The sequence below is a fragment of the Calidris pugnax genome, unplaced genomic scaffold (genome assembly GCF_001431845.1).
Source record: "Calidris pugnax isolate Ruff unplaced genomic scaffold, ASM143184v1 scaffold15, whole genome shotgun sequence".
Taxonomy (NCBI): Eukaryota; Metazoa; Chordata; class Aves; order Charadriiformes; family Scolopacidae; genus Calidris; species Calidris pugnax.
The window spans coordinates 7,623,538-7,767,716 of record NW_015090774.1 but is presented as its reverse complement, the minus strand read 5'-3'; the positions used below and the strand labels follow the sequence as shown (position 1 = coordinate 7,767,716).

Sequence of the window (144,179 nt, the reverse complement as noted above, 5' to 3'; positions counted from 1 at the left end):
TAAACATTTTGATAAAGTTAGATTTCCTTTTGATAATGGTTTGGATTCATTTGACATTATTGTAATATGACGCGATCTGATACAACTTCAAACATGGAGACTGTAACTGCATCAATTTAGGAAGAAAAAGTTAAGTATTCTTAATTATAAAAGGAAATTCAGTGATTGATGTTTTAAGTAGATATAAGTAATCAAAGGCAAAGTCAATACTCCCCTGCAACTTAAAAACGCCGCTGGAAACAGCTACAGTGCTGTTGCGGATATGGGAGGGAAGGGGGAAGGCAGCCTCTTCCATCACATCACACAGCAGATACAACGCATCAACTGTGCTGTAAGAAGAGGCTACAGTTCCCTCTGTTCTCCTAGCTAAAAAGCTACCCCACTGTACTGTAAAAATGTAACAAAAAAAAAAAAAAATCAGACTGTAAAAATCAAATGAAAAGGTCATGTCAGAAGGTTGGACACCAGGGGCATCCTTTGGCAAGGCTTTTCACAAAGGAGTGGGAGAGCCAGTGTTCGCTGGTCTGCTCTATCGCTTTACTTCATTAAAATCCCATTATCCACCACAGGATATGGAAGAGATCCTATTCCCAGGTGGAGAATTGAGAGGGAGAGTTTGGAAATAAGGCAAAAGAGAAAGAGATCTTTTAAAAACAAGACGGTAAGAACTACAGAATATTGAGAAGCTTAAGGGAAAATGTGGCCTTGCAAATCAGTATCTTAGGAAGTTCATGGCAATTGTTGATCAAAATTCTAAATAAACACAAAATTTGTGTGTGTGTGTTTTATTTAGTAATCATTCCTTTGCTTCTCCCAATTTTGAAACCTTAGGTATGATGGGACCAGAGTGAATGGAATAAATAATAACGTGTTGCTATTCTTGAGTGAACCAAGAATTATTTTCCCTGCTACAGAAGAAAACAGTCCAAAGAATACAGAAACAAGTGTCATGAGGGCTTCTTCTCTTAAATCACAGTCTTACCAAACAACCTGGTGTGTGATACATAAACAAGCCTTTCAGATTTTAAGTGCACACAGTTACAATGTAGTAAGCCCTCTTAATTCCTTGGAAAATTTTGCACATAAGGAATATGAAACAATTGTCTTTAACACAGACTTATTTTGGTATTTCATTACTGTTACCAAAACAGAGAAGTAGAAGAATGGCATTTTTATTTTTCTGGCTAATTTCCTAGTTCATCCCATAAAAGGAAAAAAATTAAAGAAAAAAAGGAAAAGAAGGGAAGAATAAATACAGAAATATGGTTCTTACCCTGAAGAGCGGCAGTCTGGTTTATTTCTTTCAGAGCGATCTGTGAGAAAGGAGGCATAGTATCAGCACAAAAGTTGGATGTTCTTTAGCAATACTAGTACAGAAGTCTTAAAAGAACTGTGACACCATATGACTAGCAAATCCAAAAGCTGATTCTGTTATAAAACTGTTTTTCTGCACTGGACTACTCTGCCTGAGACCAAGGAAAATTACTGGAAGTTTAACGTTTGTTAAAATTCTCCTACTCAAAACACAAGTGTATTTAATGTTTCGTATTATGCTTTGGAAGCTTCCCCTCCCTTTAGCTAAAATGAATAGGACTTTAGTTTAGGGTAAAAATAAGGGAGAGGGAAGAGGAAAAAAGAAAAACCACAGATTACTCAGCGCAAAAAAATCATTCCATGAATCATGGCTGGCAGAGTTCCCTGACAGGATGGGAGAAAAATCAGCAGTTGGTTGCAGCAACATCTGCAAATACACTGAATCCAGTGCAGCCCCATCATTAACTCTTCGACTTCTGGGTGTTCTAGGTACAGAATCTTTCTTTGTTTTCAGAAAGGGTTTTGTTTATCCAGTGAGTATTTCAAGTAGCTTATTTGCACTAATGAGATTCACTCACAAACAATAATCTCCATAGTACACTCATATCAACTCGCATAAACTTCTTTGCTGAACAATTTATTAGTTACTACAACCATCTCTAGATACATTTTTTTAAATCTTTGATTTTTGAAAGGTCCAGTATGCAAAGAAAGTAGAAAATACTTCTCCTAGGAGTTGAGATTATCACAGAAGCATTACAAAAACCCCACTGTGCTGTGTTATGAGAATTCACATATTATCAGTTCTATTCTAAGTTCAGAATATCCCTTACTGCATGACTTCTGAGCTACCTGAAAGAAGCAACTAAGGCTTATGTCCTTCTGAAAAAAACATACTAAAATTAGAGGGGGTTTTAATAATTTATTAAAGAAAGATCCACTATGCAATTAGAGGATATTCTTACAGCTATATATAATCTCCACTGACCACAGTAATTTGGCTTCTGACTCCATCTGTGTGTATTTTAAAAAGAAAAGCATTTTTCCTGTGTTAGTAAACAGTTGTCTATACAGAAGAATAGGAGTCTTGCTAAGAAAATATTTTCATACTCACAGACTGTATTTTTAACCTTAAAGCTCTGCATTTGAAATAAAATTTGTTCTCTTAATAGCACACGTTTGTTTGTGTGGTTTTATCTCATGTACAGATGAAATATTTTCTTCTCTAAGGTCTCTGTGCTCATTTGATTATGTTTTCATTAAAAAGGTAAAAAAATATTGCACGTCAACAGCACTCTATCTAATGCTTTTTCCATCCACAGGTGCTCCTATTGAGCTGTCATAGCCACACAGTGTATAATTTATTATGCTTCTGACTCACAGCAATCTCCATTTCATCACCCGGTGTGCTACTCTATTCGCTAGAAACAGCATGGTATAGCTCAAACCAGAGCTGTGGCAGCAGTTGTTCAAATACACCCAGAAAGGCTTCTTCCATCCTTATCATGCAACCTCCTTACCTGTGAGCACTGCAAAAAATAAGGCAGGACCTTCCTACTAAAATTTGCTTGCCATCTGTTGCTTTGGTACCAGCGTCCCCTGTTATGTAGGCAGCCATACTCTAACAGTATTTAGACAAAACCTTCCCACTTCTAAAAAGATTGTGCAAATAAACCAGTCAGGAGGACAAAAAGGATCCAGAGCATGTGTAAACACAGGGTCTGGGAGCTGTTCTCCCTCAAACCACGTCCAGTCGGCAGAGCCACCACAGCCCAGCCACCCCACTGCAACCTGCTCACTCAGGAAATCAGTGCAATTCCCTTCTGTTTCATTGAACTGTTGAAACAGGAAGCATTACCTTTGGTTTTACACATTTTGTTTACTGCTAATCTTAGTGAAAGCACATCATCCCCATGTACACTGGTCTTGCTAAAAAGAACAAAGGGAAATGAAAACCCAGAAGCACGCAGTTAGCATTTTAAAACAGACATAAAACCTGCACTTGTTTAAAGTTACTGTGAACTTAATCTTTTAAATTTGATTTAGTATCAAGTGTAACAAGAGACACAAAGAGCTGAATCTTTCAATTTAGTGTTTAAATTCTGCAATTCCAGATGCTGTTTTGGCATAATGTACAAGCACTAATTCAAGTGATGTCACACACCTCTAGAATAGGAAAGCTCAGAAGAAACAGGCAAATTTTTTTCCCCTTTAGTATATAGATACACACACACATATATATTTTACATTTAAACACACCCACTTGCAGATCCCATTCCTGCATTCTGCAGGCAAATTCTTGGCTTGCAAAAGTTGGGTCACAAAAGTGTATACCCACAGCTGACTCTCTTTTACTCTATACTTGTTACCCGAAGAATTGAGGGATATCTTTGTAATCTTTTCTAACAGAAAAAAGCAAGAAGACCGTATAGATGCAAAGATCTGAAAATCAAATCCTGCACTACAGATGTTGCTCTATTTCAAAGACATAAATTGCTATAAAACATTATGGGACATGCTGTCTTTCTAGCACAATACTATATATCCTTCAATTCCAACCTCTGGAAGCCAAAACTGTATGTGAGATTCGAGCAAACGTTGAATGTCTGCTGGACTACCACGCACAATAAACAAATAAGGCAATCCACGCTCCAGCACGGAAGATTTACAGAAAAAAATTCCACTCCCAGTGACAGATACTACCTTCCAGACACAAGCTTCCACAGTTGAGACACCAGTACTATTCTCCCTGTCTTTGCATTGCTAAAGTAATACCCTTCTGTGTATGTAGCTGTAGTCAAATAGGCTAGGAATTCCTAAGCAGCTAGTATTCACAAGCTAGAGAACCGGATTCTTTGATTCTAAGTTTATTTTGGTTAACAAATTGTTTTGGAAAATCAGCATCATCCCCTTCTCTTGATAGAGGAGAAGAGTGTGTAGTCGGGGCTTTGTGCTAGCCTGGCACATCTCTTCTTGATTTACTGACAACTACCCTAAAGGTGGTGCAGTGCTATCAACTCTTTAATTTTACCACTGCAGATTTTGCCAGCTAGTTCAGCTGGCACAGACACCACAGAGCTGGGTCTTCTGCAGACAGAACCTGTCCTCCAATCCACAATGCACACCGCCAGAGACTTGCAATCTCTCAATCCATACCAACTGACCCTCCTCCAACCTCCTATAGTGCAGACTTAAAGAGATTTTCTCCACTTCATATTAGTACCCACTCCTTACAAAACCTTTGCTGCCCTTACACAAATACAGCCAGTACGGGAGAAATATATGATCCTTGTTCAGCAGCAGGATAAAGTGCAAGAAGTCAAGGAGCTGGCAGGTGGAGCAGATGAGGTGGAAAAAGTCAAAGGCTCCTGGCTGAGGTTGGGAAGACTGGTGCCAAGATTTAAGCACTGTAGAAGAATGAAGGAAAACATCAGGACACAAAGATCTGCTATTCATACCACAACTATTTGGCAAATTTAGTGTTTATTTACAAAACTGTGCTGTGTATATTTAATCAATAGCATGGACATTACGCCTTTTTTCCGCATTCAAAGATTGAGCTGCAGAAGGAAATGTCTAAATTGCTTTTAGACAGGAACAGGTTTCTGTGACTGGTGACTCTCTTGCCCTTCAAGCATGGGAAAATTATCTTCTTTGTTTGTTTGCTTTTAATATGATAGAACCGCTTTTCTTCTCAAGGAAAATATAAACATAACCATCAGGAGAAAAATAACTGACTCAACGTTATTTCAGTTCCTCCACAAACTCAGAATAGCTTAAGATTTTGCCAAAAAGACCACCAAAGCAGAAAACAATAGCTTTTACAGCATTCACTCTTGTCTCTGGAAGACAAGCAAAGAAAAAGAAGAAGGCAACTCACACCAAACAGCGCCATTGTTTTTCTCTGTTTATTTTGCAAGCTTCTTCAAAGTATCTTGTTGCTAAGAGTGACTTCAACTGAAAAGCCTGCTCTCACTAGAAAAAAATTTCAGTATAAACATGAAATGCTGTTGAAAAATGAGTGGAAAGTTAACACACGTTCTGCCGCTTCGAACTTGCAAATCTACTGGGGAACTTCCAATGCAACTACCTCCCAACAGAGGTAACTTCCTACTCTTAACCCCATCCCACAGCTCCATCTCTTTTAAAAGCTGAATTGCCTGGAGAGAGCAAATGGGGGCACGCAACATTTCCATTTCTGGGAAATACTGTATTTTTCATCTTAATTATTGGTCTTGAGCAGCCACCAGAGGGGGCAGGACATTGAAACATTCTTCAGGAAGACGCGTAGTTAGAGCAACCAGCTGTCTCCATCTCTGTTGGTTTTAGCCCCCGATGGCACGGCAGTGGCTTCATAACGAATAGTAGCATGAGATGCTTATAACAATGCTTCTGTAACAGCCACAAACCTCTAGATAAGCCCAGAAATGGGAACAGTGGGCTGTTAAGCAATGCTGGCAACATCAAAATACATATATATCTTGACTACCCAGCTGATTGTAGCTGAATGGTGCAGCAGTGCCCGTTAGCCAATCGCTTGAGATCAAGAGTCCCAAACTTCCATTTCAAATGGCCAATGCAGATGGGGCCCTCACTCAAACTAATGTGCACATTTTCTGGGAAAAAATATCTGTATTTGTGCAGGATTTTTAATGCTAGTTGCTTTATTTGCACTGAGATAAGCAATAATTGTCATTGATACTGAAATCTTTTTGTCTTCCATTCTGTTAAGGCACACTGGGGCTTAGAGCAACTCTTCTTTTTAGCACTTCTCTCGGGTAGGGAGTCAGAACAACACAAATTAATTCCACTGCGAAGAATCTACTATAAATTACTCAATTTTATTAGGAACTGGTCTACAACAAAACCCATAAAACTGAACATTTATTTATGTGTTTCAGTATCATAACAGCAGAGTCCCTTATCAGTTGTTTAAAATGCAGGAGGTTCAGGGAGAGATTAACGAGAGGCTTGGAAGAAACTTTTTTCATTTAGTTTATGTACAGCTTTCCCTTTACTCCAAAAGGCCACAAAACCAGAACACACTCAGAGTTTATAACTGTAAAGGCAGACAGTTTTTATACTTGCTTTAAATTCTACAGTATGCTGCTGAATTCCAAAGTAGTACATTGGGGGGAATAATTACATTATAACCTCCTCAAATGAAATGACACCAGCTTGTCAGTTTTAATACTAAACAGTAACTGAGTCTTCTAAGCACAAAGCCTTCCAGAAGTTTTTTTATATTTGGAGTAATGCTTTTTTCCCCACTCTTAAGCATAACTGATACATAGCTGGGGGGGAGGGAGGGGTGTGTTAGGTCCCAACACATACCAAGAATGCATTGAGCTTCTGTGATTTAGTGTTTAACCTTGAAACCTACTAACCACCATAAGGTCTGTAATTATCCAAAGACCAGATTCTTTAACTTGCTAAAGAGATTAACAATAAACTATAGTCACCTTTAAAGCCTTTTGTGCAATTGTGCAATTTATAAGTGAAGAAATAAATTCCTGGACAACAAAAGCCACATTTGCCAGAGCTACATTTGCTGCTGATTTGTTTTTGTGACTCTGAATTTCTATCCCCTCCCTCTTACAGGAATAACATAGGAGCAAGAATGAGGGTGTAGAAATTTAAAGCCACAAAAACAAATCAGCAGCAAAGGTAGCACGAGTGTGTGTGCACCAGTGCGAACATATGTGCCGGCGTGAGCGGGGCAGATGCAGAAACAAGAAAGGAAACAGACTGTGTGAGCTCTCATGATTTCTCAAAAAGGTCCGTGTTATAAGAATCCAGACCAAATTCAGCACCGGGAACCAGACTTGTTCTCAGGCTGCGAATGATAAAGTATATAAAGCAATCAAATATACACAGCATAAGCACGTTACTACAGTTCTACCTTCTACCACAATACCTTCTTTAAGAAGGAAATTTAGGATACATTTCTAAAGTTCTTTTGTCAAGAAACGAGGAACTCCTGAAAGTACAAATCCCTACATCTTCATATGAGACACCCCAGCTGATCAGTGCATCATTATTCTTAGATTATGTACTTCAGGTGCAAGCAGACATAGGTATCTGCACACCACCAGAAATCATAGTAGCAGCTACTCAAGGTGAGCCCTACTACTTCTGTTTTTTATATAATTTCATGAGGAAAATACCAAGTGGCTCTACTTTTTGACAAAGATTTATAACCTTCCTTTCTAGGCATTTCAGAAATGTTAGCTCTACAATTTCTGACAAACATTTCTCTGATGTTGCTACCATTGCTTGTAAAAGGAAATTATCTTTCAAGAGCATCCTTTTATCTCTTTCTTTCCAAATCAGATTGAGCATGCCTGTAGAGGCTCTGCATATTCCTCAACTCGACAACAGAGCCCAGAGTCTTACAGTATGGTATGTCTCCCCGCCATAGGGCACTGAGACACAACATGCAATAGATGCAATGCAGTTAGACACGTAATAAACTCATGGTTCCTACACTGTATTAACAGCTGCTTGTGGACCAGCACATCCAGCACTAAAAGAGCCTCCAGCTTTGAACACCCGTGTGTAGGTTCACTTATCTGGCACAACATGCCCCTTACCACACTAATTTAGGGCACAGTCCATGCCTGGAGACCTAAAATATGCACAGACAAATTGTGCTTTAGAGCGACGTAGCCAAAAATGATAAAAGACTTTCTGAAAATAATATAAAAAGAACACTTTTCCTTAAGTCTTCTACAGGGGAAATTTAGCTTGTTTGGTTTGGATTTTTTTCTGTTAAATGAGTGTTTCCTAAACTTGTGCATTCCCAGCCACAAGCAGGATAATTTGAGGCTATGGCTGCAGGGGATACCACCTGTACCATTTATGCAATTTCCTTTTACCAATGTAGTACAAAACCATGTGTTGTAAAAACAGCCTTTATTATTTCAGACAATCATTTACAATTTTTAAGAAAGCACATGCTACCCTATTACTTTCGAAAGGTACTATGCTATATAGTAAGAATATTTATTCTTGGATGTAAAACACTTAGCAAATCTCCCCCTTCCCACAACCCTGTTCCATTGGGCAACTAAAAGTTTTCTGAATTCACTTATCCAAAACAATGTTTTGATTGTTGAGATGGCAAACCTTAACAACAAATATCTCCAGTGTAATCTTACACATTATGCACTTGGAAATTAAGTCTTATTTAATGTGTGAGAGACATGGATTCACAATAACATGCTGAATAGCAATATCAGCAGATGATATTCCCACTTCTGTATCACAGGAAACTAATTCAGCTTTAAAACAAACAAACAAGAAAAATCCTTTCTTGATTATTTCATCCTGTGAAGCCACTGACAGCAATACAAATAACACTGCTTCCGATTTGGGAATTGGACATTATAGTGAGTGCAACTAAGTCCATAGGTCTGCACTTTGGGAGGAATTTGGAAACCAGGGGGATGAAATGACACAGAGAGAAAGAAAATTACTTATTAAAACAAAAGATTGTAACACGCTGAACCACAAAAGAACAACCTCTATAAAAACAGAAATGTGCCAGGCAAATAACAGTATTTATTTCTCTTAAGATACCACTGAAATATCTCAAAAGCTTGTTCTTGGAATATTTTGTGGTCCCTCGTCACTATTTGTGAAGAAAGAAGCCCAAAACTGTTTACCCAGTCCACATAGACATGTAACAAGAGAACATTCTTAAACCTCAATGATTTTGTAGCAAGTACTGATTTTCTCTGGAAGTGCATTTGAAATTAGCCTATTAACAAAATATTTTCCTCCAGTGACACTTGTTATTCTGCCCAACAGCCACACAGAAACACAAAATTCTGGGAAAGAGAATGTAACAATTGCTTCTCACATGCATTGGATTTTTCTTAAGTACTACAAAATGGATTATTCCCAAAAAGGTCTCTTGCACTTTATCATAAAACAAAGATTACAAGCTCTAGAAGCATCGCAAAAAGGCTTAATTCAATGGTGTAAAAAAGGGGTTTGTTTAATAATGTTGGTATATACCAATAAATCGTTGCAACCTGATACAACCCTCACCCATTAGCAGTGAGCACATAATTTAAAGTTATGCAACTCTAAGCCCACATTCCACAGAACAGGAAGCCCAGCACTTGTCTGTTCTTGAAACGTGTCGTATTTTAATGCATATTATTTGATAACATAGACACCAGAAGTCAGTTTTTAAGATGTGAGTCATCTGGCTTTCTGAAGACGTTTTACTGAGGTGTGAGATGAGTTTATCCGCTTCCACTCCAAGGTAAGTATTAAACTTACATCAAATTCCCTTTAAGGTACCTTAGACTCCTTCGTTACTGGTGTAACATGTACATATAAATCTGCATTTGTGCCCTTTGGTCCTTGAGGACCATCCTGATGAGAAGTCACTGTGTACAGCTGGATTCTGTGCACTTTAATTTCATCGCATGCAGAAGGTGCATCTGTGCAGTTGTGCAAATCTGATCCCCCTGTAGCCACAACTTGTTCATCAGCCTGGTCTCCATGGGAAAATTAAGGTGACCAACGTTAAATTAGGGTTTTACGACAACGTGACACAGGAAGTTGAAAGGGGAGCCCAGTTCAAACAGTGGGAGAGCATCACAAGTGCTGGCTAATTGGAAAGAGTGCCAAAGAGCAGAGATTATTGAGGAAGCCAACACATCTTCAGTGACTGTGACAAGGAAAGAAAGATGCAGTCACTGGACACCAGGGCTATTACCTCTTAACACAGGTCCACTTCTCTAGCCAGCGGGGAACATATATATATTCTCCCAAGCTCCAAACGAGAAGCAATGTTTTATAAAGAGGGAAGACAGGAGGCAAAAAAGAGGGGGACAACAAGGAAACAGTAAGTTGCAAAACAGAAACACCACCTGCTGTGATGAAAAATACAAAGGCAACCCTTCCAGAGCACAGGGCTTTCATACCACTTCCTAACAACTGCAAGCACGCTCAGCAAAAATGAGTATGGTTCACATCACACAGCTCAGTGTGTGTTTTTTTTAATTAAAAATTGAAAACATGGTTGAATTCAACACAATTTACAAAACATATACCAGTGGTAATAAAAATACTGTATTTCTGTGTACAAAATGAAAGCTGTAAGTCACAATTCTAAGAAATGAATTATAAACTACCATTCACATTAGACGTATACACCTTTCATTCTTCATATGTCCCCCATACCTTAGGCAAGAGCTGACTGCACCTATCTCTGGGCTCCTGAGAAATTACAGTATTTCACAGAGCTTTCTCATCTGTTTTTCCAAATGCTTAGCAATTGTACTCCTCCTTACAGCCTCTCAAAAAATACACAATAGAAAAAGCAGCGATTATAGAAGTAATTTTTTTTGCTGTTTCCAGCCTTGACATCAGTTCAGTGCATCTTCTTGTCAGTTTTCTAAATGCAAATTCCACCCTTTCTGTTGCTACTCATGGTAACACGGAGCAGTTTTCCCTGCTGTCCAATGAGAAGCTTCAGGAACCATAGGGCAGCTTTAAATGAACAAGCAAAAGGATGGCAAAGCCATAAGCATACAGAAATCCTCAAAACAAAGGATCCTGTGTTTACTGCAGATAAACCCACGGCTCCTGGACACTCTGGTAATGCTGGCAGAGACTGTTCCAATTCTTCAATACCTTGGAGAAATATCTCTCCTCCCACACACTCCCAGACCTCTCCTCTTCCCACTCCTACGCACACACCAAAAAGACCTACAGATCCTGTCAGAGGCTTCCAGCTTCTGTAAATACACTAATAAGTACCTCTAAAGTGCTACGGTGCCAAGAGTGAAATACCATAACGACACACCTCAATTAAATTAAACCTCTTGATAATGGATCCACCAACACCAAGCTGATGGACTGCAATTAAGAGGAAAGAAGCGTGCCTAATGTCACAGCAGCAGCTACCATGCATTTTCCAGACATGATATTGGTGATCTATAGCAAGCTTTGCACACCAGCATGGAAAAATGGACTTTGTCATTATGGAGTTATACCCATAAGCGCTAGATACGTGAGGTCTGCAGCATTATCCCATGTCATCATTTAGTGATACCTGTCCACGTTGGTAGCGACACTCTTCCAAGCAATGTCCTGAACTGCTTAATAATGGATGTGGTAGACTACAGCAGGTGTCCCGCCCTTAGGAACTCCATTCTCAGGTGAACTTCATCATTCCAGTCTGGAGATCACTAGGTGTTTCATCAGACATGCTTGCAAAAGTTGACAAGCTTATGACAAATGACAAAGCTTACAGCACTTGCCATCAGATAAACCGTGACACTTCACAATGCCATTTGCAATGTACTAGGTAGAAGGAGACAGATTTTTTCCAAAACTTCTACTTTGGTCCCAAATCCCCCATTCCTATTAGTTTCTGCACCCTAGATTTACAGCACAGACAGTTACAAAATGAATGCAGCACACTGATGGAGCAATTTACTATGAGAAAGTTATCAAAATGCTGAGCTTGTTTCCAGGCATTTATGTCCCATTGCTCCAAGAGGGTGAGCCAACAGTATTTTAATAATGAATAACATCACAGCACACTGTTCACTCAAAAATTCTTGTAAATTATTTAGCACAGATATGCACAACCTGAATCAATTTTCATGTGCAAATCTGTGATATTGAGTGCTCAGGTTTTAATGCAAAACGGAGTCTATGATGAATACAAATTTATCACCTTAAGGAAACAATTTATATTAATTTGAGCTTATCTCTTATAAATAGAAGCAAAATGTTATACCTGAAGAAAAAAATCAAATGGCTTTTTTTGTGCATACAATATTCTGTCTAGGAGGAGAATGGATCAGAAACCCCTTTGCAGGAAATGCGGTGCTTGAAAATTTACCTAAGTGTGTAAATCACCACACTCCAAACCATATTAAAAAAGCAAAATATAGATAAGAAATTTATCATCACAATTCAAGAACTAGTGAATATCCAGTAAAAATACCAACCAGCATGTAAAAGTTAATAACTGACTTTATGTAATGAATAATCGTGTTCCTTACTACCATGTACGATTTGAAGATCAAAAGCGTAAGTGGATTCAAAAAAGGAACTGAATTCGTGGAAGACAAATCCATTGCCAACAATTTAGCAGGGCCTTTCATATGAAGCCTCAGAGAAGTTACTAGGACATTGACTGCAGAGGGGAAGGAATTTCTCTTGGAAGTGAAACTTGAATCCTAGGAGACTTGCGTACTTTCCTCATGATGTTTGTAGGCAATTGTAAGGAACGGGTTACCTGAGAAGATGAACCTTTTGCCTGACCCAGTATGATGTTCCTAAGGACATGAAAATTGAAAAATTATTGTTCTGTATTGTTTTCACTTTGCACACTGGGGCACATATGAGTTACTGTCACACCTCTGGAAGGCTAAAGCAGGTACAGGAGTGACAATGTCAATCATTTGAAATCTTCTGCATGTTCTGATCCAATCACATTTTCTCCAAAAGCCTGAACAAACTGATGTGGTGACCCACATACAAATAAATACAACCACCTCTTGGAAAGCAGAGGGGAAAAAAAGGCAGTAGGAAAGAAAATTAACAGTAAGATCTGTTGCATTTAGCTTCTACAACAGTGTGAACATTTTCAGTCTTGCTTTCATCCAGCCCTTCAAGCTACGTACAGCCATAGAAAGCAGGTATAGATTTGTTTTGTAACATGCAAGACTTCATAAACCAATTAAGTTCATCTTTGAAGTATCTTATTTCAAAATCCATTAAATCCTGTAAGAAGATTGTAAATTTTCAAGTCAGAATGTCAAATTGGTGTTTTCAGAATAACACATGCAATCTATACAAATCTCTGCTGATTACACCACCACCTGAAGCAGTTAGTGAAACACAGCACTACATCAGACGGTCAATTTAAAAATATCGATATCCATAAAATCCTGTGTCTTTTCAAAATTCATACAACATTGAGGAAAAAAAGAAAAAAAGGAAGTTTTCCTACTATGTGCCATCAACCACTAGATCTAAGTTTTCCTGCAAAACTTATTTTTGTCCTCCACTGAAGGGAAGGATGCTTGCCAAGCATAAACCACAGATAAATAGATGATACATTGTCTTCCCAAGTCGGTTGTTGGAATGCTCCAGTAACTTTGGTGCATGCTGTTTTCCAAGAGAAAAGTGAAAATTCTGGCCAGCAACGAAGCCAGTGCTTCCATTCCATTTTTGTACATTTTGAGAACCTGAATAAATGAGGCAGGACTGCACAATACAAAGGTTGAAGGGGCCAGACTTCTCTAGTCTGGCAAAGAAGAGGCAAAGGAGCGATGTAACAGCAGCTGCTACTTGAAGGGTAGCGACAAAGATCCCAAATGCAAACTCTCTCTGGTGTTAGTGGACAGTGTTACAAGGGGCAATTGTCACAACTGTGGCTTGGGAGGTTCACATTGAGAAGGAGGAAAAATTCTTTTACGAGGAGGTAGTGTAGCTCCGGAGCAGTTTACACACAGAGGCTGTAAATTCCTTTCTTTTGGGAGACTTTTCAAGACACAGGTAGACAAAGCCTTGGCTGGATGAATCTAGCCTTGGCAACAGTCCTGCTTCAAGCAGGAAGCTGGACTAGGTGACCCTTGAGCTCCCTTCCAGCCAACACCTCCATGGCCACAAACACAAAAATCATCAAAGCAAAGAAACTAAACCATGCTAAATGTAAAGCGCGGTATTTAACTATAGGTAATAGGCATCAATAGAAGAAGGTTATGCCAAATGGCTTTAAATGCTGTCAAAAGAAAGTTTCTTTTCATACTGCCCATATTGTATGAGATACTTAGTGAAACAACACATGCAGAAGTACATTAACTTTTAACAGAGAGTGTCAACACTACTTCTCTGTTGTTTCCAGATTTTAAATCAAGGCTCTATTTTCAAAAGTAAATATTCAGAGATTTATTTATAAATAATAAAGATTTTTCCACCTTGTAAACAACAACCACAATGGTAAAAGCTTCCTGCAATGAGATTATGACTCATTCTGCTCTTTGCTGTCTATCCCCATTCTTTATGCAACAACCCTGATTTATCATTTGTTACCTTGACAGGAAATGATTGCTTGCAACACAGTTAACAGCATGGTCTTTGGGCAACCATAACTCCATGGATTATTCTCTGGCTACAAACTCAACACTCCTAATGCACGATACAATTTTGTGCCTTGCTTTGACTACAGCCTAAGTGAAGAAGGTCCATTTCATCATGTAATAACAACAAAAATGCTACTTATTATTATTTTTCCTTCTACAGTTTCCTTGGTTAGGGAATCACCCTGTTGACTGTAAGAAGTTATTCAGTTGTCTTCCTTAGAGCAGCCTTTATTTTTAGAAAGGTTGTTTCTTCAAAAGACACAACATTCTGTGTTTGATTCCACACTCTTGGCCAAGTAACTGCAAGCAGTTTTTCTTCTTGCCACTGACAGTACACTTCAATTTCAAGATATGTTGGTGGATTTCCACATACAGGCTACATTATTTAACTTCCACAAAAGCTTTAGTTAGTATCTGATATTTACCTCAAGCGAGCTATATTCAAAGACTATGAAATTTAGCAGAAATGCCTGCAGTAACTTCAACGGGCTATGGAGAAGGCCTAATCAGCTAATCTTTTCAAGACGTACATGATACAACATATTAGCACCAGTCAGGGATTATTACAGAAGAATTACATTATTTGTGCTCTTTGAATTTTAAGTGTTTTACTGTGGTGGTGCCTCAAGCAATTAATAAAACTGAAGCCCTTGAGCCTGCACTGGGACTACAAAACCAGAACAGACTGAATCCCAGGAGAGGGAGGGAAGAGAGGCACAGCTGGCAAGCAACTCTACCATTCTCAAACTGCTCAGCCAACTGATAAAATAAATAAATAAAACAAGTACCTGCTCCCACCCACCCCAACTCTCCTCTCAGCCCTCTTTATCAGGGCTTCTTGTGTACATGTGGACAGAGTAGCAGACCTTAGGCAGACCTTAGGCATTTATTCAAGACAGGTAATCTGCTCTATTGGGATTATTTTTTTTTCTTTTCTGAATAAGAGATGATATTACTCCCACTATGGAGAAGCAGAAAAATTTCCAGATTAGCAGTAAAGGACACAGGCATGCAGACAAAGAAGTTTTCAGCTGAACCTTAAGATGCAGATCTTTCTGCTTCTTAAATGTAAGATTTAGTTAAGATTTTAAGAACACAGCAACTAATTCTTAGGGCCACCTTTTCCCTAATCATGCTTTCTCTCCGCCTCAGGGTCACTGGCATTCCCTTGGGAAGTACTAAGGTCAAGCTGTTCATGTTATGATCCAGTGAACCCTAAAGGACATCATCACTTTATCAGTCTCAGACTTGAGAACTTCATTAAGAGTTTCAGAACATCTTATTCTTTACTTCTTAAGACTGGCCACATATTTTGCATTAACCTAGGAACAACCACTGAGCATTCTTGTATGAAATTCTTCATTTATCTGTAAAAATTGCACAATGCCTGCAAATTAGTGTTCACTGAATCTCATCGGACCCACAACACAAATGTACCCCCATAACCTCTCAGCATGTTGAGCAGTGAAACATTCAAGCTTAATTTGTTATATTGGACACAGCTCATTGTTCTCAGCTTCCAAAACATGTCAGTGCCAGTTTGATGTGGGAGTTGTGGGAGTGTAAAGAATTGATCCAACTCTGAACTAGATCTTGTTTTGGCAAGAAAAATCCTAAAGTATTCAGCCAATCAACCAACCAAAAAGACATTATTTCACCCATAATCTAAAATAGCCCACTAGAGTTTAAAAAGATCCAGAAAACATCTGAAATGCTGCGAGAAACTGGTACGGGCCGGGGGGGGCTGGAAACAAATAAAAGACTTCAGAGATGTTTCAGTCAGCACAGCAAAACTCGTGTGCAAAATTTACAGCCACTGTGTGGGAACAAACCACAGACAAGTATTTGTGATAAGTAAAACAGAGCAATATTAAATTAAGTCAAAGCCTTTCCTTGTATTATTGACCATCTGCACTTTTAACCACACATTAAAGTGCAAATCACAATAGCTCTTCATTATGAACTCAAATAAATTTCATTATTGACTTCTATATTTGGTAATTCTATTTTATTTTTAAGTAAGGAAACATCTGCCACATCCATAATGGTTTATTATTTCTCAAGGAACACTGACCAGAATTCAAAGTGAAATAATATAGATATTGAATACGTTAAAAATTTCTCGTGTGCTTTGGATAACATCAGAATACTAAAATTAACCCTCAGCCCTAATGCAGTGGCAAGGACACATAATTAACCAATGCACCTCATAACTAAGATTTACTATATTCACAATAAACTTTCCTGCAAGTCCGCATATTTTAGTCAGTAGTCACAGAATAAAAAGCTAGTCAAAATAGGAAAGCAAACCAGATTAAGGTCCAAAGTTAGACTCGAGAGAACCTGTAAGTCTATGGGGAAATTGGATTTTAGTTTGGTTTTTTTGTTGTTGGTTGGTTGGGTTGGGTTTTTTTGCGCTTTATGACAAACTAAATAAAAATACTAACATTCTAAACCAAAACATCCAGTGAAATTCCAGCATTCTCTATTACTTCCCAGAGCAATAATGTACGTGACAGAAATATGCAACAAAGGGGGTGAAATCGATCATGTTATTTTACTTATTTATATTGCTGTAAAATAATCTAAAGGTTTCCAGCAGACTAGCTTCCTTTCCCACAGCAGGTGATCAGATGATTCAGTTTAATGAACCTACACAGCTCATTTTATTCTTCTCTATTTTTAAAGAATTTATCTTAGTTCTCCTCCATATCACTTAAAAAAACTATACATATAGGAAAAAAAATGAACAAACAATCAGCGTTCTCTCAAAGGGATGATCATTTCATTAGAAGAGTCTCAAATTGGTCTACTTAATATCTTTTTGTAGGTTTTCCAGAACACGCTAATTAAAAAGCTTTCTTGAATTCAGAGAAAACAATTCCGTTGCCATGACGTGCAGTGGGGTAAAAACAGGCAGTCAGACAAGTCTGCTGAGCTATCTATGACCACTCCATGGACAAGGATGGTTCTGCCCATGTCTCCAAGTTTTCATTCCCTGCTTTAACATCAGCTCTGACACTTGGCTAGAGCTTAAGCAAGCTTCTTCAGCTCGTTAACCAGCAAAAAAAGTCCCCCCCTAATCCAGCAAAACACCCCAATGAAACCAACAAGCCACAACCAACTAAATAAAAAACACCACCCGAGTAGATCTCTAACAGCTCTCAGGCTGCAGTTTCACAGCAACCTGAGCCAAACTAACTCCTGGCTGGCATAGCCTCTTACCTCCCTCCGGCTGCATGTTCCTACTCTTTCCCTTGCGCCAGCTTCAACACTCATCAGAACCTGTACAGAATGATTCCAGCAAGTTGAATCAGCAGGCTCTCCACTGAAGAGAACAAGAAAAATAGCTCTCTGCTTGGCCAAGGCACCCGAACAGGTCGGAGCAGGTTCTAGCGAGCAGAAGAGCTTCAAGAGAGGCCTCAGCAACCGCCTGGTGGATCAGCCCAGGCTGCCACCAAGCCACAGCTTCAGTGACTTCACTCACCAACAGGTGGGACAAGCAGCAGAGCTGACACAGGAGGGAGAGCAGAAGCGTGCATCCACAAAGGAGATCACACCTCCAGCAGCAGGAAGCTGTTAGGTATGTCTAGCTGGTTTCATCCTACAGTACCTGTGACTAGCTCCGAGGGAAAAATACTACTTCTTCCTTCCACGGTCTCCTGTGTTCTGATCCTCCAGTAAAAGAGTGCTAATTACACATCTGAGTGTTTAGCAAGTCAGAAGCCTTTCTGAACTTTCACCTTTCAACTGCCACTTTGCACAGACGCGTTACACGCGCAGGACAAAGGTGAGCAACTGCCTTTATGCAGAAGCTGAACATACCGGAAATTTAAGTCACTCACATTCACCATTAGTTTAACAGACTGAAATGCTTAAATTGACAGCCTGCTAAGATGCAACTACATTTCTTAAAACCTGCAAAAATATCCAACAGGCTTGTTTAACACCTTTTTTACATTACCATTTTGGCAGTGTAACTGCATATTACATGGAAAAAAACCCGCCCACTTATTTTCAATAGGTTTGTAAATAAAGGTATAGCAGAATTGTCAAGTAAGGGAAGAACAGCAAACTCATCCACCTGGGGTGATACTCTTCAGGGATGCCTTAAGAATGCTCCTGCTGATAGTCCTTGTGCTGTTTTCCACTGTGGAGTCTAGCACACAGATGGAAAGAAGGCGGGACAGCTAAAGCAGAATGCTATTCATTCACACCTACTTTGCAGTAGCAAGGTAAACAGTGCCGGGCCCATTTCAAAGGGGTGTTGTCAGGACAAAACAATAATAAAAACAAAAAAGGACGTAGGCTCTTTATGACTGATTGGTAGCATTGTGCCAAAGACAAACTCTGGGAACAAACTTTGTTCCATAAGAAGGCGGAAAAGATTATAGACATACATAAACTGTAGAACCAATTACATGTTTTCTGCTAACAAAAAAATCTCCAAAAGAAACACTTTTATAAAACCAGACATCACAACTAGCAGTGTGAACATTTCACTATTAAAGAAACCATTCAGGAACCAAGACCTTCATTTTTATTTTTTTTTTGCACCCTACCCTAGACAAGGTGAAACCCTGCACACATGCCAAGCCACAATGGTTTCAATAGGTTCCTGCTAATCCTGCACCTGCCCAGATATGCAGTGGCAAAACCAGGGTCACTGGAAGCCATAGGGCCTGCTTCTTGCACCTTCTCCTCTGCGGTCCCTCGAATTGCTGTAGTTTTGTCATCTATGAGGGGACACTCAATTTCTTGTTGCTCAAATGGATCCAAACCCACATGAACTGCAGAAATGACTATACTGTTAAGGTTGTATCGTAATTATTAAAAATCAGAATGTTTGGAATTCAATTTTAAGTATGCAGTGGGGCCGAGATTTTCCATGGAAACAGACCTTAGGAAAAGAATTAATTCTGGAAAGGATTTTACACTGACAAGAAAACGCTGCATTTACACCTCAGTAACTACAGGAAGGTGATTACACACATCGCCCCTCAGTTAACAATGAGGTTTGAATTAAATACTTTCAATTGCTGCCAGGATCCACTGGACTTCATCATTTCAAATAAAAGCCTGTTGTGACCTCCAAGCCTCTCTATAAAGACATACCAGTCCACATGCTCCCAAGATCCTCTCTCCATGCCTTCTCATATAGAATCATAGAATCGTCGAGGTTGGAAGAGACCCTTGGGATCATCGAGTCCAACCATCTACCCTGCTCTACAAGGTCATCCCCTACACCATGTCCCTTAGCACTGCATCTAAACGGCCCTTAAACACAGCCAGGGATGGTGACTCCACCACCTCCCTGGGCAGCCTGTTCCAATCCCCGACCACTCTTTCGGTGAAAAATTCTTTCCTAATGTTCAATCTAAACCTACCCTGCTGGAGCTTGAAGACATTCCCTCTCCTATACACCGATTCTTGCCTCCTGTTCGGCCAGGCCTGCTGCCCGTACCTCCATATAACAACCCTGGACAACCTTGATATCTAGATGTTCCTCCACCTCGGTACTTTCGAGAAAAATCGGTATTTTATTTCCTGATATGGCACCTTAAGCGACTGACAGTGTCTCTGGTGGACGGTGTGTGCCCAACGCTAGCCCAAGCTCGGAGAAGGAGTGGGGCTGAGCCCCGGGAAGGAGATCCCGGGGGGGATCCCGCTTGCCCGTGGCTCAGATGCTGCACCGGGGCTGACCTGCCCCGACCTCGGGCGAGGCCGGCCGGGGCGGCACCCACCGGGGCGGCACCACCGAGGCCGCCCAGCCCCTGACCAGGAATTCAGACCGGCGGACCGGGCCAGGGCTAACCCAAAGCAAGCGACGCCACGGCCCGCCGCCCCCCCGCCCCTCACCTGCCGCCGAGCTCAGGCCGACCCTCCGGTGCCTCCTCCCGAGCTCCCGCAGCTCCTCCTCGTCCTCCTCCAACCTCCAGGCTTCGGCCATCGGCGGCGGGGGGGCGGCCGAACGCATTCAAGAAGCGGGGGCTGCCATGTCCGCCCGCGGCCGCCCGGCCCCCGCAATCCCCGGGGCCTGGCCCGCCCCGCACCTGCGCCCTCTCCGCCCCGCGTCCCCCAGCGAGCTTTCAGCCCGGGCCGCTCCGCGCCGCGCTCCTACGGGCGGGGAGAGCGGGGGCGAGGCGGGAGCCGGCGGGCGGGAGGAGAGGCGGCGGCGGCGGCCTTTCCTGCCCATCCGCGGCTCTCCGGCGTCAGCAGGAAACCCGGCGGCCGCCTGGCACCGGCACAAAAGGGGGCGGAGGAGGCGGCGGCGGTGGGGGGAGGTACCTGGCGGCCGCCGCCGGGCAGCGCTCCGCCGCGGCGGGCACCTCGCCGTGCCCCGTGGTCACCGGCCGTACCGAGCGAGGGGCCTGCGAACCCCCCCCTCTCCGAGCTAAAGGGCTTGCGGCGAGGGGGGTGCGAGCTCTTCCTCCCCTCACGACGAGGGTGAGGAGGCGAAAGGGGCAGTTGCTGCGGGCGGGGAGGCAAGCCGGTAGCCCCCGGAGCACCGGGGAGGCCCACGGGTTTGGGGCTGAGGCGGGCAGGCAGGCGTTCAAAGGGCAGCCGGCTGGAATTAGCGGTCAGGAGGATGTGTTTCTTGGCGTGGGGTTGGTTTGGGTGGTTTAAAGCACTCCCGGGACGCACTTGAAGCTGGAGAGGTGCACCCTTCCAGCGCAGAAGTGATATGAAACACCTGGCCGTGTTTCAGGTTGGGTATGGGCAGCTGAGGCTCAGGGAAAAAAAAAAAAAAAAAAGAAAAAAATCAAGCTAAAACTACACCTGACTTGTAAGTGTCCAACCTGTTTCTTCACGTCATATGGTTACTGTAAAACCAAGCCATAAATGTTTTTACAGATTACCCTGTAGTAGGCATCCCTTTAAGAAAGCACATAAGGAAGTTAAATTCAGCTTCAGAGCAGGTGGATAAGGGACAGTAAATAAATAAAGTGTGTGACCACAAATTAGACCAGGAAGATACAACAAAACATTGAGTAATCCCAATGTTGAGCAATATCTGCGCTGACTCACTGAGCACCATCTACTCTCTACACTGAGTAAAGCAGATCATGCAGGTTGAAAAAAATGCATGCGATCACAAACCTGAAAAATATACCATAATGTGTGAATACAAATGATTGTTGATGCATTTTTTAGTGTTTCAGTGCTTGACTTTACAATCGTTGCTCCTTAACAAAAGGCTTTTTCACTGGAACGTTTAGTGTTCAAGGGGTGTAATAGTTACACTTCAGAAGAAGCCTTTATACTATAAGAGGATACGAGGCCAGACATAAAACTGGGTGTACATTAGGACTATACAGCAGAGAAATCAAACCTTGCACCACAGGTAGGTGTTCTCAACAGCCTCATGCTGCGGATGATCTCTGCGTGACTGGATTGCGTGGTCAGTCAAAGGATCTCACCTCACAGATTTCAATGCAAGACCAGTCTGCCTCGTATAGGATGACCAATTGGTTACAAGGTTCCTTAGTGGTGCACTGTCACACAGGTATGCCATAGGGATGTGCCACCGAGCCTCACCTGCAATGAAAAACACAAAATAAGAAGTTCCAATACAGAAAGTATGAGGAAGAACAGCAGAAGAGAGGGAAGTTGCTGGTATGTGCATGCATGAGAGACAAGACAATCTCCAATGTAAAAAGAAGAGTATGTGTTTTTTTGTATTCAAGTTCTTCGCTGTGGAGCCAAACTGCAGCACCTGTTTTCAGTTCCAAAACTCCACTAACCACAAAAAGTGACAAGGACCATCCGTTTTCCACTTCCAGAATATCTCCTCCTCCTGGGAGGGGAAGGAAAGGAAGCTTGCTATCATGTAAAATTGCCAAGGAAGATAAAAACAGATATGTACCATACAATATAACACAACTTCAAAGAGCCCAGAAAATTGAATCATAGAATCATAGAATCATTCAGGTTGGAAGAGACCCTTGGGATCATCAAGTCCAACCATCTACCCTACTCTACAAAGTCCTCCCCTACACCATGTCCCTTAGCACTGCATCTAAACGTCCCTTAAACACATCCAGGGACGGTGACTCAACCACCTCCCTGGGCAGCCTATTCCAATGTCCGACCACTCTTTCTGTGAAAAATTCCTTTCTAATGAAGGAATTCCAATTCCTAATTGAATTAAACCTTCTTTTGTTGCTGTTGCTGAACTTAACACAGAGGCTTCCATGCATGTAAAACTGAAAAATACATTTGGAGACATCTTAGGCCTAAGAAAAACACGCTGAAAAAGTAGTTCCAGCTATGACTAAGAAAACATTCCCCAAAATCTCAAATATAAAGTATGAAAAGATCATGTGTATTCAGTGTTGACGGTCACAAAGAGTTGCTTAGCGTTCAAAGGGGAAGTCCTACTTAAAAATGAAAGTGAAATACCTAAATTACATAAAGTGATGAAATCTCTGAAGCAACCGCTTGGCCATATACCAAGTTCTGCCAGTGGGAAACGCACTTGGGACATGAAGTGGGTTTTTGAGCTAGAGGAGCCGTTCAAGAAATGCCTGGAACTGACAGAGGACTGATTTCCCCCAGAAAGAAAGAAATCAAACTATTGCACAATTCGTATGTGGATACAAGAGTCAGGTAGCAATAACTAACACACTATTGGAAACAGTTTCCAATCAGTACTACTGGAAACAAGTAAAAATTCCCAGCATTTAAACAAAATAAATATGCAAGGCAGCATTGCATGAAATACCTGAATCATATTTTTAAAAACATTTATTGCAAAAAACATTCAATAATGCACATTGCCTCCAAAAGAAGGTTGCTTACCAGTGGCTAGAGTTCTTCAGGTGCACCCATACTGCCAGTTGTCTGTAGGTGTACCCATACTGCCAGTGTACAAATGCAACAAGCATTCAAGCTAGAGGTGTTTCTTAGGTTTTAAATGCCTGTAGAATAAGTGTATCCAGGGTAATATAAAGGAATGTGTAAGACAGTACCTTCAAATACTCTTCACTTCTCTCAGCTGCAACATCTGCCCATATGCATGGACTTTAAGGGAGTGGAGACAGAGGCTGGATGCCTAGAGCTCCATTTCTTACAAGTAATTCTTTTCTAGCGAGTGCTTGCCAGATGCACTCATTCATCCGCCCTGAGCTGTGCCTCACTTCTAGTTTACACTGGTATTTTCAAGTGATCAACACCTTTAGTTCTGTCAAACGCAGCATCACATCACCAGCTTGACACCTGATAAAGGCATGTAATCAATGGAGGTAACCTGGAAGGATGTAGGCTTTAACAAGTCTGCAGGAGATAGATGGGCTCTGACGAAGTGCTTCTGAGCAGCGATGTCAGATCCACATTAGCAGTCCCAGAACAGATCCTGACACAGCCCTTTATCTGGGTAAGCAGTTTCTAGGGGGAGGAGAGAGCTGTGATTTTGGGTCTTCAGACAAGCAACAAAGCCAGCTGTTGAAATAATCAAAAGAGCCACAGTTGCTGGCTGGTCTAATAATAGCCTAGGCCAGACAGAGTAATTTGCGATAATTTGGCTCAGATTGGAACACACACACACACAAAAAAAAAGACTTCTGCTGGGTTGCGGGCCCAGGGGAAGAAGGAAACAAAGAGGAGGAGGGGATGAATTGGACCCAACAGTCCAACAGTTTCAAGTGCAGCAGGAATTAAAGCCATGTGGGAAGTTCTCTCCCAAAAGTGAATGAACAAAGCTCTTCTTTTACTTTTCAGCAAATAAGCTGACAGAAATTACCAAAAAGAAACAAAGGGCGAAGAAAAAGTACATGTGTAGAAAAAAACTGCAAAAGTTTTATTTTAAAAAAAAAAAGAAGAACAAAAAAGAAGCATAGCACTTGCTGTATTCTCAGGTAGTTGAGGAGAACACATCCACGTGTGGCATATGCTGCTCTAAAGCCCTTCCTGAAGCATAATGTATTTGTGTCTTACAAGCAGGGTGAAGGAAAAATAATTGCATTCTTGTACTTCAGTGAGAATCTCTGCTGCATACATGTGCGTAGGAATAAAAAGACTTTTGTATATTTTCATAGCTACACTTCTGCAAGAAAACAAACCTTTATGGCTCAAAAAGTCTGCAATTTGGTGGTTAAAATCTGGAAATTTCTCGCTGAAATTCTACTTTATCATGTGCATCTTTGCTGTAAGGTACATGCTTGGGATTTCACAATGGCAGAGTAAAAGAAAAAAACAACTGGGTAAATGTGTCTTTGTAGTCTCTGCTGGATGCTTACAATTAGTTGCCTGGCAGTTATTATTTTTTAAGTATTTTGTTCTGATTTGCATCCCTGAAATTGCCACTTTGTTTGGCCCTGCAAAAAGACACTGTTTTTCAACAGAAAATATCAGCTCTATAGAGCTGCTTAATTGAAGTCGCCCGTGTAGCCTCAGTGTCTATTCAGGTTCTGCAAAGCAGCTGAAGCCTGCAATGAATGTATCAGTGTTTGGCTGAGATACAGGAGCCTCAGACCACAAAAGAATGCAGACAAAGGATTTTTTAAAAATGCAAAGGATGAAAAAGAGTGTTTTCAAAAGGGAAAATGTAGCCTTTGGACATGACAACAGTATTTTTGTTCTGAGTAAAAATAACAAGGGGCTTGTTCAATAGGTGAATGACGTTGGCAATATAGCCAGTATAGGAAGCTGACATTGCTGAGAGCCAAGATCTGATAATTTGATCTCCATTTGTGTCCAGCTGGTCCAATGGGTTTTAGTGTAGTTGGAGAATGACATATCAGGAGCCTGCAGGCTTCCTGAAATGTCTCCAGCTAAGCGTGGGTTCCCCTTGCATTGTTGCAAGGGCCTGTGGCTCCCAGCATATCGGCACGATGACAGTCTTACATCATGCTGTTGCTTTTATGATGGTTTTATGGTTGGTTTAGATGGCTTTATGATGTGTGAAGATGGATGATTCAAATGGGAGATTATTGATTTCCTCGAATAAGGACGTTTCTTATTGAAACACTGGGAAATTATCTTTACGCAAAATCAGGGATTTTGAGACTGCTCTCAAGAAAATGAGCAAGATCTCTGGATGAAAGCAGCACATCCGGTAATTTCAAAAGACCAAAAATTGGCAGTCAAGTGGGAAAAACCTATTCAGAGGGAGATTCTTACAGCTGGTAAATTAGTTTTACAAATAATTTTGTTACTTTTGCTGGACTAAAAGTACCCTTTTCTCTCCTGTCCTGTTAACAAACATCTCTTAAGTGTCTTTTTCTCCTTTAATAGTATTATCACTTGCAGGGTAATAAATATATCTGTTTCTACTGCCTTCATTATTAAAGAGAATAAGGAAAAGAAGTAGAAAAACTGTGAGGAAGCATGGAAGGGAAAAGAGAGGGTTCAGAGGTAACCGTTTCTTAGAGAGAGAGGCTGTGAAGGCCAAATTGATTTGTAGTTTGAGTCCCAAAGTATTAATGTTCAATCCATAACCACAGCGTTATCAGTGGATAGTGTTGATGTTGTGCTAAGAGAGCTGGCAAGAGAGCATGATGTAAGAAGTATTATCACATTGGACACACGTGAGCCTAACACATAAGAACATACAATGCTAGCCCCAGGATGAGCATCCAGCTGTTCTGCTGCAGTTTGCACTTCAGAGCAAAGAGCTGACAAGGGAAAGACTTATGGAAGACAGCAATGGGAGTCCTGAAGAATTTTCAAAAGGTGAAGCAGGTTCATAAATTTGTCATAAAATTGCAGTAAATTTAGAAATTTCTCACAGTACTGAAATTTGTTACAGATATGACTAGCTCTGATTTTGTTTTCTTCTGTTCTTCTGCCTTGAAATGCATGTAAACTGCCTTTCCCTGGAAATAAACATGACGTACAGGTGGATAATCTTCACAGTTCAATACAAAAATTTGCTGTCTCCTATTTTTTTTTTTTTTTTGGTGTTTGTTTTTTTTTCCCCCTGTGGTACCACCTGTGAGCAGTCAGGCATTCTGACATGTTTTTCTTGTGCTGTACATTGACACAGTTCACACTTACCGGAAGTGTTCACACAGGTATGTTAATATTCAGCAACAGGATAATCCTGCAATTAAATAATTGTATAATTACTAATTAGTGAGTGGTGAAAAGTTTAATATTAATGAGGTTGTAACAGTCTAGTTACATTGACGTATGTTTGCTAATGGAAAAACACTTTTCTAATGCAGAAGCTTTTAAAAAATTCAAAATAGACTATTACAAATAGAATGAGTTTCCAATTAAAAAAAATTATTTTGATCTGTTACAGACATTATCTTTCAGTCATACAGTCAACAGCACACAGCTTCTTAAAAGAATTTCTTTTTTATAAAAGCTGAAGAATGGAAAACTAGTTTAATAGCTTTGATTGAGTACTTGGCTAGGACCCTTGATAAATTTTGGATGACACCTGCTTATTTTAAGCCAGCCAGCCTAACGTGATGCAAGATATAGCAATGTTTCTCAGACATTTATTTTTCAATTTATCTGATAAGAAGGAGGACCTCAGTAGGAATTAGAGGAAAAATAAAAATAATCCTACATGATAGCATCAGTCCTGTCTTTTCAGTTTTATACCACAACCCTTACTCTAATCACCAAATGTCAATAGGGGAATAGATGATGACAAGCATCCTCATCATCAGGGCCTCCATACTGGCTTTAGGGAGGTTTGAGACTTGACATCAACCAGGGAGTTTATGTATTTCACACTCCTGCTTGCAAGAATCTATTTTGCTAGGCTTTTAGGGTCCTGCACTCCAGTTATACATACTTATTTAAACAACTGTAGTTTCTGAGCTGATAACTGAATAATCAAGGAGATACCTGTACTATTTAGATAGATGAAAAATTGACCTGCAAAACTATTCTTATTTCTGAGTCCCAGAAATAGTTTCATGTTATTCATACAATGCTACTACAAAGCAATCTGGTGGTTTTAGTGTCAATGACCTTTTGCTAAACTCTAGAATGTTGAGTTTTGGTAGCTATATAGTCGAACAACAGAGTCCTTATCCTATTTTTTCACCTCCTTATTACTTTGCATGTACATAAGCACATTCCCTGGGTACAGAACTTTTTTCCCTATTCACCAAGTATAATCATAGGATTGCATCATTCAAAAGAAAAAGATTGATGGGATTAACAAAATACAAAGCTGAAGTTTATAATGTGATGGCACAACAGTAACCAAATTTCCTCTGTTTTAGTTACATAAGTGAAAACCAAATGTCTGCCAAATGTCTGGATCTCCCAGTGAGGTCTGGGCTGGTGAAGGTTAGCAGCATTTTTGCAAGATATTGTTGGCAAAATCCTGAGCTGGATGGACAGTTTCTCACAGAAAACTCGCACCTTGCATCAGAGCCTTGCATTACCCTGTTTCTGAGTGAGATCTGTACAAAACAGCTCTCAGCCGAAAACTGAAGCAACTCTAATTTTCCCTAAGGCATGATTTTCAAACCTTTTTAGACTTCCCTCACATCTTTTTGTAGCATTTTATGTCTCAGTCGCTCCTACTCTTCCTCAATGCATATATATCGTAACTCCTCTTCTCTTCCCCAAACCTCTGCCTTCCTCAGACTGCAGCTACTCATACTATTTATTCTTCACAATGTTTATTCCTTTACCCAGAAAGAAATTGCACTCTTTCCGCACAGAGAAACAGCCCATTCAGTCCAAATCTTGCAGCTGCTTTTTGCAATTTCATTAGCAAAGGAAATGCCACATTCTTTAAGGGGCTGCTGAGCAGAAAGCTTTAGGAGTGTGGAAAGCATGAAAGGCAGAGAAAAGCCTGGGTAGAATTTCCTGGGGTTTTACACCATGGGAGGAGGTATGGGCTATTCCTCCTCTCCGGGAAAAGGGCCTTGCTCCAATTTACATGGGTTTTTGTTGTTTCCAAGGACAGGAAGTGGCATCCAAGAATTAGCAGGGCAGAAGAGATTCCAGACACGCTCACCTGTGCTTTTTACACTCTTTCTGGTTGTTCCCATTGACTAACTAAATTGTCTTTATGGACAAAACCATGACACTCCTAAATGCTTATCCCAGATTAACTTTATCAGCGGGGCATCGGCTTCATGGAAAGAAATCTTTTATATCTACTGTGAACTCCCCTCCTCCCGATGCTGTCTAAATGCCAGAAGTTGTTTAAAGGATCTCTATAGTGTTCAATTTCCGATCAGTAAGAGTTCAATGGTCTGGAAAATAAGGAAGAGAGTGTCAGAATCAGTTTCTGGGATGCTTTCACAAAAGCTGTGTGTACAGCGCTGTACTGGAGTCAAGAACAACCTATCAGTCCCGAAGCAGCTCTCTCAGAGACAACTTTATTCCACAAAACCTTTAGGGTTGTAACTCAGCCTTTGTATTTTCAAAATCTATGGATGTGGTCATTCCCTGAGTTTGTAGCTGGACAACAATTTCAGACTTCCTTTGAGTTGAGAGAAAACAAGTGAGATGTTCTGATTTAATTGAAAATATAATTAAAACACAGTTTTTGATCTAGAGTTCAGCTATGAAATCTGCCATATACCCCCCTTTTGCCCAGATTAGAGGGGTGCATATAAAGGAGGTAGGTTTGAGTTACTCTCTTCTCTGTGCTTCATCTGTGCAGCAATATACGGAATTTTCTACTGTTGATAGCTCTGGTGAACACAATTATTATTGGCAAAGCAATGATTTAAGTCTGAGAAAGGAATGCGAAAAAAATTGCAAGAGGAGAATGTAAAATATGCAGATAAAACCATGGTCCCATCTCACACAATTACAGGAAATACAGCCTTCCAAGGGGATTAATACGAGTTTATCATCCAGTCCCAGGGCAAGACATTGGAAACGTTTATAGCAAAAAGGAAACACATATTGAGAATTTCTGGAGTAAATTGTCTCTTGTTTTACTCTGGTGCTTACACTGGTGGAATGTTGATATACTGCTGCAGCATTAGGGCTCATCCTTCTTTGGATTAGCACTAAAGAAAATGCATTAGTTTGACAGTTGTAGTAAATGAGCCTTGAGCTTTTTCTCCTGTATTCATGGCTGGTTAGGTGTGCAGGTCACGTTCCAGCCTCATTAGTGAATGGTGGCAACTTAAGTCTGGTTATTAATTCTCCAGCTTGCAAGTTGTTAGCAACTGAAGCCCAATAATATTGACATAACATTGGCTGAACCAGAGATTTCTGAGTCTAGCAGGACTTTTATTTTTGTTTCTTGATGAAAAATGTCTTGTTGAAAAAAAAAGTAACTGCTTAGTGCTAGAGAGGTTCACATATGCTAACATTACACCTGGTGTGTTAACAACTGGAAAAGTTACATGCTTGAATGTTTCCATTCTGGTTCTGGTTTTGGTATTTGTTCAAGACTTCTGAGAACTTACAGGCCTGACTTTTCTCTGGAGACTTTAGAAACAGATTTAGTGAATGAAAATACTTAAATTACACTTCCGTTTTCCAAAGGAAGTGAATTTTTGCCCAAGTGCAATGGTTCTTGCTAACTTAAAATACCAAAATATCTTGTATTTGCAAGATGTAATCTCTATTTTATTTACTTAAACACTTTGACACTCTTAGTCTTCTACTAGCACAAGTATCATATTCATTCTGCATCATTACCACATCAAAACTTCCAGGAGAAAACTATAAATGTTCATGATTTCCTAATGTATGACAAAAATTATATTCAAAGGGGGCATGGGAGATGGAAAATCATGACTGTTGAGATGTTTCTAATGTGCTCATGATCACAGTACCCTGGCATGTTAATGAAATTAACTGAAGCCTAATTCAATTAATACACTTTTTTCATGCTTCTAATTACAACAGCACAACTTTTAGTTGTGTCACACATTTGCGTGTGTTTGTGTATACATTATCATTCCCGTTTCTGTCAGTAATGAAGACACAACTCATAGAAATAAGCTAAGATTGACTTTTGGCCCTAGTAATACAATTAAAGCCCAAAACTAGACAAAGTAAAACATTATGTTGCATGACAGGACAGCATCTGTTGTCTCCTGTAATTACTACTACAATGTAAAGGGAATTTTGTACGACATTTTCCAGTTTATGCATGCTATTATTACATCTTTCTTTTTTTTTTTTTTCTCATAATCCTAAAATTTGACCTCCCCTTTTCAAAACTCCTGTAAAATTAGCATTGTGGCTTACCTTTCAATGTAAAATTCAGTTCTTGGAAATCCAGTGAAATGATACTCAGGCTATTCATCGTTACACATGTTGCTTTTCTTGCTGTGACTGTACTTTGAACTGTTGAGCTGAAGGAATATTGAAATGTCAGCATGCTTCTTGCCTATAAATAAAGAGCAGGCATGTAGAGTGAGTGGTGTCAAGAGGGGAATAACAAATCATGTCCACATATAACCCTATATTGCTTTTGTATATCCCCCATACACCTCTATCCAATATTGACATGTAATTTCTGCAGCGTAATCCAAATTATGCTCAAAGTGTGGACCATTTTTATTACCATTCATCCTTGTCAGGATCACTTGAACAGCGTGTGTAACTGAACTTTCCAAGAGGCAATCTTTTTCTGTGTGAAGTGATATCAGAATACAGTGAGCCAAGAAATAGGAAAAACAGAAGTTCATGGCGCTCCTGAGAAAGAAAATATAACAGATTCTACTGAACCAAGTGAAAACATTTTACAAATATGCCCATTGCACTTAATTTTTTATTTGTCTAATGTCTTGTTTCCAGAGTCCTGTCACATGAATCTTTTTCTATTTAAAAAATTCACTAAAAGGCCTCCTAGTTCTCATACTAACTCTGTCCTCAGTCAGCATCCTACACCTTATTTCAAGCAGAAAATTCTGAGGCTACCATTAAAGGTTTAGTGAGGAATCAGGAGAAATGGTAGAATCAGAAACTGGGAATCAGGAAAAACTGTACAATCAGAAATTGTCTAGAGGGACTATCTTATAAGACTTTGAATTGGTGAAGGTTACATGATCATTAATGAAGACAAGCTGTTTTAAGGAACAGGGAGGTGGAAGAAAGGCAGCCAGGAAGCAAGGGGTAACAGTAGAAAAGAGAGGATCAGGATAAACTTGCTAGTTTACTTCTGGCTTCTAAATGCCCCAAACACCCTGCAAACTTTAATACCTTAATCCAGAAAATAAAAAGAATGAAAAAGCACACTGAGATGTTTGTTATTTCATAGAAATTCTAGCCTTACTTTTGATATCACAGTTCTTATGTTTGTGCCATTAACTACACATTTGATTTATTCCTCATTTTCCTCCCAGTTACATTACTCTTTTGCTGGCTACAATAAAAAGTCGTATTTATGTTTTTATTCTTTGTATAATAAATATTCTAGCACATTTATGATGAGACCATATGGTCCACACTGTTCCAGACTCTCATCACAAGGAAGTTTTGCGTAGGTTTCACCACAGCCTCCAGTATTGTGTCTTCTGCATTTCTCCTGTTATTTTTGGGACAAAGTTCAGTGATGAACTGGAACAGTGACGACAGAGCTGTATCAGAACAGCACCTCCTGACAAGGGAACCTCACAGAAATTACTTAGGACATCTCAATAAAAGTGAAGTAGTTCTTGTGCACTTTAAATGTCTTCAAATGTGCTCTACCCACTTCATGCCAGCTAAGATAGTTGGAGTGTTCTGCAATTAGTGAAGTCATTGCTGGTGGCACTACAAAGGTATAACAAGTATAAAGGTTGTTTATTCAAAGGCCTCTTGAAAAACATGGCAAATGGGAGCTGTCAGACCCAGAACTTCAGCACCAGTCAGAAGCCAGACCAGACCACCACGCAACCCACAATCAGAAGGGTACAGAGACAGATTAAAGCTAGTCTTGCTTATCCTCTCCTAGGGCTGTGAATTCAGTCCTCCTGCTTCTAGATATGCAGTGTGAAAATTTCTGTGTAGTCCTGCTGTGTTGTTTACTTAATTTGGCAGGCTCCCTTCTACATCAGAATTGGGTTTCCTCATTAAAAAACCAGCAGAAATATGAGTATGTTCCCCATTTTGTAAGCAGGTGCAGGCACAGGAGCTTGGCAGAGGTATTTCTGTATGCCTATTTTACTCTGTGTCAGTAGATGAGGACACATACTCCAAAGAATTGCAATCAAAACAATGGAGTCATTCTGCCAGCTTCAGATGGTTTTGGATCAGACATATAAGTTCTCACACTATCCACAAAACACATATGGTGCTGAAGCAATCTAATGAAGAACTATGAATTTTCCAGACCCACCGATTGATTTGATGAGATCACATTTATGGGGCAATAATGCCATTCCATTGCTGTCCTTTGCCTCTCTTCTAATAAACAACAGCACTGCCAATTTCTGCCAGCTGTGCGAAATTCCGAGATGTGAATATTTATCCATTAGGATGTGAAGCAAAAATATTAAATAATGAAGTTTTAAAGCTGTATTTTGAAGAGAAACAAAAGAACATCCACAAAATTTCATGGCAATTTGTTAAATATAAGACCAAAGGGAAATCAAGCCAGTTTCCTGGAGCTGGTACTATGAAAGTGGCTAGCTTTTTGAGCCTTAGATTTAATATACTGCTCACAGAATATATCACATTCAATTCTTTTATGACAGACAATATAACTTCATGTTTGTGTGTGATTGAGAGCTATACCAAAATGTGTTCCTGAAGTGTTGCACTGTATTGAGCAATTTTTCTCTTTACACTTCGATAAATTTACTACTGTGTGTATAGTGTCAACAAAAACATATTTTAGAAATAATAGTATTGGAGATTCACCACTGCCTGAAGGTTGTACGATTCTATGCATATTCAGGATAAGACTTTTGCAGCCAAGCCAACAGGAAAAGAAATGGTAGCCTAATAGACATAACATGACAAGAAATAGTACAAACAGTATGGATAATTAAACCAAGCAGGAAAATCAAGACAGGAGATTATTTCAATGCAAAACTTGACCTGAGGTGAGAGAGGGCAGAGCACTGGGTAACTGAAGGGGATGCTACCGTCAGTACCTCTTAAGGTCTTGTTCTTAATTAGATCTGACCGTGACCTCCACCCTTTTGCAAGGGTGGTAGTGGGTGTCCTGCTCCTTCTAATCTGCTCATCCCTACTAAAAGAGAATATTAGTGAGGAAGAAGTGCTGTGAGGATCTATGTTCAGTGAAATAAAGAGACAAAGTGAGCTAAAGTACCTAGGTTAAAGAATTTATTAGCATGATTATACCGACACAAAGAGCTTCCAACTTAGATTGGGCCATTTTGTGTTGGGTACTGTATAGATGCATGGTTCCTATGCTGAAGAGCTTACTGTCAAAACCCACAGGGAAAAATACCAACACAAAACAAAGTAATGTCACCCCCCCCCAAAAAAAAAAAAAAAGGCAAGAGGAAGGAAATATAATGCTTCTAGAAACTGAAATACCGTCCCAGGCCACCAGGCAGAGCGAGCAGGAGGGACCCTCAGGGCAGATACTTCTTCAAGGAACATACAAAAAAAAAAAGAAAGCCCCCCCCCCCCAAAAAAAAAAAAAAAAGGCAAGAGGAAGGAAATATAATGCTTCTAGAAACTGAAATACAGAAAAGTGAAAAGGCATTTCACCAGGGACGGCAGAAAAAGGTAATTAACTCTGCTTCTCTAGGGCTCAAACCTTGCTAGTTCAATGATGCTACCCAAGGTCTTTACTGTCAAGGGACAGGAAAACTGGAAAAACTACATTTGGGTCCTCCAGGCACTTTCAGTTTTGGCACAGCAAGACTTGGATATAACTAAATCACCTGAGCACTATGATAAAATAAATACAATTAATCTGTTTGACTAATTTCTAGTAAACAGAACAGGAGGAAAGGAAGATATGGTACAACAGTTATTTACATTTCCATGTCTTGACACTAAGGTTAATTTGGTTTTATAGGCCTTTTGCCCTCGTGAATAATTTAGATGCACAAGGAAGGCAAGGTCCCTTTCTCAGGATTGGGATCACTCAGTAGTATTAAGATGTTTTTACATTTCTAAAACATTGAGAGCATGTTCTTTTGTTTTAAAAAAAACATACCAGTTTTGGATACCTACTGTCTCAGAATCAGAGCCAGACCAGACAGGTGAAAAGTATACAGGCCTGTTACATGATGCCATTGTAAAAACAAAGAAACAGTGGCATTTTGAGAAGAGACATGGATCATATTTGAAATTCAGGAGCATAAATAGTCTTCTATACAGCCCTGTTGCAGCCATATCTAGAATACAGTGCCCTGGCATTTCCATCCATTTAGGAAGAATGCAGGAGAAAAATAATGGTAAATGGCAATGAAGTTATACAAAAGTTTCAGGGGGGGAAAATACAACACTTTGTAAAAGATGGACATTTTTAGTATCTCCATGTGAAGGAAATCATTCAGTTTATTACAGCAGCTTGAAAACTGTATTGGCTGCTACAGGATCTGGTTTGGTTTGCAGTTCAATTCACCCTCTCAACAGTTAAATTAATTCCTGCAAACTACAGCTAACCTAGCTTTTAGCAACTAGTTAGCAACTAGTATGCCTCTGCACACACAGTTTGCTTGTGTGTACACCTGACACAGTGCCAGCCAACAGAAAATTTGTCGATGTTTTCTCACTGTCTGCTGCTCTAAATCTTACCTTTCAGCCTTGCCGGTAGATGTGAGTGTTTGAGCTGCATGTGTTAGGTGTCAGAGACTGCTGCACTGCAGCACTTGCTGTTTGTACACGGCACTGATCGGTGCTCTAGGGACATTGGTGCCTCTGCTACAACAAATAAGACTCAGATGAGGATCTTGCTCTGCCTGCATCATGCTTCAGGCAGCCTTGCTTTCTTTTGCCTTCCAGCCTCTAGCTATTTGGTCAGCATCCCTGTTCTCTAAAAATACTTTTATTATATTTCAATATTGTCACTTGCAACTTCAGCATATGGTTTTAAGCCTTATCTCTTATGTTGCTCTTGCTTGCACTGCCTGCTGTAGAAATACTTTAGAAGGAAGTAATTTTTTATCTCCTTTTTAACTGGTTTAGTTCCCATAACCAAGAAACTTTCTTGCCCAACTTCTTTCTGAGCTCCCGCTTTATACTGTTCTATGATCTCCCCTTCTTTCTCCATCTCCTGTTCATAGTAAATTTTACTTGTAATATTCTTAAATTGCAGGGGGGAGAGGAGGGGGGTGTAACTGCAGCATTTTGAGCCTTCTAATACATATTACAGTTTGGTTTATTAGGGCATAGGCACTGTTACCTTCCTGGCAGAATTAATTAGCACTTTTATCAGCAGGTTCTATTTAGATGCAAAAGCTGCCTTATGGATGAACATCCTAAGAAGTTTTGTCCCTTGTTATAATACTAATCTGCATTAACACAAAATATTAAAATGCTGGAGAGATTCTCTGGAACAATGTTATTAACATGGCCAAAGGTCAGCACCTCTTTCAGTTTAAATCAATGATGACTGTGAAATGGATTTTTTATTTTAGTAAGAGCAAGCTGTTTAATTTTTAACAATCCTCCTTACCCTCTGCCCTCCAGCAAACCCGGGAGTGCATACAGGAGAATATTCAAAGGAAAACACATATTAAAATTTTTTAGCTTGTTTTCAAGCTACTGGGCTTCTCTGGCCAATAAGACCTCTTTTATTCACCTGAATAAATGAATTTGCTCTGCTTTGGACTTTAATTTTTTAGATTGCTTTCAAAAGGTTAGTATTGCTTATACACAAAATACTACCCTTTTGAAGCCCTTACAATATTTTATGTAGCAACTGATGGTCACTGACAGGACATCAACCAAGGATCATGTTCTTTAGAAGTTAACATCTACTAGAAATTACATCTCCATCACCCTTGAAGTTTTCCTCTTAGCTTAGATGTGCTAAAAATGAAGGCAGGAATGGATCTCAAGCTTGTTCTGATTCCATTTTGTGAATGGAAACATGCAAAATTGCCCAAGGATGAGGAATAATATTATATATATACACAGTGCCACTCCCACCCTATTCAGCATGAGTCTTGGTTGCGAAAGGTCTTGCCACTGTACAACTTGAGCACAGGCAGGCTTACAGGCAGACACATCTACAGCTTGTTCTCAGTACTCCAGAAAGCAGATTTGCTGCATTTCAGTCCTCTCCATTTTCAGAAGCAGATATGAAAATAGCAACTTATATAACAACTTACTAGGCAGTGTATTCTAACCTAGCATAGGTGAAAAAATTCTTAATAAAAGTTTAGATGCCCCTTTAACCCATTTGTAAACCACTGCGTATGGGTGCATATAAGCCTCTACGTTAGAACACACCTGGATTCCCTTCCATGACTTCCTCACTGCACAGATTCAAAAGCATCAAAACTTCATATTTATGAAGGACACCAAGCATGTATCAGTCTAAGCATCTACTTGATTTCCTAGCCAGGGCGTTTTGAAAGCACATCCTTTTGCTGCATATTTTCTCATTTGAAAATCCAGTCCAAAATACCAATATTTTAGACAGCCAGGGCAAGCATATTGATAAATTACATGTTGGGTACTACAGTATGCAGAGTGTTACTGATCAAAAAGATAGTCTGTAATGTATTTAAGATATCGGGCTGGTAGCTGCCTACAGGCAGCAGAACATGAAGCCCAGATGTTCTATCACACATTCCCAGAAACTCCTCCAATACAGTTTACTTCAGTGGAACTAAACCTGCAGTTTATGTATACGGCCATAGAGCGGCAGCCTAGTAACAAAAAAAAAAAAAGGATGCACTTGATGTTCCAAAATGTGGGTATTTCCTAAGGATTTATCATTGCAACAGGGTTTCTAAACACTAGAGAAAAAATGAATGAGGCATGACTAATCCCTGGAGGAAAAAAATAAAAAAAATCTGGCCTTGATAAAAGCTGAATACTAAGGGGAGGGAGAGGAAAGAGGTTAAAAATTAGATGCCAAAGGGGGTCAGATTACGTGCCCGCATAAGCAAAGCTGATCAAAGAGTAAGAAACGAAGGAGTTGATTTATGTCTTAAAAATCAAATGATTTTTCTTCCCTTTGATACAGGCAGTTAGTACTTCCATCATCTATGGAAGCTAGTGGACAGGTTTACATTAATAAAAGCTAATTTTTAGTTAAGCGGTTTCACAGACTTATAAAAATACAGCTCAAAAAGCGTCTGAATTTTCAACCAGTATTGCAAATCTAAAATGTCAAAGAATAGTATGTCTTTGTTCTGTTGTTTGACACAGAGGTTTATCCATAAAATAAGAACAATTAGATCTCTCTGCAGAGCTTTATTTTAATGTGGAATTAAGTGGGTTTAGCAGTTTCAGGCACACTTGCAATGGTATATAAGGTATCACTAAGGCTGAGCTTTCTTTGCATTTCTTTGCATTTATGTAAATGAAAATCAGGATTAACTCCATTAACGCTGGTGGAGTTTTAACAGCATGAAATTAGTATGAAAAAAGCATTAGCCACAGCAACTTTTAAAGTTAGTTCCCAGTGCTACTAAATTATATAGCTCATTATCCTTAAAACCAGAATTATTTTATATGAACCATTTATAGTTTTACTTCAAATAGCTGCAATTATCCAATTTAGTTATTACACAATAAATATCTTCAGGCCGCAATTCTGTGTCTGTGATGTCCACATATTACTGATGTTCTTTGCAGACCAAACGTAATACAAAATTGAGAAAAGTGGAGAGATAAATGCCAACCAATTAGTAATCAAATATAGGCTGCACTGTACTTTCATGTGAACAACTTTCACTGCAGCAAACCTGAAAATTACCTCTCAGACTGAGATATAATTTGAAAACTGAAAAGTACCCTCATACAAAGTTGAAGAAGCCTTTGCTGGCATACTTGTTTTCCTTCAAATTACCACATACCCCTTTGACCCACACATATCCATCTGACTTACTTGGCTGGCATTCAGTGCTTACACCAGAGAGAACTGGTAAATATAATTCTTCCCAGAGAAGAATTACTGTGACAATTACTCTAAATAGTCCATATTCTGCTCCTTTCTCTTTCATATCTGCTGCTTGCCATAAATGGAGGTTTTTAAAGGATAAAAAGGAAATTGGGAACCTCCAACCTACTCAGCTTCCTCCTAGATATCAAAACAAAGTCGGTATCGTTTTTCCTTCAACTTCTACCTCACTACCACTTAGCCTGTTAATACTTTCTTGTTTTTAATGTGAAAAGAGATTGAAGTCAAGTACTCTCTAATGAATCACACTGATGGGTCTGTCCAGCTTCATATCCCATCTTCTGCAACAGCTAATAGTACATACTTACAGGAAGAGGATGAAAATAGCTTAATTAACCTCTCTCTCCAGCAATACGCAGTTCAGAAACTTTCTGAGCCAAAGAAAGTCCCATGAGTATTTTTTTCCGATATGAATTATAATCAACAGGACTTGTCCTCCACTTTATTTACTCCCCTTTGAACCCATTTTAACTGTTGCCTTACAACCACTGTGTTGCAACCATCAGTGGTTTAGCAAGGCATTCTGACACCTCTTCCTAGGCTTCAGTTGCTGTCCCTCACACTTACTGCAACCTCAGGCTTACCTTGCTGCTTTAAACCTCCAACTTCACTTCATTGACAGGCCTCTAGTGCTTATGAGAACAATGATGCCATGGACTCTACTGGCTAAAATTAAGGAATAAGCATTATGTTCACCGACAGCTGCATTTCCAAGGAAGCCAAGCATTGCAAGTGGCTGTGTTGGGCTCCGAAAGCTATCTAGGATCAGTGGTTCCAAATCCAACGAGCTGTCACTTACTAGCAGTGCCTTCAGGCCCGGGTGGATACTAGGGCCAATACTGTTTAACACTTTTAATAAAGAGCTGGATGATGGGATGGATTGCATGCACAGCAGGTTTGTGAGTGATACCAAACGGGGAGGGGAGAGGGAGGGAGCACGGCTGTTACACTGGAGGGCAGGCTGTTATTCAGAAGGACCTCTGCATCCTGGATAAATGGGCTGATGGGAACCTCATAAAGTTTAACATGGGCAAATGCAAAGTCCTGTGTCATGGATGGAATAACTTCACGCAACAGGGCAGGCTGGAAGCCAGCTCAGCAGCTCTGCAGAAAAGGACCCAGATGTCCTGTTGGACAACAAGTTGAATAAGAGCCAGCATTGCGCCCTTGTATTTTATTGAAGGGCAGAGCGATAGGGCAAGAGGCAATGGGAGCAAGTTAGAACACAAAAAATTCCCACTGGATATCAGGAACAACTTTGTTACCATAAGGGCAGTCAAATATTGGAGGAATGGCCCAGAGAGGTTGTGGAATCTCCATCCTTGAAAATATTTGAAGTGTGACTGGAAAAGGCCCTGAACAAACTGATTTATTTGGCCCTGCTCTGAGCAGGGGCTTGCCCTAGGCGGCCTCCAGAGATGCCTTCCAACTGGAATGATTCTGTGTTTCTGTGGGTCTTACTGCGATTAGATCCAAAGAGGTGTCTGCACAAGAACCAGAAGGCGGCAGCAAACTAGTTACCTTCCCAGAAGCAAACAATTTCTGTCCAAGGAAGCCCTCTTTTGAGTTTTAGCCTTCAACTAGGACCAGATTAACTATCATAAATTAAGTGCTTATGACTCAGTACAGAAATAGTTTCACAGAAATCTGTTTTTGCCAATTGAAATAACCATACATCACACAACTCTAGAACTTCATCTGCACAATCATCTTCAGAAGAACTTTATAAACTTCAATTTTGTTTTCCTTCCAATTTTAATATTTATTTATTAGCATCTATTTCTGGCTATGGTTGCAACCCTGATATGCAACTTCCATTTGAGTTTCTGGGTTCCAGTACAGGAAGTGAAACACTCTGGTTCATTCTGACACTTTTCCCCTACAGCTGTATACTACTTTCCCAAATTATTTTCACTGAATTGGCAAGTAACATGTGTCTGGCTGATTAAGAATTTATTTTGCACCTTTTAAAAAATTTTAACAGAGCTTTCATTAACCAATCAAGTAGGAATACCAGCACAGGAATACCTACTTTGTGACTGCTCTCTCAGGTGTACGGAGAGATTCACGGAGTTTAAATCCTGAGGCATTATTAGATCACCTTGTCTTACCTTCTGTGCATCACAGCTATCCAATATGTTTATTGCTTAGTTTATTAAGACAAGACAGGGAGGTGTCTTGACTACAGGATGTAAGGTCATATACGTATGATCCAGTCCCACTTGCTACACATGCACACAAAGAATTATGTGTATAGTCATAAATATATAGACATACACATTTAAACTATTCATATAGATACATAGAGTAAGGTATCCTGGAGTCAAGAATAATGAACTGAAAGAAAAAGCCTACAGGCTTAGGTTCTCAACTACACCACAGATTTTCTTTTTAATAAGATACAGACTGATACCATATTAGCTCTTTGAATATAATGGGATTCCTACTCATATGAATAATGCAGAATAGATGCTAGAGAACTTCAGACTTTAATGCTAGTTAGCGTCATCATTTGGCAGGTGAGATATTTCCCACAGGTCACACAAGTCTACATATTTATTCCTAGTGATTCCACTAATCTCTGCTCTGGAAAGCTGAGCTCCTCTACGAGAGCTTCTCCTCCCATCCGATGCAGAAAACTCCAGCAATAAGCCCCTAGTGACTGGAACAGATGTTGCTGTTTATTTAATTTATTTATTTTACTAATGCACAGCTGCCAGGGCCAAGAAATGAAAAACACTGAATTCCATCAGGATTGCAATTTCCAGTGACTACATGTTAAAGGACAAAGTCCCTAAAAATAGTATTTTTTTAAACAAGGGTTTAAAGCTTGAACTTGAACAAATAATTTCTTATGATAAAGAATTCAAGACACTAGTATATGGAAGCTTACATTCTGTAAATATACAAGTTCTTGGGTGTGCAGTCTATAAATGATTTCTCAGAGAAAAGTGTGCACAACTCACAGGCTGTACAGTTAGGACATATTTCTTGCACTGTTACAGTCCGAGCTCAAAATTAATAACATTTCATTATAGAATCCAATCTATTTAGAATACTAGCTATGTATTGGTTTAGATCATAGAAAGATCATAGAATGGTTAGAGTTGGAAGGGACCTTTTATCATCTAGTTCCAATGTCCCTGCCATGGGCAGAGACACCTCCAGCTAGACCAGGTTGCTTGTTTTATTTTCCTTTGTATAGGTAGATAGCAATCATACGCAAGTTTCCCTTACTGCAAGTGAAATACTGCAGAATCTCATTTTGGCGAAAGAAAGATTAAGAAAAATAGGAAAAGAAAACAACTCATAAGAAAACCCTAAAAAAGGCAGCTGAAAGACAAACTCCCTTGAATTATAATTCTGACTAATTCTGGTTCTCTATTTTGCCTTCAGCAAGACAGCTGATGGCCAGATTTCCAACAGTGGTGGCACTGCCTAACTTTCAGATGCTAGAGTGAAGTTCATACCTGTGTTATGGGTTCTTCATGGAGTGTGTGGGGAGAACTACGCCCCTTCCAAAGGCCATCCACTGAGAGGGAAGTCCCCACTGAGAGGGAGCTTAGAGCGAAGTAAAGGGCTATGCAATACAGAAAAGCGTAACTGCAACCCTGTCCTCTCTAGAGATTCAGTGTATGAATTAGGGCTACAAATGAAGAGTTTTATTTAGTTAGCACCAAGAGCCTAGAAACTGCTATTAGAAAGAACTGAAGGGAGCTTTCTTCACAGTGCATCTGCTGAGGAGCTGCTGTTGGCCCTAGAAATAGCACATTAATAGATCATTTGCCTACAAAATAAAAGAGCGGGGCTTCATTTTAACTCAGCCAAAGAAATTCAAACTTCCCTTTCCTTCCTTGCATCAATGTTTCTTACCCATCAATTTACACAAAGTGGGAAACTAGGGAGTCTTTTGAAGCTGAAGTACCATGCTGCAAAGAGCACAAGCCTGGGAAGAGCAAGCAAGAGGAGCATGATTGTACCAGCTGGCAGCTAGGAACTAGCTCTCAAAGGGAGAGAAAGAGACTTAGAGCCCAGTCTTTGATCCTAATGCTGTCTGTGCCTTTTATCCAATGATTTTTAAATGCAAAGGGTTATGAGCAGTTCTCACCTGCCACATGCTTTTGAAAAAATCCCAACAGGATTTTATTTCAAAGAATTTAGGCACCTACTAATGCTGATATCTGACCCCAAACAAGCTGTCTCCAACAGCCACTGACCTCTCAATTCTCAGCAAACTGCTGAGGATTTCAGTAAAACTTCCTATTGAATATCTTGCAGAACAAGGAGGGACCTTAAAATATGGGGCTTCATGTCTGTGATTTTGCTGGAAGTCATACTGGAAGCTTTGTCTTGACTGTTCTCAGTCTCTTTCTGAGAGCCTCTTTCCAACTGCCCACTCTTACGAGTTTGCTGCAATTCGTCTCACACAAAAATAGGTGCCCAACTTTTCTGAGTATTTATTTGGCATGAATAAAATCATTATTGGCAAACAATGGAAACCAATTTTTCAAAATATTAAGTAAAAACTTCTCTCAACTACTTTATACTTACACCTCTTAACAGCCATATACTCTGAAGAGAAGTTAAGCTACGATGTAAACCATTAAAACCAACTGAGTTTCCAGGAAATAATCCTCTTTTTCTGTATATTGTGTGCAAGAAATACAAAGCAAAGCTCTCCTCCTTTGCAAGTCTTATTTCTGTCTCTTATTTTCTCTGTAGAAAGTAACACCTACTACATAGTATCTGACAATGGTGAAGAATCACTTTATTCCAGACCTAAGCAAGGAACACAAAAGCGCATGCAGAGGAACAAAACACTACTAAGAATTACTCTCTGATTTGCTATAGATTTTTTTGCCTAGCAGCTGAATGGTTCATCTCCTGTCTAGTATTGGACCATTTATAGAGGAAGTCAGCATTCATATACTCACACAAGAATACTACTTAATAATATTTCATTGTATTTTAAGCGGTATAAGAGAGACATGAAGACTTATATGATCTCTCGTTGCCCTTTTTGCCTCTGCATCTTCCCAAGCATGCAGCTGGACAGCAGTACTATTCAGAGACCAGTGGTCTTATAAAGTACAACATTTTCTTTTTCCCTCCCTCAGTAACAATTTCCAGCAGGTGCAAATTCATATTAGTTCAGGGAAAAAAAAAATAAAATTCCAGTACATCTAATTTCACATCTGGAAGATAGGCTTCGTGTAACACAGGCTGCAGGATTTCCCCATTCTGCAAGTAACCTATTTCCCATTGTCAGTAGCTCAGTGATTAGAGTCTATGAAAAAGGTGTGTGTCAGGAGGACAAAGTAGGTTTTATGAAAGCAGACAGAAGTGTGACTCGTAACTGCAACCCTGTCCTCTCTAGAGATTCAGTGTATGAATTAGGGCTACAAATGAAGAGTTTTATTTAGTTAGCACCAAGAGCCTAGAAACTGCTATTAGAAAGAACTGAAGGGAGCTTTCTTCACAGTGCATCTGCTGAGGAGCTGCTGTTGGCCCTAGAAATAGCACATTAATAGATCATTTGCCTACAAAATAAAAGAGCGGGGCTTCATTTTAACTCAGCCAAAGAAATTCAAACTTCCCTTTCCTTCCTTGCATCAATGTTTCTTACCCATCAATTTACACAAAGTGGGAAACTAGGGAGTCTTTTGAAGCTGAAGTACCATGCTGCAAAGAGCACAAGCCTGGGAAGAGCAAGCAAGAGGAGCATGATTGTACCAGCTGGCAGCTAGGAACTAGCTCTCAAAGGGAGAGAAAGAGACTTAGAGCCCAGTCTTTGATCCTAATGCTGTCTGTGCCTTTTATCCAATGATTTTTAAATGCAAAGGGTTATGAGCAGTTCTCACCTGCCACATGCTTTTGAAAAAATCCCAACAGGATTTTATTTCAAAGAATTTAGGCACCTACTAATGCTGATATCTGACCCCAAACAAGCTGTCTCCAACAGCCACTGACCTCTCAATTCTCAGCAAACTGCTGAGGATTTCAGTAAAACTTCCTATTGAATATCTTGCAGAACAAGGAGGGACCTTAAAATATGGGGCTTCATGTCTGTGATTTTGCTGGAAGTCATACTGGAAGCTTTGTCTTGACTGTTCTCAGTCTCTTTCTGAGAGCCTCTTTCCAACTGCCCACTCTTACGAGTTTGCTGCAATTCGTCTCACACAAAAATAGGTGCCCAACTTTTCTGAGTATTTATTTGGCATGAATAAAATCATTATTGGCAAACAATGGAAACCAATTTTTCAAAATATTAAGTAAAAACTTCTCTCAACTACTTTATACTTACACCTCTTAACAGCCATATACTCTGAAGAGAAGTTAAGCTACGATGTAAACCATTAAAACCAACTGAGTTTCCAGGAAATAATCCTCTTTTTCTGTATATTGTGTGCAAGAAATACAAAGCAAAGCTCTCCTCCTTTGCAAGTCTTATTTCTGTCTCTTATTTTCTCTGTAGAAAGTAACACCTACTACATAGTATCTGACAATGGTGAAGAATCACTTTATTCCAGACCTAAGCAAGGAACACAAAAGCGCATGCAGAGGAACAAAACACTACTAAGAATTACTCTCTGATTTGCTATAGATTTTTTTGCCTAGCAGCTGAATGGTTCATCTCCTGTCTAGTATTGGACCATTTATAGAGGAAGTCAGCATTCATATACTCACACAAGAATACTACTTAATAATATTTCATTGTATTTTAAGCGGTATAAGAGAGACATGAAGACTTATATGATCTCTCGTTGCCCTTTTTGCCTCTGCATCTTCCCAAGCATGCAGCTGGACAGCAGTACTATTCAGAGACCAGTGGTCTTATAAAGTACAACATTTTCTTTTTCCCTCCCTCAGTAACAATTTCCAGCAGGTGCAAATTCATATTAGTTCAGGGAAAAAAAAATAAAATTCCAGTACATCTAATTTCACATCTGGAAGATAGGCTTCGTGTAACACAGGCTGCAGGATTTCCCCATTCTGCAAGTAACCTATTTCCCATTGTCAGTAGCTCAGTGATTAGAGTCTATGAAAAAGGTGTGTGTCAGGAGGACAAAGTAGGTTTTATGAAAGCAGACAGAAGTGTGACTTTAGGAGGGAAACTTAATGGTGAAAACCAAGGGAGATGTTATGAAAACAGGAAGAATACCGTATTGGTATTAATAAGCAAGTGCTTCTCTAAGGAATTTACATAGATTGCACTATAATTAGCTGGGAGGAGGCCTTGTATTCAAGCCAGTGTTCAACAGTGCTATCGTGGTCTACTAAAATTTTCCCTAGTGATGAACTGGCAACATTCTGTTTGTGTTTTCTTTTTTTAAATGAAATAATTAAATGATTCAATCCAGATTGTTAGAGGTGACTTTTGAGGGGGTAGGGATAGAAAACATGGATGTTTTCCCACTATTGACTATGATGTGACATGCGTGCATGTTACAGGTTATAGAAGAGTAGCTTTGGCTCTGTTTGCTTAAATACCATATTCACTATAATCACAGTCTATATAACCTTTAGTCTAATAATGCTGATAAGCTAATTTTCATTAAGAAGTGTGTTACGTAGTTCTTGGCCAAAGCTCCCACTGGACTTCAGAGTATAACTTGTAATTAGAAAAGGAGGATGAGCCTTTAAAGAGTCTACTGCTACTCGCTCTCTAGGGATTTATTTTTGTTAAATATCCTTCAGCTATATTCTTAGGGTAAGCAATTTGCTAGGGTCCAGACATAAACCTTTGCTGGCAGGGATGGTTTAGCAAATCCAAGAGAAATCTATGAGAGACTAAAAATTTTCTATCCTGCAACTATCCTGCAACAGTAGAAATCGCTGGCAGGGATGGTTTAGCAAATCCAAGAGAAATCTATGAGAGACTAAAAATTTTCTATCCTGCAACAGTAGAAGCCTACAGAGAAGGAAGGAGATTTTGTACTGTTTCTGTGAGAAGGGAGGCTTTTTAAAAAAAAGTTATCAGTTCCCCTCCTCCTTCCCAAGCTCACTGCTTGAAGGATTTACAGCACAAGTCCAGGGTTCAGCTCTGTGTTTTCAAAGCATAAAGAGAAAAAGAGAGTATCTGAAGAGGACAAAGGCAAGTTCTCAGAAAATGCAGAGGATATATTATAGCATGTACTTTAGACACATACTCTCAAGGAAAAAACCTCGCAAACAATAGGACAGAGCACAATTGTTTCTAGATGCCTATCTGTTAAAAGACATTTTTGGAATCATACTTTCAGCTTCACATATTCTTTATGCTAATTTATGGTGCCTCAGCTCATTCCTGCCCTCATGCTGCTCCCTCTCTTGTGCCAGGGTAAGGATTTATGTGGTGGCAGGTGAACCAGATCAAAGAACTGATCTACATTAAAGTTAACCATAAAAAAAGGGGAGTAATTTTAATCTGGATCAGGGAACTGAGCTTGTTTATCAAACAGCTGCATAGATTTTCTTTGACTACATCAGGGAAGATAGAAGTGTAGGGAGGGACAGAACGGGCAGAGGAAGGCAAGATTACTTTTTTTCATAGCAGTGCTGACCTGTGCCATTTTACAGCATATGAGAAATTACAGAGCATGAGTAGACTGACCTTTTGGAGCAGGGTGAGTTAACTTATTCTCAAACTTAGCGTCAGGCTCTTACAATGTATGATAGACAACCAAATCTGGTTTTAAATAGGAAAAATAATTTTGTTATAGGAACAGTGAACTTAGTTTGGTTTGTCTCACAAATGACTAATTCATAATAGTCAAAGGTGAGGCTTTTTAAATAAGTCCTGTTATATAACTTCTTTAACAAACTTTCTTTTGTTTAAAGAGTTGTCTTAAAACAAGTAAATCAACAAATACCAATTAAGATTGATTATGAAATCCTTTAAGTTGTTTCTGTTCATCAAAATACAGTAATTTCAGAATTCATTTTCTCTTTTTTTAGCAATCTTTGGTTCTTTGTTTTCTTGTATTCATTGTATTTTTTAAGCACTTAAAGGTAACACATTAATTTCCAATCTGTATAAATATTTTTATTAGTTACCAGTCTAGCCAAGTGTCTGGTTTCTATCCATGTAAATATAATATTTATCTTTCCCATACTACTGATTTTAGAATAGTACTACATTGTAAATTGTGTGTTGAAGCAAAATATCTGCAAAACGCTATCTCAAAAAAGCTTGGGGACATCTTTGAACATTAAGGGGATAAATGTGATTTATACCATTCAGATGAAATATGATTTAGGTAGAAGTAACCAATGATTTTTCAAAAGAAAGAACAGTGCTTTTCTTTCTTAGTATGAAGGTATTCAGGTATGTACAGAGAAAATTCTAAAAGGACCTTTCTGAAGATTTAAAGCAAATTTTCTTTTTTCTGATCACTCACAGAAGGTGCGGAAAAAAAGGCTGTGAGGCAGCCCGTAACAAGACTTGGAACATTCCTGTATTCCTCTCCATTCTTAAACAGGACATGTTTATCCTCTAGCACCTTTCCTGAAAAAACAGATCTCTTGCTAAGAAGTAAATGTATTATGTATTTTACTGGGATGATATCTACATCATGTCTATGAAAAATCTGTCCTAAATGGGGCAGCTCAGGGGGTCTCTTAATTTATAGTGAGCATTCAGGTTTGTTAACCCTGGCTTGGGTTTTGTTTTTTTTTTTTTAAATGAAACTGTATCTATCTTACGGATTTTCTACTCATAGTACACCTGTAATTGGAGAGTGTAGTTAAATATTTTGCATAAAGCACACTACTTAAGGGACAAAAGTTTATACACCTTTAAATATGTAACTTGATAAAAATGGTATAGAAATTTACAGTAAGAGAGTTCTTCTAAAAGCTGTCTCGTTTACATACGTAGATACACTTGGTCATTTTTATCTGCAACAGTAAGCTTTTTTCTAGCACTGCAGGCATGCCCCGGGGTCACAGAAAGCAGAAATTTTCTGGAATTTCTTTAGAAAACATGAGCTTTCTGTGGAGTAAAACTGGTGACCAAAAGTATGTTGTTATATTCTCTAACTACTATAAATACAAACTAACTTGTAATTACTGCTTGAACTTCACTTCAGGCACTGCACACTTATACTGATGACACAACATTCCAGACTGGCAAACACTGTTAAATCTCATGCTACCCTTACTATGTTTAACTATCCTGTCAATTGCATTTGGGTTCAAGTGCTATGCCTCTTGCTCTTACACCTGGGTGAAGTATTTCTTAGTAGCTAAGAATGTCTTCAGAACAAAGAGGGCCAGTAGGAGGATTAGTAGGAGCTTGTGATAAGCCATCTTTACACTTCCATCTCTTCTAACTGTGTGATAGAACAGCTTATCTAATCATTAAGAGATAGGGATGTAAAGGGACAGCTATCTTGGATTCAACCTAATTATCACAGGAAAAATAATTATAGAGTGTTTTTAAAATGCTTAGAGCAGCAACAGAAAGAAGTGAAACAAATTAGATCAGTATCCATAACAGACACTGCTTCAGAGACTCACTCATTAATGATCTGCTTATGAGGAGATGTTTCACACAAAGGGCATCTTTCATCTGTGTGCTGGCTGACGGTTCTCACGCTTCTGAGACCAAATCATTTAAACAGAGGTATCCTCTCAGTTTCTGCTGAAGTCCTCTAGCCATTTCCACTAAATTTTCAAGCTAGCTTCTGCTCTGCCATCCTAGGCAGCCACCAAACACTACCCGTGTACACAGGCTCTATAGCAGCACACAGAAGCTGCTTCCTGAACAACTGGTAAGAAATTATCAGATCTAATATAGGTAATCCACCTCTCCAACAGAAACATACATGCCCAGACATCTAGGCAACAGTTTCTGGATTCAGACTATGAAGGGAATGACGTTAGAGGCTCTGCTGAGCACTTCTACCATAGCATTTGCAATGAAGAATTATGTTGAACTAGTATTTCATCTTGCAGTTCTGAAAACAATAAACGGTGTAAAAGGGAGGAATTATAGTCTCTGGAAATGGCTGCTCCTCCCTCCTTAAAGCTTAGATTTAGCTTCAGCATATGTCAAGATATTTTACAAGACCCAATGATTCTTCCAGTCTAAGTGGAGGAGCCTGACTCAAGCTTGATCAGTTCTGACTAGATTTTTGGATGATAGTTTTGTCCTGTGTTAGAAAATCTTAACTTTGGCATACTTAGGTGTGAGTTAGTTTGTGAGGATCTAGATAGTTAGTAGTCCTAGTAAATTATTCTTTAATTACGTACAGCATTTGGAGAGGAAGCTTCCTGAGCTCATAGAGAGCACCATTAGACTTGGTAAATTATAATATACATTTATTTAAATGAGCTGTTACCCTAATTGGCCAGCATCTATTCCTATTTTGAGTCATTAGCGAAATCACAATCAGTACCCTGACAGTCTAATTAATTTATTTGAAGCCATTTAAAAAAAAAAAAAGCGACAAATTGCATAGCGAACCACACTTAACTGTTCGCCATGGCAGCCTATCACACATGTGTGTGAGGTATGTAAAAATAGGAACTATATATTTTTGCATCGTTAGGGAATTAGCTCTTGTTCTAATTCGCAACTAACGGGCTGGATTTAAGACAGCACTTGTGGATTGCAGGAGAAAGGGGTGGCGGGGATCTCTCTTAGTTATTCACAGGGTTTTGGCACCAAACCCTCCAGGAGGGCCCAGGCAAATGGCGGGCAGGTGATTCCCTGGCCCCTCACTGAATTTCACTAGTTGGAAGGGACCATAGAGATCATCTAGTCCAACTCCTCTGCCAAAGCAGGACCACCCAGAGCTTGTCAGAGCATGTTACTCAGGACTGCATCCAGGCGGGTCTTGAAAATCTCCAGAGAAGGGGACTCCACAACCTCCCTGGGCAGCCTGTTCCAGGGCTCCGTCACCCTCACCATGAAAAAGTTCTTCCTAATATTCAAGTGGAACTCTTTATGTTCCAACTTGTGCCCATTGCCCCTTGTCCTCTCACTGGCAACTACTGAAAAGAGTCTGGTTCCCTCCTCCCTCAGCCCGCCCTTGAGATACTTGTAAACATTAATAAGGTCTCCCCTCAGCCTTCTCTTTTCCAGACTAAAGAGTCCCAGCTCTTTCAGCCTCTCCTCATAAGGGAGATGCTCCAGTCCTTGAATCATCTTTGTAGCCCAACGCTGGACTCTTTCCAGTAGTTCCCTGTCCCTCTTGAACTGGGGAGCCCAGAACTGGACACAGTATTCCAGTTGTGGCCTCACCAGTGCAGAGTAGAGGGACAGAATGACCTCCCTTGACCTGCTGGCCACACTCTTCCCTATGCAGCCCAGGATTCCATTGGCCTTCCTGGCTACAAGAGCACACTGTTTGCTCATTGTCATTTTGTTGTCCACCAGGACCCCCAGATCCTTTTCTTCATGAGCTTGTCTCCAGCAGGTCCACCCCTAACCTGTATTGGTGCCTGACATTCTTCTTCCCCAGGTGCAGGACCCTGCACTTTTCCTTGTTGCACCTCATGAGGTTCTTCCTTGCCCAGTTCTCCTGCCTGTCCAGATCTCACCCTCCACCACAGGCCCCGTAAGGCCAGCTCACCCGGGAAAGAGCTTGTCACTTGCACCCCGAGGAGCGCCGGCATCTTCTGCCGAGAGGGGACAACGCTCACAGGCCGCTGTATCACCTAAATAAAATAAAATAAAATTAGTAATAATAACCATTAAAAAGGGGTGGAGGGGGGGCGTAACAGTGCCGATCGACGCCGTCCTCTGGCGGGCGGCCGCGCTTGCCTCGGCGGGTGGGGAGGGCGAGCGCGGCCACCGCCGCGCTCGCCCTCCCCGCCCGCCGAGGCAAGCGCGGCCGCCCGCCAGAGGACAGCCGCGGGCCGGGTCTCACCCCCGCCAGGTCGCGGCTCCTCCCCGCCTCCCTGACTCAGCGGGCCGGTGGCGAGTTGAGGCCGCCCGCCGTGAGGGGAGGAGTGGGGAAGGCGGGAGTGGGGGGGAAGATGCCCGCCCTGAGGGGACGGAGCCTGCGGGGCGCTCGGTGAGGGAGGGCGGGCTTTGAGGGGGGGGGATCTCTCCCTCCCTCTCACCCTCCTCTGAGGGATTAACGCTGGCCCCGGCTGTCCCGTCGCTTGACGGTGACTTACCTGGGCGGCCGCCTCCCTCATTTCCCTCCCTCCCTCCCAGAGCTAGTCGGTTCGGCAGAGAGGGAGCGGAGCGGGCCTCGCCCCTCCCGGGGGAAACTTTCCGCCACCGCCCGCGCCAGGTAGGGGTTGGGTTGGGCCCTCCCTCCTTCCCTCCCCGGGGCTGGAGCCGTGAGGGGGTGGTGGCGGTTGGGGCCGGGCCTCTGACCTGGCGGTGGGGCCTCCGTGGCGGGCGTAGTCGCTCCCGCCCGGGCGCCGAGCTGAGGAGGCGACTTGGCCGCCGTTTCGCTTCGTCGGCGGGTGCGGGGCGGTGAGGCCGGTGTCCGTCCCGTCTCTCCCCCCCACTTCGCCCCCCGCGGCCGGGCAGCTGCTGCCTCGCCTCAGGGCCGCCGAGGGGAGTATATAGGTCACTGGAAGTAATGCCCGCCTAATCCCCTTTTATCTTTTCGGCTGGGCTTTTCCGCTGCTGGTTTGTAGGGCGAGCTGGGCAGCCTTGGCCGCAAACTTCTGGGAGAGGAACCCGGGCTTCACGCAGGGGGAGTCAAGGTGAGAGTGTGGGGATGCGCGCTTTTATTTTAAAGAAAGCTTTCTTTTTTTTTTTTCTTTTTCTTTTCTTTTTTTTTTTTCTTTCTCCCTCACAGGTGTGACGCTTTACTGTAGTGCCAGGTCTTTCTCCTTGCATCGTCACCCTCTACGTGGGCTGTCAAGTTTGGGGTCAGGCTTCTGTTTAACAGAGCAGCAAGGCAGGACTTCTCTTCAGGGCGCTCGCTGCATCGCCCGCCAAATCACTGACAGCTGTTTTGATATTTTTCTTGGGATGCCAAAGGAAAGTAGAGGTCTCTGCGACTTCAGGGCGCTGGTAACTAGAGAAGGCAGTGTGTCCTGATAAAGTGGTTGCTGCACTGGCTGTGATCTTTGAGGCAATCAGGAACTGTCAGCAAGGTCGTGTGAATGTGTTCTGAAGGCACCCAAGGTTGTCGTTAGTTTCATGCCAGTGTGATTTTGAGTTACTCTGGGTGGACAAATCTGTAGGTGCGGGCAAATGCACACACACTCTGTTAGGAGGTTGTGCACAGGGTCATCCTGCTGGTATAGAACAGTTTGACAGGCTGGGGTCTATGGTTATAACAGAAATGCTAAGGCACCCTTGGTAGTAGTTGGAGTTTTTTATCTCAGTCTGATTTCCTCCTCCTCCCTGGGGTGTGAGATTGGTTTTCTGATGAGCATTAACACGTCATACAATGATAAGAAGAAGAAAAATGCCTAAAAAGTGAGTGTGTTACTTGATATGGTGCCATACTTCTGGTTGAACTGAAAAAAACCCTTCAGGATCTGCCAGTGCCCTCTCTCTCTGCCTACATGTTCTCTGTTGATCAATGTGAAACTCTGATGCTGTGCAAGAATTTATAGTCACATTTTTCATCTGTGCAACAGTGGTTTTGTTCCCCCTCATAGCTGTAAGAAGGATTCAGGGCCTCATCTTGTTAGTGATGAAGCATGATGTTTTGTCTTGTTTTCATTTTCAGAGAGATGAGGGAGTGATAATAAGCTGTTCATTCAAAGAGATCTCTCACATACCAATATGATAGTCCTGTTAGGTCATACAGTACAGACCTATGTTTCTGGCCTATGCTGGCTTTTTATCATGATTTCTAGAAGTAAAACTTTTAGAAAAAATGGCAATTTTTGGCATTGGCAATGGCTTATAGTACCTGAAATAGTAGTAGTCAAATTAGAGTTTTCACATTATCTGTGTTGCCATACTTCTGCTGGGCTGTGTACGAAGAGTCCACCTGATCTGAAACTAATCTAAGAATTAGGACCTAATACTGTAATTTGTTTCTTCCTCTCTGGCTCTGCTTTAATGAACCTGGAATCTTAAAGGGAGAAGGAAAAGACAGAAAAACTTACAACCTACTTTGTAAAGTATAAATAATTGCAAAGGGCAAGATTGCACCAGTGAGATATTGGTATGAGGATGGTAGTTGTGAAGCTGATGGAACATCCAGATGCCTTTCTCCGTTATCCATCTCAATCAAAACAAACGTTTTCAATTGACTTCTGCTAATAGCTATTTTAATCTGTTTATTGAGCCATGATGATTGATGATATGTGCTTTGAAAAATAAGTGAATTCTATTGAAATGATGAAAAATGTGTTGCCAAAGCCCACAGAAGAAACATAACTTCATTTGTATCCTTTTTTCCCTTTTTTTTTTTTTTAAACTTTACTGTATCTATGTTGTGTCTAAATTATATGGTAGTGGTGGTAAAAATGGGATTATCCTCTCTGGGGGTTGTTTAGAGTTTGAGTGTTTGAGTGTTTGAGTGTTTGTTCTGTTTTTTTTTCCCTAAATGGGATGCAAAACTTCATAGAATCTGAGACTAAGAGAACCAAAATCAGAGAAACTGTTGGTAGCATGGTTTTATTAGATCCTGGCATGAAACTGAGTTTTAGAAATCTGTATGTGTATTTTCTTTTCAAAAGATTATACTAATGCATTGATGCCTGCTAAGCTTAAGTCTATAGATTTACAGACTCTCAGTATCATCTGAAGCACTAGTTTCTCTGTTAAACAGTTCATTGAAGGGTTATCAAGATTACCTTGATATGCATCAAGTTTTAGGGCTTTTAAAAAAAGAACTTATTCACAAATGCTGCTGTTCCACCCTTGCATATCTTTATTTATTAGTATACAAATGCTGCTTTTTGATGCTCACAGAAGGTTTCATTGCAAGGGCTTTTCAAATTTTAATTAGACATGAAAATCTTGCTTAGTTCTTTAATCTTTGAGTTGCATACTTGAGTTTTAAAAAATGCAGGTAGGTCTCCATATCCTGGTATAATCTTATTGTGACTAGTAGTTTCTTTCAGGCATTTGAGAAAGATGTTCTCTCTCTCTCTCTTTGTGCTCTATGGCATGTCTAGAGGAGTTGGTATGTTTGTGGTGATTGTTACGTGCTGCTGAGAACAGGGCTTTTGTGACCTCTTGTTCCAGTCATCCTTTTTTTGTAACAGTTTTATAACTATATTTTGGTTTATAGGCACTTAAACTCTAGGACTCTCCTACTCAAACATGCTGACTTGGCATTGTTAGCATTGTGCTCTCGTCTCAGCCTCATTAGGTAGTTATTTAGCGCAAGATTGACCTACAACCCAGAAAAAAAAAATCATATCTTCTATCCTCGTCGGAGGAAGCCTCCAGGAAGGAGGGCATCAAGGAAGGTTGTTGGCAGAATGGTGCTTTTTATGTTGCTTTGGTGTGTTGCAGGTAATGTGTTACTCAACAGTGGATGCCTATACGTTAGGTGTGTTGTGGATGCACTTTTAATGCTCTGATACTGTTGAGTCAAGACAAGCAACCTCAGGGTGCTTCCAGAAGAGGCTACAAAGGCCTACACTGGTCAAAACCTGGGGTGCTAGCAATCTGGAGATTCTAAATTTCTTTCAGTCCTTTTTGCAGTGCATCATAGTGGCCAAATAAAGGCTTGTAAGTAGCTGCTGGTATGGCTGTTCTGTAAGAATTGCTGTACCTTTAAAAACTCATGTGACCCGCCTCCAAGAAACAGTGGTTTTTTTCTGATTGGATTTATCGATTTGGAAAGTAGAGGTAGGACTTCACTGTGTCACAGGGAGTGGGTCAGTTAGACCTGGATCAAGCCTGAAGACTGGGTTGAATTGGAAAAATGGTTTTGAATGCACTTGTTAATGCATACAGCAAAAAGTGGTTCTGGAATAATTACTCCTGTGTAATATATATACACCCACCCCAATACATTTTCAAGTGTCAAGTTTGGAGGTGCTGTGATGGTAGCAAAGCATTCACAGCTAAAGTTAGTGCTATGAAGACTGCGAAGCTTTTTGGAATGCATCTCTCCTTACTTTCTGTCTCAGGCATTGATCATAAAGTTTTCTACTAATATATGTAGGTATCTTTTAGTAAATGACTCATTGATGGTGTGATATGAATGTTTTCCGCTTTAACCCGTGTGGCCAAAAAATGCTTGTCAAAGGTGATCCTGAAGGGCATGTTCAGGTGGGACAGTTAATTCCATGTGGAATCAAAGCAGAGCAGGTAAAGTAACATCTGGTGACAATGGTGGTAGATGCTCAAGACTCACAAAGACAAGGGCGAAGAATGTGTTACCTCTGATATGTAGTGGGACTACCTTAATTAACAGAGGAAAGTTTGGAAACATGGCACAAATCTAACTGTCTGCATGCAGGAGGTGCAAAATCTTAGTTGCATTTATATGTGTACCAGTATTTTTCCTCCTAAATCAACACTCACCTGAAAAGGAGGGATCTTGAGTTCGTTTGTGTAAGATGTACTTGGGCTTTTGACTTGTGTTATTTCTGAAGTGAATGCATAGCAGTTGCAGAGTTTGTCCTGAAATTTATTCTGTTTCAGCTGTGGTGGCTCCCCAAGGGTTATTAGGAAATTAATGACTTCTTTTGCTTTTTTTTTTTTTTCCCTTTAAAAAAAAAAGAGAAATGTCAAATTGTGAGGTAATACTGGATTGCCTGCCTGCACAGTAACGATAGACCATGAGACCATGACAGTCAATTCTGGTCTAATCATAATTAGGATCGTAGAGGACATGTTATCTGCTTCTGTGGGGGGAAATACATAGCTCGATTACTGCTAAAAGTATTAGGCAAATTCTTATTATGTAATTTTTGCCGTTTAACTGAAGCATAGTCAAATGTCATCTTCTCCCCTTGTACCTCTACTGTAGTCTCCAAACAGTATGACAGACAGAGTTTTGTTTAAATAAACAGTTGTATGCCTTAGAAGAACTTGTCAGGTTTGGTTTTTTTACAAAAAAAAAAAAGGTGAAAAGGCTACATGATTATAAAAACATGCTAGGTTCTTTGCGTAACTAGCTTGCTGAACAACACTTATGCCCTTTATCCTTCTAATTCTAGATATATTTTTACAAGTTGCCTGTATTGTGTATTGGTGAAGGGTGGGATTTATTTCTGGGAAATTTTTTACGTAAGTAGACCTAAGGTAGTGACTATTCTACTAGTAGTTTAGTTTGCCTGGGGAATTCGTAAGTGATGACAGAAAGAGCCCACAGCTAGAAGGATTTCCTAATGTATGTAAGAAAAATAAAACCTTTAAGCTGTTGACAAGACCTATATGCCAGTAAACTTTTGCACTGTAATTTAAATGTAACTGCTGGCTGTTGTATTGCACTGTGCCCATGGTTTAAGGGTTGAACTGCTGAAGAATCAATCCCAATTGTGTTCACAACATCTTCTGTAAAACACCAGGTGCCTCTAAGCAGAAGGGAAGAGAATTTTGTATTTTTGAGTTGGTTTTATTACCAATTAACAGTTACTATATTTGTATAGTATATTTGTCCAAAAAACTAGTGTGGGTTTTTACTAAATTGTATTTACTCATCTTGATGTGGCAGGCTCCTGCCTTAACACAACAAGCCTGCAAGGGAGAGAGCTAATTTGGCTTGCTGCTTCCCCAGGATACTGGCATTATGTTAAGAGCAATGTTTCTGTAAGCATACATACGTATCTTGAACATATAAGGGAAGACGGGAGCCAGAGTAGGGAGGTGCTGCTTTTATAATTACAAGTTTAAGCTGAAACGTCCGTGGCTTGTTACCTTGTTTTACTGGACCCATGTGCTTTATTAAACCTTGCTGTGCTGTTTCCTCCTTGCACATTTGTGACACTTTTATGCTTTGCTGGTGCCATAAATATGTTTTAGTACCCGGTCATAAATTCAGTATTCCTGTAAGAAAAATCTACGGAGGACAAAATCTTACCTCCCCTTGTGAGGAACTCCCTTTATTTTCAGTGCTGGACCTCTCAGGAAGTGCATGCTCCCAACCACAGACAGATGTGGATTCGTTTTGGAGATGAGGGCTCTGTTCCTCTCTGCGTGTACCTTAGCATTATGGTGGATTCTCTCTCCTGTGTGCCTCACCGAGGTACAGCTGTGACAGGTGCTAAGCAGTCAAAAGATTTTTCTGTGAACCGTTAATGCCTTCAAAAAAGGTGCATTGCTCCTGGTTTTGCTCTGATGTTGTTATCAGACCACCCAAATGTCTTTGCAGTGTCTGTGGCGTGGATTGGGACAGTCAGTCGTATTGAAACTCATGATTCTGAGTTTCAAGGAATTAGTGGATTCAGCTAGTCTGTTACTTTGAGGTGATCTTGCCTTTTTATTATGGTTTTTCTTTCTTTCTTTCTTTTATTTTTTTATTAATTGACCATTTTGCCATTTAGTACAGGAAAGCACAGAACACAGTCAGCAATAGGCGTAATAGGATCATTTCCTTCTTGAATTGCTGACTTGTGTTAAGATTAATTATGCTTGCCTGCTTGGAGTGCTTTCAGGTAAACAATTGGAAAGTTCTTTATCAGCTCCTTGAAACGTTTTCATAGGATGAGGAGTGTGTGAAGTGGAAGTATGTTAAAAGTCCTGGTGGGCGTGTAGAAAAAAAAAAAAAGAGGAAAATAAACATGGAGGGCAGAAACTGATTTGGCCTCACAGTGATTTCTGTTCTTAGTATTTTGGTCCCAGCAGTGTGAACAAAACTGTGAGATGTTAGCGTGAGCTGGCCGCCAGATACCAGAGAAGTTTTATGGATGTCAGTGGTTACCTCTGCCTTCAGCCGTATTTCACTGGCATGATTTTTATAGTGGTGATATTTGCCAACAACAGCCCGCTGCTTAGGGGTTCCTGGCTTGTTAGTGTTGGTACAGCAAAACAGACCATAGTATTGAGATAGTTTTGCAGATTTTTTTTAGGCTAGATGGAGCTGGGTTTGTTTTGCTTGAATGCCAGTGGAGTCCTTGGAAAACTTTTTTTCTTTTCACAAGAACCTTTAATGTTGGGGGAAAAAAAATTTAAACATTCAGAGAAAAACTCCATGCTCGTGAGACCCCACCTGGGTTATTGCGTGCAGCTCTGGGGCTCCCCACCTAAGAAAGACGTGGACCTGTTGGAATGAGTCCAGAGGAGGGCCACGAAGGTGGTCAGAGGGCTGAAGCACTTCTCCTATGAGGACAGGCTGAGAGAGTTGTGGTTGTAAGAAGAGGAGGCTCCAGGGAGACCTTATTGTGGCCTTCCAGTACCTAAAGGTGACTTACAGGAAAGATGGGGAGGAAGTCTTTATCAGGGAGTGTAGCAAAAGGACAAGGGTAGATTTAGAGTAGATATTAGGAAGAAATTCTTTATTGTGAGGGTGGTAAGTTGCTGGAACAGGTTTCCCAGAGAAGCTGTGGATGCCCCATCCCTGGAAGTGTGCAAGGCCAGGTTGGATGGGGTTTTGAGCAACCTGGTCTAGTGGGAGGTGTCCCTGCCCATGGCAGGGGGGTTGGAACTAGATGATCTTTAAGGTGTCCCCCAAATCAAACCATTCTATGAAACTATGGTTCTCTGAAACAACTAAGGCAGTTCAGCAAGCACTGCATGTATGATGCATACTACATGCAAGGTTTTTTTTTTGTTAGTGGTGGTTTTTTTAGCAACTTAGTTGTTGGTAAAACAGGTTAATCAAAAATGGTAAATTGCATCCGCCACCTAACATTAAGGACGTAAGGACAAAGGTCGAAGGAAGTTATAATGCTCTTCATTAGAACCATTTTTGTAGCTGAGGGAGTAGACAAAGTTCTGGGCACACAGAACTTGGTTCTGCTGACATTCAAGTCAGCTCAGTTAAAATTACTGAATTATTTGACTTCTGGTGTATATAGAAGCTATCTGGTATTAATGTTTCTTTTCCAGGTATTACTGTTTCTTTTAGTCCTTGCCTATAAAGAGAAAAATTGTTAGCAGAATTTGTGGCTTGTATTTGCATGAACTTTTCCCATTAGCCTTCACTGAAATTCACCAGCATTTGAATTACTTTGTGTGCAGATACATTTTAAAAAGTTAAATGAATTAAAGATGAATGAAATGTTATCTGATTCTTCCTCTTGATAATTTAGAATTTTAAAGTGATTGTAATGCCTCCAATTTCATGGATGTTGTATTAGTTTAGGAAGTGATAAACTATGCATAGCTTAAAATCACTATTTGCTGTGCGTTATATCGTAAACATAGCAGGTACATGTACAAGGATTCAACAGGTGGAAAGTTACTGTTTGATTCTAAAGTAGCAGCAAGTGTATGGGATAAAATTTTATTGTATTGGCAGCAAGGCATATTGCATTACTAGTGGTAACATTCCTACAGAGTTTTGACAAACATTTAAAGAACAACAGTTTGGGTTTAAAAGAGACATCAGCTCAACAGCAACATTTCAGGAGCACTTGACATTAAGTTCAGTGACAGGAGATAATGTGATCTAAGCAGTTACCATTCTAAAGTACACTCAAATATTCTGAAATAAAAATATCGTCTATTAAAGTACAGGAATATTGGTGTCTATGGCATAAGGGAGTTGAAAAAACAGTTGATGGCAGAATAGAGAAACTTTTCCATTCTAAAAAATTCTTCTAAAAGTCTGTGTGAATAACAAGGAAAAGAATATTGATGCTGTCTTGGGAGAGATGACTGAAGGCTGGCAAATCGGGGAGATTTTCTGGATGAGGATGTTTGCAGACACCCAGCAGAAATCATTCAGATCACAAGATTTTAATTACCTAGGAGTGTTGATTAGGGAGTATGGCAGGATGTAGGTTCCTAGTAAATTCTTGGAGGACCTTCATAAAGGTTTCCTGGTACTAAATATGAAGAAAGCAACCAGAAGATGGGCTCTTCCAAGCTTTGTTATAACCAGAAGATAAGTAACTTGTGTGAGAGTGAGGAAATGAGCGTCTGGGAAGGAGGATTTGTACTACTTTGTTATAACCAGAAGATAAGTAACTTGTGTGAGAGTGAGGAAATGAGAGTCTGGGAAGGAGGATTTGTACTAAAATAAAGCACTGGATTTTTAGAAAGGCAAATTTCAGCAAAGTCTGGTTAACGTGAATCTTATCCGCCAGCTCTGTGTGTTAAGAGCGGAAAAAAAATAAATTAGGAGAGACCATTGTTACTTCAGGGAACTTTGTTAATGGTAGAAATTGAAACTATTCTTCTGCAGAGGAAATTATGAAATGTGGTGAGGGGCTTGTTTGGCTACTAGTGAGCTCTTTAACATCAAACACAATAAGGAGGGAAAGGGAATCTAGGCTGGAATCTAGGCAAGTGTAAAAATATAGCAGAAGCACGTATAATTAAAATGCAACATTCAGAATGGCCAACTCAGAGTTAAAAGAAATCATTATAGAAATATAATGTTAGTAAAAAGGAAGACAGGGAAGGTTTGCTGCTCTTTGAGGGCTGGAGCTGTGGATGGGATAATGCAAAGCAGACTAAGGTCGGTTTGGGGTTTGTTTTTAGTTTTTTTCCCTTGTGTTTAAGAAGAGAGGCTGGGACTAGGAACTGAACATGGTGTTCAAGGCAAGTGTTAAAACCCTAAGTTGATGTGCGGAAGGAACAAGTTATAAAGCATTTAAAAAAGTTTAAGTTTGAAGTGTTTAAAAAACGCTTTTGAAAGGGTAAGAGCTGGCTGATGTAATCCCTGAGCTGCTGCAGGTACTCATGGAGGATGTGTGTAATACTGGGACACCCATTATGGTGCCTGTCTTTACTGGTGTCGGGGGGTGGTGGTGGGCAAGTGGAAATTTGTAGACCCAGTTGTTTAGATTTGATTATATGTTCCGGTACTTTTTATGGGAATTAAACCCTCCTAAAGCAGTAGAAGATGACAAAGAAAGAGCAGTAGCCCATATGATTTTATTTTTAAGACTAAACCATGTTAGACTAATGCAGTTTCTTTCTCTGAAATGCTAACAGGCTCTGCAATCGGAAGAGGAGCAGTTGATCTCTGATACCTTCGCTTTTTATGATAGCAAATGTTGAAACTTCACTCTTGTTAAAGAATGTCTGGAGGAATTGACTGTGGGTAAGTGCTAAACTGCTTGAAAAACTTTGTTTTCTCTAGAAATGGACTCATGAGATTGGTTAGCAGAATTTGTGGCTTGTATTTGCATGAACTTTTCCCATTAGCCTTCACTGAAATTCACCAGCATTTGAATTACTTTGTGTGCAGATACATTTTAAAAAGTTAAATGAATTAAAGATGAATGAAATGTTATCTGATTCTTCCTCTTGATAATTTAGAATTTTAAAGTGATTGTAATGCCTCCAATTTCATGGATGTTGTATTAGTTTAGGAAGTGATAAACTATGCATAGCTTAAAATCACTATTTGCTGTGCGTTATATCGTAAACATAGCAGGTACATGTACAAGGATTCAACAGGTGGAAAGTTACTGTTTGATTCTAAAGTAGCAGCAAGTGTATGGGATAAAATTTTATTGTATTGGCAGCAAGGCATATTGCATTACTAGTGGTAACATTCCTACAGAGTTTTGACAAACATTTAAAGAACAACAGTTTGGGTTTAAAAGAGACATCAGCTCAACAGCAACATTTCAGGAGCACTTGACATTAAGTTCAGTGACAGGAGATAATGTGATCTAAGCAGTTACCATTCTAAAGTACACTCAAATATTCTGAAATAAAAATATCGTCTATTAAAGTACAGGAATATTGGTGTCTATGGCATAAGGGAGTTGAAAAAACAGTTGATGGCAGAATAGAGAAACTTTTCCATTCTAAAAAATTCTTCTAAAAGTCTGTGTGAATAAAAAGGAAAAGAATATTGATACTGTGTTGGGAGAGATGACTGAAGGCTGGCAAATCGGGGAGATTTTCTGGATGAGGATGTTTGCAGACACCCAGCAGAAATCATTCAGATCACAAGATTTTAATTACCTAGGAGTGTTGATTAGGGAGTATGGCAGGATGTAGGTTCCTAGTAAATTCTTGGAGGACCTTCATAAAGGTTTCCTGGTACTAAATATGAAGAAAGCAACCAGAAGATGGGCTCTTCCAAGCTTTGTTATAACCAGAAGATAAGTAACTTGTGTGAGAGTGAGGAAATGAGAGTCTGGGAAGGAGGATTTGTACTAAAATAAAGCACTGGATTTTTAGAAAGGCAAATTTCAGCAAAGTCTGGTTAACGTGAATCTTATCCGCCAGCTCTGTGTGTTAAGAGCGGAAAAAAAATAAATTAGGAGAGACCATTGTTACTTCAGGGAACTTTGTTAATGGTAGAAATTGAAACTATTCTTCTGCAGAGGAAATTATGAAATGTGGTGAGGGGCTTGTTTGGCTACTAGTGAGCTCTTTAACATCAAACACAATAAGGAGGGAAAGGGAATCTAGGCTGGAATCTAGGCAAGTGTAAAAATATAGCAGAAGCACGTATAATTAAAATGCAACATTCAGAATGGCCAACTCAGAGTTAAAAGAAATCATTATAGAAATATAATGTTAGTAAAAAGAAAGACAGGGAAGGTTTGCTGCTCTTTGAGGGCTGGAGCTGTGGATGGGATAATGCAAAGCAGACTAAGGTCGGTTTGGGGTTTGTTTTTAGTTTTTTTCCCTTGTGTTTAAGAGGAGAGGCTGGGACTAGGAACTGAACATGGTGTTCAAGGCAAGTGTTAAAACCCTAAGTTGATGTGCGGAAGGAACAAGTTATAAAGCATTTAAAAAAGTTTAAGTTTGAAGTGTTTAAAAAACGCTTTTGAAAGGGTAAGAGCTGGCTGATGTAATCCCTGAGCTGCTGCAGGTACTCATGGAGGATGTGTGTAATACTGGGACACCCATTATGGTGCCTGTCTTTACTGGTGTCGGGGGGTGGTGGTGGGCAAGTGGAAATTTGTAGACCCAGTTGTTTAGCTTTGATTATATGTTCTGGTACTTTTCCTGGGAATTAAACCCTCCTAAAGCAGTAGAAGATGACAAAGAAAGAGCAGTAGCCCATATGATTTTATTTTTAAGACTAAACCATGTTAGACTAATGCAGTTTCTTTCTCTGAAATGCTAACAGGCTCTGCAATCGGAAGAGGAGCAGTTGATCTCTGATACCTTCGCTTTTTATGATAGCAAATGTTGAAACTTCACTCTTGTTAAAGAATGTCTGGAGGAATTGACTGTGGGTAAGTGCTAAACTGCTTGAAAAACTTTGTTTTCTCTAGAAATGGACTCATGAGATTGTGTTTTTGTTTGGGTTTTTTTGTTGTTTTTTTATATAGATGAAGGATTTAGGTATTATAGTGCATGACAAGAATAACAAGAGTCAACATTGTTACGTAATTGTAAAATTAGAGAATATCATACAAAAATATTGTCATGGCAGGATTGAATTCTGCCCTCAGAAGAGGTTTTTTTTTAATAGGGCTGGTTCTTAGGTTGGGGCTGAGGTTTACATAGCAAAAGCATGACCGCACAGCCCAGTTCCTTCCTTCAAACACAGTGAGCTTTCTTTAAAGTAATTGCTGCCTCCTGGTTGATGGGAGCAATCGGAGAAGGCCAGAAGGACCAAGTGCTTCCCCCTGAGGCTTGCTTCCCTAAACTTTTAAGACTTTTCTAGTTCATACGGTTGGGGTCCTGTGACTGCATCACAGTGTGAGAACAAAGGATATTCTGCAAGTTAAATGAAGTAATCTTTTTAGCCAGTGTTGAGGTAGTTTCCAGTTTTGAAAATGGAATTAGTTGTTTTTTTTTTTTAAAAAAAAGAGTTCATATGAAGGCATTGGAGGGAGTCTAGAGAGCAGTAAGGATACCTGGGTATCTAGAGGAATGACTCAATGAACAAGGAGCTGTTATTTTAGCTTCAAAGAAGAGAAAGAGGCAGTGGAGAAATGAGAGTGAGGGTTAGTCTGTGAAATATACATGTTTCTCACAAAGATCTGTTTTCTTTCCGCGGTTGGCAAGACACTGTTGCATTGGAATATATTATTAGGATAAGCTATGAATAATTTTAAGAACAGATAATGCAAGCATCTGTGAGTTGTGACAGAAACATGACATGGGTATTACCAGGGCACAGAGGGAAGGACTAGATGACTTTGAGGTATTTTTTGATCCTTTGATTGGTAAACAGGAGGTGATTACGGTGGTGCAGCATGATCTGTAAAATCCAGGGAGAGTGCAGTACTGAGAATTCCTTTTCTCCCTACCTCTCTACTCTCGTGTGTCATTTGATAAGGAGGATCCAGAATATATTAAAACATTATGCCTGGTTTTTTTCTTTTTTTTTTTTTCTTCCCTTTTTTCTTTTTGCCTGCATGGAGTAGATGAGCAAGATGTAGAACTTCACATAGCTGTGGCTGTCACAAAGTAGCTAGAACTCCTTGTTGTAAGACAACAACATGATATAAGGTCTGTGGGCATGCCTATACCCATGCTGGCTCTGCGGGAGCAAATCCTACAACAGGGAGTGCTGGGAAGTGTGGTGGGAAGATGCCTAGGTTAGCTTCAAAAGCAGTTTAGTCATTCATATTTGTGTGGCATTGCATCTATGCCGCTGTGGTTTTACTGCTTCAAGACCTGTGCTAATGTCTGCTGTCTGCCACGCAGACTTAATCAGCTTGTGCTAGTGACAATTTGGCAAACTCTTTCATGTAATCCACTGTATGTTGTAAACAACCCTCTGTTGTGCTGCCCTTGTAGCCTGTGTTTATTTGGGTGCAGTAACTCTTTTGCTTTAATTGATTGTCCAGTAACAGCACAAAACAGAGAGGGCTGTTCTCTGTGTGAGATTTCTTGTCTGAATGCTATGCTAGGGATAACAACAGTGACATTAAAGAAAGGTTTTAATTTCAGTTGGATGCTATTGGGTAAAGCTGTGAATAGCAGAAGAGAAATAAAGATATGAGGAAGTCCTGCAGTGTCAACTGATCTTTAAATCAAAAGCAAATTGGCACAATTTTATGTAAAATTAACAGTTTAGGAGAGGTTTTTTTTTTACCCACAGAGGGAAGTTTCTCAGGATGTATCACTTCTAGGATATATTCTTTCTCTTAATTACCATTATGAATGTATTAAACAGAGCTAATTTTTAACATGCTTTCCTTTTAATATTTTAAAGTCCATCTGCTGTTTTTGTGGGATTTTGAATGGCATGTATTTCTACTGGGAGTGTTTGTACTGATTCATAAATCTGTGGACTGTGGTTTCTGGGGTTATTTTCTAGGGCTTTCACATGAAGGGGAAAGATAAGGAAAGCAATTTAAATTTCCCAAACCACAAGACTATGCATCTTTCATAATATCTAGCTGGGGTAGTGGTGTAGGTTATGATACATGGGATGCAATACAGTCTCTAAGGACAACTTTCATCTCAAATAAAATGCAGTGTAATCCTGAGCTCTAAATTAATTGTGTGAAAGAGGATGGCTAGATCTTGGCTATTCACTTACAAATCCTTGAAAAGGCTTTTGTCATTCTGTGGATGTACTGTAACCTGCCTATTAAAAGAAATTTGACAGACTGCCCTGCTGTGGGTTGAAGAAACATCGAAAACTGCCTTCTGTCATGATGTTGATGATATCAAGATATAAAATAGAGCATCTTAATTCATGACGGTTACTACTATGAATTGACTATTTTTATGTTCTAAAACTGTTTAATATCCTTATCACACTGATGTTAGGACAGAATTTCAAGCTATCGAAGCAATGTAAGCTTATATATATATATAAAAAAATATTATTTTTTCTGATATTTATATGATTTAATTTTTTTTTTTAGTCTGGTTCCAGGTTTTTTTTAGCAGTTCCTCTACCATTTCATGTTTTCCTCATTTGCCTCATTTTTCAGAAATGAGAAGGCAGAAACTTCTTGTGTTCTCTCTCTCCCTTGGCCCTCCTCCCCCTGCTTTCTTAGGATACAGAATGCAGTTGTGTGTTATTTTTTACCTGTGGTGTGGTGTTGCTTGCTCGCTTTTAGAAAGCTGTGTCTTTGATGCAAAAGCAAAATACTTGTTCTTTCCTAAATACATTACATAAGGCAAGATTGTGCTTGGCAGTAATGGTTTATCAGTGCCTAGAAAGAGTGTCAGTGCTCTCTGGAGATAAAGATGTATTATTTTCTACCTGGCAGTACTGAATTTTGTCTGGAGGTGAATGAGAGCTGGTAACAAGTACACACTGGCAATACTGTATGATTAATATGACTCTCCTGGGCCACAAGTAGAGGAAGCTCTTGGTTTAATTGTAACTGTGCTTCTTTAATTTAATTACAGCTTTTTTTTAACAAAAAAAAAGCGCGGATTAGAAATTGAAATTTCTTTAGATTACTCAATTTCATGTGATTTTGTGTACTAGACTGAGTTGTCTTTTGCCTTCTAACCTAAGGTGTGTGTTTGTGGTTTTTTGGTTTTGTTTGTTTGTTTGTTCTTAGATGATTTGGGAAGCTGAAGGCACTTAGGTTCTGAAAAGTTACCATAGCTTGATGTCATGGTTTCAGATTCAGATTTTTTTAATTATCTGTGATCTGAGAATCTTTTCATGTTCTGAATGCCTTCTCTCTAAAACCTGCACATTAACTGCATATCATAGAGAAATCATGCTTTTATAAACCAGCCAAAAGAACACACCTTTGTGTTTTTCTTTACTGCCTCAGTGGCAGTAACAAAGATTCATTGATTCAGTCTTGCAGTACTTTGAAGCTGAAACACTGAATATGCTAGGATAATACGGCACCACTCTTAAGTATGTGTAGTATTTTATTAAGCATATAATGGAAAGCATTCTTTAGCCAGATCAGAAATGGGATTGTTCCTCGTATGATTCTGTTCTTCATTCACTATGGTTTCAGTCTCTTGTACCAATTTTCAGCTTCAGGCTTGTGATTGTAGATAAGAAAGGTTTTTCAGGGTGAATCATGCTGGAATCTTTAAAACAAATGTGCTGAGAGGCTCATTCTCCCCCTTAATTCTGATCCACTTGGAGGGGGCACAAGTACCCTCCATGGGTGGTGCTTGCATACTCCTTTCACACATCTGCTGGAAACAATGATTTTTAGCGAGGCTTGGGGTCACCTTCTGTGCTAAATTTGGTTCTGACTATGGGTAGGAGCTATTTCTCTTACTTTTTTTTTCTTCTCTGTTCCCTGTGATGGACTGTTTCATATGTAACTAAAAGGAAAGAAAAATGCCAGGTTGATCAACTTGTAAACCTCGATCATGAGGACTTCATTTAGACTATACCTTTTTTATTATGTGTATGACAGTAGTCTTTAAGCTATGCTACAAATCAAAGAAGATAAATCCAAGGGAGAAAATAATTACTTAAGCTAAAGGACAGCTTGGTCAAGAGCACAATTATAGGCTTCACTTATAAATTTACACAGATAAGTGATACAGCAAAACAAAAATAGAAAGACTATATTTAACAATGAAACTTACAATCTTACTTTGATGACCAAACATAATGGATGTATGAAGCAGACAGGAGAGGAGTTAGTGTTAATTACAAATTATGGAAAAATCTCCTTCATTTACAGCACCCACTCCGAATTGAGTAATAAGAAATATATTTTAAAATATCATGGTTTAGTGAACTAACGTTATGTGAAAAGTGTTTTACTATTTCAGCGATGCTGTACACATCCTCACATTGTGGAAGCCAGCGAGCAGTAACAAAGGCCATACAGAATGTCGGCAGATAAAAGCATGCGGAGTTGTTGTTGTGAGTCTCTTAGGAATTTTTATCTCTAGTGAGCTATGCAGAGTAGTACCTTTCTGAACTGGGGTCAAAGAAAAAAAACAAACAAACGATTTTCCTCATGTAGAATTAAAACAAACACCTCCACATACTATTTTAAAGGGTACTTTAAGCATTGGATGCTTTTCTTTTTTAGGTCATAACATTTTCTGGATTAATCTGATTCCATGTTGGTGTTAGGTATATATTTTATTTTCTGTTATTTAGAGGCACAAGTTGGAGTAAGATTGCATTAAAGGCAATGGAAGGAAATGTTTTGGAGATGATCTGGAGGATAGAGAGATCCACTCTGGTATCATTTCACTTGAGGAAATTGGCTAGTTTTTAGGACTACCCCTTTGTTTAAATAGTGGGGGGAAATGATGCTAAAAGACTGTTATGAGATTTCTAGTTACCTCTGTGGAGGAACCTGGTATAATCATCCCTAAAATTCAGGAGCATAAAATGGCAAGGGATCTCTTGGATCTTCTAGTGTAGCCTGTACTGAAACCTTGTTATATTTGTGGTCTATAAACTGTGTCTTCCCATAAGCTCTTAATTTTGTGCTCTTTTTGTTCATGCTAATTTGATGGGAAAGCCGTTTAAGAATGTGGTTTAAATGATGAGGTTTTGGCCAAAAATCATATTTATGCAAAATAATTATTTTCTCCCTTGATGTAAGTAACTTTTTAACTTCTGCACAATTCCTTTCAGCATGCTGGAAACTGTTTCGGAATTTTACCTCCTTGCTTATAAGACAGAAAAACTGACAGCCTCCCTATTTTGAATTAATTTATGTAGTCTGGAGGAATTTCTGCCAGACAGGTTAGCAGGATGTCTGTAAAATCAATTTTGAATGCTAAGCACTGTGTAAATGAATAGACACCCTTTTCATACTTGCATTTTTTTTGTATGTGTGCGGCCTTGTTACATGTCAAATATAAATTTAATATAAATGACTCTAGTGTTGACAGAAAGGTGTGGATTTTTCCTTCTCCTTTGCATGAGTTCAGCTTGTTTAACAAGATGTTGTTATGAGGCAATTCCTGTCTGAAAACTGGGTTTTGTAATCAGGTTTTTGGCAGCATAGCCAGCTTCAGCATTTAGTGTCACACCACTTTTTTATGCTTTTGGACTGGGCTTTTTTTCCCCCCCCTCTCATGGTTACCTTTTAGCCAGAACAGTTTCTTAATTGCCCCAAACATATTCAGTGTGTGATGCATAAATACTTTTGAGGTGCAGGGTGGATGCAAATGTTTTTGGGTTGCAGCAGTGAACAGAAGGCAGCAAGGAAGGGAAACGTGGATTGCTTCTTTGGTGGTGTGGGCTCGTGGCTGATCACGGGATCACGGAATTGTCAGGGTTGGAAGGGACCTCTAGAGATCATCTAGTCCAGCTCCCCTGCCAAAGCAGGATTGCCCAGAGCACATCACTCAGGATGGCATCCAGGCGGGTCTTGAAGATCTCCAGAGAAGGGGACTCCACACCCTCCCTGGGCAGCCTGTTCCAGGGCTCCGTCACCCTCACCATAAAGAAGTTTTTTCTCATATTTGAATGGAACTTCCTGTGTTCCGGCTTGTGCCTGTTGCCCCTTGTCCTATTGCTGGGAACCACTGAAAAGAGTCCGGCTCCAACATCCTTCAAACAGCCCTTTAGATACTTGTAAATATAAATAAGTCTCCTGTCAGCCTTTGCTTGTCCAGGCTAAAGAGCCCCAGCTCCTTGAGCCTTTCCTCATGAGGGAGACGCTCTAATCCCTTAATCATCATAGTTGCCCTACGTTGGACTCTCTCCAGTAGTTCCCTGTCCCTCTTGAACTGGGGAGCCCAGAAATGGACACAGTATTCCAGTTGTGGCCTCACCAGTGCAGAGTAGAGGGGAAGAATGACCTCCCTCGACCTACTGGCCACACTCTTCCCTCTGCAGCCCAGGATTCCATTGGCCCTCTTGGCAACAAGGGCACATTGCTGGCGCATGGAAAGTGTGCTATCTACCAGGACTTCCAGATCCTTTTCCTCAGTAGTGCTTCTCAGAAGATCCATCCCTAACCTATATTGGTGCCTGGGGTTCTTCCTCCCCAGGTGCAAGACCTTACATTTGTCCTTGTTGAACCTCATTAGGTTCTTCTCTGCCCAGCTCTCCAGCCTGTTCAGGTTGTGCTGGATGGCGGCACAGCCCTCTGGAGCGTCAGCCAGCCCCCTCCTAATTTGGTATCATCAGCAAACTTGCTGAGGATACACTCTGCCCCCTCGTCCAGGTCATTTATGAATATGTTGAACAGGACTGGGCTGAGTATTGACCCCTGGGGTACACCACTGGTCACAGACCTCCAACTTGACCCCGCTCCATTAATTAGAACCCTCTGAGTTCTGTCACACAACCAGGCCAGGACTCAAAAAAGTGGGCTTGAGACTTCAGTCTTATGTAAAGTGTCAACTAGAGACTCAAGTAGCACTGAGCTGCATTTAGATAATGTGGGCTCTATGGCCTCCTGTCAATGTGCGGTGTTTCAGTTCTCTTCTTGTTCACACCTGTACAATATACTCCACAGAGGATGACAGTTGCATAATATTCCTGTGGGAACCACAGTAATTGCTTACACGCGAAATGAGTATATAGCAATTACCAAATGCACTTTAGCTTTCTCTTGGTGCCCGGTAACTTCTGGAGAACAACTGTATGTGACCTATGTACCCTATAAGTTGGTGGTGGATTCCCAGTGCCACGCTGATGAGAACCCAGAAGACTGTACACCAGGATTTTCTTGAGTTGGCAAGACTCCTCTTTCTTTTTCTTTCGGTTTCAGAATATCTCCATGTCATTTGGACTATAGGATATGAGAGAGTTGAAAAGCTTGCCGTGTGAAGAATGTACATTTTTTCCTCTGACTCTTAACAGGCACACTGTAGCATGTAGAAAAAGTTAAAGGAGGAAAGACTCATCTTCTCTATCTGTGCTTAAAAACTGAGCACAGAAACTTTAGAAATCCTTTTACAACAAAAACTAATAAGTAGAGGCTCCTAGACTTTGGTTTGTCATTGAATCATCTTACTTCATCTTACTTTGCAGTAAAACTAGTCAGCTGACACATGGAAATTCAGATAAATCTCTTCCCTGACCTGATCTACAAGCATGAGTATCGTTTGGTTCTTGATGCAACATCATACGTGTGCCTTTTTTTATTAGATAAGCTGTTCTACAGGGTGAAAAGTGCTGAACAGTTGAGTTGCCTTCCCAAAAGAACCTTATTCTCAGGTTGCGAAAGGGGCTGATGAAAGAGCATGAAGAGGGGTGTGGTATTCATAGCTTGAATGTTTCATGGAAGACTTGGCATCATTTGGGGAGGAGATGTGGATGTTAGTTGCAAGATTGACATAAGGAAGTTGTGTGCATAAAAGAAGCCCAAGGTAGCTAGTAGGAGGGAGCCTGATGTGTGGGTGTGAAATGAGACTAGGTTTATTACAGAAAAGCTTGAAATCTGTCCGTATGTTTGGTTTCCAGAGTTGTGTTGGTTATATCAGGCCATTCACACCAGTCACATAGCATTAGAAAGGGGAACAAATATGAAATGCTACTTTACAATAATCACTAGTTCTGGTTTTTTTATATACTTAGGTTTTCTTTGAAACTGATTAGGAAAAAATAGGAATAGCGGGTAGATATTGACTAAACAGTAGTGATCTGGTAAACTCTTATGCCTTGTTTGTTATTTTTAAAATTCCAAACACTTGTTTTGTGAAAATGAACATCAGCTTTTACCAGCCTTTTCATGTAGCATGTGGCTGGTCTTATCCTCCCCTGTAATGCTGTATGTTCATTTTTCCACCTCTTTCTTGATACAGTTTGTTGCAGTTCTTGATGCTGACCTGTGAATGGGAAGCTTCTGGTTTGTCAAATTGGAAGCGAGGATATTCTTCTTCTCATATTAATCTGTGCTGCTCTGTGATGGTTAGAGAGACAATATATTGTGCAAGTTCCCAAAATATATCAATGTATCTTTAGGAAGTTGGGGGGCTGTAGTTCCACTGATGCTTGACAAGTTAAGTATTTAATATGTTGTTGTTTTCACTCTCTGAAGGAATTAATTGGCAGCTCTGACAGTGTTGTAAACCTGTTTTATTAAATGCAAATCATTAAAATGTTTGAGTGTCGAGCCTTGTCTAGAAGCTCAGCTAGCAGGGTGTTTGTCCAGCAGAAGTACATGTTCCCAAGACAGGTGGCACTGTATCCAAAATTCAATATCAGCTTTTACATGTACTGAGCTCCAGCTTATCCATGGTTCTGTGGCTGTATGAAAGCAGCTTTGATTGCCAAACTCGCTATTTCTCAATCAGTTGCTGTAGGTAAGTGCTGTTCTTCAGATGGTTTGTAGCATTAGAATTTAATTACATTAATATCTTACGCAATAAAGGCAAATCTATTTCTTTCTCCTGATACAAAACAAAAGAACAACAACTGTTAGTTTAAACTATAGTCCAGTCTTATTCTGTAACTTTGCCCATAGCAGTGTACGGCCTTCAGTTAGTTGTTTCTTCTGTCCCTGACTTAAAATCTCGTTAGGCTAACAGAAAGGCAATGCAGCCACTGATGGTGGAAAGTGACATGAACTAACACAGTGATGTGAAGCCTTTCTCTAGTTCCCACTAGTTCCTAGTACATGTTAGTTCAAGTCATCAATTATACTGGTACATTTGAGTTCCCCTTGCTTTAGCTAACAATAGTATTGAAAAAAGATATTCTAGTTTCATAACATAAGAGCTTGAGTATCTAGTTCAAGTTTATTAGGTTTATCTGTGATTAAGACTTTGATACCAGCTGGGACTAGAGATGATAATGTTTTTTTATCAGAAAACACTAATGCATTTGAAATAAGTATGTTCCCATATAGTTTGTTTTCAATTAAACTCTTCTAAGGAAAACTTTCCTAGATTCAGGTTGGAACTTCAGAATGAATAAAGACACAAAATGGATAAAAGCTCTTTTTTAGAGTTACTTAGTTTGCATGCAGAATTGTAGTATCATACTTCCTTTCAGCTCTATTCTTCCTGTGTGTATTTTGGGATTTTTTTACTTGTTTGTTTGGTTGGTTGGTTTTTGGTTTGGTGGTGCTTGGTTTTTTCCTGGTGAAAGGTTTTTAGGGTTTTCAGAAGCAGAAAAACTGTGAAGACTCAGGCTTGTGGGGAGGCAACTGTCCTTTTCATTCAGTGGTGAGTTTGATCTCAGAAGCAATCCAATAAAAACTGAGTTACTATCAGTTTTCTGAAATGAATATGATAGGGGAAGATCCTGTTATACTGATGTAGGTAATTTTTAAACTGCCTTGAGCTTCACAAAAATGTTAATATTAATAGAAAAGAGCTATTACGTGATTTGGATCTTACTCTTTTGTAGGATTCCTTGGGTTGGTTGCAGGCTACTTGGCCTTCTTTAGGAGCTAATGATACTAATGCTACACATAATTTAACTAGTTCTTATATAGAGCTTATAGAGCTCTTATAGAGCTATAAATAATTTAACTAGTTCTTATTTCTAATCTTTCATCACTATATATTAACGTATGAATTTGCTCTCACTATAGTGCTGAGGGATAGGTCCATAAAGGGTGAAATCTGCCTGGTAGTTTGGAGACGTATAAAGGTCCATACATTGGTTTTGTAACACATAAGACACTTGTTCTTTCTCTGCTGAAGACAAACAAGGAAAAAACTTGTGTATATATCACATAATGTGGCCTATTCATTGCAAAGTTTCAGGGTGTGTCATGAAGAATGTTTTGTCCCACCATCTTATTTGTCATTGCTTGTGTCTTGAGTCTAATTAGATAAGTGCATATTTTGCCCTGAAGAATTTAGCACAGTGCAGGGAAGTTTGTAGTGTGTAAAGGTAGACAGGAGAGGCCACTGGCATGATGAAATAGAAAAAAAAGTTTTCTGCTAAGTGACAACTGTTTTTCTCAGCTTTGGTCCTATAAAAATAGTAAATAGGTATCTTTCCAGAATTGGCTTCACCTTAATACTGAATTAGTGTAAACCATAGTGGTTTTTTCTAAAGATCAAATTCTCAGTTGACAGGATGCTTTCTCGTGTATCATTGTTCTTTGCCTCCCAGCATTTTCTAAAACCAAGAGGGTTTTCAGATAAAGCTGACTTCGTTTTTCCAAGTGTGGATTAATTAAATTGTTTAAAAGTGTGCATTATTATTTCAAAATATAATCTTGGAATAAATGAGAGAGAGAAGTTAAGATATACTGTGAATATATGGGCCTGCAAGGATTGATTGAATTGGAATGCCAAATGTAAACTCATTCATTAGATTTTGATTTTGTTTCTGCAGTCCTAGAATCTGTTGGGCTGAACAGAAAATCACCAGAGAAACCTTCCTTTCTGCAGCTGTTGTCAGACAAGCTTCTCATTAATCAGGCAAGCAATGGAGATAACCAAGTTTGATGCATTTGTTTTATATGGAGCAGTGGGGATTGGAGGGGTTTTTTTGAGTTGAACTGTCCTTAGAGCAGTTCAACTGTAAGGAGAGTTGATGGGTTTATGGCCCTTGAGAGAAGGTGGCAGGAGCCTGGTGGAAGTTGTCCTGCCCAAGCACAGAAGTTGAGGTTCCTGGCGTCCATGTCTCAGAAACACTGTTTTGATTTAAAACCATCGAGGGCCTCACACGTGACCCAGCACACTCTCCTGTTGGGCCGGTTTGGGTCCCATCCTACCGGCTGCGGTGACACCTGTGACTGAAATGAGAATTTAGGAGCATCTGTAGTGGCCTGGGTCAAAGATTGAACTCAGCACAGCGATATTTTCCAGTGGCTACTCCTCAGGGTGGAATGTGTGCACCAACTGTTTGGCAGTATCTCTGGCCACGTGCTGTCCATGGGCTTATTTAATCAAAAGCAATAGTCTTCCTGTTCTGTAAGTTCAGCTTTTTTTTTTTTTTAATTTAATGAATCTGACTAATTGCTTTTAAAAACTGGGTATACTTTTGGTACATGCTGTGGCCTGTAACAATGAATTCCATAACTTGTCACAAATTACCACTTGTGCAGGAACAGAGACGGGAAAAGGAGATATCCAGAGGCAGGAGAATGCAGGATCGAAATTTTAGATGTTTAAGTCATGTATCATATACTCTTTTTAATTTTTTTAAAGGACTCTGCGTCTCTGCTTTAGTGTATGTTTCAGGGCTATGATGTACATACTCATTTATCTCTCTGGATTCTGGAGAAATTTTTTTAAACTCTGGTTTGCTAGAAATAGAATTGGATTAATGCAAAAGTAATGTCACCTACTTCAAGTGTACTTTGGCATTTAAAAGCTGTGTTTGTGGCCTTAGTTTCATATTAAGTTGAATGTTGTAAAAATTTACATTGAATATTATTTTTGTTGTAAGTCTTTTAAAACAAAGATTTGATCACTGTAAATACAACATTATTGAGAAGGAGTTTTGGAGAAACCTTTTTACTACCCAGATTAGATTAGTAAAATTTGCTGGCAGTGCTTGAGGTTCGAAGTGAAGAAATTGACTGGGTAGTAAATTAATTGATTCCATTGCTACATGCCTGCTCAAGTTTACAAAATGCGAGCTAAGCAGAATACTCGTTTCATCCTACTTTGGTGTCTCTATTAACTAAAATGAACTGTGGCTTATCTTAACCAAGAGGAGATCGAAATGATTACGTAAATACGATGCATTCCTGAAGGGCACCGGTTGCTGAAACTAGCATATAGTTTGCAAAATGATTTACTGCAATATTCTTTTTATGTCCATTCAATTCAAAAGCTGCTTCTTCCTACCAGTGAAGTGCAACAGTATATCTTATACACAGGCTGGTTTATTGTAGGCCATTTCTGTTTATTAGGAGGGCGTGCAGCTGACTACTCCAGTCCCAGGTTTTGAAGCTTTTTTTTTTGAAGTTTGCAAGGAAACTATTTTATGAAACACATGGGGGTTTTTGCCTCTCTTCTAGTAGGAATGTTATATTCAAGAGGAAGGAAAGTCTTTCACAGCATTCTAGCTGTGGCACAAAAGCAATGCGTGACAATATGTGAATGTCTTTTTTTGGTTGAGTCTTTTGCTAATGGGGAAGTCTTTGATAACTACACAATCAGAAGGAGGTTAACCCAAAACAATACTGAAACTTTGACCCAAAGTCTGTGCTCTCATAGGTAAAATTACTGTAGCTCATTGACTTGATTGGTACTACTCTGGGATTTACTTTACCAACGTTTGAACTTAAAAGTGCAAGAAACATATAAATGTTTTGCTTCAGTGCAGAACAGTGCAGTGTTTGTCATTTTAATCACTGTACAATTATAATCTGATTGCTTTCTGAAGTTGTTTGGGATCCTTCAGATACAAAAAGGGTTACTACAAAATAACTTGCTAAGTACCACTTAATATCGATTTTCTTCAATAGCATTTCTCTCACTTCATAGCTGTTCTTCACAGTTAATGGCTACTCAGTTATACTGAGAAGATGTATAACAACATTATTAAAAAAAAAACCAACAAAAAAACCCTCTGCAACCCTGTCTCAGGATGTTGCTAATCATTCCTATTTTTGCTGGTTGTTTTTAAATCCTAATGAGCTTTCCTTGAATTGAGATTTTTTTCTCCCTGTGTGCTGAAATTACATTGCTGATCTGTAAAATGTAGATTCTCAAGTCGCCTACGCAGAATACACTTTCTATACACCAGCAGCAGAGTATTTTGTTGGAGGATGTGCTGGAGAGGAGCTTTTGTTTTAGCCTCATGAAATAATTGTGTACGTATACCCTTGAGCAACCAGCTGCAATTGAAAAAATGAATATTTTGAAGACGCTGTGGTAATGAAGCTTTTGCACGTGAATTCAGTAACTTTAAAATTTATCTTACAGTACAGTCTTTAAAGATCTAATTCTTTATCTTCTCATTTAGAAAACAGACTCATAAAACACTCTGACAGTTACCTCATTCTGTGGGTGATTCTAGAGAGTAAATAGGAGACAGCATGATACTGGGAGAAAAAGAACGGGTGCACTGATATTTCACTGTTTTGGAAATGTCATAGTATCTTCAGTGAATGTAAGAGAACATTAAAAACCTGGAGCTTGATCAGTTTCTGAAGGATTATAAATTATGAGAGCAGATGAGGGGGGACTTGAGAACCAAGGAAATCTTGCAGTTCTGAGCCCCATGAAGGTCATGACACAAGGGGGAAAAGCTTTCAAAAGCCTAAGTAATTGAAATACTTCTCTTCTGAAAACAGCTTAGAAACTTCAGCATAACTTTTTGCTATTAGTGAATGTCAAGACAGAGACTAGTTTGCTGTGATTAAGGAAGCAATGGTAGGTGTCATCCCAGGAGCAGTTCAAAAAAAGTGTTATGCCCAAGAGGAACAATCTGCTTTCCTGCTTCTGCCCTTATTTTAAGGCTGTAACATTCAGTCTGTTTTCCCTTTCAAAACTGTGTTAGCTGCACAGAACAGTGCGTTTTAAGGTTGGAACTAAAGCCTTTTAACTAGAGTCATGATAGATGAATTCTGGAATCGGTTCCCTCCATAAAAAGGATCTTTGAGGCGGGACAGAATAGATGAGGAAGTTGCTGTATCCTCTGTTACTTTTCCTTGTGTCCAGGTAGGGAGAGGCAAAGCTGCTGGGGTGGGTGACATGCGAAAGAATCTGCTGGCCTTCAACGGTCATCTTCAGCTTGGAATGGCCATCAGCCAAATGTGAAGTTGGAGGGTTAGTCTTGGAAAAATAAAATAGGAGAGCAGTCTTTGAGAAAACAGAATTCTTCCAGTTCCAGAGCAGGAAAGGATGTGAAAAGTTTATTTTAAGAAAATAAGGATTTTTTATTAATATATTTACAAAAAGATATTAATTTCTGGGAGTGTTTTGACTAGTGATCATGTTCAGTATGTCTGATGAGTTTTTTTCCACTTTTGCTAGCATTTTATGTTCTGTTTCCATACATTTCCTTTATCAGTTTGCATCCCTTACCAGGGGCACAGTAGCTATCAGGCAGGGGAATATTTCTCTTGCAGTTGGTGAGTTTGGAATAAAGTGAGACTGGGAATCCAGTATGTCCTGACATTTTAAACATTTTGAAACATTTCCTGCTAGTAAGGTTGAGTTCTTGTAACATTATTTCAGAAGAACTAACATATCATTAATTTCTAGCTCAGTAACAGGGGATTGGCTGTAAATCTTCAGAATTTGACTTGCTGGCTCTAAATATACAGCTATGGTAATAAAAATTGGGGAATAATTCCGAGAGCAGTACAGCTGATACAGTCTGTCCAAGGTGGGAGCTGGACAGCCCACCAGCCTCTCTTGCAGAGATGCACTCAAGCAGTGATGTGGGCTTAACTCCCTTCTGTTTTGCCTCTTGTTAGAGCTGCTGTTAAACTGACTTGCTTTGTGAGCTGAACAGGAAGTGCAGAATAAATGGGCAAGTGATAGGACCTCATCCTCTTGGGAACTATGAACTGTTATACTGGCTCACCCCATCTTTTGGAGCTATGCTTTTGTTAAAAACCCTATCAGGAACTCTCTAAATAACTGTTTTGTCCTAGAAGGATAGAACTGAGATAAAGATGAATTGCTAATCTTTGAGTATTAAAATTCATAGCCTGGAAAGCTTTGTTGTCTCTTAAATCTTAAGACTGTGTGACTGGATTCTGTTTTCCTTTCATTGGTGTAAATCTACCTTAATTTCACTGAAAGTCAACCTAGCATGCAGCTGGAAAGAAAAATTCAGACTGTTTAATGAGACATAGTTGAAGAAATTCAGTGAGACAAACTAAGATGAATGAACGTGTGGGAAGCAACTACAGTTGAAGAGAATAATATAATACATTTTGAGAAATATAAACAAGTAGGAGGGTAGTAATAAAGTGCTTGCACAGAGTAAGCCAATTTCCTAGAGCTGGGTACCCAACAATAGTTAATTTGGGAGATGAAGTTATTGTCCCATTGCATTGCTTTCTTAAAAGAAACGAGAAAAACTGGTCTGGCATTTTTGAAAGGCAAGGCAGCAGCTTAATCATTATCATGAATGATCCTGTTCAGAACTTCTCACTTTTCCTGAAACTGGCAGGGGGAAAAAAAACTAATGAAGAAAACAGACAAAAAAATAACCTGACCAGAATTACTGATGCTCTTTTATGAATGCTTTGGGTTTTTTGGCCAGGTGCCCACCAAAGCTTCTTAATCACTCCCTCCCCTCAACTGGACAGGGGAGAGAAAATATAGTGAAAGACTTGAGGATTTGAGATAAGGGTAGGGAGAGATCATTCACCAATTACCATCTTGGGGAAAGCAGACTTGACTCGAGGAAATTAATTATTTTATTGCCAATTAGAAGCCAGAGTAGGGTATTGAGAAATAAAATCCAAATCTTAAAACAGCTTCCTCCCATACCTCCCTGCTTCCCAGGCTCAACCTCATTCCCAATTTCTCTACCACTTCCTCCCATGCATCATATGCGGATGGGGAATGGGGGTTGCAGTCAGTTCATCACACGTTTCTGCCACTCGTTCCTCCTCAGGAGCAGGACTCCTCACACTCTTCCCCTGCTCCAGTGTGGGGTCCCTCCCATGGGAGGTGGTCCTCCACAAACTTCTCCAGCATGAGTCCTTTCCACAGGCTGCAGTTCTTCACAAGCTGCTTCAGCGTGGAACCTTTCCATGGGGTGTAGCCTTTCAAGAACAGACTGCTCCAGTGTGGGTCCCCTGCGGGGTGACAAGTCCTGCCAGCAAATCTGCTCCAGCATGGGCTCCTCTCTTGATGGGTACACAGGTCCTACCAGGAGCTTGCTCCCATGTGGGCTTCCCATGGGGTCACAGCTTCTTTCGGACATCCACCTGCTCCAGCATGGGGTCCTCCATGGGCTGCAGGTAGATATCTGCTCCACTGTTAACCTCCACAGGCTGCAGGGGAGTATCTGCTCCAGCACCTTGAGCACCTCTTCCCCTTCTTCACTGACCTTGGTGTCTGCAGAGTTGTTTCTCTCACTTCTCTCTCCTGGTTGGTCTCCTGCTGTTTGGTGTCTGTCTCCCCCACCCCACCTTTAGTGTGTTATCCCCGAGGTGGTACCATCTTGGCCTTGGCCAGTGGTGGGCCTGTCTTGGAGCCAGCTGGCATTGGCTCTGCCGGACACGGGGGAAGCTTCTAGCAGCTTCTCACAGAACCCACACCCTGCTACCAAAACCTTGCCACACAAACCCAGTGCATTCAAAATGGAATATTTTTTATTGTTTGCATGATTATCTTACAAACATGTACACCAGAAAATCACCTGAACTGGTATAGGCCAGTGTATCTTATATCTCCATCTTCTAAAATGCAGACTGGGGAGATCATGTAAGTGCAACTGTTATATTTTTTTAAAAATATGTGATCATCTTTTTTCAGAATGTATTGACTAGCATGTTACTAATAATAAGACAACTGAGCTTGCAAGTTTTATTTACCATGTCACTATTAGCTTCCAAAAGAGTTGTTAAATGTTCTGAAACAATTGGGCATTTAATCTAATTGGGACAAGCCCTGTGCTGGATATTTCTGGAGGAGGACATAGCCCTCCAAACCCCTTCTCCTATCAAACTGCAGAATTTATGTATTGTGTGATATGTCTTTTACATCTTTATTTATTTTATTTTTTTTTAACCTGTATGGTATATCCTCTTTCTTGAGCCTCTTGAGTGCAGTAGTAGCACACAGAAGCAGTAAGCATCTCCTTATGCAGAATAATTGTCTTAAAGTTATCTGTGGGGAAGTAGGTGGAACAACTGTTCCCTGCAAGTGGGATTCCCACTTATCGATGTCAGGAGTGAGACGATGCCACAATCTTCCCTCCTGTCAGGATGCTCACAGCCTGAAGAGAGAGTGCAAAGATAGGATGTTATTTGTACAAGTCACCAGGTGACAACACCTGTGCCTCCAAATTGCTGCCCAGGTGAATATGTAGCATTTTATACAAAGAGTAGCCCAATCTGTGATCTTCCAATCACACCCTTTTTGAAGGAAAGCAGTATGCACATTTCCCATCTCCTGGACTGTTTAAGCAGGCATCAACAACAGGCCTACATATTAAGAAGTTTCGAAAGACCTCTCTGTGAGTCATGAGAACGGTGGTTAGGTAAACAAGCATCTGTTGTGGTTAAATTTTTTATTTACCACAAGTTTGACTCAGCAGCCTTCCCTCACCCTGACTCCTGCATAGTTAATAGCAGGAGGGTGTTCACAGAAAAAGAATCTGTCCCTGGGGATGTGCTGTGTTTGGCTCTTGGCATATAGACAATTATTTCTTGCTTGTGCACTTATGTTTATAATCAATGCACTCTTTAAAGCTTCTTGTACTCCTGAGTGTCTCTATTTTTAATCTATCACCATTCTATTGCCATTCATCTGTCACCATCTATCTTTATGATGCATTGCATGGTGACACGAAAAAAAGATTGAAGATGTATCTTGGGCTTACAGAAAGAAGAAATTTTGTTTCCAGTACAATAAAAATAACCTCTGACTTAGTATGCTTATACTAATATCTCTGTATGTTTTGATTTTTATTTTGGTTTTTTTGCTTATTTGTCAGTTACGGTAAGAAAAATCACTTACAGCACACCCCATCTGTACCTGGGATTCAAGGACTTGTGCACTTTACTTTTCATTAAACTGCACATACGATTCTGACTTGTGGATGATAGATAACGAAAGGTGAAATGAAATGGCTACAGAGTTTTTAGAACTGAATAATTCCCCTACCAAGTTATGCAGTTACTTCAAGTGAAAAATTAACAACCTACTGTGCTTGGCATTTTAATAATGCATAGGAAGGTGGCCCCATGTCTGTTTGGCTTTTTCATTCTGGATTTTTTTCATGTTTTGGCACATAAAGACTCAAGGAAATAAATGGCATAAAATTTTTTTTTTTTTTTTGCATATGTAATTGTTCAGATTTTTTTTTAATAGCAAGATATCTGTATCTGAAACTCATTTTTATGTTCAAGGTCTGGATATTGAGGGCTTCATATGCTTTAGGTATGGCACCTGTGGGGTTGAACATGAATTTAGAAATACCTGTTCAGTAAATCTGCATCTCTATTGAGTACGCAACAGCTCAACTCCTAATAGCAATGTATATTGGTTTATATATATATTGGTATGTATGTGGATGGGTGGTGATGGTGGTAGTACAGTGCAAAAGAGGCTGATTAGTGTTTTAATTAATGCAAATCATATAAATCTATCTTTTGTTTTTCATTTCTGTTTTTCATTATTTCTTCCCATCCCTTTCTGTCCAGAAAAAAAACAGCTTGGTTTTGTTTCCTTCAATTCTGCTATTTCCACCTCCCTCCATTTACTCTGTTCTGACAAACCAAGTGCTTTTCTGCAGAAATGCTACTGGAACTGGAGGGAGAGGTGGCAGCCTCCAGTCTGTTAAGTGGCCCTTGCTTATCTACATCTATCCTTTTTACTTGCACTTCACTCTAATTTTTCTTTCCTCTTGCTTTATTGTCTCATTTATTTCTGTAGCTCTTGTTCCTCTGTCAGCCGTGGATGATCATGCCTTGTACTTCTAATTCTTTTGAATTGGGCAGTGACAACAACTAAAAGCAGAAGTATGGTAGCAATTACTTCACTATCTTAATTCTACACTGCCTGGAGCATCTGTGGGAAAAGTGTCAATGAGAGCACAGCAGGCATCCAAACAGAGTAGCTTGATGCAAAACAATAATTTCAATTTTTGCCTTTCTGATGTTGGGAGGGAGAGAGAAATTGAAACTCTAAGCGTGATCAGAAAATGGGAGGCTGAAAGCTTAAAACTTTTTTTAATAATTGGAAGTGGTGAAGTCAGCTTTACTTTGAACTATGAAATGGCAGCAAAAAGCTAGTCCTGTTTCAAACCTGTCCTGGATCACACATCTTTTCTGGATATTTAAGCTCATTAGAAAACTACTTTACTAGAACAAAGAAAGCTTTAAGGACTAGAGTTAGCAAAGAGGAAAGCTGATAGGAGTTTTGCACTGTACAGGTACTTTCTATGAGAAAATGGCGTGGTAAACTTGATAAAACTGGGTTTAAAATAGTCTTCTTAATAATCTGATTTTGGACTGAAGAGGAGCCTTGTGTGTGTCTGCCTCCCTGCTTGGAATGCTTGTTCTTCTCTTACCTGGGGTTAAGTAGAGGAGGTGGAAGGGAATTTGGGATGAACGGCACAGAATTTTGGTTTTGTTTTGGTTTTTTTTTTACAAGCAGGATTAGGAGGTAGGGTCTAGTGAAGGTTATGTTAGTTAGGCATAGTTAATTGTTCTAATTGAAAAATCTTATATAGCTGCTGCCCCTTACTTTACTGAGCTCTCTGCTATTGTCCCATCCCAGTGCCACTGGTGCCAACTGTGGCTTTAGTCATGGAACTTCAAGTATTTGTGGGGTTTTTGTGTGGGGGAAGGTGGAGGGAGTGTGTGCGGGGAGGAGGGTATGAAAAAAACCTTTGATTATTTCTGCCTGCTCTGTTCCTTTATACACCTCTTTGGATTTTTACCCATTTTATTTTTATCGCTCACACAATTCCTGCAGCAATATGGTGGTTGTCTGTGGGAGATCAGCTGACAATGGAACAATTGAAGACATTATTCTATATATACAGGAATTACTATATGAAAATTGCCCTGATCATTGTTATAGGCAGTTTTGAAAGAGTGGGAGAAATGGATAGATACGAGTAAATTACAACTAAAAAGAGAGGCTCTCAGCAGTGTGCAGAGTGTATCTGTGTTAATCCTGTTTGGTGAGTCCGGAGTGGAAGTTTCTGACAGCTAGAAAACATGGCAAAGATACTTTTTCATTGTGGCAGGAGGATGGAAGGGAAAAAGGGCATTGTTCATTGTGCCAGGGAGTTGTTTGAGGGGTTGTGGTGTGCGGAGAGGGTAAAGACTTTATTCCTTTTAAAGTCCTGGGCCTGAGCCAATAATGCTATGTTTTGCTCAAGCTGTTCAGCCTCTCTGCCGTGTATAAAAGCGGCTGGGAGCATGAGAGAGGCTGCTGGCTACCCTAACCCTGACAGAGGGCTCTGTTCCCATCCTGGCTGAGAAGGAGAGCAGAACGTGGAAGGAGTTTTTCTGGGTTTGTAAAAATAAAAGCAGGTCCCACTCCCCAGCTATAGCTCCACATTCCTTCCTCTGGTTGTTTCCTGTGGATTTTGATGAGTCATTTGAACACTTTGTGTGTTCTTGCAAGTTGCATTTAGCCAGGTATTGCAACACCTCAAAAACAAACAAAAACCTCTGTACCGGCTCTTAACTATGTTTTGTCTGAAATTTAGTTCTTTGGCAAGATGCTCTGCAGAATGAGCATTTTGGTACTTTCATTAAATTAAGTGGTTGGAGGACTAAGATGTGGAAATGAGGATGAGAGATACTTGAGTTTTGGGGTCTTCTCTACCCTCTGACTCCACCTTTTGGATTCTAAACCACTAAGCAAAAAATCACTGGAGCTCTTCATGTTCAAGGACCTTTTTGAGCCTGCTTTGGCTTGGCAACGCATCAGTAGATAAAACAAAACAAATTACCCTTGACCAAATATAGGCCAACCCTGTGTCAGTTAATGCTCTTTTATACCATATGGAAGGCCTGGATTTGATGCTTCTTTCCAGACGTCTTGCTCTTTTAGGGCTTAGTCCTGCAGAGTGGCGAGTTGGCCTTGGTCCAGCAAGGCATTTAAATGTGTTCACTTCTGCAAGTACGGAGGTCCTACATCAGTTTGATGACTGTGTTAAGCATGTAGTTGCCTTGCCTTTGTTGGCTTGTCAGGCTGCAGGGCTTTGAAGCAGTTAGTGATAGAGCGTGTCCCTTCAAAAACTGGCTTTGAAGGGGGAGCCTGGAAGGAAGGGCAATAGTAACAAACAATAATACCAATGAATCCGTTATATTTTTTCTCTTCTGCTTTAAGAAAGGGGAATCAAATTGCCATTAAACTGAACAGGATACATTGCACTGGCTGAGACCAAGGCTCGTATGGCAATAATGCATGAGAAAGTAACAAAACACACCACAGGATTCTGGAATATGTTAAAAGTAAAAACATTGATGTAAGATATTCTATTTGTACAGCCATTGATACTTCAGTGTTTACAAAACACTCTTGAGATAGTGACTAGCACTGGAAATTAGATGTGCTGCTGTTGCCTTTAATGCCAATTATGTCCTTGTCAGCAAGCCTGCTTGCTGCTTGTTAACCTTAATATGTGAAACTGAAGTAGGGCTGCCATTCAGTTGCTAGACCTGCTTGATTCTGACTTTTAAATTTGGCTGAGCCAGAGAAATGGTGTATTTTGACTTTTTTATTCTTACTGTCAGGATACTTTCTCAGCTGTCCAAATATACTACAGTTAGCACATGTGTGCAAGAGCAGGCATATACAGCTGTAGTAGAGGAGTACCAGGGATGCTCTGCAGGGTTAAACTTGCCTTGCTGACACAACACAGGTTTGGCCATCCAGAAATTAAAATGGGTACACACAGGAGTTTTTAGCTATATGGATAGCTTAATTTTCCGTGGATGTGCATGATAGGTCTATTTACAGTCTGGATGCACAACCCCTTATAGCGGGTCATGTTTTATTGTCTATACGCAGTAAAAAAAGATTCTGATTTGAGTCACCTTTTATACAGTAAAAGCATTTTGCTGTTAAATGGTCATTTAAAGGTAAGCAGTACTGAAATTTTATACTTTGCTTCTCTTCTGAACCTGCTACTCTGTGTGCTGGTTAAGGGAATTCAAGCAGCAGCTGTATTGGATCACTGGGAAAACTTAAAAGAAATCTTGCTTATTGTGCAGTATGCTTTATGTCTGGTTATACCATTTCCTAATTTATACTGTGCAAAATTTTTGTAATTCATATTCACCATGCATGCGTGATGTCAATTCATGATTAGAAGTTGCCAAATTATCTGGACTGGAGACTAACCGTGCCGTAGGTCCAAAAATAGTTTAGGTGTGTTGGAGTTGGCGTGGCATAGCACAGCACTACAGAAAATCTGGCTGTAATGTTTCCAAAGTCCGTTTGGCTCTGGTAATGGTGCAACCAGTTTTTCCTGACACGGAACCAAAATTAATAAATGGTTGCTGTACACAACCACCCTGGACACATGTTCCTGGAATGGGAAGCACTGGGTGGCTCAGCACAGAGGCTTCTGTTCTTCCTGAAGTCAGCTCAGCTTCATCTGCAGTCACTGCTAGTTCACGTTCTGCTGTATGTAAGCAGATAGTAAAGCTTGCTTAATATTAGGTTTTGAGAAGATGTGTTATAGCATTATATAGCACCATGCAAAAACGTGGACTTAGTTTGGGAAAGATCCCACATCTGATACATAAAGCACTCCTGTTGGAGCAAAGTGGTTTGCATTGCTGTCACTTGAGTTGTTCTGCAGGAGACAGTTTGGATCCAGTAGTAGTGGAGCTGAGCCAAATCTAATAAAATTAAGCCAGTATTCCTGTGGGTTGTTGTTACTATTTGGGTTCATCTACTCACTCTTGGCTTGAACACAAAATGCAGGTTTTGTGTTTAGAATTAATTGTGATTTATGTAGCAGTACTGACTTTTCTAGTGCTTTCAGTTATAAGCTTGAAAGATGGAAGTTGCAGGAGAAAATTCAACCTAAATGGAATTTAAGGTTGGTGTTTGGATATCTCTCTTAATTGTTTAGTGTTTCTTATCTAGAATTGTCAAAGGCTTATCTCAGCTACTTTAGCTGGGTGCTCAATTGTCATAGAAACATTTCAAGTATTACTGCACATTTTAAATTACTCCAATGAACCGAGCAGATATCCCCACTGGCTCCATTGCAAATGCTTTAACATGCTGAATACTTGAAGGTGACTTCCTATTTCCAGCTTGCACTTTATCAGCAAGGTGATTTATAACGTGTAAATGTAATTGATACCTCTGCCTGGAGTTTGGAGGCTTTGCATAACTCTATTCCTTGCTGCTAAACAGTCCACTACTCGGTTGCTTCTCATCTGATCCATTTGTATTTCGTCGAATCAGTAGCATTCATCTTTCACAGACTAAGATACTTCTCTAAAGCCAGCAGACATTCTGCTTAAGCTCCTAATCTCAAGTGGGATGCTAAGTGGAGACTCTGTGTAAGAGGTTCACTGCCTAAATACTTAGGGAAGATGAAGTGACTCCTGTAAGCAGTCAGCTTCTGGCGTTCTTCACGCCTGTGCTCCCTAATACCATTATTTGAGGCACCTCTCTCCAGTCTGAATATTGTAAAGCTGTCTGTATAGTCATGGCTAAGTGGATGCTTTTGTCTTTCTGTAGTTGCACATAGCTTGTGTATAGCTTTCAAGGTGCTATTTTGATCTTGCATTATATTTCTATAGTCCTGCTTCAGAGGAATGGCCAGAACATCGAGGTAAAGTTACCCAATTCCTGCATTATTTCCATAGTCATCATTCATTGTTTGAATGAGTTAAAACCAATCAGTTACGCATGTTACATCATCTTACAGTATGGAATATATTCCAAGGATTGAAAATACTTAGTGGAAAGTAGTCTGGATTTCATTGATATGTCCCATGAGGCTGCTTCCTAAAACTGCTTTCAGACTATGGTGCTGTTCTCCATACTTTCCTGACGTCCTCCTGTGGAGGATCAAGTTGGTTCTTAAATAATTCTTAATTAAAATAACTTGTTTAAGAAAAGCAGACTCTTGTTATTTAAGTAGTAGTCTCTCTGGAGAACAGCATGGTTCAAACACTTCAATATTTCAAAAAGCTGGTCTCTCAAGATCAAATTCCACATGATTCTCTTATGGTAATCTAGTGTTTTAAGGATGGATTTGATTATTACTAGTACTACAAAAATGTTTTTTAGTAAGACTTCATGGCCTTTCTATGCAAGTGAATAATAATACAAGCATGAGGGTGTGGAAGGGTGTATGCCAGATTTACTTACCATAAAAATTTAGTAGAAGAAATGATTTAAAGCTTTCTCTTGCATTGAAATTCTGTAAATTGAGCCTATGAAGAATTAAAAAGATCAGAGAACAGGAGCTAGTTAGAGCTGGGCTGGGTTAGTTTTGTGTCTGGATCTTTGTGCTATGAGTCTTATGTTCTCTCTCGGGTTTTTTGAGTTCAAAGAGAGATGTGAAAAATCATGATTTGTGTTCAAGAAAATAAGAGTCTACAGCTGCCAAAAATTTAGGAAGAAATCCTGCTGGTCCTAATAGCTGACAAGCTGTCCGTTCGTTGTCTTGACCTGTCATTGATTCTGCCATTGCACCTGATGAGGGGAAAATATCCATAGTGCAGGAAATGCTGGAGGCTTCCAAATTGCTTCAACTCAGGTTGAGGATTCCGACTTAACACAAGCCACTCAGCTCCCTGCCGTCATCCACCACTTGGGGACATGGCAGACCATCACCCTCTCCTAACTGTAAATGTGCCAACCGTTGAAGAACTACAGATTTCTGAAAGTATGTCATAGTCACTTCTGAATATTTCATATTGAAAAGAAGAAGCTCTTAGAATCCCACAATTTAGAATACTGTTTTGGGAACACAAGATGCATATTAAAGAAATTTAATGATTATCCCAAAAATATAATGGGGGAAGCAACTAATATCTCAGTTTGTTCTGGCCACAGCGGGTCAGCCTTATGTCCCATATGTGGGATTATATTTTGCACTGCTTTGCCCAGGGATGGGGATGTGCTTTTTAAATGAAAACTTTCAAGGTGCGTTGTTCTGCCAGGCTGTAGCTTTTCTGGTTTTGTTTTTGGTTTTTTTTCCTCAATACTGGTGCTATTGTTTTTGGTTTTTTTCATGGCAATAAATATAGCTGTCTAACATTCAGTTTTTCAGCACATACTCTGCTCTTAATGAATGTGATCATTTACACAGTGTCACTGTAGTATTGGCATGCTAAATAATTTAGTGAGCTGTGGCAGGTAGATAGCTCTGTGGTGTCTGTGTTACTATGGCAATACATTTGCTTAATGTAAATATTAGTCATTCTGACCATATGAATCTCAGGACTTCTGACATTATTAGCTGTGTTTGGGAGGTGGGAATCTGTGTATCTGAAAGAAAAGTTGTTCTGGAAATATTAATAGCTTAAAGATTACTTTCTTTTTTCATAATTCCTTCTGCTTTCTGACTGAGCTACATAATCTATTGATCGTAATGAACAGAGCAGAACATTTCTCCCATTTCTTTATCAGGGTTGTAATGCAGCTCTATTATAAAGAAATACATGACTGTATTCCGATCCTCTAAAAATTCAGCAGACTGAAATGAAAGGAAATAGGATCTTGAGGTCCATCAACTCTGCTCACGGTCACAGAGTCCAAGGCAGTTCTAGAAGCGCAAGAAATAAAATCAGACCTGGAAGAAAAATTTTTGGGGTATTACATCTAGTTCAGGGCTTTGAAAATGAAGCTAAGCGTGAAGTGCTCTTCCATCCCCTTTATGAGTATTAAAGGTATAGAATTACTTAAGGCATAGAATTACTTAAGAAACCTCTCATTTGTCAGAAAACGAATGTGTAAGCAATAATATATTAATGAAGTTAGTTTCTTAGATGTTTATGTAGATGGTTTTCTAGTCCATTTTTGTGGACCATTTCCTGGAAAAGGAAAAAAACCACAAATATTGCATGAACACTATTAATAACATTTTATGTGCTGCTTTAAACCTTTACTTGTTAAACTGCGTAAATTAAGATCAATTCTGTAAATAAGATTTGGCTGGAATGTGCTAGTTCCCTGTGTCCACCCTCTCCCCAAGTTTAGAATTGTCCCCAACCTTCCTGCCAAACATCTGTAATGCGGGAGAACAAAAGCGTGGTAAGCAGGGAACGATGTCTTTAATTATTTGTAGGGCAGATGATACTGGAGAGTTCTGCGAGCTGCAGTCTGACATCAGTGCTCAGCACCCATCTGTGTTTGGCCCATTAACTGTCAAAAAATGAAATAATAAAAAATACAGTAGTACCCAAGTACAGACTTCTTTGTATTTCACAGAAAGAGTCTTTGCTGGACTTGCATAAGTGTTCTTTATTTTTCCTCTCTCTGAAATGATAAAACTTTTGCTGTCAGTGCTTGCATGTGAGTAAAGCTCCTTACTGGACAGGAATACAAACTAGAGTTATTAGTTACCTTTCCGTGGCACTGTTGCTTACAAATGCTAGTCTGGAATTCAAGTTAACCTAGGAAAATTAATTATTTACCACTTATATCTTTTCCTGACAAGGCTGCCTGTGGGAATACCGTGCTGCTGGCTGTCTCCCTTTTAAAAATATAATATGCTTTAGATGGATCTGTTGTTTATAGATGCAGAGTAGTATTGAAGCATTTATATTCAGAATACCTACCGAGTATTAACATAGTTGAAAGAGTAATTGGAGCAGCTTCTCTGATTATTCTTTTAGCAAACAAACCATACTCATGAAACGGCCTGGGAAAAGTCACATCTACTGCAGTTTATTGAAGGAAAAAGACTGCAGGGCTGTTTTCTCCTCTGTGGGAAGAATCTGCGTAGAGAGAGGAGCTCCTGTGGGATCAGGCTGGCAGGGATTTCCCTTAGGGAAAGAGGCTTGATGGTTCTGCTTTTCCAAAGTAACAAGTATCCATTTTCAAGACAGATTGTCGGTAGGGATCCTCTGAGCGCTCAACAAACTCTCCTTTCCAGGTTTGGTTTCAGGACCTGATGGATGGCATAGGAACCATGTGAAGAGTAAGGGCGGTTCTTTTAACACAACTCATGCTACCAATAGCTGAAAGGATCTGGTGGAGCTTATCTGGCGTGGTGATTCTGTGACATTAGAACCTGACACTGAAGTAGACTGCTGTTGGTTTTTTTTGTGCCTGGCTACCTTGTGGATGCTGTGGTATACCTATGGATTCCTATAGCCAGAGGTGCAGTGGAATGCTTCACACCGAGCCATATGCCTTACCTTCTGTTTGTGAGCTCCACTGCATTTCTTTGCTTGTACTGCTGAAATATGGCACGCCCGTATTTAAAAGCTGGGCTGAAGGAAGTAGAATGGATTGTATTACAAGCTGAATGTTTAAATCGGGTGATAAATCGAGAGGAACAAAAGCGCATTCCAAAAAGCAGTTGCATTTAATGCTTCACACGTGATTTGCTCAGCTAGTTTCTTTTATTGTCATGCTTTAAGTGCCTTTTCACTTTTCCCCACAGAAGAAAAAAATCTGGTAGTTCTGCAATGCCTTTTTTATGTGCATAATGAATATTTGCTTTTGAGTATTACAAGTAAGAAGTGGAGTTGTTTTATCTATAGTGGTTTTATGCTTTTTGTCGTTATTCTTTTTGTGTGTTTTACTTTGAAAAGGTAATGATGGCTGCTGAGCAGTCCTGTACCTTCCATGGCTCTCCTCATGGAAGAAGAGCTGGTGCCACTGTTGTGTTGGGATGGGGAGCTCCCAGAGGAACTGTGGAGCTTAAACTTATACTTATACTTACTAGAAATTCTTTTTGGACTGTCCCATGTGAGTCCTGACATGTTACTGTTGGTCCATGGATAGTTGGCACTTAATTATCCCCTGCCTTGCTTTCTTCCCATTGCTGTCGCAGTGGAGATACATTGCAGAGATTAAAATGGAAAGAATGTTATGGCACTTGTCCTCTTATGTTATCCTTAAAAATGATCATTGTCCATTTAAGTGCTCATATTAGATAGATGTGGCATAGAAATATGTAGGGCCTATATAAAAATACATAAGGCCTAAATTGTATTTTCAGCATCCTTTTCAGTAAATGGTGGACATTTTGTAGTAATATGTGTAGTTTTGACAGAAGATGGTGAAAAAGGCAAGTAAAACCAAGCAATTATGGTCTCCAGGCATTTGTTGTTAAATTTGTCAGTACCTCAGTGTTTTTTCTGTTAGGGATTAGAGAGTATATGCCAAGTGTAATGTAATATGTTGTAGATACAAAAATACTTGTTATTTAATCCTTACTGGTACTGCAATAAGACAGACAGACACTGTTGAAATCTTAGTAATGAGCAGTGTTTACCTGTCTGGTGCATTGTTAGATCAAGGCTTTGGGATTTCAGAAGGGTCAGGAAAAAGACCCAGAAGAATAGTGCTTTCTCACAGCCTGAACTTGACAGGTGTTTATTTGCAGAAGGAGAACACTTAACTTTAGAGCTACAGCAATACTAAAGGATGTGATTCTAACATGCTGCTTGGTTATTATACTTTAATGCCACTCAGCATTACAATTAGCTTTACTAGACATTAATAAGTGGGTTTAATATTCAAACCATGGTATTGGAGATAAGTGTGCCAATGAACCTTATCAGTAGAGCAAAATGTAAATTTTAACTCGTTTATCTCATTAGTCTTTAATAAGGCTGTGCCTCGTAAATCATGACTGCATCATCTGCTGATTATATCCTCTGATCTGCTAAGCAAAATAGCACTCTAATAATAGCCATATGTTGCATGAAGTCCTCCCACTGGTGTTCTGAAACACTTAATGTATTTTTTTCTTCATTTAGAGGGCCTTGATTGTGTCTTATCTTTTCCACTCAATGCCAAAATATAGAAATGAAGGTAAGATGAGAATTCATTACTTGTAGGCTGTGGGCTTAGAAGCATTTTCCCAAGGAGGAATTCCTGATGGGGGCCATAAGTCTAAGTGTGCTGTCGGAGTGTGGTGTGTAGGGACTCAGAGTTTTCTGGGCAGTTAAAACAGTCAGACTGTTAACCGAATAATGATGAGTTGCTGCTTTAATAATAATAATAATCAGGGCTCTCCAAAAGTCTATTGCTCTCATCTTATGGGAGAAACTGAGCTGAGTGATTCGCCTCAGGCTCACATATCAGGGAAGAGAAATGGAGGAGAACATTAAGTCTCCTGGCTTGAACTCTTGCATGCAGGTCGTTGCCGCAGTGGCTCATGATGATGATTGTGTCCCCAGCATGCTATTCAGAGCAAGTAAGAGGGAATTTAACACTTTTGAGAGAATCCTTCTGGCAAGTCCAGTTAATACTTTTTTCCACTAAATTGCTCGTGTAGTCTTGTCTAAGTCCAAAGAAACTTGTTCTATCCATCTAGAAACTTTAAAGCTTTGAAGGTTTCCCTGTTTGTAAGATTCAATGATTATGAGTGAAGATGGTTGGTTCTGGTGTTTGAGGCTCAATCACTCCACTCGTAAGCGGACCAATCCACCTGATTTGGTTCAGGTTTGCTTCCATGTGGTCTTTATTTTGAAAAGCTTGCATCTCTTTCTAGAGCAACATTAAAATAATGCTTCACAGCTCTCTGAAACAGTCTATCACGAGAGAATCTGTTGTTTAAATGATTGATAGAGGTGCAAGGTGAATCTCTTTTCTTACTTACCATCCTGTGTTAGATTGATACTTAAAGCCCTTTGTAGTACTCTGAGGGACGTGAGATGGGACAGCTGCTGTAGCACTGTATTTTAATAGCTGTAGCTACAGCCCTCGAGGGTCCATAGAGCCCATTGACTGCTTCTGGTGGTAGGTTTACTATGTTAGTAGTCATCAATCACAGTGCTGTGCTTTATTTTTTGCATTGATCTTATTGATGCTTGAGTTGGTAGATAGATACACTGTCACAAGGAAAACTCAGTTTTTCCCTTGTCGGAGAAAACAGCAGATCTTGGCTCCCAGTCCTGCTGAATTAGAGGATGAGGAGGCATTGCCACAACCCCATCTGTGTTGGCAACTTCGGGGACTCGTTCTTTCCAATTAGGTTGATTGTTGTGGTACGCATAATTGCAGGTGGATGTGCTTTTGGTACCGACGCTCCTGAAGAGAGGATTTCTACCATCCGTCATTAATTTGTCATTAGTCATATACCTTTGGTTTAGTGGTGACTTACTAATAACACCATTTATTTGCAGTTAGTTTTTCAGTGCAGACGCTTGATTGTATGCAAATTCTCCCATAAAGTCAATGAAGGGCTTCCTGGGACACTCTGTGACTCTCAGCACTGGAGGTTAATGTCCTCAGGAGAACATACTTGAGAACAGCAGGGGTATCTCAATATTGGCAAGTGAAGAGATGGCATATTCTGAAACAGTGTTGAAGTGCTTTATTATTAGAGTGCCAGAATTACGATGCAAGTAAAATGGTGTCTGTGGGGAGAGATGGACTTGAAGATAAAACAGAGTAAAATGTGGAGAAACATAAAACAGAGATGACAATATGTGTGGTGACAGTACAAATACTGCAAGTTTTGTTTCCCCAGAGGGATAACTGGTAAATTATGTAACAAAAAGAATTTATTTGATGCATACTTTCTAATTCTCATAGCCTATATCCCCTTCTAAATGAGGGGTTGGAAAAAAAAATAATAAATTTGTAATTCAGTGTCAAGAACCATGTCCTATGAATAATAGTCCTATAAATACAAAGTGGAAGGTATCACTTCCAAACATGCTGTGGTAACAACCAACTGACATACAAGGCCTGCACGTACAGACTTTCTCATGCCTCTTCAAACTGTTCCTGCCTTCACCTTGTGCTTCTCCTTTGGAGCTCTGTGAGGATGGGATGTGACTTTGCATAAGGCTCAGACTGCAATTTTGGATAGCACATCTATTGCCAATTTTCAAGAAGATCGTAAAGGTGAATTGAAAAATTTGGGGATGGGAGAGGAGAGGTGCTGGATTTCAGACATGGGAGATAAGAGTACACCCCAATTACTTTAAATAAAATAAAAGAGGTGTACTGTAGCTTCTGTGGCTCTGACAGAAGGACGGTAGTAGAGGTGAGAAGCTGCAGGGTTCCCGGAGACATACACAGACACTCCCTGCTTGTGGAGGTGTTCAGGCAGGAATAACAACAACCTGTTGGTGGGTGGAACCTGTGCTTTCCCACGTCTGTAGAAGTCTCCTTAAGTGTTACAAAATTAGATGGGAGAGGCTGTGGTTTGACTTTCGATTATCTGTACCGAGAAGCATTTCTGCTAGGGCTGACATCCAACCGTCTTCTTTCCTAGGCTTTCAGTTTTGATAATCCCAAGTGTTAAAAAGTTTAAATAGGAATTACATTTTATTTTTACTAGCTTCTGATATTTACCGCACCTTTTAGTAGAAATTGTTCTCCTGCAAAATTTGTGAGCTTCCGTGTTTTCCAGAGCACTCCCTGTAAAAGATGTATAATCTGCATTTGCAATTCAGAAAGGTCTATTATTTACCTTCTTTTACCTTCCAGGGTGTGAAAGTTGCTAGTTTATCTTCATTCCTCCCTGCACTAGAAAGACACCTGTATTCCTATTCATGTTTTCCCAAAGGTTCAAAGGCAAGACTGAAAAAAAATTAGACAGAATTGTTACAAAAGTGTCAATTACCTGGATTTTTTTTTTTTTTTAAATTGTTCCCGATATTATTTAGCAGTTTCTTTTTGTGTGCTGGTAACATGTCTAAGACAAGTGTTGTATAGACTATATGTTTCTTTTCTGCTGGTGCTGGTTTCTTTTCATATGCCTTGTTATCCAGGCAAAGGCAGTCACAAGAATGGAAGATGCTGTAATGTCATTCTGTTCCCAGGTGCAGAAGAGCAGGCGGTGTAAGAGCGTAGCATATTTTCATAGCAGAGTAGACTTGGGTTATGAGATCAGAGACGAAGAATTAATTTCTACTCTGCATAATGGACAACTTAACACTGTTTACATGACACAAATAATTTTATTCCTAGGAAGGCTGGAGAAGCTTAGAGGGAAAAGCACCTACCGCCTGTATAAAATGCAATGAAACTTAATAGAAATGGAACTATAAATGCAGTAATATGGGGATTTTTCTTTGATTTGGTTTCTTATGCACTAAACGTAATAAAAATGCCAACAATGCACTTTGGATTTTGCTGTTTACTACCATGTGTCTTAAAAGCAAATAATTCAACATACATATATATAGTCATAATCTGTCAATGTCCACTCAAGTTGCAAATCTGTACTAATATTTTTAAATAAGAGTGTCGCTGCGGGAGGATAGGTTGGGTTTTCCCAGATCTGTGCTCACAGATGTGTTATTTTATCAAGGTTCTTGACTTTGCAATTGAAATTAATAGGAAATAAATCTTCGACTTCTGCTTGTCTGCTCTGAGGTGGAATAGAAAGAGAGAGGAAGAGCAGTGTTTCTCTGTGGTTTCCTGTTGTACCAAATGTGTGTGGGTTTGTGGGGACCTTGAAGGACAGGATTGGATTTTGTAAGGACTGCTTGTTTTGCTTTTTTTTCCTTTTCTTTTCTTCTTCTTCTGTGTCCTTGTTCTTCAGTGACCAGTGTGCTGTAGTGGTTTGTGGGTCTCATCTTAAACAGTAACGTTTATTCAGTGGTTTTCTCCAAATTTGGCAATTGATAGTCATAAAATGGAAATGAAAAAGGATTTTGCAAGTCTTTTTCTCTTTGCCAAGCCTGCAACATAATTTTAGGACAAAGGGAGTTCACTAGCTTCTGGAGCTTTCTCCAAGCTAAATTGCAAATATCTGATGCAAGCATTGCTGGTTCACAGAGCGTTCTGTTCTTTCTGTTCTTCTTCTTATTTTTTAAAAGAAGGAAAAAAGACCACAAAAGTACACTTACATTCAGAAGTGTCAATCCACTAAATACACCATTTTATCACAACCCCCTACCTAATGGCATAGTACATAGGGTGAGATGTGAAAACAACCTTTCAGGTTTTAGTAGCCCATTAAGTTTACTAGGTTTGAGAAGTAATTTGTGATGGGCTTCTGCCATTCTACCCTGCAATGAAAGAGTTGTCCTGAAGCTGTGTAACAATACTCTTTCTCATTCCCTTTGTTCAGTGGTTCATCATGTCACTAACAGGTTATTGCTTCAGAGCATAGCAAATAATCTTGACTTGGTGGGTAAGTATCTTGGGGTGGTAATTCTCTGTAAAATGAGTAGTTTCAGTTAATCGTGTACAGAAAGAGAAATGACAGATTCAAGTCATCTAGTCAATTATTACAGTCCATGTACTATAATGAACATATTGAGAAGTATGAGAGGGATTTATTGTGTAATAGCTAGCTACCAACATTTGTATACGGTTATAAGCTCATTGTTTTTCCAGGTAAAACAAACAAACAAACCACCACCTTTGTATTATGAATGAAGCCCTAGAAGGAAAAATAAATATGCATCTAGAGTAAGTATTATGTTAACAACTACGCGATATCCATTCTATACATAACAGGTTTGATTTCTATGTCATATGCTATCCTTTCCTGGAGCTTTTAATTTGAAGGAGACAGATATAAAGAAGTAACATGTGCGTGTGGGCAAGGGAGAGGAATTCCATCTGCAAAGTGGAAGTTCTTCTCTGAGTGAAAGCTTTGTGACAATCCTCTGGGGAAGCTCGTTGGTTCGTTTGTTGCTTTGTTGATCAAGTAATCGGGATAAATTCATGGTGTTTTACTACTGATTCTTGTGCTTGAACTATATTTGGAACTTGCAGAATCATCTGAGAGTTTGGAAATAAAAAAAATGCTTATGGCTTCTTTATCATGAAACGTGGAATGTTTAGAATATATGCGTATTTGCATTTTATAGTGGATTAGTGCTGAAAGCATGCACATCTGTAATGTCACTTTGTAGACTTGAGAACATTATTCATGGGCTTCTTACGCTTATTATAATGAGTAGTTTGACATGTTATACAAATCACTTGAAAAATTATCTTACATATTATTGCTGTAGCCATAAAATATATAGCTTAATTTAGTTTTCTGTAATCTACATGCAATAATTACAGGTATATTGATAACTTTTTTCTAGACCATGGTTCTCTTGGGAAAGTAGTATTTCCTATTCTGTATGCTGGTGTTCTGAAAACAGTTTTAAATATTCAGAGTATAGAGTCTTCTACTGCTTTACTGGTCTCATTCATCTTCCTGTCAGGAAGGTTTTCTAGATAGGCAACTTAATCATTTCCTATGAATTTATTTTATACTTCTAGCCATAGATACTGTTTTACCTTTCTCAAAAAAAAACTTTGAAAAAAAGAAAAGTTCCATTCACCTCAGCATCACAACTTCAAGAAGCATGTGGTTTTCCTAAATTATGAGCATGTTGGGGCCAAATTTGTATGTTACACAGCTGTCACAATTATGTTGGAAAGCAAAATCGATGTTGCAGATTGCATGGCTCATTTTGATTTCTTTCTTCCACTAGCATAGCCAGAACATAAAGTAGGTTTTGTTAAATGTCTGCTTTATGATGTGTTGCTCCCTCCCACTCCCGAATAGTGATAAATTTTGAAACAAACCCTGTGCAAATTCTCAGTAGGGATCAGGAGGTTGGTAACAACTATTTTTTTCCCAATAATTCTCTTCAATTATGACAAAACAAAATTACTAGTGTAGACACAGCAGCTGGTATCTGCAATTTCTCTATAAATCAAGCTATGCGAGGTAGCTTTCATTCAGTGGCGTGTGCTATGCCCTTTGGGGTTGTTCTCTTTCTCTTTGAAACCTGGTATGAAAGCATATTCACAGTACAAAGTTTTAAACTGAGTTTTGTTTTACTTGTTTTGCTTGCAATGCTTGTTTCACACAGTACACCACCAAACACTTTGGTCTGTGGGCCTCACAATATGTAATGACCTGGTTTTCTATGGAAATATACTTTTCTTGGGTCAGCAATTTTGATGGTGATTTGGGAATGTTAAAGTTTTTTTTTCAGTTCAGTTTAAGGTTTTAATATCCCTTTTGTAGCAGTTGTCTGCTAGTAGCAGACAAGATAACCTCAGTCATACTGAGTAGCCTGAGTGCTACTAAGTATAGAGATATATATCTTGGATTTTAAGAACCCTAGCTGCTATTTTATTCTTAAATTCTTAACCAACATAATTTGTGTTTTGAACCACTAATTGTTAATGAGTTGTTGCCTTTCTGTAGTAGGCCAAACGTGAGGAGATCAAATACAGCAGAGAAGCAGATTTGTTATATTCCTTATTTCTTTCTAAAAGGAACAAGTCGTACCACTAGAATTGCAACCTTATTTTTTCCCTCCCTAGCTTCAGATTTCTGGCCTAGGGATATGAACGTGTAGTTCATTCCTCCTGGGACTTTATAAGAGTAGCTTCAGTGATTGTACGCCCTTGAGTTCCAGCAAAATTGCCTATGTGCAAACGCATGTGGTAGATGAACACACCCTGCGGCGTATCAGGTAAATAGAGCCCTCCTTGAGGAGGTCAAGATCTCTGTCAAGTATTCTGCTTTGTTTAATTACTGTTTTCTTGAGCAGTCATTGCCACTTCTCTTGCTTTGGTAATATAACCTTTGATGAATTGTCTTTGCTGGTTGACATACACCTTTCTAGACCCACTGTGTTGGTGTAACCCATCAATGCGCTTTGGACCATAGTGCCTAACCAGCCTCTCTGCTGTTTCTTTTTGGCTGACCCACGCAGCAGAAGTCTTTGAAGGCTTGGGATCTGGCTTAGCCTGTGCATAGCCCAGTGCATGGGCTGCCAGGGCGAGCTGATCCCATCGCTTGCCCTTGAAGCCTGCGCGTTGATGCCATTGCAGCACCGCTAAACTGGGGCTGTCAGGTGGGGCTTTTGCCTGCCACTGTTGCTGTACTTAACCCATTCATGTGTCTGGAGAGCCAGGTATTTATTACTTTATTAATATAGTGCCGTGTATTTATTGCTTTGTTAATTATATTATTTGTATGTCTGTAACCTGAATCCCCTAATGTATAATACCAGGATTATGTAGATCACATGAAGAGGTTAGTGATATCCTAATTAGTTGTCTGAGCTACTGTAAATCTACAGTAAACATGTGAGTAGTGTAGCTCCCTGGAGATTTAAGAAAAGATGAATTGTGTTTTTTAACTGCTCACTGTAGATAGGACAGTAAGATTCTTTTTGTCTTGTTATAAAACATATTGCATGTAGTCTGTCTCTTGAGATAGATCTTGTTAGGCAGTCTCTGTGGGGACAAGTCACAAGACATTCTTACTTTCATGTTAGCAGGTTGGATTAAATTGTGCTTGATGAGAACAGATTGATACTTTGATTAACTACATTGCTGTACAATTTGTGGTGACTTGTTCTCTGTTAGGCTTTTAAGCAGATAACTTCATCAGTGTAAAACATATCTTCTCCTACCTGCACGTGGAAGGCATAGTGTCTTTGCAGGTACTGGGTAGAAAAGATAGGTTGAAGAAAGGTATGAAGAAACATAAATGTGAAACATTTGCTTGAGGTAGACAAAGGACAGGACAACTGGTGAACTGCAACATTGAAAGATGAAAGAACAAATGAAGGAGGAGGATAATTGTTCATGTTGTTTAAACTGTTCCTCTAGTAATCTGCTGTGGTTTTCTTGCTAGTAGAGCTTCTGAAGGTGAATAGTACTTAATCAAAAAGAGGATCCTCTGATGCAGTGGCTTTTAACCACTGACATTTTCTCTGTGCCTGCTACAGAGTTTCCTGCTTTCCAGTGAGCAAGCTGTAATCCTTCTGCATTCTGGTGGTGAATGTATAGGATCATTAAGGGTGGGGATGTGACTGTTCTTCATAGGCTTTGCTTTTGTAGCAAAAATTACCACAAGCAGGATGAAACCTTTCCTTTGAAAGGACTGATGTCTTCCTTTGAAACACTCTTGTTAATAAAATTTAAACCCTCTCCCTGATCATAGTCCCTAAAGAAAAGCTGATAAATTTATGCAGAAGGCTTTCTTTTAAATCCAAAATAAACAAACCATGAACAAGGTCCCTTTTAAGCTGGAACTAAGTTGAGGCATGCTAAAATTTGCCACTCATTTTTTTCCTACCCTCCCTCATCCACTTATCAGAGACTACGGAGGCGTGATTGCATAGCTATGTATAAGACCATATAATTTCCCTCTGCTTCTTTGAAGTTGTCTAATTTCAAGCCCCTTTATGCCACACTGATCCATGAAAATGTTTTGATATATGCTGTTTCTTTCACTGCCATCGAGGCTCCTTATCCATCTCTCCGTTGTCTCTCTTGTACCTGGACTGACAGAGTGGAAAGCTTTGGCTGGTAAAGCAAAAGTATCTGATAACAGAGGTACCCTGGTGTTTGAGAACCCTTGGAGAACACAGAATCTTCCCGTTTCAACAGAAGACAACCTTGATAATTAAATTGCAGCCTCGCAGCATATTTTGCATCTACCTTACTGTATTAGGCAGTGCATCTTTTGTCCATATGTTGTGCATTGCTTGGGAAGCTCCCATCCTGCAAACTTCTGTGCTACTTTTTTTTAAATTCAAAAGTGAAACTTTTGAAGAGAGACGCTCCAGTGGGAGCAGACTTCACAAGGGATTCTCTGCTAGGCTGTTCTTCCAGTGTACTTTGCAGTAAAATAAGTACTTCTGTTGACTGGGGAGTTCAGCCCTGTAATCAGCTGTGGAAAAAGGGTTGATGATTTACAGACTTCTGAAGGAAAACTGAAAGCAGATATCCTCCGTGAGTCCAATGACTAGGTCTCGATCTCATCATTAATCTAAAACTACTCAGTGCAGTTGTGGACTGCTGCTTTTTTTTTAAACTGGAAATAGGTAGAATTGTGCTAAAGCTTTCTGCTGTCTTCCGCCCTCATACACTTACCAAAGACTACACAGACACGGTTATGAACTTATGTAGGTGACCGTGTAACCTTCTCTGCTGCTGCTTTGGGAGAGACTTGTTTGTTACCATGCTTGTATATGCAATATTTGACCAGATTTGCAGGAAAAAAATTCCCAAGCAACTAACCAAGCCTACACTGAAAGGTATTTAATATGAAACCATCAAAGTTTATGTAGGTGCAAATTAGTTGCCTGATTTCAAAAGCTGTTGTCCAGTTACACAGAGAATATAGGAAGATCTTAGGGGACATAGTGACTTGTCTCTTTGAATCTCAGTTTCTCACATGTGATGTGTAACCTGGTGCTTCTTGTTCCACATGGAATTTTTAAATGTATAAACCCATAGTGGTAGGGCCAGGTACCTTGTGTAGGAGAGGAGGGATTAGAGACAAAAATGTTATCAGTATAGGCAAGTGCAATAGCTCTAGAAGGCCTAGGTAAGTGCACTTGGCCTTGTGATAGGGTTAAATGACTGACAGATAAGATATGGTTCAATTGCGGAAAGATTTACCTCCTAAGAAGCTTTTGTTCTGGAGTGGCAGAGCCAAAGTATTAAACTGAGCAGTGGATTTTGGAAGTAGAATTTTGAAAGGCCTGCAGGAGAGGTGTATTTGTCCTTGTCAGGGCTATCAAATAATGGAGTAATACCTTGATCGGGATTTAGTAGAGCAGAAAGGCTAAATTATTGTAAAATTTTACCATGAACTGATTAAAATAAACAATTACTTTTGTTTTTAGTAGCCTCCAAGTTCACTTCTACCCCTTCCTCCATGAAACAATGTTCTGTAAATCAATTTATTTTCTCACCTTTGGACTCCATATGGTCAGACTATTTGTCCTGTTCGATTGGAGTTAGTTTTACTTCACAGGGAATAATGTGACGTTGCAGTTACTGTGGTGCACTTGGTCTTGCAAAATAATCAAGAAAATTTACTAATTTACTAGTATAGTAACACAATCTGCTTACCACAAGTATAATGAATATATTCTTTCTTCTACTGCTATAACCAGAGCATGCTAACTTTAGATTGATATGTATCTTAAAAGATAGTATCTCTTCCAATTAAATTACTTTCCTTTTTTAAATAGGCACACTGTTTTTAGGATCTACTCTGTGACCACTTAAGTTGTCAAAAGCTTTGTATTCTTTTTGAAACATTATTACAGAGTTTGAAGTCTTTGAAGCCTACACAATCTATTAGTGTTTTGCATTATTAAGGAAATCCCAGTATCCCAAGATGCTTTCCGAACTGGAAATATTTGCTTCCTTAAGGGAATTGGTTCGATCTTAGAAATCAATCTGCACATTGCAGTCTGCTTGTTGCTGTCTTGTTACTTTTAAATTAGAGATGATTAAAAAGCCGTAGTATTTGCCACTGTGAAGATAATGTCAGTGTTCTCCCACTACTCTTAAGCTTCTGATCCGATAGCTGGGCGAGATGCAAGTGAACTTAGCCCTCATCAACTTGATGTTTGCTGCAGGCAAGTTGTTTTCAGCTAATGATTTAAATTTGGTGTTTTTGTTCTTCACTTGATGCTTTGTATAGTGTGTTTATGATGACTTTGTGCAGCAGAAGTGAACATTCAGAATGAACTGTTAGACTGAATTTTACTGAGATGTTATTGTTTGTCACCAAGGGATGAATGATTTTTTTTTTTTTTTAGTGGTCGTTATTAAAGATGTAAGTGGCATTAATCTTGTAGTTAGAGAACACAAATGCTGGAGATAAATTTGCTGTTTAAAAGACCTTTATCAAGCAGTGGGGTAGTGTTTGTGCCTGTAATGACAAGTCTAGTAAATGGACCAGGCAGGACACATGCAACATCAGCTCAAGGGAACCCTCCTCAAAGTTTTCTGTGGTTGGTAGCATAGACGTTTCTAGAATTACCAACACTGAAAGCCCTTGATGTTCTATTCTAGTGCTGTCTAACTCTGAAAAAGATCCAATTTGAATCAAAATGCTGGCAGCTGTTAATGACCTGTGTATCTGAGAAGTCCCAGTGTTGTAATTTGAATGTGCCCAAATTGGGACTTGGAAATAGTAAGAAGCTGTTAAATACTAAGGTCCCTTCCAACTCTAACCGTTCTATGATTCAATGAAATAGGACCTTAGGGGACTTTGTGCAGCAGTTGAGGGGACACACCTGCTTGTCTTCAAGACTTCTTTTACATGGGCTATATCTGTTCTTTATGTACAGTGGCTAGACTTAGGATATCGATGTGTAGGAAAAAATGTCTATACTACAGTTGCAGACTGAAGCAGTCATCTGCTTAGGCATCTGCTGTTAACAGAGGCAGGAGCTGAGGGTTCAATAACATAGCAGTGGTTATACATTCTTACAAAAACGTCAATAATGAAGTAGCACTTTTGTGGAAAGAGCTTTCGTACTGGACACACAAAGGTAACAGTGGCTCTGTCACTGGATGTCTTGGCATCTTGCTGTATTTTGAATGTGTGCTGAGAGATGTACCATTTCTGTTTGCTTTAGGCGTTCTTACAGCTGCAGAGAAGTAGGGCAATATTTCAGGAGTCTGTAACAACTGAAGCACCAGTATGGAACCTCTACCCCAAAAAAACATGTTTGGAGAGCTACAAGACAGAAGTTATTTAAAGGAGGGCCTCATGGGGAGGGAATGAGTACTGCTTTGAAGTTTGTGGAATAGGGTCTGAGGCTGGGATAGGAAAGATGCATGAGGAAAAAAGAAAACTGTGAAGGCTAGAGGAGTAAGAGAAGATAACGGGTTAAACATGTGGTACATCCTAGAGCTCTACATGCATCTGAAGAGTCTTACATGGCTGATTTTTGATTTTTATCATCATTCTTGAAGAAAGCCATAATCTCCCTTCTTGTTGTTTGCTAGCTTAAATAGTGGAGACTGATCTGAAGTTTCCAGTTCTACCCTTCGTATCATACCGGTGACAGAATTTGTCATGTGATATCTAGATGTGTAGCATCAGTTTCTTTTATTGAAATTCGTAAATAACATGCAAAGTCTACACTGAAACAACCTCTAACTTGTAAAGTCAAGCAACTTGTAAATTCCAGAATTGAACTTGCCTCTGCTTTGTTAATTAAGTTCTCTTGCTGCACCTTATGATACCATCTTTAATTACACAATCACATTAGTTTTTCCAAAGCTGCTTGCTTCACTTCATGCGCAGGACAGATCTGCTCAGAGGGTGAATCAGGGCTGTGCAGTGAAGGACACTTTTGCCTGGAGGAGGCGGCTGAACTTTTCCAGCAATGGGAAGATTTCTGTTTGAAGGAGAGTGCTGACAAAGAGGAAGTGGGAAGATTTCTGTTGGAAGGAGAGTGCTGACAAAGAGGAAGTGGGCAGATTTGGATTATTAGATGTGGTATTAGGCAAACTACTTAGAGCAGGCTTTTTTCTAAATTGTCTCTAAGCATACATCTTGGTTTTGGAGTGTTTTTTGGTAGAAATGTTGAGCTCTCAGAGCTGCAAGCAAAAGTCACCAGAAGTGGTGTATTGAACATATAATGGTACCTACTTAATTCAGTAATAATTAAAAAAAACTCAACAGATCCTAGGCCTCTGGAATTGGCTTCTCAGATCTACTTGCTACTTGGATGGATGTCTGTTTTTTTTTTTTTTTCTTCCCTGTGGAGGTACATCAGTGATGTAAAAATAGTACTGTTCGTTTTTCCAGGAGTGTTTATGAAGTAGCAGTGTACTGGTGGGTGCCTTCAAGTAAATGAGTGTATGAAACGAACTGTTGGGAAGGAGAGCGCTTGAAAGCGTAACACCAGTGTGAGCATGGAAGGGGCAGGCAGGAGAGAAGAGGGAGTGCACTCAGGGGACAAGGAGTAGAGAGACATTGATAATATTTTATAAGGGATTACTTCTGTTCCCAGTGTTGGCAGGCTCTCGTGAGCTAATTCTCCCTGGTTTTGCACAATACTCTCTAGTGTATCAGGTTCCAGGTGGTTTATTATCTGGAAAGTAGCTTGTATGGAGCACCAACTTCGTTTTGGAAGTAGTGTTGGCCAAACATCCAGGATTTATGCTGGCTTCTCCACACATGGACTGTTTTATCTGCAAAAAGGATGAACTATATCCTGTTAATTGTATTGTGTAAGAGTTTAGAAAACCCCATAGGAAATGCATCTTGTGTGCTGTAAGATGCAAGGGTTGCGATGGAAGGGGGGGACTCAGGTCGTGCAGTTGAATCTTGAACAGATGAATTATACATACTTAGATACAGGGAAATGCAGAACCATCTTTTGCTTTCTGCTTGCTTCAGAAATCTTAGAGTTGTGCCCTGTATATTTTTGGACATTTTGAAAATGGCAAAAATTGCTGCTACTTCTGAGCCAGGCTGTATGCTTTGCTGAGCTAACAGTTTCAAGAATATAAGCAGAGCACCCATGCAGGGAGCAGGGGTGTCCACTATAGAGAAAAGATTTTTAAGATATATGCAGAGAAATACCTACTGTGCTGGCAAAGGATTGCTATATGGGCTGTGGCAACTTATGGTACAGAAATTTCCTCATTATTTCACTAAGCTAGTGAATGTCCAGGTGCCCTGGGATCCTAATGAAGACTGGAGAAAAGGACAGCACTTCAAAATGCAGTCTCTAGTGAAAATTAAAATCGACTGTGATTTACATGAGTTGTTGGAACTTGTAGTGCATTTCTGGTCTTCCTAAATTCTTCATATGTTGGTGTTATGGAGAATTGGGTGGGGGTTTGGGGTTTGTTGGTTTTTTTTTTTTTGGTGGTGTTTTTTGTTGTCTTTTTTGTTTGGTTGGTTTTTTAGCTATAGCCCAAAATTGAATTAAATTAAAAGCCTAGTCGGTTTGCAAAAGCTCATGGAGAAAAAAAAAAAAAAGAAAAAAAGAAGGGAGACTGTGTGACTCACGGTGCTTGAGGGAATAATATGTTCTCTTAAGCCTCTCAATTATCTGGGAGATATCTGCCTTTATTTTATTTAAACTTTCCCCTGCAGGTGTGCAACTACTTTGATACTCACATATCTAGGATATTAAATAATGGATGAAGAGAGTGTTTCAATGTTTGGTCTTATTCTCATAGTCCTTTATTATGACATCTCAATTTATTTGACTTTGGATACATGAAGGTTTTATCTTTTATGTAGTTTGGTTTTGATTACTTTGATATTGATACGGAGGCATCCTTCTACTTGCATATGGTGTTCTGCACATGTCTTCAAGTGTTTATGCTATGATTTCTGACAGAAAATTTTATGTATTTGTAATTATATCTATTCATTGAAATGTTTAAAAATATATACATACCTGTACTTTTTTTTTAACCTGTATAGCCTATGCAATACTAGTTACTAAGCAGCTCTGAAAAGAGACATGGTCAGATGGCAAAAATATAATGAAAATTTTAAATGTAGTGACATATGCATAAAATGTTTACTGCGTGAGCTTCTGTTATGCTTATTTGTTTCTGTGGTACCTGAACTCTGTTGCTGATCTCAAAAGTTTGTGGATTTGAAACTATTATCATGAGGAAAAGTTTGAGAAGATGGTTCCATATAACATGCTTTAAAAAATTCCATCTTCAAACTGAATTAGAAGAAAAAGAAGTTTTTACTGTTCTCTTTAAGTATGTTCTTTTCTTGTTATACACTATAATTTGGTGTGTATAGGTATATATGTGTTTTGTTTCGTTTGTTTGTTTTTAAACAGATTTCTGTGGATACCAAAGCTCAGAACACGACATCAATCTTATCATGATGCTTGAACATCTGTAGCGAACTCCAGGATTTTCAAAAGCAATCCAGCATGGCCTAGTTGGCTTGACCTTTGTAAAATTTATAATGTCCTCTGGAACCAGTATCACCAAAAATCGGCAGGCTCCGAGCCTGCAGGGTGTTGACCCAGAAACATGCATGATAGTGTTTAGAACACACTGGGCACAGGTAATGTTAATTAGTTTTATTGATTTGAAGTAGGCTGCATTAATAGGAATTTGCTTCGTTCTTAAGGTTGGGAAAATCCTAAATTGCTCAGGAAAAAACTTAGTTCATGCAGAATGTAGTAGATAACATTAAAACATTTTAAAACACAAAGGTAATTGACCTTTCAAGGTATCGTATTACACTTTGAACTCCAGATTTGCATTTCAAAGCGAAGTGGTAGGACATGGTAATCTTTTGGAAGGCCTAGATCTTATAACTGCCTTTCCTAGTGATGGACTGTGACTTGGACCTTGCTGCAAACTTCAGCGCTTCCTTTCCTTGTGCTGGGTAAGGCTTGCCTAGCTTTTGTAAAGCATATTAGATGCATGGTGCAAAGCTGTTGTTTATTATGGATAGATGTAGATTATACATTTCAGCATATTCTAAAAATTGTTTGCAAGTCATCAGGATTATAATTGCTTTTAGGTGAAGATGTTTAGCTCGAAGCACCGTAACATAAGGTCTTATTTGCTGCAGTAATATGAATAACTAACAGTTTATGTAAAATTGATTTCTGTACTGCTGTTTCTGCTGGTTTTGGGCTACCCTGAGAAGCCACCCAGATGAATGCTAGTGTTTCTGAGATGCTTCCAGTGTCAGAGAAGCCATCGTTCAAGAGCCACCTTTTTTCCCTTAACTCTAATGATGCTGTCATGTTAGGGGAGCTGCTGTTCCTTTGAGTTTTTCTAGCAATTATCTCTACAAAAGGGCTAAAGACAGTGGTTGTTTCACAGACAAGGAGCTTTATTGATTGCATGCAGAATAGAATTTAATCCAGAGGTGTAAGTGCTGGCATGACAATTGTTACTCAGTCCTAAATCTATACTGAACGTTATAAGAGTATGTGGGCATCAGCGGCCATTTGGTAACGTGTAAGATGTGGTAAGGAAAGATCAGCTCTGTGGGTTTCTGCCACTCTTGCAAGTCATCTCATTATATTGATACCTCTGAACACGGTTACTCTGGCTGAAGAGCAGACCCTTTGATTTCAGTCCTCTGTGACAAAGAAACTTACTGCAAATGTCATTGAAACTCAGTTTCTGAAGGCTAAGGGAACCTAGTTTATCCATACTCCAGAGAACCCCAAGTTTTCAGCAATAGTACAAGTGGCAAATTTAGGTGCTTATAAAAATGAACAAAAGCATTACATTTTGGCCTCATACATGCCAAATGTGAAACTTTTAAATTTAGAAAGCTTGACAGACAAAAACTAAAAGCATAAAAAGAGTTTGGGCTTTTTGTGTTAAGAATTTTGATGGGGTTTTTTTCCTCATAGGGATAAGTGTGTATTTTTAAAAAATATATTCAAGTAACAGATCTGCATTTGTTTCTCTTTAGGTTCTGAAAATCTTAGAGAAGCATGATCCTTTGAAAAACACTCAGGCAAAGTACGGGGCAATCTCACCTGATGAGGCCAGCACTGTTCAGAACTATGTGGAACACATGCTTTTCTTATTAATTGAAGAGCAAGCAAAGGATGCCTCAATGGGGCCTATTCTGGAGTTTGTGGTCTCGGAAAACATCATGGAGAAGCTTTTTCTTTGGAGCCTACGTCGAGAGTTCACAGATGAGACAAAAATTGAGCAACTCAAAATGTATGAAATGCTAGTAACCCAGTCTCATCAGCCTTTGCTACATCACAAGCCCATCTTGAAGCCTTTGATGATGTTGCTGAGTTCCTGCTCAGGAACAGCCACCCCAACAGTGGAAACAGAGTTGGTTGTCCTCTTGAACCAGCTCTGCTCTATAATAGCCAAAGATCCTTCCATTTTAGAACTGTTTTTCCACACCAGTGAGGACCAAGGAGCTGCCAATTTCCTCATATTTTCCCTGCTGATTCCCTTCATCCATCGAGAAGGAACAGTAGGGCAACAGGCCCGTGATGCGCTGCTTTTCATAATGTCTCTGTCTGCAGAAAACAAGGTTGTTGCAAACCACATAGCAGAAAACACCTATTTTTGCCCAGTAAGTTGTTCTTCAATCCTAAACTGTCTCCCCTGTGTTCTTCTCATCCTTTTCTGTAATTTTTGATGAAGATGTAACACTTTTGTTTCTGCTAGCAGCTATTTCACAAGTTACAATACTCTTTAAGCCAGCCCTGCTGCCAAATGCAGCCTTGCTCCTTGTTTCCATACCAGTGCCTTGTGCTTTTGGGCCAGTGCAAGTGTTTTTGCAGTCACACAGTAAACTGAACTGGGAAACTGGTGGAAATTATAGCAGAACTTGGTGGGAGGGAAACCTCTTCTGTCTCACTATGAGGCCCCTGTGAGATTCTGGGGGTGAAGAGAGTGAGAAATGGAAACAAGATGTTCTGAGGCTGTTGTTTCTGGTGGCAGTGCTGGCTTAGGAGGACTGTGCTTGCCGCGCTGTAACATCAGTTCAACAGTTCAAAAAATAAGTGTGACAATAACATGTTATAGAAACCTAGTGTTTTTACAAGATAAAAGGGAGACTTGGCTCTTTGTCACAGAATTGGATGTTTCCATGGCCATCTCAGGCAAACCACCATCTTCCTATGTTGTAGTCTATTGCAAAACTTGATAGTAGAATCATAGAATTGTCTAGGTTGGAAGGGAATTGTCAGATCATCTAGTCCATCCGTCAACATAACACTGAAAAAAGCCATCACAAAACTGCATCTCTAAGCAACACATGTACTGCCTTTTAAATATACCGCCAGGAATGGTGACTCAGCCACTTCCCTGGGCAGTCTGTTCCAGTGCTTAATAACCCTTTCAGTGTACATTTTTTTTCCTAGTATCCACTCTAAAAGTGTTGCATTGTTAGGTCTGGAAAATCACTCTTACTACATGAATAGAAAAGCTCTGCTTTTAAACAAGTAAATAATCTAATTTACCAAACAAAGCTGCTTTACTGCAGTTTTGAAGCTAAAGCAGAATGAACGTGACAACACGTGCTGCTTCATGCCTTATGACAAAAATCAGTTTGAGATCTGCAATGGATGGGTTTGAAGCCAGATACCATTCTGTAGAAAAGCTGATCTTGTGCCATTTTTTCTGGACTGATTCTTTTATCTTCTGTGTGGCTTGCATTTTAGTTTAATAAATGCCAGATAAAATGAAGTGAAGGGGAATCTTACATACCTACTAAAGCATTAGTGCATGACAGCTCCTCCAGCCGTGGATTTCTGTTTATTCAGATTGCTGTGTCCTTTAAGAAGTAGGTTTCCTTTGCCAGTTGTAAATATTGCACCAAATTTCTCGTGCTGAGAAACTCCAGTTGACCTTGTTTAATAGATGCTGCTAAAGAATATGAACTTGATTTTCAGACTGTCCCTGAGACAGATACCATTATTGGATTCGTGCTATAACTTCCGTAATTACATCTTCCAATTAATTAAAAAAAAAAAAAAAGCAGCCTTTCTACACAGAAGATAAAAGCCAGCTATATTAACCTTCGAACAGCAGGGAGCCGTGATTGACAATCATTCTAATTAGGAAGGCTTCTTGTCAAAATGTGCTAAAATCAGACTTTCTGAACAGTAATGAGACTGGCCTAAGTCTATAATAAAAGTTTATTGCGGTGCCGTGGAATTAGCTCGCTAGCACAAAGTCTCTTCTGAGTTTGTATGATGAGCTGGAGGAACAGGTTTTGTTCTGGGGGGGGATTCTGTAGGTGTCAGTGGCATTGCTGTACACCACACAAATCACTGCAGATGTGGCCTCAGCTGCTGGTAGGAGAGGCTTTTGGGTGGCTCTGTGGTGATGCTGACTCTGCTTCTGGTTGGTAGCACACAGGGTTTTCTTTACCATGCCTTCTTGCATAGTACAGACATGCCCTGGGGTGGGGTCTGGCCGTGAATCTCTGGTGCCTCATATACCCAAATCCGTGTTAGATCTGTGTCAAAGTGAACCTGAAGGCTTTCTTGATACTATTTTTTGAGCTAACTTTGGTTAGCAGCTTTTTAAAACTAGGTTGTCCATGATACTAAGTATTAAAGCAGGAGGAGTTACGGCTCTGCAATGTCCTTGAAAAGTTGAGGCTGCACAGAGATAGAAAGACTATGGATGGGGGAAGAAAGGGAATTATTAAAGGGAGGAATTGGCTGGATAGCAATTGATTATGTATTAATGACACATTTTAATCATATAATGTGTCTGAGATAACAAATCATGTACTCAGTCAGTGTCTTCTGTGAGTCAAGAGAAAGTAAATAAATGAAGGAGACTGGTTTGCAGAGAGACTTGTGACTTGTGGTGGAGGTGCTTGTAGAAGTAGATGAGCACGAAGGCTTCACTTGACAAATGTTGGGAGAAGTTTAAAATAATACTGCTCTGGGTAAAAAAAAAATAATAAAACCAATCTGGCCCTTCCAGGATGAGAACTCATTCATTTCTTTCCCTTTCAGATTTTTTTTATTGATGTTTATCATTTCACTGATTAAAGCTCCATAATGTAGTCTATATATGTGCATTATTTTGTATGCCTGCTTATAGAATGTGAAGAATCCTGTGAGTAATTTCAAATGGTAATCCTGTTTTGTACCATATACTTCTATGAAAATTTTCAAATGTTTTTTACCTAAAGAGGTGAAATTGCTTCCAGTGGCTACTCTCTGTCTCAGTGCTTTAGAAACACAATATCACAAAGAGCCATTTGTGTTGTACTTTATAGCAAAAATAAGAGCTTTGTAAACTTTACAGATTTTAGCAGCTCCATCTGTCAGTTCTTGCCTCAGTAAGTCAGACAAACTAAAGAATTCTTCACTTCAAGATGTTGACCGATGGAGTTCACTGCTCCTTTTAGTGGAGAGTAGTATGTTTTGCTCAAGGTTGGTTTCTTGTGCTTAAGGACTAAACTTCCATATGAAGGAGAAATGTGGATAGTACGCAACTCTGAAAATCAAATTTTTTGCTGAGAGGGGAAGTATGTGTTTATGAATAGCAATTAAATTTTAAGCAGACAATGGAAAATCAAGTGTGCCTTAATTAACAGGCTACACCACAGAAGAAACACAAGTTCTGTCTTTGGAGTTTCTTGCTTCCTAGAACTGTTGGAAGCTTAGGTTTGTGAGCATAAGCATGTGTGGTTTATGTATAGGTAGTTCTTAGGCATAGCAAATTCTTCCTGACTTTTTGCTTTGAGCTCTTCCACCGTGAGAGAGAGAAAAAGCAAAAAAGGTTCTGGTTATAGAAGAATGTGATTGTATAAATAAAATTTTGCTCAACAGCTTTAACTTCTTACTTTTTTAACATATCTCCAGCATCTTTATTTATCTCTGTACATATGTGTATATAAAAAGTAGCACAGTGTGCTAAAGCAGTGAATTTTCCACAGTATTCCCCCTCCACTTAATATTTGGCTTAATTATGTATGTCAGAATAAATCCATCTTTAAAATTATGTGGTTTAGGAATGGAAAGCATCCAGAAAGACAACCTTTGTGTGACTGGATGGGTTAGCAATTGTAATTGGTTACGCTTGTGTATGATCAAAACCTGAATCCCCTTCCCTGAATTCTTGGTCTTTGACCTGCGCATTGTCAGCTGTTTGTTTTCTAATAGATAAACCACCTGTGTTTCATCTGAGCTTTGACTGTCTAGCCCTGTAGATGCCAAGCTGCCCTTTATAGAAAGAGGAAAAATTCTTACAAGAGCCTGTTGAATTAAACAGAACTTAAAAGATTTCCATCAGGCTGAGTCTCAATGATTCCATTAAAATGAGGATCATCTTAAAAATTCTGCTGAAGTTGTATAAAATAATGTTGGAAGGATAAGAGTTGTAAATATTATTTAGAAAGCTTCCAGCTTCAAATAACTTTAATAATTAGAAACTTGATCTGAAACTACCAATACTCTACATATATTCGGTAAAAATTAAAAAACCTTTTTGGTAATGTGCTTTTAAAATTGTAACTGAAAATACAATCTGGTGCTTCAGTGTTATATTCTACAGAAGTCATCTGCAAGCCTTACTATGGCTGGAAAAAATGCCTATGCAGTAACTTATTTCAGGCTTTTTTATTTTTTCCCTTCCAAATAAATAAGAAAGGAAGATGAGAAATTACAAATAGTTGAATTAATTTTTTTAAGAACAGCTGAGTTCAGGTGCCTAGGAATGAAAGTCAGCATATATCTATTTTCTACCTGAGGCTGAATTTCATTTTTCATGATGGGGGCTCTTTCCCCCTCCATTTCTAATGTTTCATATTGTGTGGAAACACTTCCTATAGGTGTGTGTAAGCAATACCGTTCAAGTCACCAACGAATAATAGATGACAATGATGGCTGCTTCTGGAAGGAACTGAAGGAAAGTGTAAAATGATTTTACACATATTTTTAAAGAAAACTTTGGAATGAAAAAAAAAAGACAACCTGCTTTTTCCCATCACTTTCTCTGAAATACCTGTTGAAAGAAGGATATTGTATGGAAGGCTCTTCAAAATATTCATGTCTTTCTGCCACAAGACTCTTTCAAATGGAAATTAAATTAATCTCAATACTCTTATGTTATTAAAACTACTAAGAGAAACAATTTGTGGCATTGCCATTTAAGCAGATAGCTGGAAAGTCAACTTGTTTCTCTTCTATTTTTGAAATACAGGTGCTAGCAACAGGACTAAGTGGCCTCTATTCATCTTTGCCTACAAAGCTGGAAGAAAAAGGAGAAGAGTGGCATTGTCTGCTGAAGGATGACTGGCTCTTGTCACCAGCCCTTGTACAATTCATGAATTCCCTTGAATTTTGCAATGCTGTGATACAGGTAATGGAGCAGAATTGACCTGTCCTTTTGAAGGAGTAGTATTTTATATATTCTGCAGAAGTTTGTAAATTATAGAGTCTATTTACTTCTATTAATAGCATGGACATTTACGTTACACTAAGCAAGTTGCTTATAAAATGAATGCTTTCTGCTGTTTGTCCTGGTTTATAAGGATGAATTAATATGTTCTTTAGTTTTCAGGTGACAAGTGTTTCAAATGAAAGCAGTAGAATTTTGTGGTGGCTTGATATTTCATTATATAATTGGGAGGATTTTTTGTTTTAAAAAAATAAATGTTTATTATGTTTTAATATCACTGTTGATACTAAAAGTAAATTGAATGCCTTTACATGTCGGAAAATGCAGTCTTTATATATTTAAGCATTGGAAAACATTCTGTCTTTGTCTAAGCTCTCCTAATAGCATACAAAAGAAAATAGTCTGTTTTTCCTGTTGGTGAGTAATGCATAAAGAAAGCTTTCCAAACAGAATTTAGGTATCTTCCTAGAAATATAAATTCATTTTATATGGGCCTGGTTTGAATCCATTCTCTGGTCTTAATGATTTTTTCTCAGCTAGATTGGGTTTTTTTCTGGCTTTGATCCCTTACTACTTTTTTTCCCTCTGATCTAAACAGAAAATGAGATTTTTCTCTTTTTATATTGTTTTTAAGGCTAGAAAACCGTATAGAACCTTTGTCCAGTATTTTATAAAGCGTGATATAAATTCTACAGAAACTGTGGATTTATGTGTTACTTGAAGAAATGTGCTGTACAGGATTGATAATTTAATCACATTTACTGTTAAATAAAAGATATGTTTTCATGAGACGTGTGCAAAATACAGTAAAGCAACTGATTGACTATTAATGCATTGAACAAGCGAAAATAATAGTAGCTGTCATTCTTTAAATGCAATATACAAGATTTTTATCATGCATGTTTAAACATGAAAGGAGACAATATCCATTTTGGTGTCTAAGCAGGATTTTTCTACAGATCTACATTTGCAGGAGGTCATATTTGACACCTTTTTTTTTCTAAAAAAAATTGATATAAAGGTTACCACAGAAAAATTAAAAAAGAACATATTATTTTAAAGCTGCTTGTCAAATAAACTCAGAATGGTTAAGGATCTTCAGCTGACGTGCAGAAGGAGCAGTTTCTGACTGCTGCTCGATTGTGTCTTTATAGTCTTTCTTCAGCTGAACTGAAAGCTCAATTACTGCTGGAATTTTTGCTTTGTGCATGGAATGTTTTCCTTGGTGTGGCTTGGTCTCTGTTGACCCAAAAACTTTGGCCAGAGATTAAAAAGGGACAGTGTAGCCACGACCTCTTGCCATTTACTATTTTTTCCCTGGATCACAGCATAGGAAGGGCAATGCTTTTTCTTCCCCTTTCAGAGTGAGGGCTACAAATTAAAGGAGGTCTGGAAAGAACTGCAAGTGAGGGAATGTGAGGCCACGTGTAGGCTGTGACATTCCAGTCTATGTGAACTTCAAGCACAATATATTAACTTAGAATGCTTCTGAATGGAATTTTTTTTTTTTGCCTTTGTCAAATTTCTTTTAAATGCATGAATTGGTAACATGAAGCATTCCTTTTTATTTTTTTTTTTTTTACAAGGAGAACATGATGAATGCTTCATTATAAAAGTGGATTTTTAGCTTCTAATAACAGTTTGTTTTTTAAAGCTCCTAACCAACCTACTGAACAAATAATACAGGTTTTGTTTCCATTTCTGATTGTTTTGCAGTGGTTGGGAGAAGGGGCATGTGAACGGTATGTTCTTACTCGTAGCTAGAGAACACTTTGGTTTACCTACTCTTGAACCATAGGAAAGCAACTGTTCTAGTTTTTTGCTTCTTGTATAAGAGGACAAGTTAACAATGGCAAATCCACCTTCAAGTGACCCTGACAAGGTTGCAAGAGCTAAATTTAGAATCTCAAATCTTCCTTTGATGCATGGATATACAGACTTTTCTGTCCATCCGTTCATCTTTGTCAGCATACAGGGAGATTGAGAAGTCCTGTTCTCTAGATTTGGCAGGCTGACTGTAATTAAACATAGTTTGTGTATTTCTTTGAAGGAGGAAAAATCTTTAGGAACCTGAATCGTAGCAAATGCTGGTGAGAAGGGCAAATGAACATTTCTTCTTAAATGGGCAAGGGTTTTGGTAGTGTGTAATATATAACGGTCTATGCCCCGTCTGTTTTTACATCTCGCTGGAACTGTTGTGTGTCTTTCTCTTCCCCCACCCTCTCAGGTGGCACATCCCTTGATACGGAACCAGCTTGTGAATTACATTTACAATGGATTTTTGGTACCAGTAATGGCTCCTGCGCTCCATAAGGTCAGTGGTGTATGCAAGCATGATGCAAAATGATAATGCACAAAAGCATTACGGATAATCTCTGTGTAAAAGATACTATTAAATGTACCGTCAGTAGCCACTTCCATATAACTGAGTAATTTTCTATGCTAACTTTCCATGTTTTCATTCCATATTTTCTGTTTACACTATACAGATTATAAAGCCAAAATACAGGTACTTCTAAAAATGTTTAAAATTATTTTGTGAAATGTAGAACCAAAATATTTTTGTTGTGCTGGGCTGACATATCATCAAAAAAGCAGTGATCTTTTAGACAACATTTCATCGTGGCAGAAGTTTCCGTGAAGATTTTTTTTTCCAAATGAACAGTTTCCAAAAGGAAAGTGCCCACAAGAAAAATATTTAGTCAAGAAATATTACGCTAATTTTAGCGAAGTTGGTTTTGTTTGCTACTTCCTTACCACAGTTGCTAGAGCTATTTTCATAAAGTGGAGAAGAAATGGAGCTTGGTATCAATTTTGTAATGTGTTAGGGTGCAATTTATGTTGCTTTGAAGAAAAAAAAATCAAATTTTCTTTGAATTTTCGGGGTTATTTTTTTGCAAGATTTGTCACTGATGCTGGGGAATTAATTTTTTCTTTTTGTTAGGCTGCAGGAAAATACATGTCCAATTGTTGCAGAACGCGTCAATTAAGTCTTCATTACCCTGTAAAAAGAATACCTTGTTTGAGGAGAAAAAGTAGGAATTGCTGAGAGTAAAAATCCACCAAAAACTGCCAAGAGAGGAGTAATAAATTACTTTTTGAAGGTCTACTAATTCCTACTAAGCCTGCCAAGCAGAAAGCACTGCACCTGTTCCATTTTCTGGGAGGCCAGTGAAACACTGTACCTTGCTTTCTAGTCTAGGGCTTGTCTTGGCAGTGCACACAATTCTTCATGGTAAGTAGTCACTTACCAAGGAAGTAATAAACAGTATAGAATCTTCTTCAATTATTTGACAGACCTCAAAGATTTGGGAACTTGGCAAGGGCTGAAATAAAACTTGGCTCAATCCAGATCAAGGCTGTAGCCTGTCATTGAGCTCACCTCCTTACCTGGGAGTAGTTTTTTCTATTTCTGTATCTTGTTTTAATCCCTTACCAAGACTGAGAAATAGAATCAGAAGTGAAAAGCTAACCAGCTTTAGGTATAGGTTATGGATAACAAGGGAGATATCAGAATGTGACTGTGGGATTCTGTTAGTGGATACTCTTTTTACCTCTGAAGTACTTAAGACAAATTTTAGGTAATTTTGATCACTGTCATGCTGCTGAGTGCCATCTTATTGGTCAGTCATACCAACCCCATATGGAGTTGTTTATTTCCCTGTTGATGTTACTTAAATTATTTAAAGCATGCTGTTCTGATTGTTTGTTTTTTCATGTGATGGTAACTTTGTTGAACCCCATTTATATACTCTGGGTGAAATCATACTTCTCTTGAAAATGGAGGTGTTGGTTGCTAACATATGAGAGTTTCAAGCCTAGATCTTTCCTGAACCCTGACATTCTGTTTGATGCCTTGTTCTTCCATTAATAAACCTTAGCTTGATTACTGTTAAGATTGACTTTTTCCTCTTTAAAAATTTACTTACGTGTATAAACTTCAAATGCATTTAATGGAGAAGATGGATTGCACCATCTAGTGGATCTGATACAAGCCTCTCACTATGTGACATCAAAACTCCATAGCAAAAGGAAACAAGTAAATAGAGGCACATTTGACCTGTTTAGTCTCTCTGCGCTGTGCCCCCCATTAATTTAACAGAAAATAAATATTTTACATCTTTATTTTGGGACAGATATCTATGTGTTAAGACAGATAAATATGCTTTAACAGCTCCTCCATACAATAAAATAATTTCTAGTAGTTTAGCTCTGTCATCTCTGCACCTTCCCAGCACGTGTTTGCACACATGGATAAGGTCCTGCCTGAGCCTTCTCCACGCTCCAGACTTCTACTCTCATCTTGGAGACCTGGGATTACTGATGGCAAATCTTGACAGTAAAGACCATGCTTTTCCCATGCTTTGTCCATATATTTTGTCACTAGGTCCCCTTCCCCATTCAGCAGTGGGCACACATTTTTCATAGCCTTCCTTTTGTTGTTGAAGTCCTTCTCCATCTCCAGCTGGGCTTTGGCTTTCCTAATCCTTTCCCTGCACACTTAGGCAGTTGTGAGGAGGTCCTAGTTCAGCCATGCAGACATCATGTCTCCTTTCCTTGACTTCTCCCAACTTAAACCATCTGACTATCAAAAAGTAGCATCAGAGCTTCAGTAAGTAGAATTTCAGGAAAAATAGTTCCGTATTTCAGCATGTGATCCAAAGCTTTGAGGGATGTATATGTGTGATCTTGAAATGTCTGTAACATTTATGGAACTATGCAGTGAGCTCTACCTTTTTTTTAAATTTTTGCAGCTTGTCTCCTTATAGGTGCTTACTATGTACACAGTTCAGTGTGTGAATGAAACACTACAAGAGTGTTGAGGATTGAGCTGTGTTTCTATTAAAAAGTTGGGAGGTGGGGAGACCAACATACTTTGCTTGGTGTGATTTTTATGTGATCTGAGGAAGCTAGTATGGAGTTGAAAAAAGAATTCACTAGTTCAGGTTTTTTTCCAGTTAAGGAAGTTTCAAATTGATGGGGCTGGCTAGCTAGCTTGAAATAACCTGTTTTTCACGGTAAGCTCTGTGAAGGTTATTTACATAGCAGATTAACTGCAATGTGCTTAAATAACCCAAACATTCTCAAGTTTATGACTCCCTCACTTCATTTCTTAAAGATAAGTATCCTAAATATAGCATGTTCTCGTAGCCAAATTTATACCTGCTCTGTACTAGTCTGTTTCACTTTGTGTGGGTTATCCCACCTACACGTGTAAGGAGTGACTGACAAGTGTGTTCCTTCCTCAGAAGCTGCACGTTGCTGAAGGGGTAGAGGGAGCCCAGATTTGTATCCTATAGCTGGGGATATACATTAACTGCCTCTGCTGGATAGCCCTGTCTTGGCCTTTGGTTGTCTGGAGTTTATTGTACTTTTTTACAAAAGCGTTGCCTCTCCTGCTTCTGATGTCTGGATTTCTTGAGGCATTGAAAAAAAGCGATACAATGACATTGTTCCGGGAGCTTTGTCGTTATGCAAGGACACGAGTTCCTTATTTCTGTACAAATTCAGTTAAAAACAGAAGGAATAAAATATTTTGGCCATCAAAATGCAGAGCTGAAAAAAAGTTAATTTGGTAGTTTTCTTTTTGTGGTAACAATCCATGATTTAAATTTTTGCCCAAACCATATTTTATGCTTTCAGGTATAAGCGTCTGGGATTTGAGAAAATTAAGACTGTGGCAGAACCCGTTCTTAATTTAAGACTGTTATTTTTTGGTGGCATGTCAGTTACAACTTGAAATTTATGCAAGTCTGTACGTCTTCCCTAGGTTTTAGTACTAGGAATAAAAAAATACTTACGAGAAGGTATAATTCTGCTCAGGCACAGATTTGTACCATTAAATTTCTGTGACGTATCTCATTGGCGATTTCTTGCTTCACTTTCAAAACTAACTTTTTGGAGCTCTGTCAAAAAAATATGAGATCTTCTGGGGCCAAATCATACAAGGGTCCAAGTAATTAAATCAAGCTAATTTTCTCTTCAGTTAAAACCTGGTTGAAATCCAGAGTGAATCCAGAATAACCCTAATGAAGTCTAAGTTCTACTAGAGATCATAGCGACTTGTTTTAGTCTTCATGTATTTGGTAGTAGAAAGTGCTTGTTTACCTTATACTTATAGGTAGTTGCAGCACTTTTGTAGAAATCTGATCAATGACATCCATTTCAGAAGCTCTTTAATATGTATGTATTTTGCAGTCAAAACCATGGGCTAGATAATTAGGAGGCACACTGTGGGTATATATAAATATTATGCTACCTTTGATACAACTCAGATTGGTTATATACATCTCTTTCCTGTAAGTGTTGCGTTTAAATTAAAATTTAATTTTAATTTGGCTTTCAGACAAAAATAGCTATTCGGAACATCTTGAGTGTTTATGTAATTTGTGTTGTTTCAATTTATTGGAGATAGTGCTAAAAATTTGACAAATTATACGATAAAAGCAAATTTTTAATGTCATAGCATTTAGCGCTATACTACATGGCATTTAATTGCTAACTATGATATAATTATTTTTCTACTTGGAAGGCTGGCTTTAATCTGAATAATGGGAAATTGTACCAGCTTTTTAGCATAAACCATTGCTGTTGGCCAAGAGAACAGAACAGCTCTGTGGAAGCACTGCCACGGTCCTGTCAAATGGACCTGGGTTACATTGCCCACTAACCCATCTAAACAAAAGCCTCTAACGTGGTATGCTGCTGGGATAATTCAATAATACTTGCTTGATGATTGCACAGCTCAGCTAGGGGGAAATGACCTGTGAATTATACTCTGCAGATTAATAGGAGCATCTTTATAAATACCCTACGAGACCGTCGGTTCCCATTTAGAAATAATACCTTCTTTCACCTTGGTGAGAAGTGTTTGGACAGCTGCTGTTACTGGAAAACTTTGAATAGTCTTATGCTTTGGAGAAGCCCATCAATAGCTACAACACTTAATTTTACTGGCTACGGAGTGGTTATATGTTGAAGGTGCCTTTCACTTTTTGCCTCAAACACTGCAGTTGAGTAGAATTTTAACCTGGTATAAACTAGAGCAGTTTATAAACACAAGCTGAGTGAAGTCGAAGCAGTTCTGGGTTTCTGGTTCCCTGGGTGTGCAAACTTCCTCTGTCCCTGATCCCACGTGTTGCCTCTGTCTTTTGCCAGGACAACTGTTCTGTTATGGGAGACTGAGTTTAAAACTCACCTTTACTTCCTGGGTAGTTTTAACCTGAATCAATTCCCTGAGCCAGTTCACTGTGCGGTGAATTGAGCCATGAACCCTTCTGCCAGTATATAAGAAGGAGGCAAGAAGCTGAAAAGGAAAAGAAAGGAGAAGAGAATGTGAATGGTTGGATTTTTTATTATCAGTGAGGTGGGCTGATTCAGGTTTAAACTCCTCATGGACCTAGAGGATAAGTTCTTACTAGAACGTTCATAGTCTCTTCATAGGAAATATGAAATCCTTTTAAGGAAGGGAAATGTGAAGGAAAGGAGGAATCATGATAGCTGTATTCCTATAAGAGGGCATGAAGCTGTAAATTAGAAAATATATTGTGTGGCTCCCAAGGGAAAATAGCCAGTAATAAAGAATCAGTGCAATTGGTCTAACACAGTGAGTGTAATATATTAAACTGAACTCGCAATGACAGTAATTTCTGGCTCTTTGCTATTACTTGGCACAGTGACTTGTAAAAGCTGGATCTCTTTACAGTGTTCTGCTTCACCATCTAATCAGTCATCAGAGAAGGCAAGAAAAGATTTGCTAAAAATTATTACATAATTAGAGAAGGGTATTACAGAGCTGAAAGTGGCTTTCTGTTTTCAATAATCTCTAATCAGATACCTGTCTGGCTATGAAGACTCTCAGGCGGTCCCTCTTGCAGCAGATTACATTTTTAAATATATCTGAGACAACCAATTGTGATATAGAAGACCATGTGGATGAGGTTTTTAAATGGTATCTTTAGATAGACACTTTAAATTTATATGTCTATTGAAAAAAATATTCCAACATGTTTTGATTGTTACCACTGTGGATAATGAAAATAGAAAATGTAGAATACTGGTCTGATTAATTCAATTAATGAGGAGCAGAGATATTCCTGGTCTTTAGCATTAGTAGAAGGGATCTAATGCAAGGGATGATGCTGGTGGGTTTTTATTTTTGCTTTTTGTGGCAGTGATGGATTTTAATATTGCTGAAATATCTTTATCAAAAACATAGTTTGAAATTTACTTACTCAACAAAGGGCTTTTCTGGAAAACTACCATGTCTTAATTTTATTCATCTCCCTTTGTTGTGATACTCTTCTTGATACCTGAATTAATCAGGGGTGAAGAATTTTCAAATATCAGATTTATGTACGTGTGGAAGTTTTGGCTTTTTTATCATCCTTTCAAAGATGTTCAATTCTAAGGGCTAGCTAAAAGCTTACTTGGACAAATTATACCATAATTAGTGTTTACAATGATAGGAAGTTTTTGTGAGCTGCCTCAGGATCGGAGAGTAGTGGACATGCTTGACATGGTTAGTAAATGTTTTGTTCTCTGGGAATGCTTCTTCTTTTGTTGTTTACCTAAGTACTGATTTGAATTTATTAGAGAGGATTTCCCTGCTTTCCCTAAATCTGTCTCGCGAGACATTAGATTAAGGAGAGACAACCAGCAGGTAGTCTGAATGAAGCTTAATGTCACAGCTTTGGTATCTTAGAAAACAGAGATCCTCAATAATAACTGCACAAATTAAATGAGTCTCACTTTCAACACCGAATGTATTATGTATAATGCAGTCTGTAGAAGAGGTTTACAGAGTTAAAAAGGGTTTTGCCAAGACTGGATTTTGCCTAGTTTAACTGATTTCTCCAGCTTCCTTCTGTAGTTAATTGCAAAAAAGTGAGTTCTCCAGAGGCTCCTTCAGAGCAGGCTAATGTGTCCCATCGAGTAAAAGGAAAATTAGCCTCGTGGAGCTAAAATTAGCCTTTTTGAATACTTCTCTAGGTGCGTCAAATCTTCCGAAGTTACACTTACTGTCAGATATAGTAAAAGGAGAGACAAACCCAGAAAGCAAGGTGGCAAAATAAGATATAATTGTGAAAGCACAGATGTCTGCTTGCCGGCTTAATTGGTCTTTTTCCTAAGCTGCGTACATGGCTTTCATTTCAAATGCCAAAAAGCAATATTTTTGTTTGATTTCCTCTTGTGAGGAAGCAGCAGGGTGGTCTCTCTGCTGGTTTGTAAGGACAAGTTGCACACAAAGGTGCGCTGGGAGAGCACTGGAACTTTTAGACCACGATAGCATTAAAATAGCTTGTACAGTGTTAACTTGCCTGCTTTTTGAGTGTTGCACAGTGAGCCACGAAATAGACCCTAGTTTCATTTCTTGCAAAAGTTTGAAGGAGTGTTGTGGATAAGGCAGTGCATTTTCGTTGAAAAATGGAAAGAGAGTCTTACAAATCCATTTAAATCATGGCAAAACTTAGTCGTCTTCCCTCTTTCTCAGAAAATGATTAAGCAGATTCAGCAACCTCTTTCCCAAGAAGAACTAAAAATGAGGTGTAATGCGGCACCCTGCACAGAAAGCCTCCATTCAAACAATTAAGATTTAACAAGGTTATAAGTAACTCCTCTGTGAACTGTTTAGGCTTCATTAATCATTGGTTGCTCCTTCTAGCTCCGTTTCGTGGTATCAGTGAAGTAAACATGATTTCTTTTTTTTGGTCTGGTCCCCAAGCTGTTAGGAGCACTGAACGCGCTCTCAGAATTGAACATTTCTTTTCTAAAGGAGTCTCTAGGTGGCTTTCCTCTGCTCTTTGTTTCATTCATGATACACACTCTGAAAAGAATATGATGCAAATGTAGGATGAGTTGTCCAAAGAGCATCCCTTTCAGAAAAAGGTCACTGCCCTGGTGAATCTGCTGGCTTTTCTTGCTTTCATTTATAGCTTCACTATTTTATACATATACATAGGCCCGCTCCTCCGCTGTCAGCCAACATCTGTGAAGCCCACAGGCCCAGAACGTGCTTCCTTTTCCCCGTAAGGGTTGAAGGAGAAGTGACACAGAGAGATAATGATATATTACTTCTGTCTGGCCTTTCCTTGGCAGAGGGTTTAAACTCTTCGATGAACTGTATGCTGTCATAATGATGTCACATGATGTATTTCTGGGGCGTTGCTTTTTACAGTTTGCTGCTATAAAAAAAAAACAACCACAAACAAAAAGGCTAGTTCTCAGGGCAACAATCAACAGCTTTCATCAGAAAACCATTCTGTTTACCCCACACGTCCCCACACATTTTGACTGTTGCAAAAACCAAAAGAATCTTGACTCCAACCGGAAACAATTCCCTTTTTTTTTTTTTTTTTTTTTTTTTTTTCCAACCCTGGCTCATTTCCTGAGCAAGTTTTTTGGTAGTTGAAATGTGGCAGTAGTCCTATAGAAAAGCATGTGTATTTGCATAAGCATGTTTGTTTTATCGTATGTACAGTAGTAATATAGAATTTGAGGTAGGGCTATAGCCACAGTGCTAATTCTGGCAGTTTGTAGCTTTGGGGTGTGTAACCTGGTAACTTTTTTTGTTTTTTTCACTTGACACTTGTGGGGGAAGGAGGAGGAATGAATTAATAAACTGTATTCTGGGTTGGAGTATGTGTTAATAGATACTATTTTGTGAAAGAACTATACTCTCGTTTCTGGCTTTGGTAGCACTGAACGTACAACTACAAATCTAGAAAATATGTCTGCCTGTTTCTTGCTTAGCCTTACAAAGTTCACAGATCCCATGAATTCTTTCCTTTCACTCATATTTTAATGCTTGATTTTGACCAGCCTTACTGCAGTACACCAAGCAGGTGAACTTATTTCCCATCTCTGTGAAAAATTTGACTCTTGGTACTTCACTGGTGCTCTGTGAAGTAGCAACGAGCCAGTAGCCCGCTGGTTGTGTCAAGGAGGGTGTAGCTGAGTGTTAGAATAAAGCCTCAGAATGAGAGTGAATCAATGCCCTTAACTTTAGAGCTTCTCTGTGCTCTCCTCATTGGTGCCCCCTCTCCATAAGGTCTGCAGGCTCTATACAGCATTCCTATGTTCTGTGTAACCAGCCAGAAGCAGCTTGTGATCTTAAATGCTTTAAAGAGAATGTTTGCAGCGTGACATTACTGTGTACGTGGCTACCATGCAGCATAATGGAACAGGGATTTTAATATTTACAGCATGTTACGTAAATGCTGCCCTTCTGAGTATTTTCTAAATCCTCTTAGCTCTTAAGTGACAGCTTTGATTCTTTTTTTTTTTAATAAAATGAGACTTTTCATTTATCCAGCTAAGTTTGGTAAACAAAAGATGTTTAATGCTTCCTTTCATATAGGCAGATTCTTGTATTTAAGGGTTTATCTTTGTGCACTTAAGCTTATTAGGTTCCTGGGTAACCATTTTTAAAAAGCTGACTTTGCAACAGCAGCGCATGGTGCAGAGGAGGTGGCCTTTGGAATCTTCTGTGCTTTGCCAGTGCATACTGGGAATAGATAAGCTCCAAAGGATTGCCATAAGCAGAGCAGTGTGGGCTGTGGTATGCAAATGTCCCATGGATATTTGAAATGTATTTTGATATACAAACAGTCAGTAGTGAAGACTTTGGGTTTTGGTTTGTGTGTGTATGTATGTGTGTATATATATACATATATTCCTTTTAAAATTTGAGTGAGATGAGGAATTGTGCTGTGGGAAAATAACAAGAAGGAAAATTGTGGCAAAATTCTGGATAGCTGTGGGGATTTTTTTCTTTAAAGCTCTAGAACCAACAGTAGTTTGCACTGTGCTTTGATTGTGCTTGTCATTTATTTTTAATAAAGCGGTAGATGGATGTATCCACAACATCTGAAAATGCTTCTGAAGGTTGACAGAAGTGTGATGCAAAAGACCTGGCAGGCAGAAAGGTGGTGGAGAGCTTCTAACTTGATTTGGCTCTTTGTATTACAGTACGTGTGAGATTTGGGGAGTCAGTTTGGGGCGATGTTTTTGGGTTTTTTGGTTGTTTTGTTGTTGTTGTTTTTCTGGGGAAGCAAGACAGATAAGAAATAAGTTCAAAATGCCTGTGAGTCATTCAGAAACATACTTTTTGCAAATTTAAAAGCGAAAACCTTGATGTTTTTGTGGTGGTGTTACATATGGAGACCTTAAAGCCTTTGCCAGGTATACTGCAGAGGCTGGATGGATATTTAGTACGTGCGGTATGTTTGCATTTACGTTCTTTTTGCTTGTAGGTGACTGTGGAAGAAGTGATGACCACTACTGCATACCTGGATCTCTTTTTGCGTAGCGTTTCAGAGCCAGCTCTCCTCAAGATTTTCCTCCGTTTTATTTTGCTGCACCGACACGAGAATGTGCACATCCTAGACACGCTCACTAGCCGAATCAACACGCCCTTCCGGGTAAGGCAACCAGCAAGCTCGTTCAGGTACCCAGGTTCATGGATGTAGGTTAAATATTTAAGCAGGAGATTACATATATTCAGTATCTGTTTAACTAGGAATTTTCTCCCCCCACCCGAATGTGTGATTTCTCCACCCCCTCAATTATTTTGTGTGTGTGTGATGACATTTATCTATCACTATGCTAAGTTGATAGATGTGTGAGGTGGTTTCACACATACAGGAAATGAGATAGAGGGAGATGAGAGCTTCTGGAAGTCTGGATTCTGTTAGATTTACAGTAAATTTGGAAGCATTTTTATTCTGGAAACTGCTGAATTAGTGGTGCCGTAGATAACTCACCCTGGGACTTATAAATATACTTGTGGTGAAGAGCGTTTTTGATCCTTGAAGCTTTGCCAAGCAACAAGCATTTTCAAACAGTCCTTGTGGGAGATGATGGGAGCCCTACAAGGATGTCTCCAAATTGATCCAAGTTGTGAATTGTGGTATTGCCAATAATATTGCTCAGGAATCAAGTCTGTATCGTCGTAGCACATTTGCTTAACTGTGATGTCACCTGCGTTCTTCTTTGGGTAAAAGAGGGCACTTTGTTGCTCAAGTGATTGGATTGCTGCTTCCTCTTCTTTGCCTTCACTCTCCTGAGTAGTAAGATTTATCTCAAATTTGCAGTGAGCCCCTTCTCAGCTTAGGCACAGTGCAGCACAGTGGCTGGAGGGCTACCTGACAGAGACAGCAGAGTCACCTTTGCTAACAGCTGGATCTTCTGGCAGAAAAGATGACTACTTGTTGCGCTGGATTACCCTTCTGAGCCTTGCCTGGCTGACAGTCTCAGCAGAATCTTGTGCCATGCAGAGCTTCATGGATGAAATACAGAATATTGTTTGAGTGCAGGTACAAGAGAAGCCAGAACACCAGCCCGTGCATGAAATTTGTGTATTAGGGACAGTAGCTTCATCTGAAATTTGTTTTGAAATGCGAGTGCATGCAAATATGGATATATGTTGCTGTTATTGCATCTCTAAGATGGATTAACTCAGAAAACTGAAACCGCTTCTGTCGACAAAAATGCAAATGCTGTTGTCTCTGCTAATCATTAATTACTGTTCCATAGGCAAACGAGATGGGAATTGTAAAGAATTCTGCAGCCCTGAGCAACTCAGGATCTCAGCCAAAATGGTTCTGTGATGCTAAATGAGTTCTCTGCAGTATGGCTTGGCCAAGTGCAAAAGCCAGAACTGCAGTCTTCCGTGTTTCCGTAGCACAAAAGCTGCATACGTTATTATTGATGAAAATACTTATTAATAATTCACAGAGTTAAACCTATATACATACAGGTGGCCAAAAGGACTTGTAAAAATACTGTCCTCTTTGTCTCCTAAGCATATCTTAAATCTTTTCCTTTTACAGAATACAAAAATAGACTGGCTTTACTTATTCAGATGATTCCTGGTTTGCAATATGGTCCCAGAGACAAGCGAGAGATGTTTCCCTACAAACTGAAATTTCCTAAATACAGGAAAATTTAAGGCAGTAGCAGTTTTTTGGAACTTTTACAGTATGAAGAAAAGTTAGACTTGGCTCTCAGTAAATTTCACAGAGGAAATGGGAATTTTCCTCTGTGCTTTTGTGCAAGGATCTGGCTTCTTCCGAAAGCTTATTTTGAAGCTCTTCAACTCCTGTTCTTATTAAAAACTTCAGTTCCCTTTATTTCTTCTTCTCTTGCCCTTTTACTTTCTTCATTTATTTCTGTAGACACAACATCTTGGACAAACTGGCACCTTCCTGTTTGCTCCTAGTAGAATCAGTAGACAGTGGTGACAGGACAAGAAGTTTGAGCTCCTCTTTGCTTCACTGCAAGCCAGCTCCAAGTGTTGTTCCTTGGTTCCCTTCTCTCTGCTCTTTCCTTTTCTCTTGTTCTTCTCTGAGTCCAATGACCAAACTAGGGAAGGCAAATCAAAGAAACTTTTGCTTTTCAGAGGCTGTCAAGTGAGGTTCACTTGAACTTTGCTGTTTAACTGTTCCACAGATACACCTACCAAGTAAAGGAAAACACATGTGTGTGTATATATGTTTTCAAGAAATAAACGTATTTATCTGGTTTTGGTCACGATGGGCAGCAAATCATATTGTAGGGGAGCTGAGTAACTCATCAGAAAGAGAGAACTGGAAATGGTGAAACAAGGAGTCTTTAAGCTGATGTCCTTGAGAAAGCACGTGTGGGAGAGAGGAACATAACAATGTGCTGCTGCAGAGCTGGAGTAGAGCATTTTAACAGTGGGAGTAAGGGGAGTGACTGCAGGGAAGAGCAGGAAATTCCATATTGTGGAAGAGAAGCAATGCCCAGGCAGGATGCTGGATTTAATCCTGAATGAATTACAAAGGTTGTCCAGTGACTGAAAAATGAGGTGGAGAGATATCTGTAGCTTTTCCTTTATTTTGCCTTAATCTGTTTCTTTTGTTAGCTACTGAAAAGTGCAATTAGTGTCATATATTAACTGTTTCAGTTTACATAATTAATATAAGGAGAGGCAAGATTTAAACACCAACTTGAAACTCTAGCAGAGGCTCAGTTTACGCTAAGTCATTCTCACAAGAGTCAGCCTGGTCCTGGAGTCTAAGGCAGCTGTGAGATAGAGTTTCCAGGAGAGAGCAGTGCAGGAGAATGTGTCCATGCAAATACATCTTAAAAGGCAGGGAGATGATGGTTCTGTGGTCCATGAGAACCAATGAAAGCGTACAGTTCATGCTTCTTGCATGTTGGACATATCTGTGTGCTCTAGCAACCATCTGGCAGGTAGAAATATATTGTATGATAGCTTTGCAAGTGTTGTGTGTCTAATTAGTGACCAAAACCACCTGTAGAAGTCCCTGGTGCTACTCTGTCCTAAAGCCGGCGTGAGTGTGAGATGCCTGTCACAGAAATGGGTATGATTTTTGTCTCTGCTGAGTGTGACCACTGTGAAATACCTAGTTATTGGCATATTTGATCAGACCTTTGCTACAAAGGCAAGCTTGCAATTCCAGTGAGGAATCCTGTTTTTCTTTCCTTTCTCCTGGTCTCACAGAAAGGATCTTCACACCTTGCTATGGTTCCCAGCCATTCAAGTGACCTGTGGTGGAGGGATTATGGACAATCCATATGGAATAGAGTCTGATAAAAATAACTTGTTTGGTCTTTGTCTATGTCAGTACATTAAGCTGTATCTATAGCTATTCAGCTTCTTAATGTGTAGAACACTAATCATTCCTTATATTTAGAGTAACAGAAACTTGGTGTGGATAACTTTTCTTTCAGAAAAGACCTTTAGTTGGTTCAAATTCTATGTCAGAGGTAAAAACACACTGTCTTGGAAGTTACAGGGTTCACTTCACGCTGAGTTAAATTAATAAATTTGAATAATATTAAAGAATAATAAAGGGTAAATTACTGCTTTTTTTTTTTTTAAATGGCTTATTTGAAGGAAAACTCTGGATTGTATTTTGTTAAAATGTAATGTTACATGTATAGCTGTAGACAACTTTAAAAAAACCAAACCCGTAGGGGTGCTGACAAAATGAAATATCACACTAACAGTGCCGTATAAAGCATGATGTTCTGGCAGAGCCATTTGGTAATGTAGTATGCAGGGACGATTGCAAAAGTACAATTTCCAGATGAGAAACTGACAACATTTATCATTTTCCAGCTCTGTGTGGTCTCCTTGGCGTTGTTCAGAACGCTCATTGGCTTGCATTGTGAAGATGTGATGTTACAGCTGGTTTTAAGGTAAAGCCCAAACTCCTTTTTCCACTCTTCATCCTAAATCTGGGACATAGATTCTCTGCCTATGGATGCAGAGCTGCATGAGGGTACTCCAGGAGAGCAGAAATCCAAGCAAATACGCAGATAAGAATATTTATGATCCTGACAAAAGCCTACCAGACCTGAAGTGTGATTTACCTCAGGAGCAAGAGATTTTTCTTGTGATTTATTTCTATAAAAGTGAGAGAAGAGAAGCTAAGAATATATTTATCACCTCCAAACTGCTTATTCCCTGCTTCTAAATGTGTAATTCTTCTCTCCTGTATGTTTTCTCAAGTGTATTATACACTGATACAAAGGTCTAGACTTGTTTGCAGCTTCCACCTTCTTTCTTGTTGTTTTCCACCTCTTTGATTCCTCTCTCACTGAGAATACTGCAGGATCCTGAACTGCTGTAGGTAGATTGTTACGTAGTGTACCAAACGCATCGATTATTTTTGCTTTTAACTGATAGTTCTGTGTGTTGCTTCAGACTACTCATCATTTTGGTGAGTGTATTAGATGAGAATTGGTTATTTGTTTGGAAATATTGGCATAACTGAATTGGGCTTTTAGCACCATAGATCACATGAACATTTCAGATACTGTCTGTCCCTCCACCCACGGGCATTAAAGTGAAATTCCCTGATCTCTGGGTGTTGTGCCTGGGAATGCTATTAGGACCTCTGTGACCTCCAGTATATTGCCATTTTAACAGCAGCAGAGTGCTGTATGTAATCTTCATTTTGTTTGTTTAGGGAGTCTTTTAGAATACGTTTGCATTTTAAATGGCAAAAGAGCAGTCCAGTTAACACTGAGGCTCTTAATAAAACGCTCTTAAAAAGCTGAACAAAAGCACTTTAAAGAAGACTGTGCTTCCATTATTCCTTGTATTCCCCATAGCTTATTCCCTCCTCTGCCTGAGAGCTCGGTCTGTACCTGGTGCATTAGAGCACCTTGGTGACCCTTCCCTCCTCCTTGCTGGCTGCTTGCCTGGTACATGGAAACCATCTCTCTCCGGATTTCCCAAGAAAACAAATAAATTAAGGATTCTGAGGCAGAGCTCGTTCATAGTGGGACCAAACCACCTCGCTGGCCTTTGACGTCTGCCCATCCCACACTTCTCCATCCCTTCTTACAGCGAGTTTGCTCTGACCTGCAAAGGATCGTTCACTTCCCCGTTCGATGCCGCTGACCTCCCGTCTCTGCCTGTCGTGACCGCTCCTCATCAAACCGCAGCCTCGCAATAGGAGGAGTCAGGGCTTCATGCCCTTGAGAGGTTTAGAATATGGATCGTTGTCGAGGTTATTGTTACAGTTTCTTTTGATTTGGAGAGGGCAGGAAGATAGGAAGGGAATTTTGTATCTGGTTGCTTTCTCCAACATGAAAGGATGGTGAAGTAACGCCAGACACTGCTGTTTCAGGTATCTCATCCCCTGTAACCACATGATGTTGAGCCAGCGGTGGGCTGTGAAAGAGAGAGACTGTTACTCCGTATCTGCTGCAAAGCTGCTTGCCCTGACACCAGTCTGCTGCTCCACTGGGATCACCTTGACACTTGAAAGCCAAGAAAAAGATTATATCCTATGGACAAAAACAGCACAGACTAAAGGTAATTGGTGCTCAGGGGAAGGCCAGATCATGAACCGAGTTTGATTTGGTAGCAGCTTATGGGAGGAGGTGGGCAAGAATAAACTGAGCAAGCCTGACCTGGAAAGCTTATTTAATTCCATCATGTGTTCAGGTCTGTTGAAATCTTACTTTAACAGCTCTCTAACTTGAATATGCATTCATGAAAGTAATGTACAGATACATGAGTGCAACTTCTGCTGCTTCAGAGGGGTCAGTGCTGTTCTAAGGTTTGAATGCAGACTGGTCTTTCAGAAATCCTGAGTTGCAGGAACAAGTAATTATGTTTATGAGCAAATCTCTTAATCTTTATGTTTTGATCTTTCTGCCTTATTGGGTGGTTGGGACTAAAGACTCTACCTGCCCTGTCCTAGTGGCTGCCTTGCTAGAGAGCTTCTGGGTTGTTTGATTATGTCATGGTACGAGTAATCTTCTTTACTTTCAGATTCTGGTAGACGCTCTTCTGAATCTACTTGCATTGTGGAATATGGGAGAGCTGTGGACATCAGCTACTTGCAGTATTTGGCAGAAGCCCAAGAAGCCATCCTCCGGTGTCTGAAAGATTGTAAGGTTTGGTCGGCCTTGTACGATGGAGTAAACCCTGATCCAGACACCTTTATCCAAACGCTTGCTGAGGAGAATAGCACGGATGTGGAACACCCCATGTTTCGGCTCCAGCAAAGGACACCAAGCACGTGTAGCTCCTCTCAAGTAACTCCATTCAGTGAGAAGATGCAGTTGGAGCTAGAATGGGATGATAGCTATGACACAGGGATTTCTCCTGGTTCTGATGTGAGCTCACCGCAGCCATATGATGACCTGGGAAGCGCAGAGGTGCAGCCACCTGCAGAGCCACCAAAACACATTCAAGAAATGAAAAAAAGTGCCATCATGCTCATCAAAGGATCTTACATAGAGGAATCAGACTTTCAGGATGATGTTATGGTTTACAGGTTATGTGCCCAGAAGGATACTCAAGATGATGACAACTCCAAGGAGAAAACTTCAAATGTAGCCAGAGAACATGAGGTCCAAAGCCAGACTGTAGTCAATGGGCCTCTTGCAAAGAGCCAGCTGGAAAAGGACTTGGATGAGCACAGTAAGGGAAATTCAAGCTCGACTCAAGGTGCAGTGAAAGAACAAATAAACCAGAAAATGATGGAGATTGATCCACAGCCAGACTTAGAGTTGAAGCTTTCTCCTCAGGAGGCAGATCGTAACTTAAGCGTAAGACTGCTGAGCACAGATGGTGAGGATTTCATTGCACAGTATGAGAAAATTATTAAGGAGCTGGATCCAAACAGTGCAAGCTTGGAGGAGCAGAAGTTGGATACTCCTGACCCCGTCTCTCCTGCAGAAGAGGAGGAGGACTTTGAGAATTTCTCAGCAGACACCCCTTCTGCGGAGAGCATTTCGTCTCCCTTTGGACCAAAGGAGGATGTCTCTCCCAAGCACGCTGCCAGGAGCCAGAGTGCTCCATTTACAGGTGGAATGTCCTGTTAATTCCATAGATAACAACTACAGGCAGGCAGGGTGATTAAAGGTGGCCAGATGAGCTCACGCTGTGTGGCACGCAGCGCGAGCACCGAGCAGGGCACAGCCCTGGCACTAGGGAGGGCATCACCCAAATAGCTGACACCGGTCCAAGCAGAGTGAGAGATCCAACGTGAAAGCAGAGCGGAGCAGTCGGTGTGGTGACAGCAAATGATCGTTCCTCAGGGCTTTTTTTGGCTGCTCATGTTTTGTAGTTGTTTAAAACCTTAAGCAGGGGTTATGTTGGTTGTATGGGAGAGCTCCATCATTCCTAGAGAAAGCCTGAAAGGGGATTGGAGTAACTGGTCTAACAAGCAGAGCCCAGGTAAAGAATTTGTTTTCCTGGTGGCTTTCATCTCTGATGCCATGGATGTGGTATCACGTTGCCATATTATGTTTTTTTTTTCCCCTCTCTGGTATTTCCTGTTTTAGCACGAGGTGGCAGCACGGGTGCCCTGTCTGTCCGTGCCCGTCTCCATGCCCTGCCCTGGCACCCTGTTCTCCAGCCTCAGGCCTGCCCTGGCTGCTGGGCTGCTTTCCCCTCGGGTGCCAGGCAGCAATTTAAGCTCGGTCTCCGCAGACTGTCCAACCCATCAGGAATGACAGTGCTACCCGAGGTTAGAGTGGGCTTTTGATCTCTGCCTGTACAGCTCCTTGCGCTGCGGGCTCCTGATCTTTAATTAGGTCTCCTAGATACCACAGTAATGCAAATAATAAAAAATAATAGCGTATCTAGGTTTCCTCATCCAAAACAAGACCTCTAGAAGATGGCATCTCGTTCATTTGAAAGCTGGGGGAAAACATTCATTTGTGTCCATTGAAATGCAGCCCTTTCTGGTCAGCTGCAGCCAGCATGCCTGGCACTGCTGCTTAATTGAAAAATTCAACCTGTTTTTCAATCAATTTGCTATTTTTGCTGTGGTGGCAATTTCCTTGTACCAGACACTAATCACATTCAAACCTTTCTGTTTCCCATTATCTGCTGTCAAATGTAGCTCAAAAACGTTGTCTCTGTCTCATTCTTCATCTAATCCCTCCCTTTATTTGTTCCTTTCCAAACCCCCTACATCAAAACCAACCCTCTCCTCCCCCCCCAAAAAAACCCTACAAGAAATCCCACAACAGAGAAAAACAAAATAAAATAATAATTTAAAAAAAAACAACCACCAAACACAAAAACGTTGATGTTTGCTGCCCATCCACAACACGTTTTACTCTTAGGCTGTTTACTTTGCTTTAATGGAGATCTTAGTGATTGCAAGCAAGGAGCTGCTCATAACAATAACCTCAGAAACTTTGAGGTTGCAGTGTCTTTCAAATGTAATAATACACTTAATTTGGAGTGCTGTATTATGTTTGTAGATGTGGGTGATGTGGGTTTTCAGTTGATGTCACAGTTTTGGGATGCTGTCATGGGATGGGGCTTCCCTCTGCAGAATCAAATAACCAGACAGTTTCCCACAGGCAGTAAGTGGCAGCAGAGCAAAGATGCTCTCTTCAGGCCCATGAATCTATGAAGAAAAAGTTCTATTGGTGTCTATGTCCAATTTAAAAGCGTTAAACACTGTCATCCCTGTTTTCCCCTGAGCAAGAAATAACCTAGTGTTTGGGAACAGGAATTTTTATCACACACACCCCACCCTCTGCCTCCCCTGCTCCCTCCCTCCTGTGCCAGTCAGTGCTTGACTTCATGGCCACATAGAGATGCACAGTCAGGAAAGGGATAATTTCTGAATTCTTGTCTGTTTACCTTGTTTCTTGGGGGAAAAAGTCACTGTGCCACTGAGAAATTTTTTAATCTCTCTCGGTAACCTCTCTTGCAGTGGCATTACAGTAACAAGTACTGGCTTCAGCTTTACCTACTCACTTTTGAAGTCTGACCTAGGGGAGAGAAACAGTGATACATCTCAACTCCTTCTCCTGAAATCCCTCTTGGTACAGCGGAGCTCCTGCTGCACTGTGCTCCTCAGGGGCTCTGTGAAAATGTCTCCCTGAATGTGAGAGGGGAAGCAGTAGGTTACATTGGGACAGGAGAAACTGTATCTCAAGAAAAGGTTTTGGGGCTGCTCGGTTGGGTGCCCCGGCAGTGGGGGACTCCTGCAGGGTGTGATATCAACTCTGGTGGCTGATGTGGTGGTTGAAAGGTGGCAGCCACATAAATCCTGGACAACACCGGCCCTCCTACCTTTGCTGTTGTGAGTGGAGCTGTGCTGGCACTGGCCATGATAGATGAGGCTTGAGGAAGTGCTTGCTTTGTACGTGCAGTCGCTATAAAACATGACAGACTTTGACCTTTAATGATGCTCTCTTAGGTGAAGTGGTAATGGAGACGCTTCTGATTTGATCCTTACCGTTGCACTGGCCCAGAATTGATTTAGCCTCTGCCATAGTTGGCAGCAGACATACTAAGCTATGCCCAGGTGGCCCAACTGGCAGCCATTTGCTAGCTGAGGGCAGCTGGAATGGGATGGACAGGCATCTCATGGCGGGGACTGGGGTGGGATGTTGAGAGCTCGCAGCGCCGTGTCACCCAGGGGTTCCTCTGCGTGGTTTCCCTGGCTTTTACCCAGCCAGAATGGTGTGGTGGGACTGGCTGTGAGGTGAGGGGTGTTTCTAACACACTGCTTGTCATTAGGACACTCTCACAGGCTGCCTCAAGCATCTCACTGCCTTCTACCATCTAACCATGTGTGTTATTTGGTTCAAGTCATGCCCAGCCTTGCAAAGGTTTCTTAAGCTTGAACGCTGAGGGTTTATGGACTTTCTTGGTAAATGCTTCTGTCTTTCAGTGCTTATCCCGCAGCATGAATACACAAACTAAAGCTATTATTTAATGGTGACATTTATATGATAAAGCCTACATCTACCAATAATTTCACTTATAAATCTATTTTAATGTCTTCTTTGCTTTGTGCGACCGTTTGCAGTACTGAAAATGCCTTTTCTTCTGCTGTGAACTATTACAGGTCTTGATTTTTATGTTTAGAGTAGCATTTTCATATTTTCTTTAGAAGAGCCCAGTGTCTTGATAAGACAAGCAAGCTAGCTGTCGTTTATTTTACCCAGTCCTTTCACAGAAATCAGGCACAAGGGTAAAAAGGGCAGATTCTCTTTGCATTGGAACTAGTGGTACTGTTTCAGTTAACTTCGAGGGGAATAGAACAGTAGACAGACCACAACACACTGGGCTAAATCCTTATTGGCACATGTAAAATAGAGTAGTTAAATGGCATGTTAAATATGCCATTAATGTAAACTCATTGGCTAGCAAGTGAAAGTGCTTCTACTCAACGCAAGCTTTTAACACCTCTGTTAAGCCTATTTTGTCTGTTCAGATACGGTTTGGGTTTTCTCCCCGCTGGCTTTAATTAGCGTGTGGGAGGTCTGGTTTGGTTGGTTATGATGATCAAAATTGCTTTTAAATGTCTATTATCCTAGATCTTAGGATTTTTCTTCTGTGCAAACAAAAGCATTGGTTTCTTCTTCTTTTCTTGCAGGCCCGTTCATCAGCGTAGTGTTGTCGAAGCTGGAGAACATGCTGGAGAATTCCTTGCATGTCAATCTGCTGCTTATTGGGATTATTACCCAGCTGGCAAGTTACCCACAGCCTCTTCTCCGCTCCTTTCTGCTCAACACCAACATGGTGTTTCAGCCTAGTGTGCGGTCACTTTATCAGGTATCTGACCACAGGCATTAGTCCTGCCCATCGGAACAGTAATTTTTGTGTCTCGTTAAACCTTATGTTCGCTCTTTGCAGTTCCACCTGTTGCTTTCCCACCTGTCTGAGAGCCTCTCATCTAATTCCGATGTTTTAATTACGTTTGTGCAAAGAACTGGAAATTTTGTCTGACCGTAACTTTTGTTGTAACTCTTATTTTAATGCCCGAGCCTGTGGCTGCTCTGGGAGCAGGGGAGGAAGAAGTAATTGTTACTGTTGTTTTGGCAGGTGCTGGCATCTGTGAAAAATAAAATTGAACATTTTGCTTCCGTTGAAAAAGACTTCCCAGGCCTTCTCCTGGAGGCCCAGCAGTACTTGCTTTTTCGTGTGGACATGTCCGACGCGGCGGAGGAATTGCTAACCCAAGGTAAATGCTCCCCGGGTGCTGGGTGGAACCACGCACCCCTCACCTCTCTCCTTTTCTACAGCAGGATTAAAAGGATTGTGAATATCATTAACCAGCTGTACCCTTCTCACTTTAAACTGATGATGCTCAGCGGGCCACAGCGTATGGATCTATTTGGGTATTCTTTGCTCTTTAGAAGCTTTTATTTGCTACAGAAAATGGCTGTTTAGAGGAGTAACAAAATCGGCTCTTGGCTCACTGTCAGTTTGGCCGTAAACAAACTTGCTTTCCAGGCATGAGGTGAGATGGCATATGTGCATGATCTCATTTTATTTTTAGCTTGACCTTCAGCTAGTCATTGGTTCTTTTTTGATAAATGTTAGGGAGGACAGGAGTCCAGAATGAATTGGTTTCTGCAACAATTGAATAAGGCTTCATATCATGCTTTCGGATCCTACTGAAGGAGACAGATATTAGCCAGAAAACTGGGCTTTCTTGAATGAAAAACAAAATAAAAAAAAGTTGGGTGGGAGGTATAAAATCCAGGAGAGCAGTGGGGAGTTAAGGAGGTATGCCAGCAAGGCAGCTTTCCAGGGGACTTCTGTAACATCTGCTGCTCCTCAAGCACGGCACACGCTACACCTGTCTTGACAGTTACCAGTATTTACAGGGACATGGGGGAGGCCACTGAAAATAAGCAAAATTCAGAATCTTACGTTCTAGCTAAGAACTCTCTGGCTGCAGACAGGCAGCTGGTAGAGCTGGTGGAGCCCCGGGATGTGCGTGTTCTCAGCGTGCTGCTGAGCAGCAACGGGGGGGCAGGTTTCCCTTGAGGGTCAGCTTCCCACGGGATGGGAGTGTGTCCAGTTTGGTGAGAGCAGCGAGCGCAGGGATTAAGAGCTGACTCAGCAACAGGGAGCAAGAGAGGCTGCATTTCCAGGTGTGTGGCCTACTCCTCCTTGGGTGTCATTAATGATCGCCCGCTCTGCCTGTGCCTCTGGGAAGTTGTTGATACTTCCCTTGGATTTCCAGAGGTGTGCCATTTTAATTATGTTTTCATTTTTCAAGGCTTTGAATAATGATTTACCTAGTTTCTAGGCAGCAAGGTATGTGTTCCTAAGGTTTGCAGTAAATCTGGTCTATAAAATTATGATCTTGCTAAGGCTGCTCCTTGAAGGATTCATCCGTGGAAGGCGCCTGCTGTAAGGAGCTGTGTATTGCAAATGTCAGGAGCGTTGTAGGCTCTACATTCTGGTGCCATAGATTAGAAAGCCTTACAATTAGATGTATTGTAGCCAGCATGTGGAGGATGCGATTAGGAGGCAACATTTAGTGTCCTGTTTTTCAGCTGCTGCTGCTGCAAACAAGAACTTTTATATAATCCATTCCCGATGGCATTTATTTATGCTTCCTGTTTTACGTCAGTTTTCTTCTGTGGGCTTCAGAATTTGCCAGGTTGACTCATGCTGGTCATTATTTAGGAATTTGAAACAAGGCTGCTTAGTCACCCTGTTGGTACATTTTCTTCTGTGTTGTGGCAACTCCTGCAAAGAAGGCACCTCTTGACAAATAGATGGAGAGTAAATAAATGTCTGGATGACTGCAGACTTGGTTCTCAACAAGACTGGTGATGCAAGCAATCAAACTGTGATTCTTGGGGCAAGTTGGCTCAGTATAGTCCATCAGCCCGTGGTAGTTCATTATACTGATTAAGAAGTGGAAGGTAGGAACTGATACAATAATGGTAAATGAAAGAAAAAATAATATAAAATGAGGAACTCCCGTAGGATTTCTTTGCATTAGCTTGAATGCCACCTTTGGGCATCATGCAAGTTAGGTGTTCATACTTCCCAAAGGAAGCGGTGAGGAACCCCAAAGTGTTCTCCACAGGTCTGAGCATCACTGACCTCCTGCAGACTTCACACCTGAAAGACCGAAGCCAGACTTAGTGGGGGACGCAAATGTAAAACCTTAATATTCCAGAACATTTCCTTTCTCTTGACACACTGATGGTCTCTGAAGGTGTTTGAGCAGAGATGGGTGATGTGTTACTTTCTGCTCGCAGTAGTATGTCGTTTTCTCACACAGCAGCTTGGGCTCTGGTTAGATACGTAGAGCTGGCCTGATGTGGATCCCATATGAAATGCTGCCCTTCTTTCAGTCCGTTGGTAATAATATCTCCAGAATACTCATTTTCTCAATTTCTCAATTGTATGATTCAGTTTGCATCCTGAGCCTAGAAAGAAGTGGACAATCCTGGGCAAAGAAGAAAATCCAATCTCTTATCCCCAGGCCAGCTTTCTGTGCTTTTTTCTTTTTGCTGCTGCTTTTTTATTTTCCCCCAATAAGCAGTTAAATCTAAAGGAAAATGTTTTTAGGGAAAAATATCAATTTCTATGCTTTTTGAAGGGAAGAGTTAAAAAAAAAAAAAGCTTTGACAGTATACTAGCATTCTGGTTATATTGGCCAAACGATTTAAAAAACTTAAAATATTAATTATGAAACATTTTGATGTTAGAAAAATCTGAAAAAAAAAAGAATCTTCAAGGGAAGCTCAAAACTTCGTCTTTTCATTGTAATTCATAATTTAAGTTGTTTTTCCTCCCACAGTCAGAATTTTTCACAGAACTGAAATTCCTGTACTCTGTCTCTAGTAGATAAAAATTTGTTGAATAACAATATGAATGATTGATAAGTCTGGAGCTGGAAAGGGTTTTTGAAACTGGAGAAAAGTACTACCCTGTTAGATGATTAAGGTGAAATTTCCTTTGGAGTATTTGGAAGCGTGCAGTAACTCCCCAGAGCCTTAGGAGAACTGCAAGGAAGAAGGGAAGGTGCAGAGGGGTTGCTCTGCTGCCTGGGGTGGGGTGGCCCTCTCGAGCTGCAGGTCCCTTCAGCTGCTTGCAGAGGGTTCCCAGAAAGGGGGGTGCAGCCTGAGACTGGGCTGTTTTAACATAAACTCCCTGCATTTCAAGGGAAACCTCTTCCTCATGCAGCCACGTGGCGTTCAGGTTATCTGTGGTACGTGAGTCGATATGACAGGCCTTTATTGTTATTTTTTAATGATTTACTTACACAGCTCATGAGAAGGTCCCCTGGTAAGTTAGAGAGGATTCAGCTGTCTCTGCTCCTGCCTCCATCACATCTTGTGGCAGCGAGTTCTGCGAGTTAATTTTTCTTCGTAAAGTATTTATTTCCGCCAGTGTTAAATTTTGTCACCTTTTTAGTTTCACTAAATTAATTATCATTTAATTAAAGCGCAGTTCTGCTTCAGGTTGAAAGAAGGAGCAATTGATTGAAATGTAAGTGCTGCCGGTGTAATTCCAGGCGTTGTGATGCCTGAGCCCTGATCCCCTGCACTCTGGGCAGCAGAGATCGTATGGCAGAGCACACGCTGCTTTTCACTTGCTCTTTTTTTAACGTCTGGTTGCTTTACAGGCAGTGAAAGGTAAGCGTAGTTAGCGGTGGTGCAGCTCTAGAAAAATCAAATTTTCAACTGTTTTTTTCCCCTTGGTTTCTAGCTTCCTTCAAACTCCCACAGTGATGTGATAGCTCGGCCTCAAACCCATTTACATGGTGGTTCACGGGGAGAGGATAGAGATAGAGAGAGAGCAGTCAAGTCTAAAGGATGGTTAAAAAAAAAAAAAGCTTTGACAGTATACTAGCATTCTGGTTATATTGGCCAAACGATTTAAAAAACTTAAAATATTAATTATGAAACATTTTGATGTTAGAAAAATCTGAAAAAAAAAAGAATCTTCAAGGGAAGCTCAAAACTTCGTCTTTTCATTGTAATTCATAATTTAAGTTGTTTTTCCTCCCACAGTCAGAATTTTTCACAGAACTGAAATTCCTGTACTCTGTCTCTAGTAGATAAAAATTTGTTGAATAACAATATGAATGATTGATAAGTCTGGAGCTGGAAAGGGTTTTTGAAACTGGAGAAAAGTACTACCCTGTTAGATGATTAAGGTGAAATTTCCTTTGGAGTATTTGGAAGCGTGCAGTAACTCCCCAGAGCCTTAGGAGAACTGCAAGGAAGAAGGGAAGGTGCAGAGGGGTTGCTCTGCTGCCTGGGGTGGGGTGGCCCTCTCGAGCTGCAGGTCCCTTCAGCTGCTTGCAGAGGGTTCCCAGAAAGGGGGGTGCAGCCTGAGACTGGGCTGTTTTAACATAAACTCCCTGCATTTCAAGGGAAACCTCTTCCTCATGCAGCCACGTGGCGTTCAGGTTATCTGTGGTACGTGAGTCGATATGACAGGCCTTTATTGTTATTTTTTAATGATTTACTTACACAGCTCATGAGAAGGTCCCCTGGTAAGTTAGAGAGGATTCAGCTGTCTCTGCTCCTGCCTCCATCACATCTTGTGGCAGCGAGTTCTGCGAGTTAATTTTTCTTCGTAAAGTATTTATTTCCGCCAGTGTTAAATTTTGTCACCTTTTTAGTTTCACTAAATTAATTATCATTTAATTAAAGCGCAGTTCTGCTTCAGGTTGAAAGAAGGAGCAATTGATTGAAATGTAAGTGCTGCCGGTGTAATTCCAGGCGTTGTGATGCCTGAGCCCTGATCCCCTGCACTCTGGGCAGCAGAGATCGTATGGCAGAGCACACGCTGCTTTTCACTTGCTCTTTTTTTAACGTCTGGTTGCTTTACAGGCAGTGAAAGGTAAGCGTAGTTAGCGGTGGTGCAGCTCTAGAAAAATCAAATTTTCAACTGTTTTTTTCCCCTTGGTTTCTAGCTTCCTTCAAACTCCCACAGTGATGTGATAGCTCGGCCTCAAACCCATTTACATGGTGGTTCACGGGGAGAGGATAGAGATAGAGAGAGAGCAGTCAAGTCTAAAGGATGTTTTGATCCGGGGGAGGGCTAGAGCACAGTATCACTTAAATTGAGCCGACCGTGCTGGGTCTAGAAGGGTAGATATTATCTGCTATTTCATAAGTTAAATCCATATTACGCTTCCCCTCGACTCCTCTCCTGCCCACGTATTTCTCTCATCAGAGCTGGAACTGAATAATATATAACCTGGGGAAAGAGAGCTAATAAAAAATGCAATATAATCAGGCCACGTAGAACTTTAAAATGTTGGATTAGTGGAGTATCTCCCCGCGTGGTGTGGGTGCTGCAAACTGCAGCTCCCAACAGCACGATCCCTGGAAACTGGGTTTGGACACTGTGTGTGCTTAATATACTGAGTTTTGGTTTTTTCCTTTTCTCTCCTCCTCTCTCTTCCTGGCTTTAGGTCACGTCCAGCACAGCAGCAACGCGGGGAAAGGAAGGAACTTCTCTGAAGCCTACCCGGCCGTGCTCCAGCCTTTCCTGGGACAGAAAGGGAAGAGGGGCCTGGCTCATCCCGGCCTCCCCGCGCACGTGAGGAATGCCGTACTTGCAGCTGCCCTTTTCCCAGAGTTCCTGAAGGAGCTGGCAGCGCTTGCCCAGGAACATTCCATTTTATGTTACAAAATACTAGGGGATTTTGAGGATTATTATTAGTGGGGTTTTTTTAAACTGGTTTTAAAAAAAAAAACCAAAAAAAAACTTTTGGAGTTTAAACAGATTTTTAATGCAAAGCTGCTTACAAAAGAAGGTTGTACTTCAATATTTCCTGAAAATACTTGATTTGAAGGGGGAAGAAGGAGGCAAACTGTTATTCCATCTTACCTTATACTAGGCCTTATCATTTCCCTCTGTGCTACATAATTTATTTGAGAGATTTCTGATACTGCTCTTATTGCAGCTTCCTACTTCATCTCCTCCTCTTCACACAGCCACCCTTCTTCAGTGTCGCTGATTCCCGTTGAATTTCTGCAGAGACACTCGTAGGTTGGCTAAGAGAGGGAAACGATTTAGCTTTTTCTGTTCCAGAAATACTCTTCTGGAAAACTTGTTGGAGGATGGTTTGTTTGGAAAAACATTGTCCCGTGGGGACGGTTCAGGGTATAAAAATACACACAAAACCTGCACAGACCCCTTCTATGTGAAGGGTTGTGCTCCTTCATGTCTTTGTCCTCCTTCCCCCTTCCCTTCCCCTGACAGAGGGTTCTTACCGATCCCCATCCGAAGCCCTCTTTTTAACTAGGGGCTCAGGTTTTTTTTTGAATTCAAGTGATCTTATGTGTATTAAACCCATGACTAGCTGCAAGCAGGTGCTGGACCCTACACATACCATGTTGCCTTATGTTGCAGAGAGATCTGCAGGGATCAGCTGTTGGGCTTTGCAGTCAAATGAAGTGTGTCAGTGGCCGTGGATTGCAGACTGCCTGGAATTTCCCTTGCAGTTTCTCAGCATTCTTTGAGAACTGCTGCATTGCTACCTAAGCTCTCAAGCATGCCTTATTTAGTAAGATTTGCACAAAGTACAAAACAAAATGTTTCTAT

General features: G+C 39.9%; 2 protein-coding genes across 7 annotated transcripts in view; one reads left to right on the top strand and one right to left on the bottom strand.

Moving 5' to 3' along the window:
• Positions 1–20,613, bottom strand: part of SH3D19 (SH3 domain containing 19) — a 104,122-nt gene extending 83,509 nt beyond the window's left edge. Inside the window, exons 1-3 of one of the 6 annotated variants that reach the window (XM_014943488.1) lie at positions 17,926–17,993; positions 17,664–17,723; positions 1,274–1,313 (exon numbers count right to left, since the gene is read on the bottom strand). In XM_014943488.1, the coding sequence (XP_014798974.1) occupies positions 1,274–1,313; positions 17,664–17,679 (56 nt within the window). In that variant the 5' untranslated portion in view covers positions 17,680–17,723; positions 17,926–17,993. Of the gene's footprint in view, positions 1–1,273; positions 1,314–17,663; positions 17,780–17,925; positions 18,018–18,051; positions 18,102–20,297 lie in introns of those variants that run through there. The other 5 variants (XM_014943471.1, XM_014943508.1, XM_014943517.1 and 2 more) reach the window with 5 other exon arrangements.
• A 42,783-nt stretch (positions 20,614–63,396) lies between these two features.
• On the top strand, positions 63,397–143,633 carry FAM160A1 (family with sequence similarity 160 member A1). Its single transcript, XM_014944924.1, has 12 exons — positions 63,397–63,507; positions 107,338–107,570; positions 108,948–109,574; positions 114,173–114,331; positions 116,598–116,684; positions 126,625–126,792; positions 130,482–130,561; positions 132,001–132,188; positions 132,651–133,691; positions 137,236–137,414; positions 137,685–137,823; positions 143,044–143,633. Exons 2-12 carry the CDS (start codon positions 107,469–107,471, stop codon positions 143,292–143,294), a joined length of 3,021 nt encoding a protein of 1,006 aa, XP_014800410.1. The 5' UTR covers positions 63,397–63,507; positions 107,338–107,468; the 3' UTR covers positions 143,295–143,633.
• Positions 143,634–144,179: the final 546 nt, after the last annotated feature.

Bases quoted from the DNA above. Each gene is read 5' to 3' on its own strand.
- FAM160A1 (XM_014944924.1), top strand. From the start codon at position 107,469: ATGTCCTCTGGAACCAGTATCACCAAAAATCGGCAGGCTCCGAGCCTG. The intron at 107,571-108,947 runs GTAATGTTAATT...GTTTCTCTTTAG, and splicing joins TTAGAACACACTGGGCACAG to GTTCTGAAAATCTTAGAGAA. The intron at 116,685-126,624 runs GTCAGTGGTGTA...TTTTGCTTGTAG, and splicing joins TGGCTCCTGCGCTCCATAAG to GTGACTGTGGAAGAAGTGAT.